We start from the raw sequence: 144,179 nt of genomic DNA, 5'->3' as shown, positions 1-144,179 counted from the left end.
CATTTTAGCATACGTTGTTTGTGGACTAGGAATTCTCGCCAACAAGTTTCACTAACATTGACTTTGAATGAATTAAACTATGTTGTAAAAAGCTAACTGCTTTAACCGGTAACTTCCATTCATTTTCTGTATTTTATACTTGTACTTCTTCCTTTATATCTCTAGTCATTCATGGGGTAAAGTTGATGGTCGTTTTTAGTGGTTGAAGCGTCTTTTCAAAATCGAATGGGCCAATCAAATTTATGTTTTGTGTTTATACTGTTTATTATTATTATTATAGTGGTGACACGTTTTTGTAAAAATTGAAAATTTCTATGTATTAGATCTAGAAGTGCTACAATCCAGGCCAATGTCGGGCCATAGCACGTATACCATATCACTTATATATATGCAGACACGTGTAAGCGACTACTGTTAGGTATGGAGGTGTATATTTAAATAGTTATGTATTACGTATGTTGATGTTAAAATAAATTGGTTGCCCCAATAATTTTTATAAGGAATTCATCTAAGCCAAGAAACGTAATAAGTGATCAAACATGTCGTAATTGGTGAGGTAAAGCATACATCGAGAGATAATTTATAGTATATATAAAGGATATCATGATCACGAGCGCTTATATTTGCTTCAGAACAAAATATATCGTTTCTGTACTTTTGTTGTGATAGCAGTTTCAACTTTTCAGCGAGGTCTCTTTTTTTCCCAAACATTTGACGAAAACACCAAATATTTTCATTTGGGCCCAATTCTTAAAAGATGCTAACTTATCTGAACTGTCATTAAAGAACATGACTATGAATAAAGTAGTAAAGATCTTTGTATACAGTTAAATTTCTTTCCTTCGGGGTGATTTCTTTAGTTGCACTTCCTTTCTTTGACGGTAAGGTTGGCTTCTTTTTTCAACCCTTGAGGATCAAGATGGTTGCTGCTTCACTTAGTTGTTTACTTAGTCTGATTTTCTGTTATTTATGATTCACTTTAAGTTTGGTCCACAATGGAATTAACTGGAACCAAGTTTAAGGTTTTGCTGTTTTAACTGTTCTGCTTCTGTTTTTATTCTTTAATCTTTTTCGGGGTTTCCGATATTTTCTTTTTCGTAAATATCCGCACAGACAATTTTCTGTTATTAGTGAAGTGGTAGACATGATTCTTTCCTAACATTAACGAAAATGATTGAGCTGAAATGGGGTCCGCTAGACTGGATCCGCCAAACTTTGGGAAGAACTATTTGCAAAGTTTCCCGTTGAATTTGCTTCCTCGCCAGTTTTATGTCGCAAGAAAATATTGACTTTTTTTTTTATAATTATTTTCTTCTATGACAAAAAGCTTCTAAACGCGGTTAGTCCATTTTGATGCTTTTGGTGCATGTGTTTACCGGGCAATCTGGAACAGGTTTAGGTGAAATTCCCTTGAATTTTGAAGGTGTTAGACCATCCTTCTCATGAACATCATTGACAAGATAATGTTCAGGCAGCCGCAATAAATGCGGTGTACTTTTGGAGATGAAAAGGTACAGAAAATATCAGTGAGTTTATTTCTTTGGAATGTTTCATCTCCATGTTTTGAAGCTTTTTTAACTCTACTTGGTTACCATCTCCAGTTTCCAGGAAGTCTGCGCTTGATGGACTGCTTACCAACTACCAGTGACAAGAAAACGTTGAAGAGGTGGTTTTTCATAGATAAACGGGTCGGGTAAAGAGTTCTTGGATTAAGTAGACGTCTGTGTTTATTAATACTGTAAGTAGGCATTGCAAGTGCGGTCTGGCCAATGGAGTTGAAGTCAAATCATGCTTCTCCTGTTCTCACTGATCCCGCACCAGTAAACAAGTCAAGACTGGGGATCCATTCAAGTCTGTTGCCTTATGGGCAGCCGGGAGCATCAGTTTCTTCTGGAAAGTTTGTAACAATCCCAAGAAAAAAGCCTGGAATGTTTGATGATGTTAGGTCCAATGGTTGGCTGGATGCCATGAAATCCTCATCACCTCCTCGCAAGAAGCTCCTTAAGGATTTCAATTTAGAGATAGCTTCAGATGATGTTGACGTTGCTTACAGCTCCTGGATGGTATGCTCATTTAATCTTTGATAAATAAATGGAATGATTTAAGAACATTGACTAACGTTATATTATTTAACTTGTATCTTCTAATTGTTTTCTCTTCTCTTCTTCTGCTTTTGCAGCTTAAGCATCCTTCCGCACTTAAATGCTTTGAGCAAATTACTAATCATGCAAAGAGCAAGAAAGTAGCTGTCTTTCTTGATTATGATGGGACTCTCTCTCCCATAGTAGATGACCCAGATCGTGCCATTATGTCTGATCCTGTAAGAGTTACTCGGTATTTTCCTCTAAAAAAAAAGAATAATTACCCTGTGTTTGTTATATGCACAAGAAATGCTGAAATCAGACAATTTGTTTGTCAGATGCGATCGACTGTAAGAGACGTTGGAAAGATTTTCCCTACAGCAATTATTAGTGGAAGAAGCCGTGACAAGGTAGTTTCCCTGAACATTCAAAAGTTTTATTTTATTCTTTTTCCTTTTTCCTCGTGAAAATTTTATCAGTATAATGCTCTGTGTTCAGGTTTATGAGTTGGTAGGACTAACAGAACTATATTATGCTGGTAGTCATGGCATGGACATCATGGGACCTGTTAATCACACAGAGCCCAATGGCCATCCAAATTGTACTAAATCTACTGACCAACCGGTAATATGTTGCCACTAAAACTTCAGTCACTTAATTAGCTTTGAAAAGAAAAAGAGTGGTGCCTTTGATTTTGTTGTTGATCCTCGTCTATTTTGTTTGTGGTAGGGGAAAGAGGTAAATCTTTTCCAGCCCGCTAGTGAGTTCTTACCCATGATTGACGAGGTTTTTAGAACCCTCGTCGAGAATACTAGAGGAATCAAAGGTGCAAAAGTTGAGAATCACAAGTTTTGTGCCTCTGTACATTACCGTAATGTAGATGAGAAGGTGAGGACTTAAACAGGATTTAACTCTGTCTTCACACGCTTTGAATTTGGTTTCCAAGTGAGATTGCGTGTGTTTCATCTTACTGCAGAACTGGCCTACTATTGCACAATCAGTTCATGATATCTTAAAAGATTATCCGCGGCTGCGATTAACTCACGGGAGGAAGGTATTCTGTATTGGCTTTAAATGCTTCTCCTACTACATTCATGAATATATATATATATGTAATAAAGTTGGGAGTTTTTGTTGTGGCAGGTTTTAGAGGTTCGTCCTGTGATTGATTGGGATAAGGGAAAAGCAGTGGAATTTCTGCTCGAGTCCCTTGGTCTTTATTCTATGTCGCTCTCTGTTCTTAATTTTATTTTAAATTATAAAAATTGAAGCAATCAGCATAGAGTTGAGGATGAAGGGTCTGGTTTTCTCTTATTTAATTTGTGAAACAAAATTGCAGGGCTAAAGAATAGTGAGGATGTGCTCGCAATTTATATTGGAGACGACAAAACAGATGAAGATGCATTCAAGGTTAGAAATTGTAAATACAGAGTGGTTGGTTGTGAGATATTAGGTGGTAGAATGGCTATAATATTGATTTCCACAGATGTTGCGAGAGAGGAATCAAGGATATGGGATCTTGGTATCTTCAGTACCCAAAGAAACCAATGCATTTTATTCCCTCAGAGACCCATTAGAGGTGTTTCTTTATTCGTTTTGCCCTTGATTTGATATTCAGAGACGGTACTTAAGTGTCTAGCAATTATTTATAATATAAATGTTTTCTTTTTTGGGGGTGGGGGGGTGTTTTGCAGGTAAAGAAATTCCTCAAGTCTCTGGTAACATGGAAGAAACTAAACGTGATGTAAGTTGGCGAGAGGAGCACGGAGTCATCCGCCTATAGGATATAGCCCTTTAGGTTAACTCATAATAAACCAATGGTTCTAGTTGGCTTTTTTCCACCTATTATATTTTAGTTATTATTATTATTTTTTTAATATTTTACTTGTGGTAAAGGTTTTCTTTTTATTTTTTTTTTTTATTTTGTGGTCTAAAATGTTTAATTTGAAGTTTATTTTTATGTGGTTAAATTAATTGTATTCTTTATTGCCTTGAAAGGTTATGTGGCATGGTTGTATGTATGTTGATTAAAAAAAAAAAAGATGAAAACAAAAAGACAAAGGTAAAAAGCTAAAACTATGAAATAAGATCCCAGTTGTTTGAAGGAATTGGACACATGAAAACTGTCAAGGACGGAGCATACAAGAAAAAATGTGGTGTGGAATTATCTTCCATCTTAGATATAAATTAGAGTCGGCCAACTTTGTTTGTCTGTTTTGTTTCACTATTATTTGGAGCATGATTCAGAAAAATGTGTAATCCACATATATTATTACAACCACTTATTCTGGCTTTACCCGAAACTGAGGCAATTAGTTATAAAAATTTCTCTCTTTTTTTTTTTTTAAATATTAATTCTAACTACATTTACTATTCTCAAAAATCATATGTATGCATTTTAAGTTCTTATTATTTAACTATTACGTGGCACATATTCAAATTTTATTTAATATTTGTTAAAAAAAAAACTGTACTTAAATTATTTATTCTTTATTTAAGATCTTCATTATTTATTATTTAATAGTTAGTTTTTATAGAAAAAAAAAAAGAATTTTTTTATTAATCGAAAGAATTAATTAAAATATTAATCTAAAATTTGTTGGAAGTTTCTTTCTTTATTTTTTTATTTATTTATAATTTCTTCTTTGTTTTTTTATTAATTTTACTCAAATATATAGCTAAATTTTTATTTCGTATAAGAAATAAGAATATGAGTTTTACATTTTTTATAATAATTAAAATATAAAAAGAATTCTTCTATTAAACCAAAAGATTAGTAAAATTATTTGTTTAAATTATTCTTGAAAGTTGTAGACTTTAAGGATAAAAAAAAAAAAAAAACATATTTATCTAAATTTTGTTTAAAGGTAAAAAGTCATTGATCTTTTTTCTTTTGCAAAATCAAAACATTATTTATCTTAGTAGTAAATGTGAATAAAGAAGGGAAGGAATAATTTAATTTATATTAATGAAATTGTAGTGGTGATTATATTAAGTTAAGTGTCAAAATAATTTAATTTATTATTATGTTAATAATATTATAAATAAATTTATTAATTTTTTAAATAAAAAGAAATATTATATAATAATTAGTTGTTTTTAAAAACTCCATCTTTTATTTATTTAAAAGAAAAAAAAAATAGAAAAAGAGCGAAAGAGTGACACGTGTAAAATATCTTGGAATTCATTTATATCTTAATTTCATCCAGTCACACTGCCCCTACTTCAATACAAGACGGGAGAAATGTATAACTGACAACTCGAGCTTCAACCCCCCACCAACCTTTGATCCCATCCCCAGCCACCTCATCACAACACTCTTCTTCTCTCTCTTTCTCTCTCTCTCTCTCTCTCTCTCTCTCTCTCCCTCTGATTTTGAATCTGAAGCAGAAGGAATGTCACTCTCCTTGCAATCTCCGCCATTCTCAGCTCTCTCCTCCTCTTCTTCTTCTTACCAGGCAACCTCCTCTCTCCTTTCTCCCTCTCTGCATGTGTATCCATCCTTTGTGAATTCATGTATGTCTATGCTTGGCTCATTTTTGTGCGATGTTGAGTATTGACAGAAGGGAAGGCTGAGTTTGACGGGGGGATCCGCAGCTTCTACTCTGCTCTTCAAGCTCCAGAGATCATTTCCTCGAATTCGAGCTTCTTCTCTTGACACCGGTACTCTTCTCTCTGTCTCTCTGTCTCTCTCTCTCTTCGAATTTCAACAATATTCTTATTCGATTCCTGCCTCCATATAATATACATTATGCTGATAATTTTTTTTTTCCTTTTGCTCTTAAGGAATGGGCACTGAATTGGATGCAGTGTCTGCCTTCAGTGAGATCGTACCTGACACCGTTATTTTCGATGATTTCGAAAAGTACCATTCGTTCCCTTTTATCTCTCTCTTTCTCTAACTTGATATCTGATAATGGAATTCAGTTTTGATGATATTGTTCGGTTGCTGCTTTTAGATTGTATTTGATATTTTATCTCCCGTTTACTGCAACATTGAAGCCAATTACAGAGATTATCATATAAAACTCAAAAATTCAGTTTCACAAATTTTCATCTGTGTGTTTGTGTGTTGTTGGTAGGGGATTACAAGAATTGATGGTGTTTTGTTAATGTTTATTTATCAATTCAAACACAGGTTTCCCCCAACTGCTGCTACCGTTAGCTCCGCGCTCCTCTTGGGTATCTGTGGTCTTCCCGATACCATTTTCAGGGTAAGTATACGATCTCAGTGAAATGGAAAATTGAGAAGCTAAAGAAATACGGATTTATGTTTATCTAATTAAATCATTTTCCCCCAATTGTGCACAGAATGCTGTGGATATGGCCTTGGCGGATTCTGGGTGTTCTGGGCTGGAAAACTCTGAATTGAGATTGTCTAGTTTTGTTAGCAAGGTTGGTCTTTGTATATATCGATCTTAGGAATGCTTACAGTTGTGGCTGCTGGATAGCTTCTGTTCCTGACAAGTGGTAGTTGAAGCGTAGGCTTTAGTTAATGTTGGTGGTGATTTGTCAAGGCTTGTTCCTGGTCGAGTGTCCACTGAAGTGGATGCCCGTCTGGCATATGATACTCATGGCATCATCAGGAAGGTATTGCCTTTTTTTTCTCCCTCAATTTGTTCTTTTCAGGCATATTATTTGGTTGTTGATGCCTCTCTTAGATTAATTATGACTTGCTGACTGCATCTCAAGTTGTTCATATAAACCAACTTTCTCTCTTCATACAAGTTGGTTGTTGGTATTAAAAAATGATATTCTATTCCTTCTTTTGAAAAATTAATCATGAAAAGTTGATGTATATTCATCTGAAATTCATTGATGATTACTGTTCGAACCTTTCTGCTTGAGTTTCTGGCCTCTGCCTGAGACATTCAATGAAAGACCGGAAATTTCGTAAGTTTATTGTAATGGCATTGTCATGCATGACTTTCTTGAGATACTTTCATTCTCACTGATTCTAACATGCTTGCTAACAGTATTTGCTATACTTTGTTGACTTTTGGACCATTTATAAAGAGCACTAAATTTATGGTTATAGTGAGATCTCATTTTCCTTGGTAAGAAGAGAAACTTTGAGAATTTTCTCTTTGTGAATTGAGTACCATCTCATATTTAGTAAGTTACTCTCATGAAAATTCCATGTGGGTGAAAAATCCTTAAATATTCAAGATAGAAATGTAACATAGGATGCACTCAGAACAAGATAAAAAAAATAGAAAAATATCGAAGAGAAAAATGTGAGTAAGATAGAAATTTAGTAAACGCTTCAGATAGAATGAGATGAAAAGGGAAGCAAATAAGAAAAAGAAAAATATATTTTAAGGAGGGATTCATATGGATTTTGGGGCATTTTTTTCATGGGTTGGATAATACTTTTTTTTTTTAATTTCAAAATTTTGAAAGGATTTTGTATCAGTATCAGTCATATAACTTGTTCTTACCAGTATGTCCTTTTCTGGTAAGTTTATTCAGCATTCTACCTGTTATGGAATTTGATATGTTTGGTTCCGCTCTGATACGAAATTTAACAATGTACCTACTAATATTAGGGAAGTACAGCACCTACAGAATGGTACATCATTAACTACACTGTTTGAAATTGCATTTTAAAGCTGGAGTCTACTAAAGATGCAGGAGCTTGACTTGTAGATGTTCTAGTTGATATTGCAATTTAATAGCCGGAGTCTATTCAAAATTGCAGGTGCATGAATTATTGAAGTTGTATGATGAGGTTGATGTTCCTCCTGAACGATTGTTATTCAAAATTCCTTCAACTTGGCAAGTAAGTTTCCAAGAGAATATGCTATATTTCCATTCTAATTTCTCAGGAAAAATTTCAGTATGATAATCCTTGCATGTAAACTCATAAGTCTCCTCTCTCTGGCCTATCTCTTCTCATTTCCGTATCAGGGAATAGAAGCCGCGGGATTGCTGGAATCCGAGGGAATACAAACACATTTGACTTTTGTTTACAGGTATCCGGTCATGAAATGCATGCAGTTTGTATAAGAGGGGGGCCTGTTTAGGGAAGAATATTGGTGGCAGTATTGGAATACTACAGTTCTGGAAAGTGGACTTGGCCTAATTTTGTAGATTACACTCCACTCCTAATATATTTTAGTATCTTCTTAGATTTCTGTTAAGCAGAATAAAAATCTTCTCAGATATCTTCTCCAAAGGGGAAAGTTAAAAAAGGAAAACTTCTCAATTGTACTTGTATATCTGGACTGTTATTTTTCATAGGATTCTCATATTTTAGATTGAAAGTCCGTTAGATGTAATTGGGGCTTGTGCCATTTCACTGTGGGCACGCATTTGGCTTTCTAAAGCTCTACCATACTGCAGTCGAAACAGAAAATGTAGTAGCAATAAACTGTGTCAAGTAGTTTTCTTATCATCTCTGTCATTGTTGACTTGATAATCTTTTTCATATGAAATAATGGCGTTTACATCCTCCTTCCTTGCTTCCATTTCCTACATTTATTTTTATCACTGTTAGTTATGTGCCTTAAAGAATGCTTCTCTAAAATGATCCTTCATAATTTTATCATGTAAGCTTTGCTCAAGCTGCAGCTGCAGCCCAAGCTGGGGCGTCTGTTATTCAGATTTTTGTTGGGCGCATTAGGGTAACTTTCTAATTCTGTGGACCAGCAGCGTTCCTGTTGTTGGACTGCTACTTATTTTTCCTTTTAGTGTATGTCTGTTTTCTTAACATTTGTCCACTGATCTCAGGATTGGGCACGTAATCATTCTGGGGATCATGATGTAGAAGCTGCTCTTAGAAGAGGAGAGGATCCTGGTCTGGCTTTGGTTAGTTTGAAATTTTATTCTGTTGAGCTTTCGTTTATTTTCTAATGTTCAAATTTCTCCTTTAATGTGTCTTGCACTTAGCAGAAGGTTGGTACTTCTATAAGGAACTGCTGTATGTGCAAGCCATGCAAACAATTGATTCCCTTGGTTGTTTAGTAGTGTAGTTAAGTTGTTTGAATAAACTGTCACAGTAAAAGGATGTTTTGTACTAGTACAAGTATAGATCTAGAATATATTTGGTATTTTTTTTTGTGCTTTACAACTTCTCACTTTGTAAACCAATGTTTTCTTTTTTGAAGGAAATAATCCAAGGTTTTTCATGGCTTTCACCGAGTTCTATGGCATCTCCAATAGGGATAATACTTATTCTTTTACTATGTGCAGTCATTAGACAGCCTTGCATGTGGTGACACTATTTCCGATATATTTTTAAATTTTGATTTCACTGCATCAATGATGTCATAATTTTTATCCAGTATTCACTATACTGTAGTTGCTCTATCTTTGAACATTTTGTCTGCAAAAGTATAAACGAGATGCATTACTTATTCTAAGTTACCATTTCATGAGCTTAGATTGGAGTTTGTTGCTGTTTTGAGGAGTCTTTATAGCTTAAATAGGTGGAAGTTTGCCTAATTGGTTTGGCTTGTGAATTCTGTCTTTAATTTCTGAAATGTTTTTCCTTTTTTATTTCAAAAAATTTGTGAAATGTTTTTTAAGAAGCTCCTGTTTTAAAGACAGTTGCCCCGATAAATCTTTATTGCATGTACAATTGTAATTTTGCAGATCACAAAAGCTTATAATTATATTCACAAGTATGGATATAAATCAAAGTTGATGGCAGCAGCTGTGCGAAATAAGCAAGATCTATTCAGTCTTCTGGGGTAATTTACTACTTAACTTTAATAACTTTTAACTGGAAAATTTTAGTAATTTCACTAAAGTCTGATGATATTTTGCTTTCACTTTTCAGTGTTGATTATATCATTGCACCATTGAAGATATTGCAATCTCTCAAACAATCTGTAATTCCTGATGAGAAGTACTCTTTTATTAGAAGGCTGTCACCTCAATCTGCTGCTAACTACAATTTTACAGATGAAGAGGTCTGTACACTTTCCATCATCTTGTTCTCATTATTCTCTTGGAAAATGTAGTTCGTACATAATGATCCACCCATTTGGGAGATAAAGGTCCCATTTGGTCCACCCAATAATAAAAAATGCAGATTTATTTGGTGATTTTGGTAAGTCAGTGTAGCAACTGGAAAAATTGGGTCTCAGCCTGGAATAGCTTCAAGGTATCATGAATTGGAAATTTAGTTGAAGATTTAAATGAACATGATAACTCTAGTTTTATTGAAAGATTATTGGGTTTACTAATGCGGATGCAACTGCCAATTTTTCATCACAATCACCATTTGTTCTAGTTTCTTACTTGGCACTAACAGAAAAAACAACTTTCTGCTAGTCTGCTAACACTACTATTGTGATTGACCATCACGTATGACACGTATCAGGGATATAATATGCATAGTTTTTGCCACTTTAAGGCAAACTTTATACTGTGTATTTTCCTACACGTGTTTATATGGTGTGTTGTCCCACGGACCAGATGATTTGTGACACTTGTTTCTGTGTAAAACTTGGAGAGTGTTTCTATAGAACTTTTGAAATGTAGAACACTGGAAAGTAAACAGTTAATAATATAGATAGTTGTAAAGACTGTTTCACCTCGATATTGTTTTGGAAGAGGAAGGCTCTAGTGGTAGCTAGAAGTTGATTATTTTTGTATTCCGCTAGTCTATTTTGTTGTAGAGTGTGGATGTAGATTATTCATGAAAGATTCCTTCTTGGTGAAAAAATAATGAAAGTGTGTGATTAAAAATTTTTTTTGTGATGTCAGTCCGAAATATCAATATGAATTAATAAAAATATAATCATACTTCTTTTGTTGCTATTAAGAAATATTACACGCTTATGGTCGAGAAGTTTACTTATATCGCAATGTAAATTTTCACGAACAGAATTTTTAAATAAAGAGTAAAACATGACCTTTATGATTGAAAAAGATGGGTGTCCAAGTTTTGTGTGGTTGAGTTAGAGCTTGTTGATAAAGTCTGAAGTAGCGGCAGAGAGAGATAACTTAGCTGCATCCAAGTGTGCAATCCGTTTCTAGCTTTAGCATGTCTAATTATCTTTCTCAAGATCCTGAAAGTCATAATAAGGCAAGAAGAAGATTATTTGCAGTTCAAATCCTTTAATAATTTAGTGACCGACACAAGATTAGTACAAATGTTAAGGATATGTAACACATTCTCTAGAACCAGGATAGGATTAAGTTTAATGTTTTCTGTTCCTGCACTGGTGATTCGATCCATTAGCAGTAACAATTTTTCTACTACTTAAACATGGAATATGTGTGAAAGTATTTTGAAGAGTTGATCATATGGTTAGTGGTCCTTGAATTTATAATTCATGACATTTCAAAGTCTATTCGAGATATTTATATCGTGTGAGAAAGAAAACATATATGAGCATGTCACCAAACTTGTACCTGTGGGATTTTTTGGATTAGCCATGGTGGGTTTCGCACTAATAACTTGAGATGAAACCTCTGAATGATCTTATGGGATGATTAAGACCGATTAAATAGAGCAAAATTTAAGGATTACCGGGCTGGAACAGAATTTGCAAGCTGTTCGCAATAGAGGGCTAAGTGTGTGAAGAATCGACTGTGCTTGTGGGCTATGCACAACAGGCAGACACAGCAAGGTTGTAAGGGTGTTGGCTGTGCGCAGAAGGGCAGATGCACAGTTAGATTGATAGTGTTGCTGAGTAGAGGCACAGCTAGAGGCGCCAAACGAGTGGCCAGAGGTGTTGTTTGGGGCTGGCGCAGCAGAGGGTAGCTGCATAGTGACAACTGGCTGTTTTCCATCTACTGTTGCGGTTGTTGCAGTAGAGAGGTTGATCCGTGACTGGTGGTTGGGGTTGGTGGTTGCTGCTGCAGGGGGCAACAGCTGGTTGCATGTGTTGTGGGGATTAGCTGCGGCAGTCTGCATGTGGTGCAGGTCTGGTTGAATGGAGGAGATGTTGTGGAGGTCTAGCTTGTGCACAGACATGCTGGTGGGTGGTGCAACAGCCGGGAGCAGTGGCAGAGCCAGCTGGACGTCTGAAAAGATGTTGGATGCTTGGCTAGAGAATTCTGGCACCAATGGTGAAGGTCAGTCTTGGTGCTAGCGGCTGGATGGTGGTGGTCGGTAATCAAGACTGGTCTCTTAGGGTTTTGTGTGTTATTTCGGTAATAAAGGCTTATTAGGATTTATGAAGGAGGTCTAGGATTTTTTTTCTCAAGCTCTGTACCATGTTAAGAATAGTCGAACGAGTATTTTATTGAACATCACATCCTCATATATATAGGTTTTCTAAAATAGAAAAAAAAAATTAATTACATAAGATGTATTTTACCTTAATATCTTTTAATCTAATTTACATATAGTATACTCTCTTTAACAATTACAAGTCTTCTGAAGGAATCTTAGAAGCTATCATTCAAACTTGTTAGCACATCAGTTGATCCTATCATAAACTGGGCTGGTAGAGGATGACTTAGTGTTGGATAAGGAAATGTACTGGAGACTATTAGGAAAACTGATATACTTGTTACATACCAGATCAGACATTGCATATGCAGTTAATGTAGTGAGTTAGTTCATACACAAGTTCAAAGAAGTGCATATGCAAGCTACCTACAAGATACTCCATTACTTAAAGGGTACTGTTGGTAAGGGAATTATGTTTAAAAGAAATAATGAGCTACTTCTTGGAACATATATGGATGTTGACTATGCAAGATCTCTAGTTGAAAGATCACTTCTAGATATTATACCTTCTTTAGGGAGAAATCTAGTGACTTAGAAAAGTAAAAAAACAAAATGTAGTAGCCGGTCAGTGCAAAGTCAAAATTCAAGGCTATGGCTCAAGGGGTGTATGAACTCATATGATTGAAAATGATTTTAGAAGATTTGAAGATTTAGTTGAATGAGCCTATGACTCTATTGCAACAATAAATCAATAATTAGTATCGTTTATAATCACGTCATGACACGACGAAACATATTGAAGTAAACAAATATTTCATTAAGGAGAAATTGGATAATAGATTGATATGCACTTCATATATGCCTATTGTTTTGCAACTTGCGGATGTATTGATTAAATGATTAAGTAACCCTAAATTTCATGTTTTATTGTCAAGTTGGAAATGAGTAATATCTATATTCAAGTTTGAGGGGGAGTGTTGAGAAATTTGAAGTGTATATTAAAACAGAGTAAAAAGTATATTAGTAATATACTCATCTCATTGTAATTAATTGTATTTCTTTTTATTGCTCATGTAAACTTGTAAAAACTGGTCCTTTATATTTCAATAAAATGCATGTCATTTTTCCATGGAATCCAAACAATTTTCTACGGTTAAAACACTACGAGTTCAAAGCTTATTGGAGCTAAAAATCTCATGCGCACAAAATTACCAAAAATAATAAGCTAACCCAGACACCATCATTGTAATCTTAATACCATTAGATTTTATTTATATTTTTAACTCCGTAAATCATTGTTCTTTTATTAGGATTCTTTAATTATAATTAGATTAGGATTTTAAACTAGTATATTAGAATTTTACACGAAATCTAATTTTTGAGATCACTGCAGCTATTTAGAAAACTTATTTTGAGAATTTTGAGGAATATTTCTGGTTGTTTAAAGCAATCAAATCTTATATTTGATACTTAAAAAATTCTTCTTTGGCCGCATATCTAAGAAAACCTAGGTTCGGTATCTAGGTTTAGCCTCAATCCCTAATAGCCAGTTTGACCCACGCTTGTTCTATATCATTTATACATTTGTTTATTCGTAAAAACATATATAGTGGTGTGTATTTTTGGAGTCATCAAGTACAATGGCTTTACAAAATATTAAAAAAAATTATTTTCAAATATCATATTTTGTTCTCATTATCATTCCATTATCTTATCCATTTTTACTCCACACTACATACTGCCATGAATTTTTTTTCTTTGAATAAACACAGGAATAAATATCATGAATTTAGAAAATAAAAATTAGAAAATGCTTTTATTTACCAACTAGAGCCTAAAACATTTCCTTTAGAATGGTTTTAGAATTCTGGTTTCCTACATATTTCTGTCTGAAGTCTGGAAGTTTTCTCATTCTTTTCAAAAATAAAAGATAGCAGTTAGTAGTGCTTTCTTTCTTTATTTATTTATTTTTTCAGAAAACTAGTATATAAAGAGTTGAGTTTGCTAATTGGTTAACTTCTGGTGGTCTTAATTTTCAGCTTACTAAGTGGGACCAATTAAGCCTTGCATCTGCCATGGGCCCTGCCTCAGTGGAGCTTCTGGCTGCTGGGCTTGAAGGATATGTTAACCAAGCAAAGCGGGTTGAAGAGCTATTTGGAAAGATTTGGCCACCTCCAAATGTGTAAATGAGTTTTTTCCCCATGCTATGAAGATCTTGTCTGCATCAAATAAGTAGAAGTTTCAAGTTTTGCTCTTCCTTATTCTCCTTTCTCCGTTTGTCGGATACCTAGAAATGATATCTATCTAATGTGCTGTGCTGCAAAACTCTTTAAATGATAAGAAAGTGTGGGTTTAAGCCCCAGCCTTTTACAATCCTAACACTATGTTGCTTTGGTTTGCGCCTTTTGGTAGCTGAACAAAGATTCTGCTGCTGCTTGGCGATCACATGAATTATATGAAGATCTTTGAGTCTCATGATCTAACTAACTCTGTGTCTTTATAAACATTGTTGGATTTTACGGGGCATGATTTATATAGTTGTATCAGGTGGTGCTTCACTTGGAAAAGGTAGATAACAATTTTTGGACCTGATGAGTTTGAAGGTAGCGAAGGACAGCCAAGTTGGCAACATTTCTTACTAATTTCTTACTATTTCTGTTTGCTTTTGTCAGTTCCCCTCCCCCCTTCCCCCCCCCCCCCCGAAATTAATTAAGGTTTGTTTTGTTAGTTTAGGGTAGTTGATCAGTATTATTTTATGGCCTTCGTAATTATTGTTCTAGATTTCTCATCATTTTTCGTCTGGTTTGTTAGTTCATAGTAGTTTATGAGCATTGTTTTATGGCCGCAATTATAGCTTCTTAATACTGTTCTGTTCATCTAGCAATGGAGTATTACATATATAGGAAGTCTCTACCGTGTACATATGTATCTAACATTTATTGGAGAGATTGTATATATATCCATCATCTATAATTTACACATGTAAAGTAATTATGCAGTACGAAGTGCCACATGGAATGGACATATTCATTAGAGTTTTTTTTTTTTTTTTTTTTTTACAAGAAAGAGAAGAATTCGACATTATAATTTAATTCAATTTTGTGTATGTACATATGTATACAGAATTATTAATGTGCACATGTGTTTATATGAAACTTGAAAGGCACTGATTGCATTATGTATGGGCATGTAAAACAAAGAATGGTGGAGTATTACGTGCATGTAGAACAAAGTATGGTGGAGTATTGACAATGTGTTGCTTGACAAAATCAAATTATTATATACATAAATTGAGTGTAAGCATACTTTTTTTTTTAAAAAAAAAAAAAAAAAAAAAATCACTAATTCACTTTCTGGAACCTTTAGAAAAGAAAATGCTATTAATATGTTTAGTCCTCCAACTCGTCTAATTATTTTTTTATCCTTCTACAAAATAAGACACAAATTTCAATTGTTGTAAATGTTATGTTTATTATTATATACCTCTAATATGGGTGTTGGGGCAAATATGTCTATCTCCCTACTTGTCATGCTATTTAAATATAAATTTATACGAAATACATAGAAAAAATTATTTCTACTCGTTTTTTATTTTATTTTATTTTATTTATCTATTTTTTAATTTTAAAAAATTTTGTAAAATATTTAAATGACAAAATTAAAATTTAACGAGAAAATATTAAGTTTTAACTAAAACAAAATATAATAGATATACAATGGTAAACATTTATTAATTAAAATTTGATTGATTTAAAAAAAAAAATAGATTAGATTCAATTAATTATATACAAGCAGAGTGGGACCCAATACTATTTTTATTCACTGTTACGCCGACGTTAACGAGCAACAGAATAATAAATAAGAGACCAAAATGATTTGATTGACAATAAATAAAGAATTAAATCTGAATATAGTAATTTAATTTAATATTTGGGAGGAAAAATTAAAAAAATAGAAATATGCAATTCAGTTAAAATCCTGACTTCTCTCGTCAACATTAACGAAAAGCAAATCAAATAAACAATATAATAATTGAATCATATACTTAAAATCCATTTTAGAAAAATTATATTGACGATTGATTGACTTCCCATATCCAGACTCCACCTGGTTCAACGTGGATCACTCACTTTATGTTGTTAAAATTAAATATTATATATAAATTTCCATGTGACAATGTTTGTGTCATTTTGTTACCTAAAAAATTTCTTGGGTGGCAAACATGGAGCCATGTGGGTATTGCACGTGGAAGCAGTATATTGAATCCAAGATCGGTTGAGCCCAGAATAATTTAATTGACTAGTTTTGATTTGATTAAAAAAAGAGAGAATGTAATTGATTGTTAATTCTGGTTTTTAGCGAATAATGAGAGGCAAAGGGTTCGTATGGAGGGGGACACACCACCATTATAATTGACTCCAAGCAGCAGCAGTTAAAGGTTTTATCATTCCTTCAGTTTCATTTGCTAGAATTATTGTTTCTTATTCGTATTATGAATCAAAATAATATAAAATAATAAATTAGTCGCCGTAATAATTGCAGATGTGGTGGCCGGAGAAGTTGATGAATGGGGACCAGAGAGCTCAATAATGCAGATGTTGGATAATAAAATACGACTTCCTGGATTCCGATGTTTTTGCTCTTTTATTCTCTTTTTTGGTCTAATTGGAAGCAATTAATAATGGCAGAGCGAAGGCAAAATTTCCTTTTCAAATCCGATTCAGCAATTAGTCATCAGACCCTACTGTATTTCCAAAACCCACATCATCCAAACTTCTGGAACTATGCAATCAACCACACACAAATTTTAAAAATTCAATAGATTTTTGGCACCACTGTGACTTTTAAAAATGTTTATTAAAAGTATTTTTAGTACAAAATTATTTAATATTTTATATAAATAATTATAATTTTTTACTCTAAACTCTTAAAAAATAAATTTTAACTTTGACAGCTGTCTAATACCTTACAATTTATTTACTTTCAAAAATATAAAAGTCAGAAGCCAAACATCCCCCCCTCCTCCCAACTGCAACAACTAATCTCATATATTTAAATTTTTATTTTATGATTATTAATAAATACAAATTACTTTTTTTTAATAACCAAAAAGAATTTTCTCTATTAGAAAAAAAAAAAAAAAAAATACGGACCACCTTGTTACAACAACTTCACTTCAGCCACCCCCCTCCTTGTAATTTTAGGTAAAGTCTTCGGGGATGGCTGGCTTCTATAGTGGGATGAGCAATGTGTACAAAGCTCAGAGAAGAAATTCATTATTGTATGGCTAACTAACAATTGTTAGTTATTACTTCATGATTTGACATATACATAATTAAAATTTTATTCTTGATTTTATGAGAATTTTTACCAGAGATTTTTATTCGATTCTCTTTTATGAAAGTTTTATTTTCTCGTAAAATATCCTAATTTTTGGCATAATTATTCTTCTGATGATCAATTCAACATATAATAAAAAAAAATATATCTCGATTATATTTCATCTCTTTCACAAATTTAGTAATAAACATAAAAATTCTATTGTTTCGATTGAGAGAAGAACTTATAATTAGTTTTTTAGGAATTTTACAAATGAACAATTTCAAATGAATTTTTTAATTTATTGTTATACTATGTTCAACTCTTTATATTTATCGAATTGTCGGCAGCAAGGACGTTCAATATTTCATCTCGGAGTACATCTTTTTAGTTAGGGATAATAATAGGAATCATTATTTTATATATTTTAACATTATAATATTTATTTGATATGAATAATTGAAAAGAAGTCTATGAAGAGAAAGCAAATTATGGGAGTACGTGAGTTGAACTGTTGATTGAATTGGACAAAAATATGTTTTTATCTACTATATTGGAATTCACAATTATGCAGTTCTGCTTTTTCAGTCAGAGAAATGCAAAGTTAGAATCGAGTTAGAAATGTCTAATGATTCTACATTTAAGGGTTCTCGTTATAGATAATTTATAAGGAAAAAATCGTTTCTACTTATACTTTTATTGAATAATAAAATACTCTAAATATTTTCTTAATTATATACTGAAGTTTTAATAAAAAATACTTGTATGCATCAAATGTAGCAGCCCCGGAAATTTAAAATGGAATTTATATTCAAAAATATCAAATGCGGAAGCGAGATCAAAATTTCAGTTAACATCCCTTACACGAAAACAAAAAACGTGCTCAAAATATAAAAGATTAAACTAACAAGAAAAAAAAAAACTCGAAAGTAAAGCTATGAGTATGACTATGGAGTCTCTAGGCATCCCCTTCGTCGTCCTCCTGCGAAACGGGCTCGGGAACCATGTCTTCCTGATCTGAAATAATTAAATAAGGAATGAGCTACACTAGCCCAGTAAGGACATCACGATATCTCACCGTCACGGAGGTAAAGGTGGGTAGAAAACACAAAAGACCAATGGAGCATGATTTACGATAAATTCTTTTATTAATAATAAAACCTTTACCATCCACTTACCTCGGTAGAATTTATAAAACAATATACGAAAGTAATAACATTATCATAATCATGGAATCATATAAACTGTAAAACATAACACTTATCACGCCTTTTGTAATTCAATCATTATACAACATATCTTTTCCTCATTTACCAGCCTACTAGTATCCGTGGGGGTCCATAGGGGTCCCGTTACCCGTTAACCTTTAACATTCGTCATCAGATTCCAGGGCCGTCCCCATACCCCGTCCGGTATGGGCGCCAAAACTATAAACCTCAATACCCCGTCCGGTATGAGGGTGAAACGGGCCGTCCCCATACCCCGTCCGGTATGAGCGCCAAAACACATAAGATCTCCATACCCCGTCCGGTATGGGAGACCACAATCCCGGTAGGGTTCCCTACGGATCCGGTCCGTCCACCATCTCCCAGGATATCTAGTCAGGCTGAACACATTGTACAATTTCTATTCACATAATCTTTCATTCTCCTTTTCCCTCAGTCAGCATTATCAATCACATACAAACAAGCAAAACGATAATTTATACCAAACAGACAACATATAGCACCAATATCTCGGTCATTCAATCCATAATCAATAAAACAGTAAAATATGCACACGAAACTATAAAATGAAAACATCGAACCTCATGCTGTATTTAAAACTATAAAACATGTCAAATAACAGTTAACCGACAAACACACTAGACTCGGGCTCCATTAGCGACCTTAAGCAATTTCACACATTCGTTGATTCATGAAATACCGTTTTATCATTTATTGGACTTTAAAACCGTGATAGGAAATAGAGTGAGGGGTCCTTACTCGTTTCGGGGTCCGAACACGGCTTCACAGTGCGCTTGCAGGCTATCCCTAATTTTCCCTGAATTTCCTCGGGGAACTGAAACGCACTACTGGTACCTGCACGTGTTCCAAAAAAAATTCCAAATTAGGCCCAGGGCCCCTTTCGGCCCAAATCGCAACTCCGGCACGGCGGCTCCGCCGTGCTCCGGCGACGGCGCCACCGCTGGCGGCGGCGATTTGCCTCGGGTTGGCTGTTTTCGGCCGTTTCTGGCCTAATTCGGCCACACTCGCATCGGTCCCTGCAAGAAAACAACCCTAGGGCCCTCGGGGGGCCAAAAAATCACGGAAAAATGGAGCTTACCGGCGGCGGCGCTCTCGGGTGCGACGGCTCTCCGGCGAGGTTCGTGTTTTGGTGATTTGGCTCCGGTCAACCTGTAGAGAAAAGAATGGTGATCACGGTGATATAAAAATTGCATCAAACGGAGGTCGGGAAGGGCCTCATCGGAGGCAAAAACTGAGAAGGGGGCGGCGCCGCTGGGCTTCGGCCGTGTATTCCGGCCGTTTGGCCGGGATTTTGGCTCTAATTTGGCCACAGGAGGAATCAGCGTGGAAAAACGAGTCGGGATTACGAAATTTACCTCGATCAGCGGTCGAAAATTCCTCCGGTGCGGCGGCGGGTGGCGGCGGCTCTCTAGCGAGCGGCAGGCGGCTAGGGTTTGTGGTCTGGTGTGGGGGTTCTATTTATAACCCTTTGCCTTTTGATCTCAGCCGTCCATTTTGTTTTAATCTGGGCCGTCCGTGCGTTTAAATCTAGGCCGTCTGATCACACGCTTGATCTGGGCCGTCCGATCGCGCCTACGCGGATCGCCAACGTGGCCCTTTTTGGAACGATGTGGTCTTGCCACGTGGCAGGTCCCGGTTGGCCGGGACTGCTGACCGGACCTGCTGACGTGGCTGCCGACGTGGCCTCCTTTTTTTTTTTTTTTTTCGGCCCTTTTCCGGGCGCTACATCAAAATCCCTAAGTTTGGGGAGATAAAAGCATTAAAAAGGTACAAATTTAGCGAACGATGTTGCTATAGTTGGTGACAAACTCGTTTTGAGGAAAAATATATTAGTAGCTTATATATTATGAGAATGTTATAATTGTGAAGATACATCACTTATTAGCAAACATCTAGTATATAGATATATTTTTCTAGGTAACCAACACAATAAAATTTTTCTTTTCTAAATAATACTTATTTGAATTTTACTATTTGTACTAAAGATTTTGTATTATCAACATGATGTGTCTTATAATTTTTTTTTGTTTAAAAATTTAGCTATTTCTTGTACCACAGATTATTAAGGGAATAATTATTTGGTTTCTTAGTACTTCTTTTAATCATATATATGTATCATCCAAAAATCTATATAGACTATGAAAAAAAAAAAACAAAATGTATATTCTATTATCTCTTATATACATAATTAGATTTTGGTTAAGTTTGTACTTGCTTACAATTCAATAAGTAATCTCTTAAGGAGATATTGACATTACATAGTTCATAAATTTTTATAAACAAAACAATAAATAAGAGTAAAATGTTTAATTCAACACTAAATTTGAGCAAAGTTTTGTACCAAACATAATTTAGAATTTGAACATTTCAGGTAAGAAAATGATTAATAATCTTGAAAGCTACTATCAATCAAATTTTTATGAATAATCTTGAATTCTATAGTTGTGATTTTCTTTTTTATTTTTCGGATTCTAAAATTTGGAAATCAAATTTCAAGGTAACCCTGGGTAGAGAGAAAAAGTAGGGGGGTTTTGAAATTTGACATCCTTAAATTTCTTTTGGGAAATTTTTTACCAAGATAAATTTTGAAAAAAAATTATATATTATGGTTTGACCAGTGTTGAATGAATATAGATTTTTATAATACATGAATATGTATGGCATGAGTTAAATCATAAAATAAATTGGACAATAATATTTTAATAAATGGGTTCTTGCATTGGAAAATAGGCACGTGGCCTTATGTTTATTTATTTATTTTTTCTTTTCTTCTTGATTTCTCACTTATAATTGAGTACATATAGAGTCACATGGGTGATGAGTCACGAGTGGGACACTGTACGCAACAAGTCTTCTGGAATTGTAATGAAGTTTTAATGGATGGATAATTGGATATAATCCAAATTAAGTGGTAATTAATCTCTTATTTTTCTTAATTTTAATTACCAATTAATAAAATGGATAAAAGGGTTTGGTACTAAAACGGACATAACTAATTTCTGATTTGAGAGAATGACAGAAATGATTTAAGCGCGATCATGTATCAGCAATTATTAACTGTAATATTACTGGCGGATAAGTATTATTTAATTATGATTAAATGTATAAAAAGGGTGGTTAATTAATTAATTAATTGTTAGATGAACAACAGCAGAGATGCGCCTCATGTTCATGTTAGTAGCTTGTGACTCATCGAGGATTGAAATCATTGGCCAGAAAATTGTTACTGCGGGGCCCACCTTCGGATCATAATGCAAAATAGGAAATTACATACACTACACCTCATTCACCAACTTACACTCCCATTTTCCTATTTTTCTTGTCTCAATCTTCTTCCCTTTCAAACTTCAAATTTCACATTAAACAAAACAAATCCTCTCTCTCCATCTCACCACCCCATTACCAGTTAATGTAATTAAATCATCTCCTATATATACATTCCCACACCAAATCACTTCTTGCACATTACCCTCTCTCTCCCTCTCTCTCTCTCTCTCTCTCTCTCTCTCTCTCTCTCTGTTTTTACAGTACTTAATACCTTGTTTCCTTTCTTACTCTTTCCTTGTCTCTGCAACTCTGTCTTTCATGGATACACGGTTGCCCATTTATGATCCTCTCCCCGATGGGCCGCACTCCGCCGGTGATCCGCCCAATCCTCGGCGACCCATTAAATCTTGCCTCGCTATCTTCTCTGGGTTCTTACTTGTTGCCTTTTTAGTCGCTTTTTTCGCCTTTTCTAATGTCCCGGGTTCACTTAACGACAGCATTAACGAAAGAGAGGCCCACACAAGCCAGAATGGAGCCTCATTGTCGTCGGAGTCCACCGAATCCTCCAAGATACTGCGACCTGGGTCTCGCGGCGTCTCCGCCGGCGTGTCGGAGAAGACCAACCGGCTGTTGTTCGCCGGAGTGGAAGAGTTGAAGGAGTTCCCTTGGAACAATAGCATGTTGTCGTGGCAGAGAACGGCCTTTCATTTTCAACCTGAGAAAAACTGGATGAACGGTACGGCCGTTCATTGTTTTTACTTTTTTTTTTTTTTAGAGAAAAGTTTTTAATTTTCAATCCAACAGTTTATAATCTTTTTTCCCTGTTTATTTTTATTTCAACTTTTTTTAAAAGAAAAGCGACAGAGGAATATTCAATGTCGTACCATTCTCTCTTTTTATTTATTTATTTATTTTTTTAACTCGAAAGTTCAAAAACTTTTCTCCTCTGAGAATTTGAAAGAAAGTTCAACTCGCGGCGGTTATATCTAATATTATATCTAATATACATTCACATAGTATGTATATACTTGTGTATATAAATATATTCAGTAAATAGCACATTTGATGAGCACGAAACTGACTTGATTGCCGAGAATCAGACGTCTTATTTATTCAGTAATGGGCGCTAACTCTCTCCCCTTGTTTTTTCAATTGTTGGCTCCTGGTGTTCGGCTCGGGGAATTTGATCCGTTTCACTTTCAGATCCTAATGGTAAGACCCTACTATTTTGAATTTTACTAATTGTTGAACTTATCTTTTCTGCTATTTGTGGGTTGATTAGGATAAACTCGGCCTAATAATTTTCAAATTCGTGACATGGAAAAATTTTGACTTTAAAACCAATGACTATTAAAATTGTTTGAATGTTACAAAGTCGGCTGTGTCTGAAAATAGAATCCACCGCCAGCGAAGTAAGAAATTTTAGAAGCTAAACTTCAGCCAAAACTAATAAAATTCTACGACGGACCGAGTACAACTTCAATTGTTGCCTTAAAAAAACGAGGAAATTGAGTTAAAGAATAATCACAGGAGGTCGGTGCTTAAACTTTACCTCGCCTTGTCCTATTCAAATTTTTAAGAACAAACCATGTGTACGGGTAGTATTTTCAGAATCTGCCTTTTGGAAGTATTAGATTGCTCTCTTTTGATCAAGTGTTCATATGGGTTTTGAATTTTAATTCTTTAAAATTTATGTTTTACTCGCTACAGGTTATTAGACCAAAGAAAAACTGGTTTCTCCTTGAAAGCATATGGTAATTATTTGATAACCATTTCAGAGATAATGGGTGATATATTTAAGTCCTAGAGAAATTAACGATTATAGTATCAAATTTCATCCATTTTTCCCTTGTCTCTAAATTTATCAAATGTTATATATTCAGGTCCAATGTTTTACAAGGGATGGTACCATTTCTTCTATCAGTACAACCCAAATGGTGCTGTGTGGGGTGATATTGCGTGGGGACATGCTGTTTCGAAGGATTTGATCCACTGGCTATACCTGCCAATAGCAATGGTCCCTGATCAATGGTATGACTCAAATGGTGTCTGGTCTGGATCTGCTACCATCCTCCCAGATGGCCAGATTGTTATGCTATATACTGGCTCAACAAATGAATCAGTTCAGGTGCAAAATCTGGCATACCCTGCTGATCTTTCTGATCCCCTCCTCATCAATTGGGTCAAGTACTCTGGCAACCCAGTTCTGGTCCCTCCACCTGGCATTCATTACAAGGATTTTCGTGACCCAACAACCGCTTGGTTGACATCAGAAGGGAAGTGGCGTATTATTGTGGGGTCTAAAGTTAACAAGACCGGCATATCTTTAGTCTATGACACCAAGGACTTCAAAAATTTTAAGCTGTTAGATTCAATCCTTCACGGTGTCCCTGGCACTGGCATGTGGGAGTGTGTGGACTTTTACCCTGTCTCAAAAATAAGTCAGAATGGACAGGACACATCGATGAATGGCCCTGAAGTCAAGCATGTGCTCAAGGCAAGCTTGGATAATACTAGGAATGATCATTATGCAATTGGGACTTACTTCGACAACAAAGCCACTTGGGTTCCTGATAATCCTGAGATGGATGTTGGAATTGGTCTGCGTTATGACTATGGGACCTTCTATGCATCCAAGACCTTTTATGATCAGGATAAGCATAGAAGAATATTGTGGGGTTGGATTACAGAGTCTGACAGTGAAGCTGCTGATGTGAAGAAGGGATGGGCGTCCCTTCAGGTATGATAGTTTTCGAGTATCAATCTTACTTTACTATTTGCTAAGGGTGAGAAGTTGGATAAATGGTAAAATCCTTTAATAGATTGACAAACCAAAAGTTTTGCATTTAGTTCTATTTGATTCTAATTCTTGTATTATGTTACAGTGTGTTCCTAGGACACTGGTTCTTGATCAGAAGACTGGTGCCAATCTACTTCAATGGCCAGTGGAGGAGATTGACAGTTTGAGACTAAACAGCAACGAATTCGTGAACATCAAGGTGAAGCCAGGCTCGGTGGTTCCACTTGATGTTGGCCCGGCCACCCAGGTATATTATACAGTCACTCTGCATTTCCAATAAGTTTGATCAGATGAGCAGAATAACTTACTAGAAAATTTCTTGGCAATGTAACAGTTGGACATTGTGGCTGAATTAGAGCTAGATAAGGAGGCTCTGGAAAGAACCACTGGGCAAAATCATGAGTACAGCTGCACCACGAGTGCTGGTGCTGCCCAACGTGGTGCTTTAGGCCCTTTTGGTATTCTGGTTCTTGCCGATGAGTCACTCTCGGAGCAGACTCCGGTATATTTCTATGTTGCCAAAGGAATTGACGGCAGCTTCAAGACTTTCTTCTGCACTGATAAATCAAGGTAAGCATTATAATGTTGCCCTCTAGTGCTACTGGTCTTTCAATTTATTTGAGAACCGCTAGTTAATCTCTCAATTAAGTAAACATGATAAGGCAAATGTTTTCGAAAAATGACTGATTCATCTTTTAACATTCTTCAAGGTCTTCTGTTGCAACTGACGTCGATAAACATGTCTATGGCAACCTTCTCCCAGTACTAGAAGGTGAAAAGCTGTCTGTAAGAATACTGGTAAGTTGAGCTAGATTTTCCATTTTATCTGTATTTTCTTTGGATAATTCAAATTAAACATAAATGCAAAAATATGAAAATGTGCAGGTGGATCATTCAATAGTTGAAAGCTTTGCACAGGGAGGGAGGTCTGCCATTACATCAAGGGTTTATCCAACAAGGGCAATTTATGGAGCTGCTAGAATCTTCTTGTTCAACAATGCCACCGACGTCAGCATTAATGCCTCTCTCAGAGTCTGGCAAATGAATTCTGCATTTAATCGTCCATACCCAAATGTTCCACAAAACAAATGATTTTTGTATAAATCAGTATCATATCATGATTTGATTCTGTATAAATCAGTTTCATATTATCATTTGGTAGTTCTTTCAATATTCCTGTAAAAAAGAAAGCAGTATGATCTCCTCCAAGATGTTGAAGTTAGCATTATTTTTGTAGGCTGGAGAACGTGTAATCAAATTATTCTGAGAATTTGTTTATAAAGAAAAAAAAATTTCTTTTGATAAAGTTTTCTACTTTCAAAATTTGTTCATGTCCCCAATCCATTGATCCAAAAAATGAGCTAAAGATGACTTTCCATAACTTCATGTACAAGTAACAAATGATGTTTTTAAATGCATGACACATGATTGGTACATTTCAAAATTCATTATGACAAGAATCTTTGAACCTCTGCAAACACACAGAGCCCTCAAATTTCTAAACATTAACTCTTGTTGTCTCTTTGCGTCACCCAGTTCATTGAGTATGTTGTTGCACCCTCTTTGATAATGATCCCCTTGGTCATTGTTGTAACTTAAGTCTCCTCCTTCATTGATTTTCCCTCTTGCAAATTGTTGTAGTTTACATAGGCCAAAAAAGTCTTTACGGAGAAAGATGTTTATAAAGTTACGGATGGTTTGAAATTAATGTTAAAAGAAGTCACGTGTTACGAACTTGATACATGGTTTGCTTCTATGAAGATAAATAATTAGGGTTTATGAGAAAGAGAAAGAGAGAAACAGAGGGGTTTAAGGGAGAAAGAAATAGACTACTCAGAGAAAGAAGAAAACCAAGAGAGAAAGGATAGAAAATTTGATAGAGATTATGAAAATACACTCAAATAATTCATTTCATGCTTATATCTATGAAAGTTTGTGATTATATACAAAGAAGATGACCAAAATTACTCTTAATTTATCCTATTTTGCGGAAAACCCGTGAGCCAAGTTCACAAGAACACTAAAGCATTGTTTGGATGATGATTCAATAATGATGATATGATTTTTTCATGATTTTTTTTTTGTTTGCATTTTTAAACATATAATATAGTTTTTTAGTGGTTGAGCCATGATTTTTTTCATATTTTCAAATCACTAATTCAGTAGTTTTATGATGATTTAATAATTTTTCCTCTTTATATCCTTAATGTTTTTTATTATTTACAATATTACTTTCCTCCTTAAATTTTTCTACCTGACATTTCTTCTTATATTTTTTTTTCTTCTTTTCAAAATATTATATATATATATTTAAATATATATATTTTATTATAAATATGTATTTATATATTCAATTAAATTCATATATTTCTATTTTTAATTATATATATATTTATATATTTTATTATATATGTATATATGTATTTAATTATTTAATTATATATGAATATATGTATATAATATACTTAGATATATATATATTTTATCATATATATATGTATTTATGTTTTTACTTATATATTATATATGTATATAATATTTTAATTATATATATATATATCTCTTTAATTTTATATATATGTATATATTTAATTATTTATATTTATATATCTCTATATTAGTATTATATATTTTTTTAATTTTTTTCCTTTTATTTTTCATTTATACTATATACAATAAACTATGGGCAAAATAAGAAATTTGTTCAAATATACAACTATATCATCTTATCAATCAAAACAAAAATAACTGCGATTATCAGACATTAATAAACCATCATTCAAATATGGTTAAATTTAAATATTAACACATACCTGACCGTACCTGACATTAATGAACCCTCCTACAAGTCATCCAATCAGAGTGTAAGCAGTAGAAATGCATCTGTCGGGTTCCAAAAAATTCTAATTCCATTTATCTTACATACCCCTTCAGATTGTCATCTACATCCTCGAAATATAAATATGATGGCTAAGATCTTCTCCTCAAAGAATAAAGACATGTGTCATATCATCTAGCTCAAAAAGACCACGAATCCAATGTTTTCTCGATCATCGCCACATGTTTTAATCTATTGGAATATTCCTTTAGATGGTTTCATTCCCTGCAGATGCTTTCACTGCTTTCCTCATGCATCCTTCATGATCCTCTGTTCTCTTGCTCATTTTCTTACGAGTGTAACTTGTTCTCAATAATACCATCCCCTTAAGTCTCACCAATACTCTACCCTTGAGTATCAACCTTGTTTTCAAGGTTGAGATTAAGCTTCTAAATATTGAATGTCAAGAATTATTATTATTATTATTATTATTATTATTATTATTGTTATTATTATTATTGTTGTTGTTGTTGTTGTTTTTGTTATTATTATGTATTTTTCATTAATTTTTTATTTTTATTTTTTTTATTTCTATATTTTATTTTTATTATATATTTTTTCAACTAACATTAATACTTTGACAATCTTCATTTTTCCTTAATCAATGTTATTAAGGGGAAATGAATTATGAATATCTAATCGAGCATTCCTATAACTTACTTTAAAGATATAATCAAAGGTTCCTTTAGTCAACTTTTGTAGTGTTCTAACACCATAAATGGATTTATGTGCCGAATCATCAGTGGAATGCTCAATTTCTGGCTTAACAAATGTTTTTTTAAGAAAAGCTCGACTAGTTCCTATAAATGGATTTTTCTTAGTCACAAGAGAAGCCCGATCCATCATGTCCAATGACATGAACTTCTTCTTCTTTTTCTTCTTTTTTTTTTCTTCATCAATAGTGGGGTTTGAACTAGTTTGGTTCAGTGAACTAATCAGATTTAAACTGAATTTGGTATGACCCTATATTTTCTCAATTGATTTAGTTTTTAAACCAGTTTAGTTCAAACCGGGTTTGGTCTAGCCGTAAGATTTTTCAATTGGTTTTAGTTATTAAACCGATTCTAGGGATTTTTCCTTTCAAAATTGGTTCATCTATTATTTTTTCACTTTCTTCGCACCGCATAGGGAAAGACAAAAATCCCTCTCTACACATACACAAAGCCACAACAACAACCATTAGTTTCACGACATTTAGAAATGAAATATCACTGCCCAATAACTTAATCATTAGACCCTGTTGTCATTGTATATAGTTAAAGAGCATTGTGGAGTAGTCGACAGTCACTATTTTTACAAAATCCACCATCATCACCTTCACATAGGATTTGAAACACGGCTTTGATACCAAGTTATTACGTACCTAATACTATAACATCCAGCCATAAATTAAATAAAAGGGGATGCAAATAATTAAATAAAATTGGAATTAGGATTTAAATGAAAGAATTTAAAAAAATTTAGGGTTTTTATTTAATTTCAAGGGTTTAAATGAAACTAGGTAAAAAAAAGGAGGGTAGAAGCATAAATAAGTGGAAGTGAAAGAAGGAAAAAAGAAATAAAAAAATGGATGGTCCTGATCGAACCGTCTGAGAAGATCAAATGGCTGAGATTTTATTGAAGATGAATGACTCGAATCGAGTTTGTGAGATCTAACGGCTAGGGGAATGGGTATAAAAGGGAAAAAGATTAGGGTTTTCTTCATTTAGCAGAGAAGTCAAAAAAGAGAGAGAGAGGAGAGATGAGTTGATCAGGTGAGAGAAAGAGAAGAGAGCTGTCGAACAGAGTGAGAGCTGATTGGAAGAGAGAAGAGAGGAAAGGAAAATGAAGGTTGGAGAAGAGAAAATGAGAGTGGAAGGAGGAGCCAAGAACGGCCGCTGCAAGAAAAGGAAAGAAGAGAGAGTGGTGGAGGCAAGAGAGTGGCGGAAGCCGAACTTCAAAGGAAGAAAAAGAAAAAGAAATCGCGTCAAAACGTCGTGTGATGGCGAAGACCGAGGCGCGTCAAGACGCCATGTGATGGCGAAGACCAAGGCAAGCAAGGTAACATGTTTCGTCTTTTTCATATTTTTTCCCTTATTTTTCTTCAATCTTTTTCTATTTTATACTAACTGATTTGTAGGCATAAAATTTTTCATTCAAATCTCAAGCAAGCAAGGTGAGCCATCGAGTAGCACGAGAGAAACTATATGGAGTCAAAATTGAGGCCAAATCGCACCATGCCGAGAATGTAATCTTTTGTTATGTGTTTGTTTGGCTGTTGAGCGACGGGAGGCGGGTGGTCGGTGTCGGGCTAGCTGTGCAAGCTCAACTAGGTCACCCACCCGCTTGGGAACCGAGGAGCCTTTTTTGGGTGTGGGAAACTAACCCACCAATGGAAGCCAAGGGGCCTTCCTCATGAATGGAAACCCGATTCACCCAATCAGGAAGCCAAAGAGTCTTTTTCAGGTACAGAAATCCAATTCACCATAGGAGAAGCCAAAGAGCCTTCCTCGGGTACATAATCTGATATTTTTGGGTATTTCATTGGGTTGTTATTGAAATTCATGATTACAATTGAAATTAGCTTATGTTTAGTGTTTAAATTACAGTACTTAATTTGTGTTGTGCGTATGCAGGATATTAGGACATTAAGCAGATTCGGAAAGATTGTCGCACAAAAGAGTTGTAAGTATTTCTGATTCTGAACCTAGATTAGGATTTTAGAATTATGAATGTACTTTATTAATTTTGTGGTGTATTTTAAAATTAGAACAGATATTGACATAATTTTTGATGAAGAACAGAATCCAGACCTATGACAAGTGGACCCTAAACTATTGAAAATTATGAGGAGATGGAACCAGAAAACAAACTTAGGACTGAGGGATACATAAATTGTGATAAGAAATAAAACTTAAATTAAAAGGAATCACCTATAACGCGGAAGATTGAGAAAAGAAAATAGAATAACGTAAGAAATAATTATGGTTGTGAAACGATCAAATTAAATGAAATTTAAGAGAAAAATAAGAATAAGAGAGAAGTAAATAAGAAATTAGAAACAAGATGATGCGAAAGATTAGGGTATGAATCCTGAATACCTTCTCGTTTAGTCTGTATTGAGGAGGGGAGTATGTGTATGTGGCTGAAATTCAACGGGCATGGTGAACCTGTACATGGATAAAGTTTGAAACCTAGTCCAGACGTAGATAGGTATTTGTGAGTGTGGATCACCTAACAAACATAACTGCTAACTGCTATGGCTATTGTGAAATTTTGTGTGTGTGTGTGTGTTATCCATGCGATGGAGGGATTCATTTTACCTCTCCTCGATGACGACATAAACGACATCGCGCATGAAATCTTAAAGATAAAACCTTAGAAATGATCTTTTGAGTGTATATATATGATCTTTCGCGTGTATATGGTTATATTTTGAAGTTATGATTGATATTCGAGTGTATATGCAACACCCAACATTATATATATATATATTTTTTAATAAATATAACTATTTATTAATTTATTTTATTTTATTTTAATGAAAAAAATGGTAAAAAATTAGTTAAGGATTAAATTGAAAATAATTTTGGGAAGAAGGGGTGAAAATTTGGGTTCTGGGGGTATTTTTGAAAGAAAAATCAGAAACCGGATGTCAAAACGCAATTTAAAAAATTTGCACCACTCAGATGCCCAGTCAGCAGCCCCAACCAATCAGGACGCGCCAAGTGGTAGAGGCACTAGCACAGGAGGCCACGCGGGGGGGAGTCATGTGGGCGATTCGCGTGCGCGTGATCGAACGGTTGAGATCCGTTCTCGCGTGCACGGACAGTCCAAATTGAATCGTGCACGGACGGCCCAGATTGAATCGCACATGGACGACCCAGATTGAATTGTGCACGGACGGCTTAGATTGAATCGTGATGAACGACTCAGATTTACTCCCTATTTAATCGCGATCGGACGATTCAGATTAAAAGCGATGGACAGCCTAGATCAAAAGCGGATGGGTATAAATAATCTCATCCACACCCAAATCCAAACCCTAGCTGCCAGAACCCCTCGCCGGAGAAGACAGCCCAGTCGCTAGGGAGCCGACCTCTGCCACCCGCCGCCACACTGCAACTTTTTCTGACCGTCAAAAAAGGTAAAAATTTTCTCTCTCGCACGAAATTTAATTTTAAACCCACCCATAGCCAAATCGGAGTGAAAGAAATGGTCAATTGGCCGAAAAATGTTGCCGTGAAAAATTTCACAAACCGCCTCCAATGAGGCCCTTCTCAATTCCTGTTTCGCGTAATTTTTTCACCGTTGTGATCACCATTTTCTTCTCTATAGGTTGATCGGAGCAAAACACTTAACCGCAACGTGAGCCAGAGGAGCCACCGCATTGGAGAGCCCTGCCACCGGTAAGTTTCAATTTTTTATATTTTTTGGGCCAACCAAGTTCTCTAAGTATGTTTTCTCGCCGAAACTAATGCAAATTTGGCTGAATTCGGCCAAAAATGGCTGAAAACAGCCAACTCGATGTGGATCACCGCCGCAAGTGGCGTCGCTGGAGCACGACGGAGCCGTCTGCTGGATTTCTGAAATTGGCCGAGCAAACCCTGGAACTTATTTTTGTTTTTATTTGGGACATTTGTAGGTACCGTAAGCGCATTTCAGTTCCCGAAGAAAAATTTAGGGAACCTAGGAACTGCCCTTAGGCGCAGTAAATCATTTAGCTTTTCTGTGTCAAATCAAGTAAGGACCCCTTACCATATTTTCTATCATGGAATTGAAGTTTGAATAAATGATAATACTATATTTTGTACAAATTAAATAGATGTGCATAATTAATTACGGATTGCTAATTGAGCACAAACTGGACATTGTTCTATGTTGATTTCTGTTGATTGATCTTGCAGTTTAAAAGTATGATGGTTTCTGGTTTATCTATTTTATGGTTTAAATGCATGTATTATTGCTTTACTTGACCACTATTTGATTTTGGGATATAAGATATGATTGCATTGCCGGATACATGTTTATTTGTTTATGTAATTATGTTTGATTTGGTAACGGAGACTAAGGAAAAACAGGAAAAATGTGTGATCTAATAAACAGATAAGAAGACAGTCTCACTAGATATCCTAAAAAATAGTGGACGGACCGGGTTCATAGGGAACCCTACCATGAACGTTGTCTCATACCTGACAGGGTATAGGGACTTGGTAATTTAGTGCTCGTACCGGATGGGATATAAGGACAGCCCACTTCACCCTAATATCGGATGAGATATTGAGGTTTAATATCTTGGTGCTCATACCGGACGGGGTATAGGGTCGACTATGTAATTAAGACTGTTAAGGAAAAAGGGTTCACGTATAGTGGAGACACCCTTATGGATCCCCATGGATACTAGTAGCCTGGTGAAACGAGAAATGATTATGATTTAGTTTATTGTTAATGAATGTGAATTTATGATATATTCTATGTTGTTGATTGTACATGAAGTTATGATTTATATGATATTATTGCTTCTATAATTTATTTTCATAAATTCCTCAATGGTAAGTAAAAAGGTAAGTGGTTTTATTTTTAATAAATGTATTAGTTTAAAATTAGTGCTCCATCGGTTGTTTTTGATTTTCTATCAACCTTTGCTTCTGTGTCGGTGATATAATGTGATGTCCTTACTGGGCTAGTATAGCTCACCCCTTATTTAACCATTTCAGATCAAGAGGATCTGGTTTCCGAGCCGATCCGCAAGAAGATTGCGAGTATATGCTAGATACTTTATATTTTTCTCATTTTTTGTGTTTCTTTCAGAGGATTCATTTTGTAATGTTTGTTTAGTACTTTTAAATTATTGTGTAAGGGATGTAAACCTTAACCTTTTATTTCGCTTCAGCACTTAAATTATTATATATTTCCTTTTAAATTTTCAGAGTCGTTACAGTATATATATTTTTCTAGAGTATGTGGATATATTTTGAGAATTATAAATAATATTCGAGTGAAATTCAGAAATCTGATCAGAAACTGTGAGAATGGCAAAAATAAAAAATAAATTTTGTATTGAAACTATTCTTATTGCATTCGTCTCATATTGTATGTTTGCATGAAATCTTATCTGGTTTAAAAGAACAGAAATACTTATTGAGTTGGTGAAATTCATTAAATTTTACCCTTATATTTTTCAAAAGAGAAAGAAGAGCCGAAATAACTGCCAAATGAGTAAAACCTGTAAAAAAGTTCCGATTTATGTACATTTTGTTTATATTTTAGAAAATTTATTTTGTTTTGTTAAATTCTAAATTTTGACATCATGTTCTATATATATAACTACTGTATATATCATATGAGATGTTCAGTTGTATGATAATTTTGAACTATGCATATATAGATTTTGTGGGCCAATTGTATAAAAATGGCATGAATAGGAATTGCACATCATATCAAGTTTGAGGTGTTACAAATACATTGTTCTCTTTTATGAAGGTAAGTATTTCGGGTTTATAAGAAAAATATAGAGAGAAAGAGAGAAACAAAGGGGTTAGAAGGAGAAAAAGATAGACTACTGAGAATAAGAGGAAGAAAATCGAGAGAACAAGATAAAAAATTCAAGGAGATTATGAAAATAAAGTCAAATAATTCATTTAATGCTTATGTATTTGAAAATATGTGATTATATACAAAAAAGATTACCAAAAGTCCTATGAATTTACCTCATTTCGTCAAAAGCCTAAGAACCAAGTTTAAAGGAACCTTACGTGCAAAAATGCAGCTATCAGGTTCTAAAAAACCCTAATCCCATTTATCTTAAATATCCTTTCAATCATTGTCTATATGTCTTTGAAATGCAAATTTGATGGCCAGGATCTTTTCTTCAAATAACATAGATGCGTGCTGTATTCTCTAGCTTGAAAGGTGTCATGCATCACATGTTTCCCTTATTGTCGCCACGTGTTTTAATCTTTTAAAATATTTCTTCAGATAGTTTGATTCCCTACATATGCTTTTATCGTTTCCTCATGTACCCCTCGTAATCCTCTATTCCCTTGTTCATTTTTTCATGTGTGTAACCTATTATTAACATCATGGTGTGGGCACAAATCTTTTACCACAAATGTTAAAAAAGAAAAGAAATCTACGATAATTCATGAGTTGGGGATTGACACTGAATATGGATATTGAGAATTATGTCCAATAGTGGAGGTCATTCATAGATATTAGATACTTAGAGAAAAATATACAAGAGAGTGATACCAATACAGTAGGTGCACAAGTAAAGTAGATGTATGGGTACCACCTTACAAGTGTACACCTATTTCAACTTGTGTGCTCCCATAATGGAAGTAATCATTGAAATCGAGAAAAATCTCACAAAAGAAAAAGAAAAGCTACTCAAATAAAACCCTTAAAGAAACAATTTGAGAATGAAAAACAAAAATTTAAAGAGGTTGGAAAATAAAAGAAAATACTAGCAATAACTAAAAAAATTCTAACACGGTGGAAATGTGCCAACCTACCTAATATGCTCTAATTGTTCGCAAATAAGTTGAGGTTAAGTTATTTTAAATTTTGAATCTTTACATGTTAGATTGGTTTTGAAAGACTAGTCCAAACCTGAACAAATTTAAATTAAATATGAATACTAAAAAAATAAAATCATAAACTATATACTCCTCTCTCATCCACATGAGACACCACTCTCTAATTTCTCATCTCTAGAGTAGCTCACATGTTGCCGTGTTTCCTCTTTTTCTTTACAAAAATGCATCATTTGACTCGTCTATGTTGCATAATCTCCTCTCTTTTTCAACCTTCTCTTCAACTCTCGGCTATGTTGTGTTGTTAACTCTCTTCTTATTCTCTTCATAAACACATTGTCAAACCAACCATATCATCTAATTCAACTACATTTCACTCCTCTCTTCTTTAGCTTTTCTTCTCTGCTCTTTTTATGTGATGTCACCTACATCATCTCATCTTTTTTAGATACCATATAGATGTAACATTCAAATAATTGGTCGATTTGATTAGAATTTTACTAATAACCTTAGATTGGTTGTAAATGGACATGCCTTTTATTGACGGTGAATTTAAATTTTAAAGAAGTCACTTCTAATTTAACTACTTATTTTTCTTAGAAATTACTCTGTATATGAAATGAAATATGTAATAAAAAAGAACATTAATAGAAAAATTTATAATTACATATTTTTTTGTTAAACTAAATTTTAAAAAAAATTAGAACACTTCTTGTTAGAGCTTAGTATATTTGTTTTATGCGAAAGTGAAGTGAAAGACATAAAAACTTCAAAGAAGTTTATATTATATATATATATATATTAGAATTGCTGGTGAAAAATGATTATTCCTATTATGATAACTATACATACTATTGATAAATAATTTAGCAATTTTATTCCCTCAATAAAAACTTTATATGTATGTTTATGAACATATATATATATATATATACACCTAATTAGGAACAAAGTTACAATAATTTACCTAAAAACTTTATATGTATGTTTATGAACATATATATATTTATATTTGTTTTGATATATTTTATTGAATTTAGTCCCTGACATAAATTCATGTCATGGATGTCATTTATATCCATTCGACATGTATATGAATACTATATTATATTTTTATAATATATAACAAAATTTTAATATAGTACATTGGTACAATTTTTATTTATGTTTTTTTATAATTTATTAATATGTTTTAAAAATATGATGAATTGTAAGTACAGTTGGTGCACCTGGGCACATTAGATTAAATTCTAACAGAAAGTAGACAATTAAAGTTACCCTATATATATTAATATTTTCTAAATTTTTATTCTTATCTTTAATATAAAACATTAAATTAAATAGTGCGATTAATTAATTAATATACTTTAGTATTTACAAAACATTAAGTACCTCCAGAAATAAGCTTTCACTAAAAGGATTAATTTTTATTTTATTATAAATTTTAAATATACCTTAAGATCGTACGGACTATATATATATATATAAAATAAAAACTCCAATGTATTTATTACTGTTATGATTGATTACTGATTGATAGAATGTCAAATCCTCGTTTAATCATGATTAAGATTGAAATCCTATTTATTGTCGAACAAAGAAACTAAAAACAGCCGCTATATATATGACAAATAAGCTCATGCCATATCTTCCTTGATCACCTTCCCATCTCTCTCCCGATAAAATCTTTTCTCTTTGCCGACGTTTAACTTCCTGAAAAAGTTTCCTCTACAATCCTCTATAATGGATGGGCAGAAAACGTTCCTACCAATTTCCAATACACATGTGTACACTGCCCTCCCATCTGGGCCTCACCCCGTCGGACCTCCGGCGACCGACCGTCGCCGACCCATTAAGGCCTTCCTTGTAACTTCCTCCGGCTTTTTAACGTTAGCCTTTTTGGTGGCCCTGATCGCCTCTTACAATGGCGACAATTTAGGTAATAATAATACTGTTATTAATAACAACGACGCCTCATTGTCGTATGTATCTATGGAACCCGCAAAGTTAATGGGACCCGTGTCACGTGGCTCGCCGGCCGGCGTGTCGGAGAAGAGTAACCGGCCGTTGTTCTTGGGATTGAAGGCGATGCCAGCTTTCCCTTGGAGCAACGATATGTTATCCTGGCAGAGAACGTCATTCCATTTTCAACCAGAGAAAAATTGGATGAATGGTATTTATAAGTAACTCTCTTTTCCCTTCTTTATTTCATTTTCAATCGGATACCACTTTCTACATGGTTCTTTTTTCACTTTCTGTTAGTGAAAAAGAAATAGGAAGGAAAAGAAGAGATGGAAATTTCTTTCTTGAGAATTTCAGAGAAAAGTCAACCCCTACAGCCAATTATAAGATTATTGAATTAAAAGAATTTGAGTAATTTTTTATTAGTTTACTTTTTTCTTTCTTACTATAAAGTTGGAAAACTGAAACGAGAGGAAGGGGTTTAAGCTGTATAGTATAAATTGTCAAAGATAAGTCAAAACATAATTTGATTTTTAGAAAGAAAGATAATTCATTTTAACTGACTTCCTCCTTTTTCTTTTCTAATTGTTGGTTGCTCGACTCTTCCTGGGCTGATTGCGGAATGTGGTTTCTTTTGCTTCAGATCCTAATGGTATCTTCTTACTTCAATTTTTTCCTTCCTAATATGTTGTCTAATTTGATTGATATTTTAACCATAACCAAAATTTGATCCGAATAAGAGATTTGACGAGAAGGAATTAAGGTTTAGCACATAAAGGAATTAATGTATTGTTCTTAAAATTTGGAAACTTAATGTTACAGGTCCAATGTTTTACAAGGGATGGTACCACTTCTTCTATCAGTACAACCCAAATGGTGCTGTGTGGGGTGATATTGCTTGGGGACATGCTGTTTCAAAGGATTTGATTCGCTGGTTTTACCTGCCCTTGGCTATGGTTCCTGATCAATGGTATGACATCAATGGCGTCTGGTCTGGATCTGCTACCATACTCCATGATGGCCAAATAGTTATGCTATATACTGGCTCAACAAATGAATCAGTTCAGGTGCAAAATCTGGCATACCCTGCTGATCTTTCTGATCCCCTCCTCATCAATTGGGTCAAGTATTCTAACAACCCAGTTCTGGTCCCTCCACCAGGCATTCATTTCAAGGATTTTCGTGATCCGACAACCGCTTGGTTGACGTTGGAAGGGAAATGGCGAATTACAGTAGGCTCTAAAGTTAACAAGACCGGCATATCTTTAGTGTACGACACTAATGACTTTATAAATTTTGAGCTTTTAGATTCAATCCTTCATGGTGTTCCCGGCACTGGCATGTGGGAGTGTGTGGACTTTTATCCTGTCTCAAAAACAAGCAATTATGGCTTGGACACGTCTTCCTATGGCCCAAAAGTCAAGCATGTGGTGAAAGCAAGCATGGATGATACCAGGAACGATCATTATGCTATAGGGACTTACTTTGAAGAAAACGGGACATGGGTTCCTGATTTTCCTGAGATTGATGTTGGAATTGGGCTTAGGTATGATTACGGGACATTCTATGCATCCAAGACTTTCTATGATCAGGACAAGCAAAGAAGAGTTTTATGGGGTTGGATTACAGAATCTGATAGCGAAGCTGCTGATGTGAAGAAAGGATGGGCTTCTGTTCAGGTATTTTAAATTTCTGACTTGAAGACAACATAGAAGTTCTTTATTCACTTAATTGGTTTCTGATAATTCAAGTTTGTATTATCTCACACAGAGCATTCCAAGGACATTGGTGCTTGATCAGCAAACAGGTACCAATCTACTCCAGTGGCCGGTTGAAGAGGTTGAGATTCTCAGATTAAGCAGCAAGGAATTTGTCGACATAAAAGTTGGTCCAGGTTCAGTGATTCCACTTGACATTGGCCCTGCAACACAGTTAGATATAGTGGCTGAATTTGAGGTAGATAAGGAGGCTTTAAATGGAACAGCCATGACCGAGGTTGGGTTCAGCTGCAGCGCGGGCGGAGGTGCTGCTCAACGCGGCGCTCTAGGGCCTTTCGGGATTCTAGTTCTTGCTGATGAGTCCCTCTCAGAGCAGACTCCTGTATATTTCTATGTTTCCAAGGGAAGTGATGGCAGCTTCAAGACTTTCTTCTGCACTGATACATTAAGGTAAGTGAAAAATCTTCTGCTCTTTCTTTGACTAACAATTCTGAAAAGAAAAGCATCTGATTCTTTGATGGGTTATCTTTTTTCAAGGTCCTCATTGGCAACTGATGTGAACAAACTTGTTCATTGGAGCTTTGTCCCAGTTCTCGAAGGAGAAAAACTATCTTTAAGAATATTGGTGAGTTTAGCCTCAGTTAATTTGTCTTTTTTGTTTTAGTTTTGGATTTTGGGTTAAGTTAAATTTTAAATGTGAATTCAGGTGGATCATTCAATAGTTGAAAGCTTTGCGCAAGGAGGAAGATCTGCCATTACAGCTAGGGTTTATCCAACAAAGGCCATTTATGGAGCTGCTAAAATTTTCTTGTTTAACAATGCTACGGATGCCAAGATTAATGCCTCACTCAAGATATGGCAAATGAATTCTGCCTTCAACAGACCTTACCATGATGATGATGATGATTCAGACCTATCAAGCCAACCCCATATCCAAACCACTACTTTTCATAAATTTCTCCATCTTGTTAAGTTGTTGATCTCCCCTGTCTTTCGCCTCTTCTGATCCTTCTCAAATTTATTCTTCTTTCCTTTTATTATTATTATTATTTTTTTGTGCATGTATAGTTTTGTTTAGGGGATTCATTTGGTAAAAGTCCTTTGTACATTACCTTTAAATTCAATTATAGTAGTAAACAACAATATTAATATCACACTGAAATATTATATAGTTCAAAAAATATGTATAATAATTAATTTATTTAAGATGAGACCTCCAAGTAACTTTGTGGTCAAGTTCTCTTAACATGAGAGCCCAATATAGAATGAGAAATAAGAAGAACGAAGAGTGAATTTAGTGATGAATGATTCAATTTGTATTCAATTATTTAATAACGAGTCATAAAAAAATCTTACAATTTAGAATTTAATGTGTTATAGTGTTTCATATAATAATATTATGAAATACACTAAAATTTTAAATTCATAATCTCGTATGAAAAATAGAACAACGTAATAATCATTCAACTGAATAAATAAATTATATTTATAAATAATATTTATTCACAAAAATATTTTTTTAGAAATTAATCTTAAACGTGTTAATTTATTTTAAAATGATTTCTTTCATTAATAAAATAAATATATTATTATTCGATTGAAGCAACTGGTGTTTGTGTTGTAAGTGGTAAAAATATTGTTAAAATTATTATTAAATTTCCTTCATTCTGTAAATTATTATTAAATTTCTACAAGTATATATTAATTGAATTATTATTTTTAGCTTTAAACATAATTAAATAATTGTTTAAATTATTATAATATAAAAGCACTTTTAAGCAGTAAAATAAAAAATAGTAAAAAACATAGATTTAATTTAAATTATTATTATATAACAATGTTAATAGTATTATGACCTCTTCAGATTTCACAAGTTATGGATGTCTATATTTCTTTCCCTTCCGTAACCTTCAAATTAATTTATAACTTATTTTTAGCTTAATTTATGGTCTCATATACCTCTTTAAATAAAAATTGTAAGAAACTTTAAAAAAATTTCTTATTTATTTTTATATACTTTTATCTTCTATTCTATTATTATTATATTCTTAAAGTTTATAAAATGTCTACAAGACAAAATGCTCCTGCCCAAATAAATTTCTGGGCCTTGCATGTGTATGAAGTATCATGAAGGCTAATTATAAAATGGTAATTTAGAATTTATAAATGTTTAACTTGACACTAAAATAATAATAATAACTTCGTATGTTTAATCATGCATGTAAGTCTGTCGATTAGCATGTTTTGGTTCTGTCTGTTGTTTGGCACTTTAGTGAATCTTATGTGGTTGCGATGACAACTATGGAGGCTTAGGGTGGATTGACAGCACTAACGATATCAGATGCGGAGGAGGAAGGACGTGATATCTCGGAGAAAGTGGTACAAGACTCTGTAGAGTATGATTTTTGTTTGGTACGCAGATTCTTGACGGAGGCTGTGATTAAATTTAAACCAATGCGCAACACATTGACGGATATCTGGCCCCCAATAGGTGGTATTAGTATTGTGGAATTAGGTAGCGAGAGATATCTTTTTCAATTTTTCTATGAGGTCGATGTGCAGCTAGTTATTAACGGAGGCCCGTGGACATTTAATAATCATATGTTAGTGACCCACTGTTTACAAATGGGAGAACATCCATGCATAGTCGATGTAATACCCGGGTTCGAAATTTAGTTCGGGATTAGTTTTAAAAATTAAAATTAATATATAAGAATGTAAATTTTTATTTTATAAATTTTTATTTAACGTAAAATTTAGAAAATAATAGGTAGACGATAAAATTGAAAATAATTTTAAAAAAATGAGTGAAAATTTGGGTTCGGGGGTGTTTTTGAAATAAAAATCGAAAACTGGAGGTCAAAATGTAATTTAAAAAAATGCACCACGTAGGACCGCCTAGTCAGCAGTTCCGACGAACTGGAACGCGCCGCGTGACAAGACACACTGACTCGGTACCACCTGGGAGGCCACACTGGTAATTCGCATGCCTGCGATCGGACGGTCCGGATTTGTTCCCGCGCGCGTGGACGGTTCAGATCCATTAGTAACCCATAATTAATTATATATATCTTTTAAATTGCACAAAATACCGTATTATTGTTAATTTGACGTCAATTCCATAACAGAAAATAGAGTGAGGGATAATTACTCAAATCGATGTCCGAAAAGCTAAACTTGTTGATTGCACCTACTGCCGGTGCTCGAGTTTAGTGAATTTTTCTTTGGGGATTAAAATGCGCTATAAGTACCTACAAATATCCGAAAAATCCAAAATTAGTGTCAGAACCTCTTTTTGGCCAATTCTGAAATTCTGGCACGGTGGCTTTGCCGTGCTCCGGCAACGACACCGCCACCCGCAATAGTGGTTTGTCTCGATTTGGTTCTTTTCGATCGAATTCGGCCAGATTTGCAACAATCCCTGCGAGAAAACACATTAAGGGGTCTTAGTTGGCCCAAAAAAAATGAAAAACTGAAACTCATAAGCGGTGGGGTTCTCTGGTACGGCGGCTTCGCCGGCTCACCTTTGTCTTTGGATATTTTGTTTCAATCAACCTATAAAGAAGAAAACGGTGGTTAAAATGGTGAAAGAAGAATTACGCAGAACAGGAATCGGAAGGGTCTCACCGGAGGCATTTTTTGCAATTTTTCGCGACAGCACCGCCGGGATTTGCCCGCGGTTTCTGGTTTATCCACGGGTCTTTTGGCTCCGATTTGGCCATGGGGATGTTTAAAATTGAATTCCAAGTAAATGGAGAAATTTTTACCTCTTTCAGCGGTCGGAAGTGGCTCCGGCATAGTGGCGGATGGCGGCGGTTCTCATTCCCGCCTACTGAGTCTTCTTCTCCAGCGAGGGTGTCTGGCGGTTAGGGTTAGGGTTTGGTGTGAAGAGGGTTATTTATATATGTTCCTTTTTAATCTGTGTCGTCTATTACGTTTAATCTGGACCATCCGATCGCGATTAAATAGAGAGTGAATCTGGATCGTTCATCGTAATCTGATTTGAACCGTCTGATCACGTTTAAAAAAGAAGTGGATCTGGACCGTTGATTGCGTTTAAATCTGACCATCCGATCGCTGACACGCGGATCACCTGTGTGGCCTCCCACGTGGTACCACATTAGTGTCCGTTGCCACTCTACACGTTCTGATTTGTCGGAACTGCTGACTAAGCATCCTACGTAGTACAACTTTCTTAAATTGCGTTCTAACCTCTAATTTTCAATTTTTCTTTCAAAAACACCCCCAGAACTCAAAATTTCATCCATTTTTCCCAAAATTATTTTCAATTTCATCCCCCTCCTATTTTTCTTCATTTTTACATTAAATTAAAATTCAAAAAATTTAAAAATTATATTTATAAATAAATTTAAATTACAATTAAATTAATTTGGGTATTATAACTTCCCCCACCTTAAAAGAAATTTGGTCCCTCAAATTTGTCTCTCTCTTACTTAATCAAATAGTTGGGGGTATTGGGCTCTGAAGTCTAATTCTACCTCCCATGTGGCTTCTCTCGGTATGTGATTCTGTCATAGGACCTTAACAAAAGAAATTTTCTGATTACGAAGTAATCTGCTCTTTTGGTCCACAATACCGTCCGGTACTTTCTCGTAGGACAGATCCTCTTTGAGTGAAAAAGACTCGTGGGCTAAGATATGAAACAGTTCCGGGTTGTACTTGCGTTGCATGGACGCATAAAATACATTATGGACCCTGAAAAGTTCTAAAGGCAGTGTCAGCCTGTAGGCGACGGTACCAATTCTGTCTAAGATTTCAAATGACCCAATATGCCGGGGATTTAGTTTCTCCTCTTGCCAAACCTACAGATTCCCTTGAAAGGGGTGACTTTAAGGAACACCCGATCGCCTTTATCAAATTTCAAATTTCTTCTCTAGGTGTCCGCATAACTCTTCTGGCTGCTCTGAGCCATCTGAATGTTCTTCCTTATCTTAACTGTTTTGGTTGTAGTCTCCTCTACGAGATCTGTGCCGAATAGTTTTCTATCACCCACTTCTTCCCAATATATCGGCGATCTGCATGGGCGGTCGTACACGACTCATACGGAGCCATGCCAATACTTGCTTGGTAACTGTTGTAGGCGAACTATATCAGGGGTAGATGGTCATCCCAATGGCCCCCGAAGTTAATAACACAAGCTCAGAGTATATCATCAAGTGTGCGGATTGTCCTTTCTGACTGTCCATCGGCCTGATGATGGAATCCAGTACTAAAAGACAGTTTCGTTCCCATGACTTACTGAAAGTTAGACCAGAACCGATAAGTGAACCTGGAGTCCCTGTCAGACACTATTGTCACTGGTACTCCATGTAATTTGACTATATCCCGGATACATTCTTGTTAACTTGTCTAAGGGATCAGTCATCCTGATGGCCAAGAAGTGGAAAGATTTGATAAGTCAGTCAACAATTACTCAAATGGCAATCTTTTCACGAAATCCATTGTGATATATTCCCACTTCCACTCCATAATTGGTAATGATTGAAGTCGCCCACCTGGCGTTGATACTCTGCATTGACCTGCTGACATACTAAACACTTAGAAACAAAGTCAGTCATATCTTTTTTCATCCCGTTCCACCAAAATCAGGGTTGCATACTTTGATATATCTTAATGCTTTCGGGATGCATAACAAACTTTAAGTTATAGGCATCTGTCATGATGTCCCTTTTCAACTCACTGTCACCTGAAACACACACCCTATCTTGGAATCTGAGCAACCCATCGGTAGAGACTCAAAATTCAGAACTTACTCCCTGTTCTGCATCTTTCTTGAGGGCTGCTAAGGTAGAATTGACAGACTGAGCTTCCTTTATTCTCTGGATTAACTCCTGATAAGGTGGAATTGACGGATTAAGCTTCTTTTATTATGTGGATTAACTCAGGTTGAACGGTCAAGTGGACCAAACATGTGACTCTCTTTAGGTCCTGAAATCGTACCTGTTGTGTGGCCCCTATTAATCTGCATTATGAAACTATTAAATGAGCTAATATACCAACAATTTTCCTGCTGAGTGTGTCGACTACTATGTTGCCCTTACCCGGGTGATATAAGATATCGCAATCATAGTCCTTGAAGAGTTCTATCCACCTTCTCTAGCGCATGTTGAGATCCTTTTAAGTGAATATGTGTTTCAATCACTTATGATCAGTATAGATCTGAAAGATCTCCCCATACAAGTAATGGCGTCAAGTCTTCAAGGTGTGGATAATTGCAGCTAGTTCTAAGTCATGGGTATGCTAGTTTTTTTTATAACTCTTCAACTGCATGGACCTATAGGCTATGACCTTCCCATGCTACATCAAAACATAACCCAATCCTAAGCAGGAGGCATCACTATACACTGTATATCCACCCGATCCGCTCGATAAGGCTAATACAAGTACGATAGTCAACCGTTTCTTTAGTTCTGAAAAAATTCTTTTACAATTCTTGTTCCACTCAAACTTGACATTTTTCTTTGTGAGCCGAATCATAGGAGCAGCTAGGCTAAAAAATTCTTCCACAAACCTGCGGTAATAACCTGCCATCCTCAGAAAGCTACAGATCTCCTTAACTGAGGTCAATTTTTTCTAGCCGAGCACTGCTTCAACTTTTTTAAGGTTCACTAACACTCCATCTTTTGATATGATGCACCATACGAAGGTAGTCTGCTCAAGCCAAAACTCACACTTACTCAACTTTGCATACAGCTTCATCTCTCTGAGAACCTGCAAAAGCTAAGTCAGATGGTAACTGTGTTCTTCTCTGCTTTTTGAATAAAGCAAGATATTATCGATGAACACAATAATGAACTAATTTAAAAATTATCTGAAAATCCTGTTCATTAAGAGCATTGGTTAGTCCACATGGCATGACCAGGAACTCATAGTATCCGTATCTGGTTCGAAAGACTGTTTTAAAAATGTTTTTTGTCCCGATCTTTACCTGATGGTAACCTGAATGCAGGTCTATCTTGGAGAAGATGTGGGCACCCTGCAACTGATCAAAAAGATCATCGATCTTCGGGAAGAGTACTTGTTCTTGATTGTGACCATGTTCTAGCCTCTATAGTTAATATAAAATCTTAATGTTCCATCTCTCTTTCTCACAAATGTGACTCCAGCATCCCAATGAGACACACTATGTCAGATGAATCTACTGTCCTGTAATTCAGTGATTTGTTTCCTCAGTTCCTCCATCTCAACACAACTCATGCAGTAAGGAGCAACCGTAATAGGCTGGGTGTCTGGCTGAAGGTCTATGGTGAATTCGACTTCTCCGTCTACTAGCAGTCCAAGTAGTTCATCTGGAAACACATCTAGAAAGTCTCAAACTACCAGAATCTCTTGAATATAAATTTCTTTATTGGATTTACCTAGTTAGAGAGAACAGTCGGGTTAAAGTACTTGATAATAAGAGAATTTTTCATGAGGAAAATAAATGTTAAATAATTTTATTAATTTATAAATGACTCCTCATTAGGAGGGTTGAATACAACCTTTTTGCGAAAACAATCTAGGGTGTCGTGATACACCGCTAGTCAGTTCATTTCTAAAATTACATCAAAGTCCTTCATATCAATCTCTATTAGGTCCACATTCAATTTTCTATTTTCTATATCTATGACACATACTCTATATACAACTTCCCCTAGTAGTATCCTACTCCCAAGAGTAGACACAAATAACACAGAATCAAGTTTTTTAGGTGATACATTTAATTTTAATGCAAAAACATGTAAAAAAAATGAATGTGATACACCACTATCAATCAAAACATGAGCATGGTGGTTACAGATAGTGTACGTACCCTGTACCACGTCCAGGTTGACTTTTGTATCCTGCTGAGTGAGGTTGTAAGCTCTGCTCTGGATAAGAGCTCTAACCTAGTTCTGGTTCCTCAGGCACTCTCTTGCATAATATTGGGCACTAACGAATATACGGCATGTGTTGTTGAGGCGATAGCAGGGTCGACCCCCATGATCATTGCCACAATGCTGACAAGTCTTACTCCGTCTTGCTACTGGAACCTGAGGAAGAGCCTAACTCATCAGTATGGGTCTCTTGTTCTGTTGAATAGGTGCAGTAGGAGCTGGTCTGCGGTGTGGAGCCAAGGGCTTGAGGTTCCCTACTACTAGAGGAAATGTGCGAAGGTTCCTCTTCACTAATTGTGTCTTGGCCAAAACAGCCGAATAAGTTCTGAGCTTGAGTACAAACAACTGTCGTCTGATATTAGGACGGAGACCCCACTCGAACCTTCTAGCCTTCCTGCCTTCATCTGTCATGCTCTCTAGGGAATATTGGCCCAATTCTATGAACTTGTGAGCATATTCTGATATAATCATGTTCCCCTGGATCAAGTGTGCAAACTCTATTTCCTTCAAATGTCAGAGATGCTTTGAAAGGTACTATGCATGAAAGGCTATCAAGAACTGTTCCCAAGTGACTGGAACGGGCAGGGTGGCCTACTTGATGTACCACCAGCAGTATGCCTCTCCCACCAGCATGTAGATAGCAATGATGACTTTCTGTTCAGGAGTCACCCCATGCATCGTGAATGCCTTCTTTGACTCAGCTAATCATTACTCGACCTCTTCAAATGAAGATCCCCCTACAAAAGTAGATGGATTTAGTCTTTTATATCTCTCGATATAGACTGAGTCCATAATGGGAGGAGTTGGGTCTCATGGAAGAGGGATTGAACTGTGCTAAGGATATACTGGATGACCCTATGGTGGTACTGGATGATATAGTACAGGTAGCTCCCTCCTTTCCTCCTGGGCCTGCTGGGCAGCGATGAGTCTCTCCAGCATCTCAAATAATCGGTCAACATCCTCTCGTAGTGAAGCCTACCGGACTGTTCGGTTTAGTGAGCGTCTTTCTCTCCTCATCTATCTGTACCTACATTTTACAAGGAATGGTTGAGTGATAATTCATTGTTTTTTGTGTTTTCTATGGATTTTGCATAAGGAATGGGTCCGAGAATGCGGCTCTGATACCAATTGTAACGACTCCAAAAATTTCAAAAGAAATAAATTATAAATTAAGTGCGGAAATAAAATAATCAGTAAGGGTTAACGTTTCGTACACAATAACTTAAAGTCTCAAATAATGCTACGGGAATTACTATTTGAAGAAAATACAAAAAAATTAAGGAAATAAACGGAAAATAAATAAAACTGGCATTTTACTCGTAACCCTCTTATGGATCGGGCTCTGGATCCTGATCCTCTTGATATGAAATTGTTAATAAAGGAATGAGCTACACTAGCCTAGTAAAAATATCACGCTACTCACCGACACAGAAATGAAAGTTGGTAGAAATTGTTAATAAACTAATGGAGCACTTAATTAAGCAAATTCATTTATCATAAATAAAACTATTTGCTGCATACTTATCGTAGCGAGATTTACAAAAATAACCTGTAGAATCAATAACATAATATATATCATGATCTCATATTCAATTAACCAAAACAAAAATTTTTCTTTTTTATCAGCCTACTGGTATCCATGAGGGTTCATAAGGATGTCCCTACAATGCGTGAACCTCTTTTCTTTAACATTTTCAATTAATGAGCCGTCTCTATACCTCATCCGGTATGAGTACCAAATTACAAAACTTCAATACCTCGTCTTATATGAGAGTGAAATGGCTCGACTCCATACCCCGTCCGGTATAAACGTCAAATTATAAAATCTCGATACCCCCTCCGGTATGAGGCAACGTTCACGGTAGGATTTTCTATGCACCCGATTCGTCCACCATCTCCCAAAATATCCAGTAAGGCTGTCTTTTCATCCATTCACTTAATCACACAGTTCCTATTTACCTTTAATCTCAGTTTTCTAATTCAACCGTAATCACATAAAACAAAAAAAACATGCATCAGGAAATATAATCACATCTCAGTTTTCTAATTTAACAGTAGTCACATAAAGCAGCAATACATGCATTCAAAAATATAAAATCGATCAATGAGATATTGTCATGCACTCAAACTATAAAATAAATCAACAGAAAATAATTTATGACTCTGACTCCATTAATAACCCGTAATTAATTATAGATATTTTCTAAATTGCATAAAACACCGTATTATTGTTAATTTGACTTCAATTCCATAATAGAAAATATGATGAAAGATTCTTACTCAAATTGATATTCGAAAAACTAAACTTGTTGACTGCACCTACTGGTAATCTCCGGGTTTCCTAAATTTTTCTTCATGGATTAAAACGTACTACAAGTACCTACAAATATCCCAAAAATACAAAATCGGTGTCAGGACCTCTTTTTGGCTAATTTTAAAATTCCAGCACGGCGGCTCCGCCGAGCTCTGATGACGGCACCACCGCCCACAGCGGCAATTTGCTTCGTGTCAGCTATTTTCGACCGACTTTGCATTAATCCCTGCAAGAAAACACGTTAAGGGGCATCGGTTGGCTAAAAAAAAATGAAAAATAGAAACTCACTGGCGGCGGGGTTCTCTAGTGCGGCAGCTCCGCCGGCTCACCTTTGCAGTTAGGTCTTTTGCTTCGGTCAATCTGTAGAGAAGAAACCGGTGGTCAAAATGGTGAAAGAATTACGCAGAACAGGAATCAGAAAGGACCTCATTAAATGATTTTTTGTAATTTTCCATTGCAGTGCGGGGCTTTGCCCGCAGTTTTCGGCCAATCAGTAAGTCTTTTAGCTCCAATTTAGCCATGGGGGTGTTTAAAATTAAATTCCAAATAAAAAGAGAAATTTTTACGTCTTTTGGCGATCAGAAGTGGCTCCGACTCGGCGATGGCTCTCATTCTCGGCAGTTGGGTCTTCTTCTCTGGTGAGGGTGTCTGAGGGCTAGGGTTAGGGTTTGGTGTGAAGAAAATTATTTATATCATTCTCCTTTTAATCTGGACCGTCCATCGCGTTTAATATGAACTGTCCGATCGCGATTAAATAGGGATTAAATCTGGACCGTCCGATCATGTTTAAATAGTAAATAAATCTATACCATTGATCGCGTTTAAATCTGATCGTCCGATCGCATTTGGGGAGGGAACGCATCCAGGTTGTCCGTGCGCGTGGGAGTGAATCTGGGTCGTTCGATCGCGGGTACGCAGATCGCCCGCGTGGCACCGCGTCAGCATCCGTTGCCATGTAGTGCGTTCTGGTTTGTCGGGACTGCTGACTGGACATCCTACGTAACACAACTTTCTTAAATTACGTTTTGACCATAATTTCTAATTTTTCTTTCAAAAATACCTCCAAAACCTAAATTTTTACCCTTTTTTTCTAAAATTATTTTTAATTTCATTCCCCCTCCTAATTTTTTTTCATTTTTATATTAAATTAAAATTTAAAAATTATATTTATAAATCAATTTAAATTACAATTAAATTAATTTAGGTATTACAATTTGCTTGTAAACTAAGGATAACGTCTTACTCTACTCATCATGTGGATATGATAGTGATAAATACAACAGGTGAAGAGTGGAGGCTCACAGGTTATTATGGAATGCCTCAAAGGTTACATAGAAAGGAGACATAACAGTTGCTAGAAACTCTTTCACAGAGAACAGATCAACCTTGGGTAGTCATAGAGGACTTTAATGATATGGTCTTGGTGGAGGAAAAGGAAGGAGGGTGCTGCACCGTCCCATTATCTTATAAAAGGGTTTTCAAGCACTATTAGAAAGGTGTAATCTAGTTGATATTTCACTACTCGATTATGAGCTTACTCTGCCCATCATGTGGATATGACAGTGATAAATACAACGAGTGAAGAGTGGAAGCTCACGGGTTAATATAGAACGCCTCAAAGGTCATGTAGAAAGGAGACATGGCAGTTGCTGGAAACTCTTTTACAAAGAACAGATCTACCTTCAGCAGTCATAGGGAACTTTAATGATATGGCCTCAATGAAGGAAAAGGAGGGGGGTGTTGCACCGTCCCAGTATCTTATAAGGGGTTTTTAAGCACTATTAGAAAGGTGTTATCTAATTGATATTCCACTACTCGAGTATGAGTTTATGTGGTCTAAGGGCTGACAGGGGAATACTAATTGATATTCCACTACTCGAGTATGAGTTTATGTGGTCTAAGGGCTGACAGGGGAATATAATCAGAGAGTGGATTGATAGATGTGTTGTTAATAAACACTGGGGGATCTATTTTCGCAAGCCAAATTGGAGAACTTGTATGCCTATGTATTCGATCATTCTCCTATTTTTCTTACTTGCGATCGACATACGCATCAACTCTATAGTAAAAAGTTCAAATTTGAGAATGTATGGCTGCTTAACTCGGGGATTGAAGAGGTTATGAAGAAGGGTTGGTTACATATGAACACAGGTGGAATCATGTCGAAAATTACAGTGTGGGAGATAACTAGAGGCCTGGAGACACTTTTTAGTGGGGAATTTTCGTTGTAGGAAGTGGGAGTTTTATGGAAAGTTGGTGAGTGAAAGAAGGAGAATGGGGACTTCTGAAAATGAGAAGTTTAGTTGTCTGAATAGTGAGTATATTCACTTGTTGGAACAAGAAGAATGTTTTTGGCGCCAGAGGGCGAAAGTTTTTTTACTCAAGCATGGTGATCGTAATTCTAAGTATTTCCATCGATAAGCTTCTAACCAAAAACGTCGAAATTTCATCAATAGGCTTCGAGACTCAGAAGGAAACTGGATTTAAGAAGATGCAGGGTTGAAGGACCATGTGGGGAATTATTTCAAGGAGTTATTCTCTGCCTCTAATGGTGAGTGTCATCAAGTTGTGGAAGGGGTTACTGCATAAATAACAAGAGAGGAGAATGAACAGCTTCTCCAACCACTGCACTGAGAGAAAATTAAGTAAGTTGATTTTCACATGCATCCCAACAAAGCTCCTAGTCTCGATGGTATGAATCCGGCTTTCTTTCAAAAGTTTTGGCATGTAGTAGGAAAGGATGTGGTAGAAACTTGTCAAAGATGGTTTGAAAACAAAGAAGTCCTATAGCATGTTAATGATACGACCATTATTCTTATCCCGAAAAAGGAATGTCCTGAATTTGTTAAAGACCTGCGACCAATCTCATTATGCAATATGTTATATAAGATATACTCCAAAACTCTAGCCAATAGACTCAAATAGGTGCTGCTGCGATTAATTTCGGAGGAACAATCTGCTTTCGTTCCAAGCAAATCTATGACTGATAACATTCTTCTCGCTTTTGAGGTTATACATAAAATGAAGGCAGATAATTCAAACATAAACACAAACATGGCCCTGAAGATTGATATAAGAAAAACGTATGATAGGGTGAGATGGGAATTTATAGAGGCCATGCTTCTCAAATTAGGGTTTGCCAGTAAATGGGTTCATCTGATGATGCGTTGTGTCCAATCTGTATCTTATAAGGTTAATCTTAATAGCAGTGAAGTGGCGTCGATTAAGCCACAAAGAGGGTTACAATAGAGGGACCCTATATCCCTATACCTTTTCATGCTCTGTGTTGAAGGTTTGTCATCGATGTTTAAAAGGACGGAAGAAGAGGTGTCATACATGGAGTGAAAGTTTGTTGTCGAAGCCCAACGATTTCACATCTTCTATTTGCTGATGATACATTATTTTTCTTTAGGGAAACTGATATTGAATGCAGACAAGTGAAACAGATATTGCACTCAAACAAGGAAACATCGGGTCAAGCTATCAATTCTCAGAAGTCTGGCACTTTTTTGAGCAAGCATACACCAGATGCACATAAGAGTAGACTTCATACCTTGTTGGGAGTACATAATCCAACTGATCATGGTCGGTATCTGGGTTTGCCATCACTTGTGGGCAGGAATAAATGACAAATATTTGTCTTCTTACTGGACTCCCTTCGAAAACGAATAAATGGGTGGAACCAGCATTTGTCTAGGGTAAAGAGGTTCTACTCAAATCTATAGCTCAAGCAATTTCGACCTCTGTATGAATATTTTTCGGCTTCTAGTTACGTTATGTGATGAATTAAATAGGATGATAAATGATTTCTGGTGGGGAAAAAGGAGCCAAAACAGAGGGTCCATGCATTGATTATCATGGGAATCGCTATGTAAAAGGAAGGAAGAAGGTGGTCTGGGATTTCGGAACTTACAGGCATTTAATCTGGCAATGTTGGGCAAACAACTGTGGAGGATGATGAAGGTATCGAATTCTTTAGTAACAAAGATGTTTCAAGCCAATATTTCCTTCATGGGGATGTCATGTCGGCATGTTTGGGTTTCAACCCAAGTTTTTGCTGGAGGAGTTTATTTGCATCAAAATATTTGGTACAAATGGGTATGAAATGACTTATTGGTACTGGGAGAAAGGTGAAGGTCTAGGGTGACTCGTGGCTACCCAAGACGCAGGGTTTCCAAGTTAATAGTTTTGCCATTGAGGGCTGTGAGAAGATGACAGTGAATGAACTCATGAATAAGGACAATCTCAGTTTGGATGCTGAACTGATCAGGGGCTTATTTGCAGAGGAGGAGGTTGAACTTATGCTAGGTATACCACTGAGTGTGAGAAGTTGAGAAGATAAACTTTTTTGGGCTCCCTCCAAGGATGGGAAGTACTCGGTACGGTCAACCTATAGATTGTTAAAGAATGACTCAAACGATAATAAAGATAGTGATAAACGGATGTGGGGACATGTGTGGAAAGTTGATGTACCATCCAAAGTTAAGAACTTTATATGGAGACTGTTGTCTAAGACATTACCAGTAAAGACCAGGTTGCAAGAGAAAGGATTGGAGATTGATTCTTCATGTTTGCGATGTGCACAGAGCGAGACCCTAAAGCATGTCTTTTTTTAGTGCTATAAGGCCAGACGATGCTGGGATATACTAGGTGCAGGTTATCGGTCGGGTTTAAGTCAGGATGTGGAGTGGTGGATCAAATAGGATTGCACCTAGTGGAGTAAACGTGAGATAGCCCAGGTATTCTGTCACCTGTGGAGACTCTTGTTGGAAAGAAATGAATTCCTTTGGAATGGGAAGATGTTTGCTGGCCATACAATAGTATACCTGTCAAAAAAGTATTTGCAGGATTGGCAGCAAGTGAAGGAAGTTAAGGCAAGAGAGGTCATACAGGTACATGGGATGATGTCGGACATACATGAACACAACCTAAGGCCATATATGTGGAAATGCAATGTTGATGCTTCCATAAGCATGTCTACCAAGGAGGTCGGGTTTAGATTTAGAGGGCTTCCCCTGGATATATGAACCAAGAACTATCAATCGTGAGAAGGACTTGTTTACCACCGAAAGAATTGCTTTGCTCCCTGAAAAAAGCTTTTATAAATGTACTAGAATCACACTTTAATCTCGTCTTTTGGGGGTACTTATCAGAGACTCAGAGGGTCGAGTACGTAACGATCTGTCAGGGAGAATGCGAGGTATCACGTTGGTATACCTTGCAGAATTATTAGTGTACCGACAAACCTTATAATTTATTGTCAACAATATTCACGGTCTGAGACTAATAGAAATGGATGCTCAAAGGGTTTACTCTGTATTGATATCCGATGTAGAATATGAGTCTAAGTATGGGTATATGGTTGAAGACTGTCGGGCGTCACTAAAAAGTAGATCATATGTCTCTTGTAAATGGGTTAGGAGAAATGAAAATACGTTAGTACATAGTATTATTCGTTCTGCGTTTTTATATCCAAACTTTCATGTATGGGAGGATTTTTTAAATAATGTTGAACTATTATTTTAGTTGAATGGATTATTTGATTAGTTCATAAAAACAAAAAAAACTTAATTAACGGTTGAATATGATCTCATAATATTTATGCATAGTTTTAATATTTTATAAATTATGACAAATGTAATTATATTCTTTTATATATAAGACTGCATTAATTACGTCATTTGAAGATCAAGATTACGTCTTATTTATTAATATCTATTAATTTTTTCCCAAACATAATTATTTTATATTTTTGTATTTAAACATGAGTAAGACCTAATTATAAGTAGTAAATTATTTTTCTTCTCTCCTTTGTTGGAGTTGGATCGATGGAGCCAATCACTCCTGGATTTGCGGCAAAGAATCCTACGCCTATTTCATTAATAATAATAATAATATTATTATTATTATTTGATATTGACTGGTAATTCAAGAGAATGAGACACGTTATAACAAATTTAAAATTAGTAAATGAAATCTTCATACATGTTATAACAAATTTATATATTGTTAATTTAAGCAATATCTATATATATATATATATAAATTAAATATGACATTAATTGATGTGATAAATTATCTAAAATGTGGAGACATTCTTTATGCAACTTATGGAATTGAAAGAGAGAGTTTTGTTGTCTTTTATTAGGGAATATAGTTTTTAATTAAATTAAATTATTTTTGTTACGAACTAATTAAATTAGAAATCATTAGTATGGAAGAGGCGGCGAGCATGTGCCGACTTATTAATCAAATGCCAAAAATTTGACGAATTCAAAGACCCACCCAAAGTCTTACATATCAGTTTCAACAAGGAAACCGATTATGAGCATTTATTTATTGACTTGTAACATATATAATATTAATTCATTGAGATTTTACGTATAATTTTGGAGATAATCCATACAATTGGACATACTAAACTACCCATAATACGTATATATATATATATATAGATATATATACTGACACACACACACACACACACACAATTCCAGCCAAAGAGCCCAAAAAGTTATTACATATATATATCTATACGCTCCACTGCTTCTGGAATTGTTAAATCGTAATTATTGGTTATTTTTGCACGCTTCAACTTTTGTATCCTCGATATATATATATATATATATGTATGTATGTATGTATGTATGTATGTATATACAGACATACGTACGTAATCTACCTCTAAAGTAGCCTTGATCCACATTTATTACATGACATTATAAAAGAACTTAGACTGCTCTTTTTCTTTATCTTTCAATATTTTTGGTAATATGAAAATTTTTATTAAATTAATTTTACATTTCAATTATTTTTTATTTTTTAAATTGACCAACGGAACATGTGTAATTGATGCATGCACACAATCTTGGTGCACAAATAAAATAAAATAAATAAGAAAGGTGCATGAATTGATATTCTAATAAGTTAATTTATTGATTGATCTAAATTATACTGAAAAATTTTAGAATTAGAGAAGCCTTTTGATAAATTTACTATCGATAAAGTCCTTAAAATTAAACTTTCTTCAAACTAGTCGCAAACTAAATGGATTTGAACATCTGCTTCTAACATTATACTATCAAATCTGATTACAAGTTTCAACCTCTTTTGTAGGCCAATTGGTGGCGTAACACACAATATCTGAAAACTATCATGGAAAGCTAAAATTATGTAAAGGTACAAAATTTTATGGTGATGTATGCTCACATAAAGCTTCATAGGTATTTCTATACATACTTGTAATTATTCTCATCAATGTGCATTTTACAACATTAATAAGAATCCTACAATCATCTATTTATAATATGTCATGTTATTGGTTTAATTCGAAATGGAGTTTGAAAATAGAGTGCAAAAATATTAATTATATAAATAATTTTTTAGATTTTATTTTTAACACGCAGAATATCAAGATCGATCCTAATATTAATTGACAATAAACTATTCTATATGCATTAGTTATTATAAATAATGTATAGAAATGGAGGAAAAAACTGAGTTTTAAAACTCATACGAGAGGAGAGATCAGGCTTGAGAACTCTCTGAGCGAAATCTAGTCCTCCTTTAACATTAATGAAAGAATATCTACTTACGAATAAAGAAAATATAAAACGAGTTAATAACTTTAGAATAGTAAAATATTATATTGTCATACTTTGGGAGGCAGTAACAAAAGATGGAAAACAATCATTTCTTGTCTCTGGAGACGAGAAGACACTGTATTTATATTAACTGAACAAAAGCTTATCTTTAATATACTAATGAGTAAAAGGAAAACATAAGTTGTAATGTCTAAATTTAATTTAATGTAAATTAAATTAATTTATAAATGTAATTTTTTTATTTTAATTTAGTGTAAACATGAAGAAAATTTGTTAGATGATGAAATTGGAAATAATTTTGAAAAAAAATGAGTGAAAATTTGGGTTATAGGGATATTTTTGAAAGAAAAATAAAAAATTAGGGGTCAAAATACAATTTAGAGAAGTTGTGCCACGTGGAATACCCAATCAGCAGCTCCAACAAACCAAGACGCGCCGCGTGACAATAGACGCTGACGTGGTACCACACAGGATGTCATACGACCGATCCGTATGCCTGCGATCGAACGGTACAGATTCGCCCCAGCGTGCACGGACGACTCGAATGCGTTCCCTCTCCAAACGCGATCGGACGGTCAGATTTAAATGCGATGGACTGCTCAAATTCGTTTCTTATTTAAACGCGATCGAACAACCCAGATTGAATCGCGATTAACGATCCAGATTCACTCCCTATTTAATCGCGATTAGACGGTCTAAATCAAACGCGATGGACGGTCTATATCAAAAGGAGATGAGTATAAATAACTCCATTCACACCAAATCCTAACCTTAGCCGCCAGACTCCCCTCGCTGGAGAAGAAGATCCAGCTACCGGGAAGGAGGCCGCCGCCACCTGCCGCCGTGTTGGAGCCATTTTCGACTGCTAAAAGAGGTAAAAATTTTCTCGTTTGTTCAGAATTCAATTTTAAACACTTCTATAGCCAAATCGGAGCAAAACGGCGGTGCCACCACGAGGAATTTCACAAAACACCTCTGATAAGACCCTTTCCGATTCCTGTTATACATAATTTTTTCATTATTGTGATCACCATTTCTTTCTCTACAGGTTGACTGGAGCAAAACACCCAACCGCAACGTGAGCGAGAGGAGTCGCCGCACCGAAGAGCCCCGCCTCGATGAGTTTCACTTTTTTGTATTTTTTCGGCTAACTAAGGCCCCTTAATGTATTTTCTCACAGGGATTGATGCAAAATCAGTTGAATTTGACCGAAAACAGCCAAAAAAGGCCGACCCGAGGCGGACCACTGTCGCGAGCGACGGCACCGTAGTCAAAGCACGGTGGAGCCGCCCTGTTGGAATTCCAAAATTGGCCAAAGATGGGTCTTGAGACTGATTTTGGATTTTTTTTGGATATTTGTAGGTATTTATAGCGCGTTTTAATTTCTGAAGAAAAATTCAAAGAACTCGAGAACCGCCTGTAGGTGCAGTTAACAGCTTACCTTTTCGAACATCAAATTGAGTAAGAATCTCTCACTCTATTATCTGTTATAGACTTGAAGTCTAATTAACAAATAATACGATATTTTGTGTAATTTAAAAAGCACTCATAATTAATTACAGGTTACTAATGGAGCCAGAACCGAAAATTATCTACTGTTATTTTTATTGATTGTTTTTATGGTTTGGATGCTTGATAGTATTTGATTGATTGATTTTATAGTTTTGAATGCATGTATTATTTGTTTTGTACGGTTACGATCAAATTGGAGAATTGGAGGTTAAAGGTAAATGGAAAATTTTGTGATTAAGTTAATGGATGAAACGGCAGCTTTACTGAATATCTTGAGAGCTGGTGGATGGACCGGATACATAGAGAACCCTACCGTGAACGTTGTCTTATACTGGATGGGGTATCGAGACTTGATAATTTTGGCGCTCATACCGGACGGGGTATGGGGACAATCTGCTTCACTCTCATACCGGATGGAGTATTGAGATTTAGTAATTTAACATTCATACCGAACGGGGTATGAAGAAAGCCCGCTAATGAAAAATGTTAAAGGAAAGAGTTCATGCGTAGTGGGGATATCTTTATGGACCCCCATGAATACCAACAGACTAATGAAATGGGGCAGTTGTTGTTTTGATTAATTGAATACAAAATTATAATATGCGCATGTTATCGATTGCATATGAAATCATGATAAGTATGATGTTATTATTTCTATAAGTTGTTTTAGTAAATATTATCATGGTAAGTGGACAGTAAATGATTTTATTATTGATAAATGAATTTGCTAAATTAAGTTCTCCGTTAGTTGTTTTAATTTTTCTACCAATCTTCATTTATGTGTCGGTGAGTAACGTGATATTCTTACTGAGTTGGTGAAGCTCATTTCTTATTTAACAATTTCAGATCAAGAGGATCAGGATCTAGAACCCGATCCACAAGAGGGTTGCGAATAGGATGCTAGTTTTATTCATTTTTCATTTATTTCTGTATTTTTCGTATTTCTTTCAAAAGAGTAACTCTCGTAGGTACTTTAAGTTATTATGTAAAAAATATAAACTTTAACAATTTATTTCGCTTCCGCACTTGATTTATAATTTATTCCATTTAGTATTTCTAGAGTTGTTATAATAATATTCTCTTTAAAGATGGCTAAGTATAAAAAACTCATGTTGATTTAGAAAAAAAATTTGTGATTACAAATTATTATAACCTCTTGTGCAAATGATGTAAAATGACTGGATTGGAGGGTTGAGAATATCGCAAAGGATAAAAAACTTTTTTAGTGATGTTTCGTAACTTGAATTCCCAGAGCTTTAAATATCAAAACCCATTATTTAGCTAAAATGAGCTAGCAAAAAAATGACTATAAAGGTCAAGTTGATGCAAATGTATTAAACATGGTTATTTTTTAATCCATTACGCTTTTCATCAAATAGAAAAGGCTAGCTATGATTATTATTATTATTTTTTTTTTAAGAAGAATTGGATTATTATTATTATTATTAACTAAATATATAATGTTATTTATGAGATAAATATTTAATTATTAAATACTAAAGAATAAATGGATTTTTTGTTTTTTTAAGGTGAAAGTTGGTTTAATTTTTGTTTTCTTGTGAGAATTACTTTGATCCGGCTGTCTTGTTTCTGTATTTGTCTCTATAGGGTAAATAAATTAATAATGGTAGTTGCATCTTTACGTCATTAGGAAATCAATTTACCAGCTGAACCAAAGGTTTCTTTTATGTAAGTATATCCTATTTAGGTAAGATTAGGTGAATACTTATTTTAAATTCACTTCTACTTTGATGTTCATATTGGGTGGATACTTATTTTAAATTCATACAAATGTATTTAGAAAACGTGTTTGTGAATTTAATGATGAAAAGAAGAATTTAAATTTTGACATTTCAAAATTAATATTAAAATTATCTTAAAAGGGTGTAATTAAAATTCTATTTAAAAAATAATGAAAATGAGATTAAAAAACATTTAACATGAAACTTACAAGATACTCAAATTACATGTGGGAAAGCGTAGCAAAATCCTCGGTCCTTAAATTACACAAACAATAAATTAGATTTGGCATCTCGAGGTTATTAAACAATCCAACGGTTATTAATCTTTCCCAAAAATAGAAATCCAATCAAACGGTTCTTAATTTGTTAGCAGTAACAAACTGGCAGTAGCCGTTAATGTCTCTCAAGAGTTTTTTAGTGGGTGGGGCCAACCACAATGGGCTGGCAATCATGTGCCACTTTCTCATCATCTGACCGTTGCTCCACCATACTATTTTACTAATACTTCCGTATTCTTTATGTAATTTTTCATATTTTACTTACTATTTCTGCAATTTAATATTAATAAAAATTATTTCTTGTACAATACAATATACAATAATTTTATTTTTACTCGAAAAATTAAAAATTAAATATTTATATTACTCAAGTAATAAATATTTAAATAAAAAATTAATGTTCACAGTTAATATTATAAACTCACGCGGCAAAAGATGGTTAAAAAGATAAGGTGAGTTCGAATTTAGATTCTATGGTGTGAACGGGCTACCGATTCAGGTTGTCACTTGTCACTCTCTTTAATATTTATATAATTGTTTTTGTCTGTCATGCATACTGGTAGATTTCTGAATGGTGACCGGTGACCGACAATACTGGAACAAAAAGGGCAAAAAGAAGAGGAGGAGCTACGAATTTCCTGGTTATAGGAGGAGTTCAGACCCGGCCAAACACCTCCTCACTGTTATACTCAAAATACAACTAAGCTGGGAGCAGTAGTACTACTTGCCATTGCAATTTACAACACAAAACAGCACATAAAGCAGAAGCAGAGCCTCTGGTTTCTTCTTTAGTTTTCCTTTCTAATCTGATAATGTAAAACCCAGAAAAAGAAAGTAAAGGGTAACCAAAAAAACCTGGCTCTGAACTTCTGAGACACCTCCCAAAAGATTAGCGTTCTGCAAAAGGATGGCTTTGTGTAGGATTTTTGCTTTCTTCCTTATCAACATTTGCTTGTTCTCCGGACTTTCTCTAGCTGGGGATCCCTTTGTTTTCTTTGATTTTGAGGTTTCCTACATTACTGCTTCTCCTCTTGGAGAGCCTCAGCAGGTATGTTCATCTTTAGATCTCTTTTTCTGCTTCTTTTTTCCACTATCCGTTTGTTATTACTATTTTGAATGGTTTTTTTGTTTGTGGGTGTGCATGCTCATGGATGGTTAATGAGTTACCTGAAAAGTTTGAAAATTTTTGGTCTTGAGCTTCAGATCTGCAAAATGTGAACCTTTTTTTTCATCTTCCTTCGTTGTGTTTGGGTATTTCTTTTGCACTGTAACGGGAAGAGTTAGGCTCTCATTTCTTCATTGTTTGACAGGTTATTGCTGTTAATGGGAAGTTTCCTGGTCCTACCATTAATGTCACTACTAATAACAACGTCGTTGTCAATGTCCGAAACAAATTAGACGAGAGTCTTCTTATGCATTGGTAGGACTTCACTGTATAACTTCGTGAATATAACGAAATCATGTTTTTTTTTTCTTTTCTAATGTTAGTGAACTGTGTTTGTGGAATTTTCTGGGTTTGATAGGTCGGGGATTCAACAAAGGCGTAGTTCATGGCAAGATGGAGTTCCTGGGACCAATTGTCCAATTCCTCCAAAGTGGAACTGGACTTACCAATTTCAGGTCAAGGACCAGGTTGGGAGTTTCTTCTACTTCCCATCTCTCCATTTCCAGAGAGCGTCTGGTGGATTTGGCGGTTTTATCATAAATAACCGGCCTATTATTCCAATTCCCTTTGCAACCCCTGATGGGGACATTACAATTTTGATTGGTGATTGGTACAAAAGGAACCATACGGTTAGTTTTTGTTGAATTTTTTAAATTGTTGTTGTAAGTTTTGGTCTGAGGTTCGAATTTGATGTGTTAATTCCCCATTATTTGTCTTGTTATTTAGGCTTTGAGAAAGGCCCTTGACGATGGGAAAGATTTAGGGATGCCTGACGGGGTTCTCATTAATGGCAAAGGGCCATACCAATATAACTCCACTCTTGTTCCTGATGGCATTGATTTTGAAACAATTACAGTCCACCCAGGTGATTCTTATGCCTGCGACTATCAAACCATGTTTTTCTATTAGGATTGTGTTCTTATTATGAAGTGGTGGATTAGTCTTATTATTGGTCATGTATTGCAAGGGTGTTTTGGAGATTCAAGCTTTTTTAATTTTGCTAGGCTAAAATTAGTCTTGTTGGTTTTCATTTGCCTATAAAACCAGCTAAACTGGAACATAACGTTCTTTAATGTCTGTACTATCTCCAAATTATGGTCCTTTTCTGAAATTATTAGATTCCTTTCCTAATATGAGATAATCATGATTGGATTTGAAGGAGTGATTATATTTGTCCTTTTATGTAGAACTTTCAAACAAAAATCTGGCCTTGCATGCATTACCTTCCAGATAAAGTTGAAAAGGAATTCCATATCCGAATGTTTTTTGTTTTTGTTTTTTCTGTTTAAACAAAGGTAAAAAGGAAAACAGTCTTTCTTTTTGCTGATTTACAAAGCAATATTGTTTAGTTTGCTGAATGTTTACTGATGATATCTATAGTTTAATATGTTGCCTTAAACCATGTGAACTTTAATGTCGTTATTATAAATGTTGACATGCTATTGAAACTAAAACTCTTGAAATAACGAGCATTGGTTGCAATTTCTCATGAAGTATTGTTGGTTGATGCACCAAGTGTTTATTAGCCACATCTATAGTACGATGTGTTGCCTTAAATATGTGAATTTCCTTAATGTTGTTATTACATTTGTCGTGCTGTGTGAACTTACCACTCTTGGGATGATGATATATTTGCTGGTACAGGGAAAACTTATCGGCTCCGGGTGCACAATGTTGGTATCTCTACTAGTCTGAATTTCAGGATCCAGGGCCACAATTTACTTCTTGCAGAAACAGAGGGATCATATACTGTGCAGCAGAATTATACTAGTTTAGATATACACGTAGGACAGTCTTATTCTTTTTTGCTAACCACGGATCAGAATGCAAGTACCGATTACTACATTGTAGCAAGTGCTAGGTTTGTGAACGAAACACAGTGGAAAAGAGTTACTGGTGTTGCCATCTTGCATTACACAAATTCCAAGGGGAAAGCAGCTGGCCCCCTCCCGGACTCTCCAAATGATGAATTTGACAAAACCTTCTCCATGAACCAGGCAAGATCCATCAGGTTGGTTTCTTTTATTGTTCAAATCTATAAGCACACTGTTTTCTATGTTTTCATCTGATCTCAACTGAAGTGGATAATTGAAATTTGAAAGGATATTTCTCGCTGCGTGCACTCCTGGATGCTTTGAGCAATAATTTTATTTTGATTTATGCATTTGTATTCAAAACTTAAGGGACTTGTTAAATTGTACAGATGGAACGTAACTGCAAGTGGTGCTCGTCCGAATCCACAAGGCTCTTTTAGATATGGGTCAATCAATGTCACTGAGGTTTATGTGCTGAGGAACAAACCACCAGTGACAATTAACGGGAAGCGACGTACAACACTTAATGGGATATCATTTGTAACTCCTTCAACCCCAATCAGGCTTGCTGACCAGTTCAAAGTTAAGGGAGTCTATAAGCTTGATTTTCCAGAGAGGCCAATTACAGGACCACCACGGATGGAAACATCAGTTATTAATGGAACATATAGAGGATTTATGGAAGTTGTCCTTCAGAATAATGATACCAAGATGCAGAGCTATCACATGAATGGTTATGCCTTCTTTGTTGTTGGGTAGGAACAAGTTTCTGTCCTTACACAACAATTCTCTATATCGCTGATGATTTCACGTATGGAATCTTAACTCTTTTCTTTAATCTATCTGTTGTAGTATGGATTATGGTGAGTGGACAGAGAATAGCAGAGGGACATACAACAAGTGGGATGGTATTGCCCGGACCACTACACAGGTATGCCCGAATTGTGCATTCTGCTCTTGTGCTTTACTGCTTCCTCTTATGGCATTGATCGACTTATGTTTGATCTTCTAGGCATTGATCCACTTATGTTTGATCTTCTAGGGATTGTGCCAAGTGGGATTGTTTTAATTTGGATATTTTAGTGTGCTATTATTCTTTAGCTGGTGCATGTACTTGCCTGGAACTTGTAACTTGAAATGGGCAAATTATTGATGTTTGCCTGTGGTTTCCTTCTAAATCTGCCTAGGACCTCAGATTGAATTTGATGATGCGACAAGTTTTTGCGATCCTGTAGATAACTTTATTGAACGTTTTTGGTGCTTTCCTATTTCTGTAATTTCTCTTAATGTCTCTCAAGTCATGGGATCTGTCATAAGCGAAAAATTCATCCTGAAATCTGATGAGAATCTTCTGCTATATAAGAAGATCCAATTTGTGAATGCTTTTTTGGTGCTTATAGCTCTGCTCTGCAACTGTGTAAGAGATGGTAGTATGTATGAGATTCTTGTTACAGTTGTCATGGGAGTTGAATATGATTTTCAATGCTTTCTATCTAGGTTTATCCGGGTGCATGGACAGCAATCCTGATATCACTTGACAATGTTGGGGTGTGGAATATCAGAACTGAGAACCTGGATTCATGGTATCTTGGTCAAGAAACATATGTCAGGGTTGTTAATCCAGAGCCTACTAACAAGACTGAGCTGCCCATGCCAGATAATGCACTCTTTTGTGGTGCACTCAGCAAAATGCAAAAGTATGGGGCAAAGTTTTATTTTTTCCAAATACTTTTCTTAGTTTACTAAAATCCGACGTCAGAAACAATGACTAACATCTCTTTTTCCTCTTTTCAGGCCACAAGACATCTCTTCTGCTGGAGAAACTGGATCAAGGCTGTTCTTCACAGTGTTAATGATATTCTGTGCTGTGACCTTCCTTCTCCGTTAAGTGGTTTCGTTTCAGTTGTGTCCTCTGTGTGATATTTTATGGGTTTTTGAGTGTGTAATTGTTTGTAGTCTGTCGGGTAATTTTGACATAATTTTTTTGTTCAAATGTCTACCGAGGTTCCTGTTTAATTTATTGGGATCTTTCGATTCTTTTACTACGTAAAATTGTATGTAGTGATCACGACGATTCATGAAATTTTCAATAGAATTTAACAACATCTCATGTCTTTGAATTCTCTGTTCTTTCGCTTCATAACGTATCTGTAAACATTTCATCTCTTGTCTGTAAAGTAAGGAGCTTTGTTGAAGGTAGTAGGTTGACAAGGTGGGAAGAGGGAAGATTTTCGACAACGCAAATGTATTGGAAGGCACGTGGGAGACGCGGGATTTACGCTTGAATATGAGCTGGAGGATGAAATCTGGTCTAGCTGGAAGTCATCTTCCTTGCAATTTGCTTTACATTTGAAATTAATGCGGTTCTCTCCAGCGTTGGCCCCCCTTGCATGGCCTCCCCCAATCATTACATCAAGGGATGGATGGGGTTGAATAAAAAAGTTAGTGGGAAAACTGACTATTAATTACTAGTATTAATTTTAAAACATAGGATAAAAAATTAAAAAATAAAAATAAAAAACTAAAAATAAGCAACCTGACTACTTCATTTGGTGCGTGTAAATATATATGTATACTTAAGTTAAACTACAAAAAAAAAAAAAAAAAAGGTTAATATTGGAAAACAAAATGCTGATAATTAAAATAAAATTAAATGTCTTTAGTATATGTTATTTTGAATGAGAATTGGGAAACAAATATTTGGCCAACCAAACAGATGGTCAGACAATTTGAAATATGTCTCAGAATTTATTTATTGATAATATGGGCTCTTCTTTTGAAGAGCTAGTTTACTTTTGGCTGTGAAAAAGCTGGGAAGGTGTTTCTCATGCAATATATATATATATATATATGTATATATTCATGTAATCAGCATCTCATGCTTGTGGTGGAGAAGAAACATCTTTTACAGCCTTTTTCTATTGATGATGGATAAATAAAGAGGTACAGCAGTCATGTTGATCCTTCTGCATGCAATATTCCGCAATTCGCGTCCTATCATCCATACATTTCACATTATCATCTGTACTCCAACAAAAACTTTGGTTCACATGATCTATGATTCTTACAAGATTTTCGTCTAATACTCTCCTCCACTTGCTGAATTAAGTTTATATACAAAACCCAATTTTGTAAAGACATACACCCTTTTGATAATTTATTCTCCAGGGATGGAACTATCAAAAACTTGACTTAAATGAGGAAAAAAGTTTCTCATTTTTTATTTGTAATTAGTACATGAGTATCTATACATATAAATTAATACAAGATATGTATACTCCATTTTTTTTTTGAAGTATATCACAATTATCACCTAAGTAATCTACTTAACTCCCAAATGGACTAACATAGATTGAAGTCTAACGGTTGGAAATGCAAGTGAAAAAGCCAACAAAAAAAAAAAAAAAAACCAAAGAAAAGGAGAAAGAAAATTAAGACAAAAAACCAAATCTTGTTACTAAAATTATCACCTTAAAAACAAATATAGCCAGCTATCAGAGCCAGAAGCTGTCAAACTAAAAATAAAGTAGATACTTATGTACTTTCTTTAATAATCTTAAATATATCAAAAGTAAGATTATACATTGATACAAACTTCTTATAACTTAAAAGTCAAAGAATATAAAACATAAATTTGGATGAAATAGAAAACTTCTCTGTTTGAGAGCAAGATAGTCAACTATTCGATTCTCCTCCTTGGTAATTTTGCTAACAATGCCAAATATCTTTCTTAAAACTTCAAACTTGTGGCTTATAAGTGGTTTGATAAGGATATCAGCCAACTACTCTTCGACCTTGCAATGCTACAAACGAATTTCTTCTTGCTTCTCTCATAAAAATGATATTTAATCTTGATATGTTTGATCTTGCCATAAAATACATGATTCTTAATAATGGTCACAACTGATTAATTGTTATAAAGTATGATTGCAAAGTCATTTTGTTTTTGATCAAGATCATTGAATATGTTTATAAGCCAGATGGTTTGATTCACTGCACTTGTTGTGGCCACATATTTTTCTTTTGTCGTAGATTGTGCCCTTATTTCTTATTTCTATGAATTCCAGCTTATCATATCTGATCCAATGTGAATTCCATCTCCCAAAATTACTGACACCCTCTTCTTTTTTCACTACCTTTGATTAATCAGTTTTTACTGAACTAGCTAAGTATATGACAAATAATACAATACATCAAATTAAAAAAACACAACTTGGTATGTGAATAAAGACTACCATGGCACACATGCCCCTACCACCTAACATTGCAACCCTTATATCCACATAACGAAGCCAAAATCGGCCAACTTACTAGTTATTGGACCTATCTCCTAGATATTTCCTCTATAATGGCCCACGATATCATTATTTAAGAGTTGCTTTCCATTAAAAAAATTTAAGTTCGAGATATAATACTCTTTACTATAGTCTCCACAATTTTATATATAGCTAATAGATCAATCTAATTAGAATTCATCACTCATACTCATATGGAAAACAAACACTTTATTCCCTTATTATCTCATAACACTTCATTAATACTTGTTACCTTTGACTTTTTTCATATCAATGCATAAGTATTAAACATTAAAGTCTTTAACAGTGGAGTTAACCTATTTACAGACCTAGGTGTGACATCCTTTAGTTCTTGACCATGAATTTTTGCCCCATTGATGACAACATCGATATGATTGATATAATACCTACTAAATTTCTCTTACAAATACTTAATCTACTAGACTAGATGAGTCTGCACCAAATCACTTACTTCTATTAATAATATATATTATTATTAAAGATTTTCTCATTTGTTTCTTGCCACACATGACTTATTACTACATTGTATAGAATATAAAAAAATTCCTGCCATGTTATATGGTCCTATAAAACTTTCTTAAAGTGCAAAAAGCTTGGGCAAACCCTTGGGTATTATATTGACAAGTTCCACCAAAATACAATGGAACATAGTATAATCCATGGAACATTTCTTCATGAGCTTCTTGTTTAATATGGGACGAAAATGCATATGTAGCGACTTTTTTAGTTAGAACAAGTTACTTGTATCTTTTAGAAAAATATTTTAAAAAGAGAACTAGATCGCTTACTTTTTTTTTGAAAAATAATAGAATCGCATTGAATAAATAAAAACTCATATATTCATTGTTCTTTTGTAATAAGTACATAAAATATATTTTGATACATCACTAGGGAATTAAAAAACCTTGCAAGTTGTATTACAAATAGATAAAAAAGCTAAAATAACAAACACAAAAGAACCCATGTCTCATCAAGCACTTACAACATTCAATAATCATGAAATTAGCATAGGTGTACACTGTTAGAAAAAATAACACTAGAGCTAGACATATAGAACTCTTCCATTTCAATGAATATGAAATATGGACCCGAGCCCCCTCCAATGAAATTGTGTTTACTCACGGTTCTTTTAAGCATGCAAACAACTCTATACCTACAAGTTCTAAGTTATAAGTTTATCCAACCAGACTCTCTCTTAATCACAAAGACTAAATTCTTTACTAGAATCAGTATTTATCCACCTAGGCAAAAATGTACACAAATGTCCAATATCTACCTATTTTGGTTAAGATTTTGATTTTGGAAAAGATCTTAAATACTTCTTCTTGAATATTAAAATTTTTAAGTGAGAAATATTAAATAATTAATTGAATTGATTATTCTATAAATTTAAATTGATAAGAATTGAAGTAATTAATTATTTACATTCTAATACATCTTTTCATGCATAAACTCACTAGATTAAAAGTGTGAATTGTATACAAGTCGATCAAATCTTTTGCAAAGTTAAATTTTAACATAATTGAAGCTATCGGTACTCGAACAACAAATATGTGTCTTTAGTACTATCTTAACAAATGATTAAACTAACTTCTTAAAAATTTAATTTGATAAAAAAAATAGTCATTCTATTATTCACCAAAAGAACTCGAGCAAAAACAAGTACAAAAAAATCATCTATTCAACCCCGTAGCCATGCCATTGGGAGCGTTAGAAAGTGAAATGAGATATTTGCTTCGGGTTGTTGTAGATAACTTTGGGTCACAAAGAATAAGACCCAAATTTAACAACCTATTTCCCATCGACTAAAGATATCAAGAGCCTTGGCAGTTAGAAGTCGTTATGGGTAAACCACATGCAAGGCTGCCATACTTTGTTTTGTATCTTAATTTTAATGGAAGTTAGAAATTTATGTCATAAAAGTTTAAATTAATATAAAAGAGAATAAAAAATACTCAGAAATATGTACAAATTAGAAAAAAGGAAGAAATTAAAATTCATAAACTTGTTAATTATAGGTTTAGTATTAGAAATTAGATTTCAAATTATTAGAGAGTTAAGTTATGGATCAGAAATCTCAAGATACAAAAGTTACAAAAGTCTTTCGATTAATGATTAAGCAAAAGTAAACATAGATAAATAGAAGTACAAGCTACATAAAATATCAACAATAAAAGGAGCTTCAATACGGCAGAGGTTATGAGTGATTAGGGTTGTTAAACTTTACTAGATCAATTTCTCCCATCATTGAAAACACAATTAATTGAACTGCTTCAGCTATCACTATTTAAAGGCAGAGAAAGACTAGAAACCAACAACTCCCCTTCTTAATTATTTGCATTTTCTAGTAAGGGGAGACACCAACATTAGCAGAAGAAAAGAACCCATCTTTCATCAGAACGTCTTCTCCTTCCTACAAAAAAACCCATCAAGAAAAATGTGAGTGTATACGTATGGTATGTGTGCATATATATATTTTCTACGAATAGAAACAAAACGAAGGACAGTTACATGTGTATATTAAATGAGTAAGCGTGACATTTTTCTGGGTCTGTTTCTCCATAGTTTAAATTCCACAATTAATAGCTTAACCTTCTTATTTGTTAGTCAAACATATATATACATATATATATATATATATATATAAATGATAAAATATGTAATAGAATAGTGGAGAGAGGGGTGCATTTAGCACCTGTTGGCGCACGTTAGTCTTCTTCACAGGCTGATCAGGCATGAGGCCAAAGTGAATGTGTGGGAAGTGGGCCCACTGACAAAAAGAAGACAAAAAAGGTTCAGTCAAAGGACCCCAATCCAGCAAAACTGTGTAGGATCTAAAAAGAAACATAAATTTTCAAAAAATGAACTTCCTCCCACCTCCCACAAAAAGAAAAAGTTTCTCACTTTGAAACCCTAATTTAGTAAAGAAAGAAAAACCCTAAAGTATTTTCCTTGGATCTTACATTTTTTGCAGCAGCACTGAAGGCTTCCCTGTGGGTTATATCAGGATTCCCAGCCTTGATGCGTTGGATCTCGTCCCTGCAATATGTTGATTAGATTTGGTATTACAACATTTATATATATATGCTACATTCACATCACATCTTTCTTTTCTCCAATTAAACATAAGGATTATTTAGTTACATCATATATTTATAATTTAAAACATATATATATAATATATAAAGCTGTTTAATGCATTTAATGTACATGTGTGCAGTAAAGATGTGAGAGAGTGAAAAAGATAGGGGCCTGAAAAATCATTACTCACTTGATGAAACGATTGTACGCAGAGGGGACTCTCTGTCTCTTCTCCGGAGCTGCACAAATGGACAGATAAACACACCAACACATTAATATCACTTTTGCTTACTTTTACCGGAATTTCTGCTTCTATATTTCTCTACTGTCATTTCATCATCATCATCATCATCATCATCATCATAATCTTCTAATATCTCTCTTCCTACAGATTTTCCGGGAGATCACACAAGGTTTTCTCTATTCATCCCCCACCAACACTAAACACAAGCATATATACATTGTTTTGGTCGAATATTAGGAAAGTAATATTTTGTAATTTCTCTGCTATATCAATGTTCTTTAAGGGAGGAAGAATCTACGTATTTGCTAAATCTGAGCTGATCAAGAAAAACAAAATGGAGGAGCAAAAAAGAAAAAGACATGAACATACTGCTTCTGTCCTGGTCTTATATGCGGAAGAAACAAAAAGAACGTTGTTTGATTGGTTTGAGAAGTTGGTAAAGGCGAATTAGAGTATACCCAGATGATGACTAGAAAAAGAAAATCAAAGGGGAAAATGCCTTGAATTCTAAATAGTTAATTGAAGGTTATTGCTAAATCAGGGTTTTGTCTGTTTAGAAAGAAGGAAGTTGCATGGAATGTCGTATTCATTTTTTATAAATGGAATTTCTGATGGGTGTAGTTAATCAAAGAATGGTATATATGTACCTTAGATTTTGGATTCTAATTGGTGTATGCAATACAAAAGCAATAATTTTCTTCTCTACCAACCGACCAAATGACCATATACACTGTTCATAGTGACCAAAAAAGCAAGTGGGCTTGTTCATCCAACACTCTTTTGCGAATGGGCGCTGATTCATTACCTACTCTTTTGCTTTTCTTGGGTGCATAAAGAGAATACTGTATGTTATATATGTATATTCCAGAAGATACGGTTTTGAAAAGATCCTTTGATAATCAAGCAGTGCAAAATCTAGTTTGACCAAAAGAATTTATAATTATAGAACTTAATTAGATAGACAGAAACATATGATGGGATTCTAAGGAACTGACGTCGGTTGATGACTGGTGGCCTTGGAAGCTCATCTGCCATTCCTCGGCTTGGTATGGTGAAGTCGTTCATGTTGGTTTGAGTGGTCAAAAAATTTGGATTGGGGGTTTGGATCTCATCCTGCAAAAAGTTTACTTAATTTCATTACAAAAACCATATATATATATATGTTCATTTACAAAAAATCTGTGATTCAACTAGTACTAAGTTGCTTTCTGTGGATTAAGTATTCCAAAGTTTTACAATATACCAGAAGATTATGAGATGGAGAGAAGAAACTATGACCCAGATGAAACTGATTAGCCGGCGGCAAGAGCAGCCGCATGTTCACAGGCAAGAGATTGGTACAGTGGCCACATCTAACAGTCACAGTCTTGAATAAGCTTGTGCAGGGAACACTAACCTAGAAGAAGGAAATTTATTAAAAGCATCAAATAGAGAGAAAAAAAGACAGTTTATACATAAGAAAGATAATGAAGGAAGTAAAGGATAAACCCTAGAAACCCAATCGAGGGATTTAAGGGTATTTAAATATGGAGATTGAAGAAGGTTAAAGGTAATGGAGAGAAATGAAAAGAAATATACCGCGAGGACAGTGTCACAGATGTTGCAATGGACATAGCAGAGTTGCTCCGAAGGAGGGAGGTGGTCCAAAGACGACAATGCAGAGGAGGAGGACATGGACATCGTCTTTGAATTCCCTTTTGAAACTCTTTTAGAATTGATTTGATAATTTCTTTGTGGATTGATTGATTGATTGATGAAATGACAGCTTAACAACCACCTTGGATCTGCTTTTCTTGATTATGTGTTGTGAAACAGAGAAAGGTTTTTTAGAGAGAGAGAGAGGGAGAGAGAGAGTGATGTATAATATTGATCAATAGATATATAATAAGATGGCTAAAGAGGCAAAGTAACCTTCCTGTTCATGGTCTTGTTTAAAGGCCCCATGCATGTATGGTACAGTCTATGATATGTCCGTGTAGAACATCGCTGTAATAATGTATCACATGTGTTGCATACACACCCACTTGCATGCATGCATGTGCCATATACAAGCACCATACATACATAAGCTTGGGTTATAGGAGGACAGCTCTAAAAAATGGAACAAGAATGTAATTTAATTAATTTAGTGTCATGTAATAGAATAATTATGTAATCTAATAATAATAATAATCATTTTTAATTTATTTCAAACATTTTTAAATTACATAACAAAACATATAAACTATGACATAAACCCCAGCTTGAGTATTTCCAAAATTTTGTAGAATTCAAAAATTTTATCTTTTTACTATAACTAGTAGAGTGATAATTTAATGTCGATGATGGAATTTTATTTCATACGAAATTTTCAAATAATGCATCCCCAAATATCATCAAAAGTGATGAAATTAAAAATGAATTGTTTCAATCCGTATGAGATCACCTTTTGTCATCTAATATAATTTTCATAGTTTCTAATTCAATTAAGTAAAATTTTTAATTCATTCTAAAGTAATTTAAATTGTTAAGAAATAACTCAATCTATTAATTATACAATAACACATGCTCCTAAGCGTGCAAAGGCACTAGTTGAACATCATTCTTAATGTTGAAATTAATCAACAAAAAATAAGTTTAAATTTGAGTTCAATACCATGTAAATTAATTATCTTAAAATTTTATACTAATAGGAATTAGAATAATTTATTAGTTATACATTAACACGGCCTAAGAGTTAACTTTATTTAACGATGTGATCGTGATTATTGCAAAGTTAGAAAAAAAGTAATCACATTACTTAGTTGAAATGTAATTATGATTTTGATTACTTGTACGAGAAGAATGATTAAATTATAATTTAATCATATATATATATATATATAAACATATGGATTGCATTCCCAATGTGGAGAGAGAGAGAGAGAGAGAGAGAGAGTGAGAGAGAGAGAGAGAAGCGGCAGATGTGGGAGAGAGGAGATAGAAAGGGACGTGTGCATGGGGGTGACATAGCTTTCACTTCCTCGCTCCTGTTCTTTTCAGTGCTTAAGACACTGTGTTTTCACTTGTTGTGTGGTGGAAGAATTCTTCAAAACCCAATTCTTTTCTATTCTTAATTTTATTTATTTATTTTCTTCCTCAATTTCCGAACCCAAACCCTAGTTTCCCAACTCTCCTCTTTCTAATATCTCCCGGATAAAATCCCCCCCGTCTCCTTAGGGTTAGGGCTATACATGTATCCATCCATAACAGTATCCACCCATCACATGATTTAATATACCTATATATATAGATTGATCATGACAATGCAAACCCATAAGTTAATATACATATGGCGTAGCATTTAATAATTATAAGCCTTTATTAATATTTAATTGTAAGTGAAAGGTTACTTTTGATGATTTGACCACTCAATCTCTCTCGATTCACACACACAAACGCAGACAGGTACTTATTTTTAAAGTGATCAGTATGTGGAAGCCCCAACTCAGTGGCACAGATTTTCCCTTTGTCCTTTTTCAAAATTTCTACCCATTTCTTTTTGGCTTATTTAGCTTATTTGGTTAGAATCTTCCCCATGCTTTTCTCTTCACACCCACATCTCTCTAGGGTTTTTCTTACAAATTTCGTTAACCTACCTATAAACATATATATACATAGATTTGCCAATAATTATTACTAATTCTATCTCCTTCTCTTTCTTCTGCTTTTTCAAAAGGATATCGGTTTACCTAGTTTTAGTCTCTTCAACCACCAATCACCATCTCTACATTCTTAATTTGTTATTATAAAAAAGTACCTTAAATATATATATATATATATATAATGAATTAAAGTTCGTGGGGATGGGTTTTCTTGTCTCTGCATGTGTAACATTAATATTAATTTAATGTAATGTAATGTAATGTAAGAAATTCAGTTGAAAGGCTTGTTGGCCTTTTAACACACCATTCAAATTTTGAATCATAACTATCACCACCATATGTTGAAAAGGAAGTGAGACTGAGAATCTGAGACACACACTTGAATGAGCTCAAACTCATCTACTTTTTAAAAGACGAAAACGACGACGGACCACTTAATTCGACGCCCAACGTAATAGTCAACAATTAGATTTTTATACAAGTACATGAATGCGGAATTGTTTTTTCTTTCAGCAACTTTTTGTATATAATATATATATATATATATATATATATATGTATGTATATTTTTTACCCACTTCTTCCTTGAGCTCTTTTCACTCTCTAAGTTTTTTTTTTTTTGTTTCCTAAAAAAAAAAAGAAAGCTTTGCAAACTTTCCAAATTAATCTACAACTTTTTCCCAAAACAATTTATCATGGCCAGATAACTTTTAATACACGAAGTAGTGAAACAAACTACTCATAAATTTAATTTAAATTTTGAACTTTGAATATTTATTTTTAGTAAATCAAAAATAAAAACACAAAAATATATTGATTACAAGGTATTCCATAAGTTGTGTTATTTATTTATTCTTTTGAAAATGCATATTATGAGCCCACAAAATTCAATTAAACTTATGCAAAACTCCATTTTATTATTAGCTTTTTTATAAAAAAAAAATTAATTCCAATTTAACTTTAATTATTACAATAATATATATATATATACATACATATATCAAACCATAAAATCATAAAAATATCAACAAATGCCTTGGTGTACAAGCTCATGCGTGTAACAACAAATATTTCATATTCATTACTTGAAAACTAGGGCAGGAGGCTCATGCGATCGTGATACAATAATGCCAGATTTCTGAGCTATGTTCAACTATATTTATTAATTTTTGATAATTGATGACATTTAATTTTATATTAGTGATTATTAATTAGTGTTTGGTGTGGATTCCTCGGGTGATGTTTTATTTCAGTAAAATTTACCAAAGAAAAAAAAGATTAAGTCCTTAAGAAATTAAGTACAAAAGAAATAATCAAGATGAAACAGATATATACGTGAAGAGCAAAGTATAGTCAATTTATGTTTTTATGCAATTAGATGATTTAATTTGATGGTTCAAGATTTTCTGTTGTTTTTTTTTATTTCTTTAGAAAATATTAAAAAAACTAAATTTAAAAATTATGTTTTAAAAAATCATCATGATGATTCTTATGTAAAATTATTTAAAAATAATATTTTATAAAAAATTACCAAGAATTGAGAATTTCTTTTTTAAAAAAAGTTTTTGTTTATAGTGATGTGTGACATAACACATCATGTATCCTGACATACAAAGAGGTATCGTAAGTATATGATGTGACATAGTATGCCATGTATTGCAATATGCCAAGAAGTGTTCAAGGGATATGATGTGACATAAATATAAATACTATCATGTTTCAACTGAAAGATTGGATCGAATTGACAAGTTTAATTTGGACTGAATTAGATTATATCCAATAATAATTCGATTCAATTCTCAGTCTATAACATTATGGACTTAAAATACAGGTTCATGATTTAGGTATAAACCGATTACCATTTTTTTAAATTAACAACTATATTAAAAAGTAAATAAAAAAGCTAAAATTTTTAGTCTTCTTACGATATTTTAAACTAAAAAGCATCATGCTCCTCCGTGTATAGTATATTTTGGCTTTCTTCTTCCTATTTCATCAACGAAAGGAGACTTCTGCTATTTTACCTTCAGCTTCTTCTACTCCTAGCATAGAAACTAGCCTCCCAAGGCTCAAACTCTTTTAACTTCAAACACAAATATATATATATATAACATTATGTATATATATTCGACTGTGGAGTTTATTCCGCCAGTGTATTTTATATATATATTTTATGTGTATATATTAATAAATATATACATACACGTATAAATATTGAGTGAGAATAATTATGGAGTATATATGTATGTATTTTGTGTATATATATATATTATACACAATAGTGTAAAGTGTGAAGTTAAAAATAATTTTGGTTCACGTCGGTCCTAATAGGATTATATCAAAATTTTTTTAGTATAATCTGGTATAAACCGAAGCCACACTAATCTAAATTTCATATATAGACTTTTATATCATTGTTCGCTCTTAGATATACCTCATGTATTGCAATACACCAAGAAGTACTCAAGATATTTAATGTGACAGAAGTACGTCATATACCAGGACACCAAGATGATCTCCTGGTGTTAACTTTATCATTAGTTGCGGATACAATTTATTTAAACTTATCCATATTATTGGACTATGATCAGATTATGTCGAAATTTTGCTTAATTAAATGAGAATTATTTTAAGGGTCTAGAATTATTTTTTAAAGATGAGAGTGAAAGGAACTCGCATCTCTATAAATTCAATTCTACTCAAATTATTTATAATGACAGTTAATTAATTATTTGTTGTTGATTGCCCTCCATTACTGTTTTCTTAAGATTTAACATTAAGATTGAATCACATTAGTTGTTGATTGAAAAGGATATCAAATTTTCTTTGGTATGAGCTATCTCTTTGTTGATCAATAAATAAGTGAATCTCTATAAAACAATTTATAGGGAAAATTACAAAATTAATTTGTAAATTTAAGCACTTATTACAATTTAGTTCTAAATAATGTTTTTCTACGAGTTAATCCTTGAAATTTTTATTTTGTTTGAAAATACGTATGTTGTGAATGAAAAATGGCAATAATTTAAGCCTAGTGTTTAATTCAATGAGAAAAACTCAATTTTACGAATGGTTTAGGTGAGGGAGGTAATTAAAATGAAGTTGTAGAACATCTAAAAAGGATAGAGGTGCAATTTGAATATAAGGTATGCTTTAATTTTGGAGATAAAATTAAAAATTTGTAAGGATGAGGAGAGAAGAGGAGCATTTGATGGAGTTAATGGGTTTGAGCAAAGACTTAATAGGAATTATAAATGGGGTGAAGAGATGAAGTGAAGGGGTCTAGGTTTAAGATGAAGAAAGAATGGAGGAGATTGATGAAGTTGAACATGATAAAAGAGGAGGCAGGGTAGGGGTCTAGGTTTTACATCAACCAAATAAAGAAAAATAAACTTTTAATTTTAAAGTCACTGAAATTAATTTACTAAAATTATTTTCTATTTGGAAAAGAAGAACATATATATATATATATATATCTCTCTCTGTGTTATTAAAATTACTATAATTTATAATTATTAAAATTAGAGTCAAACAATAAACTCGATGAAGCTTAAAATTTAAAATCGAAAAATGTGAACTAATTAAGTCATGAAATTCAGAATATAATTTACAAATTCAAATTTATTTACTGTTAACATAGTATTCAGTGATTAAGATGCTCATACTTTACTTGAAGATTATGAGCTCTAACTTTATTAAGAATATAGAATTCGTTATTTTATATGTATATTGTAGGTTAACAACAATCAACATATAATACTTTATTCAACATAACTTATTTATTTTATTAATGTGATATTAGACTCTCTATTAGTAAATTATGAGATATTCGAGCGAAAAAAAATATTCTGTAGGAATATATTTTCTTATTTGGTAGACATAATAGGAAAGAACAACCCACCTAATCTTTTTTTTTCTAGCTAAAAAAAATCCAAGTTTGTTTTAATAATATAATATATAAAAATAATTCAAAAATATACTTTAAATAAAATCAACAATTGTACTATAAGAAACAAAATATATGTACTATTTAAGTACCAAATAATTTTATTCAAACCACAATATAATGTATATGGAGTTTGTTAATGTCACACCCTGATACTCGATATGAGGCACAATTCCTGCTCATACTATTTTCATGTAGTGGACCCGCAAAATATACATATTGTAATATCCACATGATAAAAAATAAATAAATAAAATTAGAGTTTAGATGTAAATGAAAGGAATTTTTAAAATTTGAGGCTTTTAATTAATTTAAAGAATCTAAATGAAAGTGGGTAAGAAAAAACGGGGCAAAAACATAAATAAGGAGAAGTGGAAGAGCCCAGAAGAAGAAGAAAGAGAAACCCCTAATTTTTCCCCTTTCATACTCGTTCGTCCCAACCGTTGGATCTTTTTGACTTGATCTTGGCCATCCGTTTTCTTTTAAATCTCCTCCATCCGATCTCCTCCAGTGCTTCGATCTAGGCTGTCCATTTTCCTGATTTCCTTTGCCATCTTCCACTTCCCCTTATTTATGTTTTTGTCCCCCTTTTTCTCACATGTTTTCATTTAAATCCTAATTCTAATTTTATTGATTTATTTTATGTTTTTTTGTGTTGATGTTACAATTCTCCCCTCCTTATAAAAGTTTGGTCATCCAAATTTGATATCACTAAAGCAGGTGAGGAAATCGAGCTCGTATCGAATCCTCAGTCTCATAGGTATCTTCTGCTGGCAAATGATGTTGCCAGAGTACCTTAATCATCAAAATAGTCTTATTCCTCAATACCCACTCTTATTTGTCCAATACATCTATTTTTATTTCTTGATAGGACATATCTTCTTCAATAGGAACATCTTTGTATTGAATTATATACTATGGATCAGGATGGTATTTATGTAACATGGACACATGAAATACATCATAAACGTTAGCCAACTCTGGTGGCAATGCCAATCGGTAAGCAGTAGATCCAATTCTCTCTAGTATATCGAATGGTCAAATGAAGTAAAGGCTCAAATTGTATTTCTTTCCAAATCTTATAAGGCCCTTTATTGGTGACACTTTCAAGAACACATGATCCATTGTTTCAAATTCCAAACTCCTTATTTGATTATCTACATAACCCTTCTATCTGCTTTGGGTGGTTTGAAAGTTTTTCTTAACTAGGACAATCTGAAGGTAGTTTCTTCAATTAATCTAGATCCAATTAATTTGTTGTTCCCAATTTCTTCCCAACATATAAGAGATCTACAAGATCTATCATAAAATGCTTCATATGGAGCTGCAATAATACTAAATTGATAGCTATTGTTATAGAAAAATTCAATCAACGGTAGATGGTTGTCCCAACTTCCTCTCATCTCTAGTGTACAAGCCTTAAGCATATCTTCTAATGTCTAGATGATTATTTCCGTTTGACCATTCGTTTATGGGTGGAATGTTGCGCTGAATAATAAGGTGGTGCCTATGACCTATTGAAGACTTGTCCAAAACTTAGAGATGAAACAAACATCTTAATCTGAAACTACTAATACTGAAATTCCATAAAGTCTAATAACTTCCTTAATATATAATCTGGAAAGTTTATCTAGAAGATCTATAACTTTCATTGGTAGGAAATGAACTGACTTTGTTAATCGGTCCACTATTGCCCAAATTATATCATGATTGAGTCTGGTCCTAGGCAAACCCATCACAAAGTCCATGATGATGTTTTCTTATTTCCACTCTAGAATTGGTAGGGTCGGAGTAATCCCCCTGACTTTTGGTGTTCGGCTTTAATCCTCTGACATGTGAGACATTTATTAACAAATTCGGATATATCTTTCTTCATCCTATTCCACCAATACTGAGGTTGTAAATTCTGATACATTTTAGTGATCCTTGGGTGTATGTGTATGGTAAATATAGAATTATGTGCTTTCTCTAATATGAGTCTCTTCAAGTTAGGGTCATCAAGAAGGCACAATCTTCCTCTGAATCAAAGTAACCCATTATCGTGAACTCTGAAGCTAGGTCTTAAACTCTATTAAGCTTTTTTCTTGAAGGTCCCTATAGCAATATCAGTTTCTTGAACATCTTTAATTTTCTGAATCAATACTGGCTCAATTCTCAAACTGACTATGTACATTCCTCATTTGTGAACACCCATTGTAAGTTCTATAGGGTCTATAGAGTCTTGCATTCAGAAGCTATCAGTTTTGCAGTCATGCTGGAGGTGCTGCGACTCAGTGTATCAGCCACCACATTTTCTTTCCCTTGATGTAGGATATCTTGCAATTATAGTCCTTAAGAAGGTCAATCTATCTACGCTGACACATGTTCAGTTTCATATGCGTGAAGAGATATTTAAGACTCTTGTGATCAGTATAGATCTCAAACATCTCTCCATATAGATAATAACGCCAGATCTTAAGGGCATGTACAATTACAACTAATTTCAAATCATTGGTCAAGTAATTTCGTTCATGATTCTTCAATTATCTTGACTCGTAGGCAAGAACTCTATGATTTTGCATTAATACACATCTTAAACCTTAGCCTGACACAACAGTATACACTGCATAACCCCCTGATCCACTAGATAGTGTTAGTATTGGAGCAGTCACAAGTCAGTCTTTGAGTTCTCTGAAGCTATTTTCACAATCTGAGGTCCATTCAAACTTAGTATCATTCTTAGTAAGCTGGTTAAGAGGGGTTGCAATCTTAGAGAATTCTTTCACAAATCAATAGTAGTACCCAACCATGCCTAAAAATTTTCGGACACCTTTTACTGTAGTGGGACGTTCCAATCTCATGATAAACTCAACTTTTGTTGGATGCACAGATACTCTGTCTTTAGAAATCACATGACCCAAAAAAGTGATTTGTTCGAGTCAGAATGCACACTTGCTCCATTTTGCATACAACTTTTTTTTTTTAAGAGTTTTCAAAACTTGTCTTAAGTATTCAACATGTTCTTCTCAACTCTTAGAGTAAATCAATATATCATCAATAAACACAATAACAAATTGATCTAACTAAGGCTCAAACATCCAATTCATCATGTCCATAAATACCGTCGGAGCATTAGTCAATCCAAAAGGCAAGACCGAGAATTCGTAATGGTCATACCTAATTTTAAAGACGGTTTTTGAACTATAATAGGATTTAATCTTCACTTGATGGTAACTGGATCGTAAATCAATCTTGAAAAAGAATTAGGCCCCTTGTAATTGGTCAAATAGGTCATCAATTCTGGGCAAAAGGTATTTATTCTTGATGGTGACCCGGTTTTGTTGTTTGTAATCAATACACATTCGTTTGGTTTCATTTTTCTTATTAGCAAATGTTACAGGAATACCCCAAGGAGAAATATTAGGGAAAATGAATCCTTTCTCTTAGAGTTTTGTTAATTGCTTCTTTAATTCTTCCATTTCAGCTCTCACCAGTCTGTAAGGAGCAATAGAGATTGGTTGGGTGCCTAGTTGTAGATCAATGAAAAATTCTATTTCATGGTTCGGAGGTAATCTTGGAAGTTCGTCAGAGAATACATTTGGATACTCATGAACCACCAATACATCATAAAAATCAATCTTTTTATCTTTATTACCTACCACGTCAACCTTTATATGTTAGACTTAATAAATTATATAACTTAAATAATCATACTATATGGTAAATAACATCGTTCAATTACGAAGAAAAAGTTTCTCCATTCAGGATATTAAATACAATCTTCTTGTTACGACAATCTAAAGTCGCGTAATGAGTTGCTAGCTAGTCAATTCATATGATTACATAAAAATCCCCACCTTTAAAGTACCAAATCTATTTTTAATTTCCTACCAACTATCTCTATTATACAATTTTTATAGATAACATCATAAAATAATACCTCCATGTTTGGTGTAAATATCATCAAGATATGCCCCAAATAAACAAGTGTAACACCTAATCGTGGTGCAAAAATGTATAATACGAATGAGTGTATGGAACCCAGATCTATTAACACCCTAGCTAAGTCCTTATAGATAGGATACATACCTTGAATGATGTTTGGATTTGCTTCAGCATTTGATGTAGTAAGGGTGTACACTCGTCCCTTTCTTGGAACTTCTATATGTTCCTTCATAAATGGGTAGTTGCAAACTAGATGTTGTTGGCTACCACACTTGAAATATGATCGAGTGACATGATGGCACGGGTTCCCCTGAGTGAGCTGCTACATGAATTCTAACTATTTCTGGTGTCGGAGTCGTGCTGGAAAGTATTTGGTGTTGAACGCCCCCAAAAATCTCTCCTGGGTGATGGGAACATAAAAAGTAGTTTGTTTGAATTCTCACCAATTGTCAGCTTCATCCTCAAGCAGGTATGTAGCCAGGATCACTTTCTATTTAGAAGTCACCCCTAAAACTCGGAATGCCTTTTCAATTTCTTTTAAACATCCTTCAGTTTCACTAAAATTCTTGGTACCAACAAATGTAGGAGGATGGAGTCTTAAGAACTTTCTATGACAATATGGATCCGTAATGACTGGTTCTAGATTATATAGAGACAATACTAAAAGAGGGCCATATATTTCTTCTCTAGGCTGGTTAACAAGCTCCTCCACCACGTGGTACAACTGGTCAATATGCTCTTGTAAGGACATGTAATTGGGAGGTTGCTTTGGTGGAGTTCGTCCACGTCTCATCTTACAACCTTCATTCAGAAAAGAATGGATTAGAATATTTTAAAATAATGTTTTCTACTTCTCAACATCCCAATAGTTGCAAAAAAAATATAATATTTAAACTCTAAAACCTCATGCACAAGAGATGATTCTAGGAATGTGGGCTCTAATACCACTTGTCACGCTCCAATACTCGATATGAGCCGCAATTTCTGCTCATGCTATTTTCATGCAGTGGGCCCACAAAATATACATATACACATATCAAAATTTATTATATAATCTAGCATCCCATGTGATATATACAGTAATTATATATACAGAATATTAAATCAAAATTTAGAATTTAATAAAACAAAACAAAAAATTTTCGAATATGCACAAAATATATAAAATATGAACCATTTTTATAGGTTCTACTCGTTTGGCAGTGGTGCTGGTTCTTCATTCTCCTCTGAAAAATATCAAGGTAAAATTTAATGAGTTTTACCAACTCAATAAATATTCTCATTCTCTCAATTAAAATAAAGTTTCATGCAAAACAAACAGTAAGAAAAAAATATATAAATATTCCAGTGTAAAATTTATTTTCTTATTTTTACAATTTCACATGTTTCTGATCGATCTTCTAAATTCTCTCGAATATCATATACAAACCTCAAATGTATATCCTCATACTCTCGAAAGTCATAAATGCACTCGAATATTAATCATCATTTCGATACATAATCACACACACACACACACACACAAAAGGTCATAGATACACTCGAAAGATCATTTCTATATTTTCATCGCGCAATGCTGTTTATGTCGTCATGAAGAAAAGCAAAATGGATCCTCTCATTGCATGGATTGCACACATACACAAATCTTACAATGGTCATAACAGGTACGTTTGCTAGGTGACCCACACTCACAAATGTCTATTCACGTCTGGATTAGGTTTTAGACTCTATCCATGTGCAAGTTCACCATACTCACTGAACTTCAGCCACACACACACACTCCCTTCCTCGATTCAGACTAAACGAGAAGGTATTTAGGGTCCCTACTCTATTCACTCCTACCCTCTAATCCAAAATTCTTATCTACTTACCTTTTATTCCGTTTTTTTCTGAATTTTATTTAATTGATCATTTCACAACCTCAATTATTTCTTTTCCTCTCTATTTTCATATTTTTATTTTATTTCTTTTTCTTTTATAATTTTTCACTTAAATAGAAATTTTCTTAATTTTCAATTTCGTATCTCATCACAGTCCAAATAAATTATCAGTCTTTTGAGTCTGTAGTTTGGTTTTATCTTCTTATAAATTTGCAATTTCTTAGGTTCATTAGTCATAAATTTGAGTTATATTTTTCATCAAAAATTGGGTCAATATCAGTTCAAATTTCAAAATTCATAATTTAATGAAATGAATGCACTTTTTAAAATTCAAACCTGGTTAAAATTTATAAATACTTACACTTTTACGTATCTTCTTGAATCCACCTGAATGTCCTAATTCACTGTACACATGACATAAATTAATTAAAATACTTTGAAATACTAAAAATTAATTTAATCAAATTACGGGTTCCAGGGACCACCCAACGGAATACTTGAATTATCAAGATCTGCACCCGAAAAACTTTTCGGCTCTTCGTTCAGTGAATCGAATTTTTGTTTTTGAGAAAGACTTTTCAGCTTCTCGAACAGCGAATTGGGATCCCAAAAAGCGATTCCGGCCTCCATTCCCACTGAAGACCCTTCGGCTTCCCCGGTGTGTGGGTTTCCCTATTCCCAATGAAGCTTCCTCAGTTCCTACGTGGGTGGGTGGCTCGACCGCGCCCGCACGGCCAGCTCGACACTGTCCCACTCCACTACAGCTTAAACCACCACCAAAACACGAAAACAGAATGATTTTACCTTCGGTGCAAGCAATTCGACCTCGACTTAGCTCCTGGTCGTCTCCTCTCGGTCACCCCGCGGTCTTTTAGCTTGGTTGAGACTCGGATGTGATTTTTCAAACCTAAAAACTAATTAGTAAAGGAAATAGAAGAATATAATGAAATAAGAAAAAGAATTGTCGAAAAATAAAGATGAAAGGACGAAACTTACTAGTTTTTTGGACATTAACGTCGTGTGCAGCTCGGCTTTGGATTCTACCATCACACGGTGCTCCTCGGCCACAATACCCTTTCTTCTTTTTCCTCCTATGCGATTCTCTCTCTTCTCCTCCTTGTTGCGCGACCATTCTCGGCTTTCCTCCTTTTCCCACTCGGCCACACTCTTTTTCTTCCCTTCCTCTCTTTTCTTCTCCCTTACCCTCGTCCTTTCTGGCCTCTCTCTTCTTTTCCTTTCTCTCTCTTTTCTCCTTCTTGGCTTTCCCCACGCGACAGTCTTCTTTCTCCTCTCTCCCCTCTCGGTTCCTCTCTTTTTTCCCTCTCTCATTTTCGACTACCCTTCAAAATGAAGAGAAAACCCTAAGTTTTCTCCTTTTATACCTGTTGGTCCCAACCATTAGATCTTTCTTACCCGATCTGAGCTGTCCATTTTCTTTTAAATCTCCTTGCTTCGATCTTCTCCGGCGATTCGATCTGAACCGTCCATTTTTTTATTTCCTTTGCTCCCTTTCCATTTCCTCTTATTTATGTTTTTGCCCATTTTTTTCTCACATATTTTTATTTAAATTCTAATTTTAATTGTATTGATTTATTTTATATTTTTTTTTTATTTTCTTTGGGTGGATGTTACCGTTAATGCCTATAAATTTAAATATTTGTCAAAGAAAAAAAAAACAGTAACCCAAAGAGTTGAAGTTTCAGAAAGTTCAACAAGTGGCAATTCAGGAACCAAAGAACAAATTAGCACACGTGTGCACATCGCAACCCATCCTCATCCTAAAACAAAATGTGGATGAAGGGAGGGAGATAGGAGGCCTTACACGTGCGAGTTAAAGGATCTCCTTCCCAATCCATCTTTGTCCGTTCAGCCAGAACTGCTTCTCGGATCTCATTTACCAAATCCATCAGTCGTTTTTCAGGCTTCAACACTAACAAAAATGGCATTCACTTCCATTTCCGCACTATCAACAAAATGCCTCTACATCTCATCATCTTCAAGGTCTCCGAATCATCATCTTCAACAGTGTTCCTCTAAGCCAGCTTGTCGTATTGTTTGTCATGGAAGCCCAGAAAGGGAAGACCATAGTCTTGGTGAGTAGATTCATACAAGTTTATTAACATTAAGCTCTTGGTTATCATCATCGCTGAAACTCTCCTTGAAAAGGGAAGCCAACGAAATGGAAGAAACTGGTTTCTGCGGCACTGGCTGCTGCAATTATCGGCTTCAATGCCTCCATGCCTGCCATTGCTGAGCTCAACAAATACGAGGCTGAGACGCGAGGTGAATTTGGTATAGGATCAGCAGCACAGTTTGGTTCTGCAGATTTAAGGTCTTGTTAATTTCTTTTATGGTGGTTTCATTTTGGGGATTGAAGAAGAAACTGATTTCTTATTTCCGCTTCATTTTATGCAGGAAAGCAGTGCATGTTAATGAAAATTTCAGGTGAATTTTGTTTTGTCTATAATATATCTTTGGAATAATTATCTGATTGTTTGGATATATACTAATTTGCTAGGGTAACAAAATGACTCTATTCTCAACCTTATAAGTTCTTGTTCTACTACTCTGCATTATGATACAGGACAGACGAAGCTAGTTGCAAATTTATGCATTTATGTCTTTATGATTTTAGTAATTTTTTTCATCAATCATATATCATTGATAATAGCTTTATTCATTTCCAATCAATCAAGACATTTTGTGATGATCATCTCGAAATTAAAGAACCATGAATAATCATCTAAATAATTATTTCTGAATATGTCAACCCAAGAGTTCTTTGATTCAGATCTTCTAGAAACCCCATTATTCTTTTATCCACTCTTCTGCTTACTATTGAATCTTTGAACTATTATAAGTTTGTCAGTTCTTTCTTGGACTTGTTCTTGCTCTGAAAGGACATTCATATTATTTTTGGATTTATGGACTCCGCATGCTAAGCTGAAACCTTGCTTGCACTGATATAGTTAATTACCTAATTAATTTTTTTTCTTACATTTCTATAAATTTTCGTGTGGAAATTGTCCAAAAAAATGTGGTGAACAAAATCTCTCGTTAATCATAAAATTTGGTTATAAAAGATCTAATCAATCTAACTTGATGATGCAGAAGAGCCAACTTCACATCTGCGGACATGAGAGAATCTGATTTCAGTGGTTCAACCTTCAATGGTGCATACCTTGAGAAAGCTGTTGCATACAAGGCGAACTTCACAGGTAAATTTATTGACATGGAATGTTATTATATCTTACCCCTAAGGAATAGAAACAATTCTATTACAGGCTTCTAGAGGATGTTAAAAACTTCTCAATCAAGGAAAATCCCAATACTGAATGGTTCACACTTCATTTCACCATGGCTTTCTTTTCTTCCTTCTCTTGCAAGTTAATGGTGAATTTGCAAAGCTTGTTGCTGCAAAAGCCTTTTTCATTGTCTCCATGTATTGTTGGATGCAGGTATTAATCCCTGCACTAACACTCTGGGCACAAGAACTTCTGCAACAGTGGAGTTCTTTTCCCCCAATGGTTGTTCAATGCTACCATGTTTGACAGATAATTTCCCATCATAATATTTTTCCTGACGATATAGGTTCATTCTCCATGTCACTGGCAAAATATTTGCTTTCTGGGTCATACATTTCCAAATCACCACAAATATATTAGTTCTCCAAGTACTTGCGGCTCTCCTCTCCTGAAAATCTTTTTGATTGCTTTGTCAAGTATTCATTGCAATGGATGTCATGTTCTCCGATTCCCTAGTTTCCTTTAATATGGATTTAGAAGGATCAGTGCCACTAGATAATTGAAAATTTCTATTACACGCTTTAGGGAAACTTTGAATAGCTGATTTTCTTCTTCAGCGAGAGAAAACTCAGGCAAGACCACAACTAAATCTTCTTGGGGAAGTTAGAAGCTTGCCCTGCAGAGGCATCTGGTTATCTAATTCTTTCATGGTCCATGGATGCTACCAATTTAAGTCCTTCCTCACCAGCAGAAATCATTGAGTCCTTAGGATCTAAACCATATCCTGAGAACATGATCTCTAAATAAGTCGAATTCTCCAACTGTTAAGCTGAAAATCCTGGATTTGGAAAACGAATTCTACTAAGAGTTGATACATGGCTTGTACTGCCGGCTACAGGAAAATTGCTAAGTAGAGATACATTTCTTTCCTTAAGCACAAATAGGAAACACACATTCATCTCTTTTTAGCCTTGCTGTTACTGAAACTCATACTTGAAGAAGCACAAATAATCATCATTGACACTTACTGTCACCTACCACCATTCTATTCTCTGATTTGGCCTCCATAAAATGAGAAATGTAGTAACAAATAGGTTGACAAGGGGAAAGAAAAACCACAAGGCTTAAGCCATTAAACCAAAGATACTTGCATGAGTGTTTACTTTGACAACTATCCGATCTTTCACACAAACCACAGATACCCAACTAAGAAAACTCTTAGGGCCTATTTGATTCGTTTCTCATTTAAGTTTCATCTCTTAATTTCAAATTGGTCTTAAAATAAACCATTGTAGGAATTCAATTCCCACTTTTATTTGTAAGAGAAACTTTAAGGCAGAGATGGAGTAAAATTTGAGATAAAAATCATACATAATTTTCTGTCAAGACTAATATGGGGATTATTATTTTTTAAAAAGAAGATTAATATGGAGATTAGAGGTATGAACAAGGAGAATGAAACAGGAAGTGAACCAAACAAGAACTAGTTTTTTTTTTCATCTCCTTTTGAGAAAAGTAAAACTGTTTTAACATTATTTGTAGTTGCAAGTAAAAATCATGTATTTGGCCCTAGAGCCTGTTACTTTTACATAGAAACTGGGTATTAAAAAAGATATTTCCATTAATATCAACAAACATGAAAATCCCTTACCCTCTGTTATATGCACATCCACTTCAGGTTATTACAGTACAAAGTTGAGTACTATGCTTATGTAGAATTACGGAGATGAAGAAAGATAGAAGACACAGGAAAAACCAGAGAGAGGAAACAAGAAGATAGAGAACTGAGAGAAAAAGTCCAAATGTGATAAATCTTTTTATGCCCTTGATCAATACAAGAGACCTATTTATAATTCATTTATAGACTGCTATACTTGTTTCAAAAACGTATTTATAATTCATTTACAGATTTAAGCCTCTTTTAACTATTAACAAAAGTGTCCCTGTTATTCCTAATTCACATGCATCAAAATGAGAACACCCTTCTGTAAAATTTGCAACTTATATCTGAAACCTTTGCAAATGCTCTTTGGATCAACTCTCAAGTTGCTAGCAGTTGTCTATGTTAGAAAATTAATTATCTTTGAACTATTTAATTAGTTGGTAGTGGAGTAATTTTCTCTTCTTGGAATTAGTTGGTTGTTAGTGGAACAATTTTCTCTTGTTGGTAATTACAAATTTGTGTATTTAAGGCTGGTTTATGGTTGAATACTTTTGTTTCACATTTTTTCTGCATACAAAGTATTTGATAAAAGTGCTCATAAATTTTATTTTCCAGCAATCTCATTTTTTGTTGTAAGTTATTTTGTTCTACTAGTCCTTGTTATTAACATCTGGTATTAGAGTTTGCTTGACAGTTCCAGATGACCAATAATCATGCTGTAGTAAATTTTGTACAACCATCAATTCCAATTGTTCAAGGCAACAACTATGATATATGGAGTACCAAGATGAAAACTCTTGTTTATTTCTCAAGATTTATGGGATTTGAGATAAGGAATGATTGTAACGAAGATGGAGAGGCAGCCGATAATGTAAGAGATCTTTGAAAGAAAGATGCTAAGGCCTTGTTCTCCCGCTTTGTGATAGCTACATCTTGCTGTAAAAAGTATTTTCAACAGAAACAAGGCCTTAGCATCTTTTTTTCGAAGATCATTGACATTATCAGTTGCTTCTCCATCTTCATTATAACTATTCTCTACTAAATCCCATAAATCTCGAGAATAAACAGTCTTCATCTTAGTACTCTATTTATCATAGTTGTTATCTTGAAAATTCGGAATTAATGATTGTGCGAGATTTACTCCAACGTGATTGTTGGCCATCTGAAAGTGTCAAGTAGACATTGATACCAAATGTCAATGATAGGGGCTGTTAGAACAAAATAACTGAGAACAAAAAGTGAGATTGCTAAAAAATAAAATCTCTGAGAACTTCTATCAAAGACTTTATATGCGGGAAAAATAAATTGCAAAATCTATCTGTACTCAACCATAAACCAGCCTTAAATACACAAATTTATAACTACCAACAAGAGAAAATTACTTCACTAACTTACTCTCTAACAACCAACTAATTCCAACCAGGGAAAATTACTCTACTAACTTACTGCTAACAACAAAGATAATAAATTTTCTACATTAATTCTCTAACAGTCTACCTTTACCAAGCTGCTAACCAGAATGTCTACGGCCTCCAGGATTTGACACCTGCACTCCTTATTAACTGAAACTGAAAGCGTGGAAAAGACCTATCAAATTGTCATTTATCCTACGGTTTCTTCTTCCAATCCAAAAGTCACTTTTTTGTTCGCAAGAAAGCATGACTTTGCTTATGGGGTTTTGAAGATAGCATGATTCATGTGAAACTACTTTGACATAAACGCAAAGAAAATTCCTATTGCTCTCTATAAATAAGCATTCTATTTCTTGGGATATATTTCAATTATTCTAGAAAGTTCGTCAACAAACAACAGCAAAATCCAGAAACAATGTCATAAGAGTGCCTTATTGCTTTTTAAATCTCCCAAGCTTCAATAAGCAAATTCCAATTTGTAAAACTCACTATGCACCCAAGACTAGCCCTACTACCGAACCCGACCGGTCCTGACCGAATGCGGGACCGAATTTTTCCCAATTTTAAAATTAAAAAAAAAGTTTTAAGAACAGAAGATGAAGACCTGCGGCTGCTGGTGCGTGGTGGCGTGCGGGCGCAAGCGTGGCCACGTGGTGCGTGGGGAGGGAGAGTCTGGAGCCTAGGCGTGTAACACGTTATGTTGGTGCGTCGTGGCGTGTAGGGCCAGGCGTGGCCACGTGGTGCGTGGAGAGCATGGTCTGGACGCGTGGTGCGACTTGCGTGGTCGTGGTGGTCAGGTGACGTGCCGAGGCGAGGCGTGCCGCGTGGAGTGCTAACCGCGAGCACGAGTGGACCAGGCGACCAGGGCTGCTGTGGACGTGTGGTGGACTGGTGGGGTGGGGGCCTGGTGGCTGCATGAAGAGAAGACAGAGGACGATGATAACTTTTGTTGGTGAGTGAGAGACAGTGTGTGAGAGGGTGCTGCTTAGGGTGTGTGTGTGTTGGGGGTCAGGTGTACACGAACTGTTAGTCACGTGAGTGAGTGTTTTTTTTTTTTTTTTGGTTCAGACCAGACTCTACTGAAAATTTTGACCCAGAATTCGGACCGAAAACCAGACTGTTCCTAATTCTGTCCGGATTGAACATCCAGTTGTTATCCGGCTTCCGGTCCTGGCCAGAAAAATAGAATAAAGAGTAACTTCTCTAGCCCAGTTTGATAAAAAGAATTAAGAAAGAAAAACAAGAAACAGAACTGAGACAAATTGGGTGAAGAAAAACAATGTGGCTTTTTATTTCATTTTTTCTTAAAATTTTAGATATAACAACACTCTCTAAAAGTGAAATTAAAATATTCTTTAAAAATATAACAAAAATGCAAAATACATAAATTTTGTTCTAAAGAGAAAAAAAAAAAACAATTGTAAATGCAATAAAAGCAAGGGAAGAATTATGGCGCCATTTTGAATTGAATCCAGTTCTAGCAAATCTGACATTTTGTTATAATTCAAATTGAATTCGTAATGCATACATAAAATTTCCATTCACGAGCATAATCATTTTGATTATATGTTATGACAGGTGCAGATTTGAGTGATACATTAATGGATCGCATGGTAAAAACTTTACCAACCTTTCTATGAATATGAATGCATCGAGCTGAGGTGTGTAGTCTCTCAATTCAAACCTTCTTTTTTAATGTGTATAGGTACTGAACGAAGCAAATCTCACAAATGCTGTGCTTGTACGATCAGTTTTAACTCGTAGTGATCTCGGTGGTGCAGTGATTGAAGGTGCTGATTTCAGTGATGCCGTTATAGATCTTCCACAGAAGCAGGTTCTCTCTTTCTTAACTCTTTTTCTACTGCAATTTGATTCATTGTAATATGAACGTTTGATTTAGTTGGGAATTGTTATTTGATGCAGGCTCTATGCAAGTATGCGAGTGGCACAAATCCAATAACAGGGGTGAGCACCAGAACAAGCCTTGGGTGCGGGAGCAGTCGACGAAATGCTTATGGTACCCCTTCTTCTCCTCTGCTCAGTGCTCCACCCCAAAAACTTCTTGATCGAGATGGTTTTTGTGACCAAGCCACTGGCCTTTGTGATGCTAAATGACCTCACTCTATCTTCCTTCATTTTCCATTACCATACATATACATATAAACTAGCCTTCTAAGAAATTGATGTTTGATTAAATACTTCACTGAAATATAGCAGTATCTATTACCAAATTAATTACAGCTTCAAATCCCGCTAACTCATATCCATCTGCCCTCATGCTCCTGCTCGCTTATTCATCTTGATATTCCTATCATAAGACAACAGTACAAATGTCCAAATTTCTAAGAAAAGTTATCCTAACTATGCCATCAAGTGCTAAAGAAACCTTAAAACTATTTAATTAAATGTCTGCCTTTTGAAGTAGAGTTAAATATCCAAACTAACCCAACAACATTCATATTCAATCTATCTGTCAACAGAAAATTTATTCTCAAATTATAAGTAGCGGGCCTGGTGAGTTTTGTCAATATAGAATTCTAATCCCTTCTAAAGTCTGTACACCGAATAACAAAAAAGAGGGATTGCATCAGGAAATTATATCATTAATGTTGTAGGATTTCTGTAAAGAATATTAATGTAATTTTGCTGTGTTATAAGTACTTTATTTATAGCCTTGATAATATTAAGACAGCTGGTACATATATGTCCCACAACTCAAGTATGAGATCAGGATCTTTTCTGGGAAACACAATAATGAAACATCAGCAGACAGCAAATTGATGTTTAGAATACCATGTTGGATGTTGGATCTGTCACAGTTAACTCATTCAGAAGTCCAACATGGTGTGAAAGTTAATCAAGGTAAATTAATTATGCTGAAAACAGAGAGGATTGCAGATTGAGAAAGCACAAAACAATAGGTAGAGAAGCCTATCTGATGAGCCTCAGCTCCCTCCTAAGTCAAGCATCCACCACCTTTTGAAGAAATCAATATTCAACTTGCTTGCCCTTTACATTTCTCTTTTCTCAAGTGGAGTAACAAAGAACACCCATTCAAACAAAACAAAACAAAAAGAAAGAGAGAGAGAGAGAGTTAGACATCAATGAATATAGAAAAGCAATATTGTCTCCTTTATGGCTCTTCCCACGAGCTTTCCCAATCAGGGGATGTACCCTCTCAGGCCTCTTGTCCCGGCCCACCATCATCTACCTTTCAGATCAGGTGTCCATCTAGATATCATATATTCAATTATATATTACGTTGTTAACTCAAAAACTATCATACACACAGCTTGAATCTTGAATATGCTTTGGATTTTCAGACGGGTATAAAAGTTTTGGCTGTACCTACTGAACATGTATTACGCATTGTATAATACATACACGTATGCACTGTTGATACAATATATTATACCTACAAATCTATGACAGCAATAATTTTGTTAAAAAGTCTGTTTTCGAAAAGTTTTTAAGTATACATGCCAAGAATATGTCTCATCAACAGCTAATTACTCGCACGAACCTAAAGGTTACAAAACGTAGTTTCTTGTCATATATGTGTGTATACACACACACACACACAATTAGTTGACAGCTGTACAACTTAATTTTATACTTCTTATGAATTATCATGTATTGTAGAAAACTTAAAAAGAGTGATCTTCCAGCACAAGGAATATCTTATAGTTGAGAAAAACCAAGGCAAAAGATCCCTATTATACGATTAACTGTAGATACAGAGAAAAACAAATCCAATTACTCAAAACAAAACTGAGGAAAATTATTGTGGGGGAAAAAAACACAACATAACCCAACTACAAATCCTGGATTATATAATTAATGATATATTCATACGGTACCCGTGGTTGTATATAAGGAGTATTGTTTAATCTGATGACGAGGGAGATATTACGGTAAATTACGAAATGTATATATATACGTATTTTATGTATGTGTGTGTGTGTGTGTGTGTGTATATAGAGATAGAGAGATGATTAGATGGATGTACAAGTACAATTCCGGACTCCAACTACTCTGGAGGTTTGCGATTTGGGAAACTAATTAATAATGCTGCCTACCTCACATGACTTGTTTCACATGCCTAATTATCATCATCTCTTTATCTTCAAACAACGTGTTTAACAAAACCTTATTAACACTCATGAATACCATCCTAATGGAATACTGCTTGTTTTTTGCTGCTGGAACAGACTAAATTAATTCCCGTGTCCAAGTTTAGTTGGTTATTTGCTTTCTTCTTAATTAATTTTTCTTTTTAAATGTTAAATTCCCATTGTTCTTGTTACATTGGACTGATGAGAAAATAACTAAGAAAATTAAGCCTGAAAACTAATAAGACCTACACGTCAGAGAGAGCACTTAACTTGGTAATTATGACAGCTCCCTTGAGTGTCTTTTTCCAATGAAGAATCCTTGTGATAAGCATGCCATCTTCCTGCCTTTGTTTGAGATGAAATAAATCGATCAGAGCACGCCCAATGATGATGTCTGTTGAAAATATGTATATATATATATATATATATGTATATTTTTTTGCTTTAAAGGCATTGTCATGCTTGACTTCAACCCAAGTAAGATCGGGTCAATCGCATTTCAAACCAGCATACTTTTCTTCTAACACAATTAATCATTACTTTCTTAAACCATGTTTCCCCTTCCTGTCCTCTATATATACCACACCGCCACCTTTCAAATTGCACTTCTCGCGGGTCATTTCCAAACTTCAGTTCTATCATCCCTTCAAACCAGCGAACTTATCAGGTGGGTATTCCAAAGTTGGATGAACAATATGTGTATGCACGTATATGTGTTCTGTATTTTATATTTTTTATGATCTTTTCTTGCGTATGCCAATCTTTGCATGGTTAACATGGAGAATATCTAACAATACTGATTGGCAACCTTTGGCTTGTTTGCGCATACTCTGGATGTCCTTACTTCTTTTTGGACTTAATTTGTCTCAAGCTTTGAGTAGAAGACGGTTCATTTCAAAAAGTTAAAACGTTTTACCTTCATTTTCTGGCTAGCTTGGTGAACAATATTAATTCGTATATATACGTATTATATTCTTGCAAAAAAAATTGTATAACGAGCTTCTATTTCTCTGTCAAGTTAGATCCCATTATCAGCAGTATATATGCTTCTAGAAGTAAGAGAGAAGGTAAAAAGTTATCGCATGTTGTTTATTCTAGGCTAATATGATCTGCTACATACGTATGTACTATAGTAGAGTCTCTGATAGATATACTAGCCTGCCACCATAAGATTGCACGCATGCAACTAAATCGGCTCACCCCGTAATTTCCAACAATATTTGAGCCACTTCACATCTTGAATGCATGATTCCAGTTGCATGCACCTTCAATGTATTTGGCAACTAAATACAGAGTACAGAAATACAGTTTTGTTTCTTTTTTGTTTTTGTTTTTTTAAAGAACAGATTAGTTAGAACTTATAGTTCTCTCTGAGTCTAATGACATACTGATTAGTTAGTATTAAATTTGAGAAGCTCTCTCTTCCAAATATGTAGGCATAATCATGTTCTAGATCCATTTCCTTCTAATTTTGACTCTGCATGGATTCTATATATATTACTTATAGTATCTAACCACGGCATCCTGGCTGCCTCTATTTTGAATTGCACACATTAAAAATCTTTCTTATTTTTTTCCCCGATTAGTTTATTCAAATTCCATGCTTGCTGGATCTCGCCCATGCAAAGTTACATGGTTTTTATCTCTTTCAATAAATAATTGACAGGCAGTTCATTAATTTACATGTGAGAATTATACATGCCAAATTGGAGAAACATTAAGGCCACATGGAAGAGAGAGAGAGAGAGAGAGAGAGAGAGAGAGAGAGAGAGAGAGAGAGAGAGGAAGATGAAAGAAAACAATAATATGCATATAACTGCATTGATATAATGCCGCAAAATGTAATGTTCAACATTTGCCAAGTGAGTTCAAACAACGGTACTTGGCCATACAATTCACTTACCCAAGTACATAGTAATATTTATTAATTTGTAGTCGGCATATGTTTGCAGTCTATTGTACCCTTCTCACCTCCTAGTATATATATTTATCAATACACAGGGACACCATATATATATATATATATATATATATAGCTAAAGAAATAGCTCATATATATTTTTAGTTTTATTATGTACAGCATGCTGCATGATATTTATATGTAAAAGAGTCCTCATAGTCTGGTTTCTTCTTAATGATAAACTGTACGTAGTTCCTATAATCAGTATTCATTATCATTCTAGTTTCTATATATATATATAATATGCTTTCACTTCCACATATCAATATGGCAGCTAGAAGTGGATGTGGAAGCATATTCCTGATGATCACCAACGTTGTCGGAGGTCCTCTTGGAATCATGGAGTAGCATATTCATGTGTTGAAAGGTGTTAGAGGCATCCTCGTGGCTGAGCTGAGACGCAACGAATTTGTCGAGCACTCGCCAATCCATGGCTTGTTGGGAGTTGTTATTAGCAAGAATTGACTGTTGGTACAGAGTTGGAGAATATGAAGTTGCAGAAGGAGGGGTGGGGCTGTCGAGGTGAGGGAGCTGAAGGAAGGAGGGTTCAGTGTAGTGTTCTTGTTTGCAGGGGAAATGGTGGTGATGATTAAATGGAGGAAGACGACGAGGAGAGTCGAGGTCAGGGATGAAAGTGGCCGAGAGCTGATCGTCGTACCAACAGGGTGGATCGTAGTCACCCATTTTTCTTACTGCTGTCATTCGCTTCTTGAACACCCTGCACACCACCCATCCTTCTTCCTGCATGCATTTGTTAATTATCAGTCACAACATATTCATCTCATGCATTAACCACGTAATCCGACATACATACATATATATATATATATATATACTTCACATGTATAATAGTATGGTAATTCATGTACGACGTCAGAAAACTTGCTACAAGTGTAACCTAACCCACTAATTAATTATCTGAAATTTCAATTTTATTATTTTTATATTATGATTAATCAATTCTTTCTAGTTGCATTATATTTTTATTAATTAAAAAAAAAAAACCTTCTTACAACTTATACACTAATAATAATATAATTTTATAATGAGAATACATATGATATAATTTTCTAAAAAAGAAATGCAGTTTACAACTCAAATTCACATCCTCATGAAACTATTAACTACAACTCAAAATTTTAATTTGCACATTTTTTTCTTTGAAAAGCTAATGTGTGCATAGAAGTAATCACCATGATGCCAATTCCTTATATGTGTGCCAACAAGATTTATGATATACAAACTTGATGCAGATTTGTTATATGCACTAACCACATTTTTTAGATATATAGACTTATGAGTACATAATAAATTTTCAATATGCAATTATTACACCTGGAAACAAAGACAACTTGCTTAATTTTAGAAAATATGAACCAGAACTGTTTTTTCAAGAAGAATTTAAAGCTCAGTATGATAAATAAAAGTATTTTCAAAATTTTGCTTTTAAGAATTCATGTATTTATATATATATTTATATATTTATTCATGAAAGCATCATTAAGAGTTGTATAGTTGTGTAATTATAGAGGAAATAAAATATTTATATTGTTTCAAAATAAAAATAAAGATAAAAATTTAAAAGATATTTTCAAGAACTAACCAAAAAGCACATGGTATATACTAAACATCACTAGTAAATATGGAGTTTTGCTCTTGGATTCATGTTAAGAGAAACCAAGATGATAATTTGTTTTTCTGAAAAAGAAAATTTATCATTAGTCTTTTTTTTTTTAAAAAAAAAGGTAGACGACGGTATATTATAATATATCGAAAAAAAAAATACAAATACATAGCCAAAATCATCCCATTCAACATTGGAAATGTACCATTAATATGTATTTAAGCCTTCGAAAAGTATTAAAAGAAATCATTTGACATTTATACAAGGGGGATTGGAAATGCAGATTAGCTTAAACAAAATATTTTGGTGCTGTAGATATGTTTGAAACAAATTTAATTTAATTAAAAAAGCAACAAATTTTATTACAAAAAAATGAACTTATAACAAATTGCAAAAATGGGTTATTCAAATCCTACATACATCTTTTTTTATTATAAGTAAGATGTAGTTTAGTTTAGGTGGTGCAACACTTTTCTGTAAGGAAAAATATGAATTCACCAGAGGACTTGTAGATAATCTATTCATTTGGAACTAATAAATGTAGATTTATGTAAATTTATACTTAATTATATTATACTTTACCAATTAATTTTAAAATTTTTGATTAACTTTCTAATATGGTAGCTACCTAGTTTAGAAGAAAAGAAGTAGATGATCAATTAAAAATAAAGAGAGAAAATTGGACGAAGATTAAAAAAGAAAAGAACTTGCCTGAGGAGTTCCATTTTCATTAGTTTCAAGTCGATACTCGTGCATGATCCAATCTGATTTTTGACCATTTGGAGCTCGTCCTTTGTAGAACACCAAAGTTTTTCTCATACCAATAAGACTGTGCCTGGTGTAAATAGCCTTGTCTCTTCCTGTTGCTTTCCAAAATCCTGCTTTTGTTGCCCGATTCGTCCGAGTTCCAGTCGGATACTTTTTATCTTTATGGCTAAAGAAGTACCATTCATTCTGCTCCTCGTTTCCTATTCTGCAAAGTTCTTTTATGCATTCCAACATTCTTAAGTTGATATATCTAGTTTAATATTAACTTTGATCTAAAACAACTATATGAATCTTGTATGTGTATACCTTGCAGATCCCATGGTTCGATTTTGTAAAGATCAACATCTTTGATAACATCTAGATCAATCCGCTTTGAAGCAACTTTTTTTCTCAGGTAGTAATCCACAAGTTCTTCATCTGTCGGGTGAAATCTAAAACCTGGGGGTACATGTGAAAATGAATTCATATTGCTTCTACGTACACCTGCATTTATTAAATCATCCAAACTCAACGATTTTAATCTTAATTACGTGTAATTATATAACCATGCATGCAAAATTCGATATACCTATATATATAAGTACTAATTTAGGAAAATAAAGAAAAAGGTAAAAGTTACAAAGATCATGTTTCACAAAGTCCTGCACTTAAATCACAAATTACGTGATTCATGTTGGAAATTGAACCAACCAGACAAGAAAAAAAAATTAATATTGTGCCAAATTAACACCCAACAAAAAACAAGGTTAAATGTCTTCTCGTGTGAAGCAAAAACCATTACTAATGATTGTTTTCAACTAAATTAGCAGTTAATTTTGACTGCTTTTGCTCTTCATATTAATTATAATTAATTAACCTATACATATATATATATATATATTTGTTATTATATACATATAGACAAAATAAAATCAGTCATTTGTCAGGCAAGATCACCATTAATTTCATAATGACTACCTAATTCTTCCAAGATCACCATCACATCTTCATTTCACCACTCAAAAAGAAAAAGAAAAAAAGAAAAGAAACAAGCAAGGTTCCTCCACTGTTTGCAAATTACAAAATTAGATCATCCATTAACTATAAACATGGCAATGTTTGAAACTAAACTTGACATAATATTTCCTTTTATGCATATATTTTATAGTTTTCGCAGTTCAAATAAATAACGAACATTACATATATGTAAATACACGCACATACACATATAATAAACAAGAAAAAAGAAATCATGCCCAATAAATCTAATTAAGAGCAACTTATAATTTTTATCAGAGTGATGAAGCTAGTTAGTCCAGTGAATTAAGTAGATATATATTTATGATCGCATCGGACGATACAAAGAAAAAAACAATATATATATATATAAACATCATTAATAATGATCATTATAATGATACGATGAAGGTCATCAATTTACTTGTAAGAAAAGCTTGCTCAAATGGAAACACTTATAATTACTCTTGCATAGGCTTTAATTCAGATAAACAATCCACACAATAACCTCCTGATAAACAGCCCGTAGCTATAATTACAACTTACAATAACCTACATCACACCAATTAATTAACCATTACATATTTGTACATCAAATATCGACCAAATATGTCTCACGTTACATCTATGCAGCCATATATATATGTATATATATAGTCTCCTCAGACATATATAGAGAGAGAATCAAAGATGCAAGAGGTTGTCAACTTAATGTTATTTCTCTGATACACACACACGTAGAGAGAGAGAGAGAGAGAGCGAAAAATGCTAGTGGGGTTGTTAGCTTACATTTATACATATATATACATAAGTTGAACTCATTATCCTAATATTTTTTAAATAAAAACTCTTACATTCATCTAGATCATATATGAATATCAATTATAATATGACAAAAAAATAACCTTGAAATAAAGATAAATAGGAGCACAACTCGATTCAAAGGACAACTAAACTAGGCTGTGGTTGGTAATCTAATTTATATATATATATATATAAAACTGAAAAATAAGACCTGGGTAATGCTGGAAAATTTTTAAAAACTACATAACTGGAAGCTAGGTGAATGCTGGAAAATAAACACAAACAAATCCTCCTTTATACATAGTTCTATAACAGATTAAAAATTCATTAAGTCGCTGAAGATATTAGAAAGTGTAATATTTGATCTGAGATTTAAATTAACCATCTCATCAAAACATATAAAATTATCATTATGTAATGAGGTTTAATTATTCTAAATATCTGACTGTAGGAGATACGATTAATTACAGAAATAATTAGTTCATTAAATTTATAAGAAAACCTCAACTTTGATCTTTTACTTATGATTTAGTACGTATTGGATCAAAGATACCTTGTAAGAAAAAAGTAAATATAGATAGACCACATGGGTAATCAAATAAATATACTTGAATATAGCTTTACTTTGTGAGGACTATACAGAGATTATCAATGAACAATATATATATATATGTGTGTGTATATATACACAGGCATATATGTTCTCAACTGAGTCATTAACAACAGAAAGCGATCAACAAAATACTGATATATAATTCATGCGCAAAGTGGTGGAAATTTAATCAATAGGAAACCTAAGGATTATTATTATTATCTTAAGCCTTTCAAAAACCAATAAAGAATATCCAGAAAATGTTATTAGAATTCTCGCTAGGATTCCATCAAATTGATCATCAAGTTCAACAAGAAGATGAAAGAAACTTGGGATAATTCAAACATAGAATATCATCCAGCTAGTGATATATAACGCATGACATGAAGTAATCTTTTGGATTAGAAAACAGTAATATTAGAACGTTGAACACTCAGATCAAAAACTCAGGTCAGTTTATATGCACAAAAAAGATGACCTAGACAAAATACCATGAAGATGAACTACATATATAATAGTTGATAGCAAAATTGTGTGTGTGTAACTTGGATAGCATTTTTTCTGCAAATTATGTTTTAGATCATGATTCAAGTTGCTTGGCTTGCAACAAAAGCATCCCAAAGGAAGAAAAATACAAACCACCAATACATCCACAAGAAGGAGAAGAAATGGAGAGATGAGTAGTAACATATCCTGGCCACGACATATACCTTAGAATATAAAACTGAAACTTGGTAGCTGATCAGATCTGGTGGAAGACAGCCCCCGTATCCTCCAATCAGCTTAAAGTGAAGACACTTTAAGCCTATAGCTTTTGGTAGATGATAGCTTTATTCAACAAGCTATGATCAGAAGCAGACAAAAAAGAAGACACTGAAAGACAAAAAAGAGACTGGGCAATCAAAAGTGATCATCGGGAATTGAAACTTGAAACCCAACTCTTCCTTCTCCCTCCTCCTCCTGCTCTAACCTAACTATTTGTTCTTCTGAAACTGTGGAGGGAAAGAGGGAGAGATAAGATCACGAGAAAGAGATAGAAGAATAGAAATGGGAAAAGAGAGAGGAGGTAGGGTTAAATAAGAAGCAAAAGCACAATGAATATAAACTAAAAAGAGAATAACACACACGCCCACATGCCTTAATAATATTCTATATACCTCTCTCTGCTCTTTTTATATTTATATATATTTATTTATGATGGGAAGAGAGAAGGTTGATTGCTGCAAAAGCTTTGCGCAAAAAAGGAGGCGGAAAATACTTGAACCAAGATTTGAGAGTGAGGGTTTGTGAGAGACGACACCCTCCACCACCACCAACCACCAGCTACTGATTACGACCACCGAATTAAACACATTTGCTTTGCTCTTTCTTATGATTTTTCACAGACGGAGGGAAGGAGAATGATGATGCCTGAGAATGGACGGCCAAGAATCACATCCATGTTAAGCATTTTTCTTGCCCGAAAACAATATGTATTTCCCAAAATTATGTTTCAACTTTTTAATTAAAATCATCTTACGCGTGGATGAATATTATTTTTATATTTTTTATAAGATTATAAAGTTGAATCGAATTATATATTTTTTTATATAATTTATTATTTAATGCACAAGTACAATTTCATTATTAAAATATACAAGTTCATACCCAAAAATATTATATATTTACAAATATTTTTTTTCATTTTCAACAATTTAATACTGACAAATTTTTAAACAGATATTTATATATTTTATTAATTAATTAAGTGATACATGCACATATTACAATATAATTTATCAATAAAAATTTATATATGAAAATATATAACTTGATTTGAATCAACAATTTTATCCAAGTAGCAAACTACCAGCCATCTAATTTTGATTAATAATGATAAATTAAATCATGTAATAATATATAATTTGATGTCATTAATGAATTATAACATATTTATGTAAACTAGATATATAATCAATAGAGATGCAAGATATTTTGATGGGTCCTGTCCTATTGGTAATCAACATCCACGTTCCAATTCATCTACAACACAGCAAACCCATTTGATCTCGACCTCTCCTTTATCTCCCTCACATTTTTACTTTTCCGTTTTTCTTAATTATATAAATTATGTATGTATGTATTAGAGCTCGCGATGTACAGGATGAGGTTCATTATTACATGAATATTTCCCTTCTAGACGACCATTGGCTTTAATGGTAACAAATTGATTATTAGTACTTTCCTCCATTGCTCAATAAATATTCTGACTCAATAGCAAAAATATCATGAACTTTTAATTAATTAATTTATTTAAACATATAAGTTAAGCAATATAAAGATAATTATATTTCTACAAATGCAGGGTGTATGTGAAAACCTTCTTCTTAATTATGGATTAAACTGCCATAAAAGGACTGCAATAAAATCTGCAGACGTAGTGGGGTCCGGCAGTGAGAATGTGTTCGTCTCTTCTGGATTCAATGTCCAAATCTTCTTCAACCTCCGGTTAAGAGTGTGTGTGTACCAGAAGATAATCAGTGGAGAGAAATGTATGGAGAAACAAAATATCTTTGTTCCATTCTTTTTTAGACGTGAAAGAGAAAGTAGGGAGGAGGAGATAACCCATCATCTTACAGTATTTGAAAGAATTCAACACCCACCAAAATAATTTAATGGGTGTATTATATATTATCCACTCCGCCTAATTAAACAAAATTATGTTAAATGCAGACAAATTGGGCTTTTTAAGGTTTGGTGGCTTTTCTTGTAATTTAATAATTGTCTGGTTGGTCTGTCTGAATTTTTATATTTTCTTTTATTAATTATTTCTTTTATAGTCCTATGAAGTTTCAAATAAAATACAAAAGTTTTCAGGAGCGTGGCCCCCACCAACCGACCTTTATTCATCAAGACAATGACACTTCTCCAAAACACATCATTAAATAAGTACATCCATGTTTTCTTTTTATATATATATATATATCTATATATTATTAATTATTTAAAAAATATTAACTAATTTTTTTTTTATTTTCTTTATTAACCTGTTATATGTTGTGATGGTGGAGAGTGGGGCCCAGCAAGAGAGGGAATAATGTGATGGTGTTAGCATTACGTGGCGGGTAATGGTCCAGCGTGGGTTAGCCCACGATCATTAGCTTCACGTTTGTTCTGTTGCAGGCCGGTTTACATGTGGAGCCCACCCCGTTGTAACCTTTGGGGCCCACTTCTCTCTTTATTAAAATAATAATTTAATTTTCTTTTTCGGGGATTGACAGAGAGCGGCTAATGGTTCCTGAGGTGAAACGTGTGTAAATAAATGAGTAAAAGAGAGAGTACAGAGACAGGCTGCTTGTGCGTGTGGATAAGTTTATAATTATATTAGGAATTGGGTCGGGTCGGGTCGGTTAACGGGCAAGATTTCTAATTTTTTTAAAAAAAATTAAATTAAATTAAATTAAATTATTAAAATTGCTTCCTTGAATAGGTAGTATAGAAGTGAAGCAAAAGTCACACACGTTATCCAAGTGTCATATTGGGTCCCACTCTTGCTCCCTTGGCAACCTCCTTTTTTTTTATTAAAAATAAAAAAAATTTAAAAAAAAACCCATTTAATTTTTTAAATTCTTTTCTATCTTCAAAATGTATATATATATATATGCATATGTTGCTGCATTGTTTGCCAACAAGTAGATGGTCTTGTGGATTCATGGAGTGGGTTTAATTAATTAATTAATTTAATTTATTTGATGAATAAATGCATTTAGATTTTAAATAATGTGATTAATTAGGTAGTTTTAAAAAGTTAAGCAAAGGAAGGTGGGGATGGAATGGATTTAATGATTGCTGATATAAGTAGATGATTTTCCCGGTTCCCCACGTTGAGCCAATGGAGGAATGGGAAAAACCCTATTAATTTTATTTATTAATTTAATTTTGTATTCTCTCATTTTGCATACCATTTTAACTTATAACCCATAATTAAATTTTTTATAATCATCCAAATGCATGGTGTAACAAACTCATTTAATTAATTAATTAATTAATGGAACAACCATGATAAGAAATCATGTATTTTACCAAAACGATTCGAACTCCACTAAAATCACAAATAATTAGTGCTATTAATTAGGATTAATTGATGATGGTGCAAAGTGGGGATTTCAAAACATATTAATCTGGATTATTGGACTAATTAAGGGTTTAGTCATTTGCATTTTTAATTCTACATTTTCATCTGCCCTATCCAAATTCTATTACCCAGAAATCATACCTTTAAGATCCGACATATATATGATTTAATTATTTTTTGTGTAAATTAATTATTATTTGTTGAATATAGTAGAACGAGATATGTTTGTAAGAAATTTAATTTCTGTATTTATAATTATAATAATAAGATTAATAACCTACCAATTAAGTTGACAACAGAGACTCTTCTTCTTCACAAACAAAATCGTTTATTAGCTGAAGGCGTGATGACTAATAATTAACAATTTAACGTCTTTTTCTGCGGTTGTGTATGACTGTGTGTGTGTGTGTGTGTGTGTGTATATATATATTATATGATTGCTTTTAGGTTTATATTTATCATTCAAAAGAGTAAAAGCCAATTATGGCATTAATAATTATAAACAAAGAAAATTAGAACAAAGAAGGGTCAAGAGAGTGGACCGTCTTGGAATGATTAGGATCATATTTGAGTCTTAATAAATGTAATTAATTAACATCCTGGAATACAAAGTCATGACACGAATGACTTATATATATATATATGGTCTTCCACGCTTTTACCAGAATTAATCATATATAAATTGCATTTTGAGTAGAATTTACATGCATGAGTTTTAATTATACGTCTTATTTTTCATTTTCTTTTTTTACCACATACATAAATATATTTTTATTACACTTTATAAGAATTGAAATTGAAATCTCTAATGTAAACGAAAATATGAATTAACATTTAACCAAAACTTATTAGTTAATTATGCATCTTACTTCATCAATTATCATAGTGATTAAAGAAAGCCATATAACTAACCCCGATTTGTCTCTAACAAAATCAAAAAATTAGTTAAATATTTAAGTTAATTATAAACATTTTAATAATTATAATTACTAAATAACAATAACTAAATAAAAATAAGATACAAAACTAGATAACTTAATTAATTTTTTTTAAATAGATAAACCAATTAGTTAAATTATTTCTAAAAACTTCAATACTTCAAACATTTTCAATCACATTTCAATCAAAATTTTAATCTATATCAAATTTGATCTGTAACACCCCGGCCCATAAAACAAAAAACCCAGCCCAAAATTGGGCATTAAGAAAAGCAAAGGACAAAATGACGCTGTTTTGATTTAAAAAAAAAAAAAGGAAACGGCAACCAGACGCCTCATGGAAGTCGAAGAATGAGGAGAAGAAGAACGAACCTGCATGCCGGAGAAGAAGAAAGATGAGGCGTGCAGGGCTCTCCTTCTCCGCTCACAAAAAGGAGAGACTCATTCTGTGGGAAGGAGATCCCATGTGTGAGGAGAGAGAGAGAGAGATTTGTGCATAGAGATAGAGAAAGAGGGTCACGAAGAGACAGAAAACAACTCAGGGGGAGAGAGAAAGAGCGGAAGGGAACAAACTAGACTGGCGGCAAGGTAAGTCTGGTGCATGCGGCGTGCGGTACAACAAAGAGACCCAAAACTAGAGCGCTGAAGAGGGAGAACACACGATGGTGTGCCTAGAGAAGAAGAAGAACCGCAACGGTGGCTAGGCATGGTTTCACGCATCTGCACCTTTCTCCGGCGTGATTCCGCCATATTCAGGTCGGATATACGCGCGCAATTCGTCCTGTGATGGTTTTCGGTCGAAGCATGGCAGTGGTAGGTGGTTCTGGTGGTGCATGCTGGTTCCAACAGCCGAGTGTATGGCAGTTGTGATGCTTCGGTGGCAGTGCATGGCGAACCAAGCAATTCTGATGATCAGGATTGCGTTACGGTAAAACTCAATCCCCTTTTTGTATTCTAATTATTTCTACAAGCGTCTGTTATTAACCTAAATATTTTCTATTTATAAATGAGATAACTATCTAAACAATACTGAATTTATAATACAGTGTAGACCTAAAACAATAAGGATTCCGACACTTTCTTATTCGACTATAGGTAAAGGATTGGGTTAGTCTCATTTAGAGGCTCCCATATTTTTATAAAACTTTATTTTTCGTTAAAATGAATTGTTTACAGACTTTACAAACTATTTAAGTTTTCTTACATGAGTTTTGCGAACTCATCATATGTGCGTGTGTGCAATTGTATATAACTGGAGACCTACATGATGTTATGTATGACGTATGTTTATGTATTCATATTGTTACTTGTATATATATGCAGATTTTATGCATACTAGTTATCGAGTTATAGGTGTGTAGCACATATATATATAAATACATGGGCCTGAAATTTGGCCCGGGATTAATTTTAAAATTAAAAAATATATATAAATATATAATTTTTATTTAATATAAAATTAGAAAAAAAAATATGTAGATGATGAAATTGAAAATAATTTTAGAAAAAGTGAGTGAAAATTTAGGTTCGAATATATTTTTGAGAGAAAAATCGAAAACTGAAGGATCAAAACGCAATTAAAAAAATTACACCATGCAGGATGCCCAATCAGCAGCCCTAATGAACCGGAGCAAGCCGTGTGGCAAGGCATGCTGATTCGGTGCCACGGGGGATGCCACGCTGGCAATCCGCATGTCCGCGATCGGACGGCCCAAATGCATTCCTGCGCTCATAGACGGTTCAGATCCATTCCCTCATTAGATACAATCGGACGATCGCAATTAAACGCGATGAACAGTCTAGATTCGTTCCCTCTTTAAACACGATGAATGACCCAGATTCGTTTTCTCTTTAAACACGATCGTACGGTCCATATCAAATTACGATGAACGGTTCAAAATTCATTTCTTCTTTAAATACGATTAGACGGTCGAGATCAAGTGCGATGAATGGTCCAGATTTAAGGAAGACGGGTATAAATATCTCATATCACACCGAAGCCAAACCCTAGTCGCCAGCCCCCCTGCCGGAGAAGAAGAACCAGTCACTGGAGAAGGGAGCCGACCGTCGCCCGCTACCGCGTCAGAGCCACCTCCAACCTCAAAAAAGATAAAAATTCTCGTATCCGCTCGGAATTTAATTTTGAACACCCCCATGGCCAAATTGGAGTAAAAGGGAATGATAGATGAGCCAAAAACTACGAGTAAAGCCCGGCGCTGCCGCTATAGGCAAAATCTAAAATCGCCTCCGATGAGTCCCTTCCCACTTCACATTTTGTGCGATTTTTCTACCATTGTATTCACCATTATGTTTTCTACAAGTTAACCGAAGAAAAACACTAACCGCGAAGGTGAGCCGACGGAGCCACTGCACCGAAAAATCTCGTCGCTTATAAGTTTTTGCTATTCGACTTTTTTTAATCAACCAAGGCCCCCTAACGTGTTTTTTCGTAGGAATTGGTATAAAACTAGCCAAACCTGGGGCCAGTCTAAGGCAAACCACCGCCGCGGGTGGTGGTACTGTCGCCGGAGTACGACAATACCGCCGTGTCGAAATTTTAAAATTGATCGAAAAAGATTTTACTAATTTTAGATTTTTTAGAGTATTTTTAGGTACGAAAAACGTGTTTTAATCTCTGTAGAAAAATTTAAGAAACCTAGGGACCGCTAGTAAGTGCAGTAGAAAGTTCAATATTTCAGACATCGATTCGGATATGAATCCCTCACCTTATTCTCTGTTATGGAATTGAAGTCTCATTATAAATAATACGATATTTTATATAATTTAGAAAACTTTGAGAATTAATTACAAGTTACTAATGGAGCTGGAATCGGTTATTTATTACTGTTTGTCCTATTTTAACTAATTGTTTGATTTTACAATTTTAAATGCATGATAATAGGTTGGAATATGTAACATGATTCAGTTGTGTTACCTTGATGCATCTATTGCTTGTCTTGCATAATTTATGGTTAATTTGTGAAACTAAAAATTAAAATATAAACGAAAATTAATTGGTTAAGTGAATGAGTGAATGGTTGTCTTACTGGATATCTTGGAAGATAATGGACGGATCGGGTACATAGGGAACCTACCGTGAATGTTACCTTATACTAGACTGGGTATTGAGAAATAGTATTTTGGGTTTATACCAGACGGGGTATGGAGATGGTCTAATTCACCCTCATACCGGACGAGGTATTGAAAGATGGTACTGTTGACGCTCATACCGGATGGGGTATGGGGACGGTCAGTTAGTTGACAAGTTTTAATATGGGTTCACGCATAGTGGGACATCCTTATGGACCCCTAGAGATATTAGTAAGCAAATAAAAAGGAAAAGTTATTGTTCTGGCTAATTGAATGTGAGATTATGATGTTGATTGTGTTATTGTCTCTATAGGTTAGTTTTAGAAATCTCACTAAGATAAGTATGCAATAAATGATTTTATTTATGATAAATAAATTAACTTAATTTAATAGCTCTATTGGTTGTTTTTATAATTTTTACCAACCTTTATTTCTGTATCGATGAGTAGGGTGATATTCTCACAATGCTAGTGTAGCTCATCCTTTTATTAACTATTTCAGATTAAGAGGATCATGATCTAGATCCCAATCAATAAGGGAGTTGTGAATAGTTCACCACCCGAATTCCCTTTAAATGCTAGTGAAGGTCGTCCTAGGATACTTAATTGTTTACTTTTCGTTTATTTCTTTTATTTTTCATTTGTTCTTTTAGAATAGTCATTCACATAACCCTATTGGGTATTCTAAATTATTGTGTAAAGAATATAAATCCTAACTCTATTATTTTACTTCCACATTCAATTTATAATTTATTTTCTTTTAAGTTCCGAGCTGTTACAGTTGGTATCAAAGTCGCGTTCCTCAGAACCATTCCTTACAAAAAGACTTAAAAATACCAAATACTAACTATCACCCAACCCTTGTGAAAATAAGTACAAAGACACGAAGAGATAAGGTCCTTTACCGAACAGGGCAGCCCGAGAAGGGTCGCTTCGATAGGATGTCGATCGGCTCTTCGAGATTTTAAAGAGACTCATCTCTACCCAGTAGGCTAGGAAAGAAAGGAATGAACTGTCTGACCCTCTACCACTTCCACAATATGAGCCACCCTTACAACGAGAGGATATAACGTCACCTAGATGCAACCCTGATCCTCCGTCGTATCATCCAACACCATCACAATATAATTCAGAAACCCCACTGTATCATCCAACACCGTTACAGGACCACCCGATCCCTCCCCAGTAACATCTGGCTCCTTTTCCACAGGACTCGGTTTCACCGATGATGGACCCGATAGAGATTGACATAGGGGACCCTGATGTATTTCTAATAATGAACTGATTAGCGATATATCACGCCACTGTAGATTGTTTTCATGAGAAAAATTGTATTTAAGCCTCATAATGAAGAGTAATTTACAAGTTAATAAAGCCTTTGAATATTATTTTCTCATAGCAATTTCCGTATAACATAGCACTTTAACTCGGTTGTTTTTTCTAACTAGGTAAACCTAAGAAAAAAATTTGCATTCAAGAGATCCCGGTAGTTCGAAACTTTCCGAAAGTATTTTTCGATGAACTTTCCAGACCATAAGTGGATAGGAAAATTGAGTTCACTATAGACCTTCAGCTTGGTACGCAGCCTATCTTAGTTTTCCCTTACTGCATGAGTCATGTAGAGATGAAAGAGTTGATAAAATAGATCAATAAATTGCAGGATAGTGGATTCATCCGACATAGTGTGTCTCCTTGGAGTGCTAAAGTCAAATTTGTATGGAATGGAAGATGGAATGTTAATGTTATGTATTAACTATGAAAGACTGAACATGGTCACAATGAAGAACAAATACCCACTCCCCAGGATCGATGACCTTTTTTTATCAGTTTCAGGGTGCCCAAATCTTCTCCAAAATATATATGTATTCAGGTTCCCATTAGGTAAAGATCAAGATAGAAGACATTCTCAAAATAGTTTTTTGAACCAGGTACGGACATTATGAGTTCCTGGTCGTGCTATTTGGATTAACCAACACACTAGCCATCTTTATGGATTCGATGAACATGATTTTCAGATAATTTCTGGATCAGTTCGTCATTGTATTTTATTGATGATATCCTGATCTATTCAAAAAACAAAGAGAAACACGCTCACCGTCTTACTCAGCTTTTGCAGGTTCTTAGAGAAAAGAAGTTGTATGCAAAGTTGAATGAGTGTGGATTCTGCCTCAAGCATACTACCTTCCTAAGGCACATCATATCAAGGGATGAAGTGTCAGTGAACTCCGAAAAAGTTGATGCAGTGCTCAGCTGGAAAAAATTAACCTATGTTAAGGAGATTCGTAGCTTTATGGGAATAACAGGTTATTACCGTAGGTTTGTGGAAAAATTTTCTAGCATAGCTGCTCCTCTGACTCGTCTCACAAAGAAGAACGTCAAGTTTGAGTGGAACGAGGACTATGAAAGGAGTTTTTCAAAATTAAAGAAGTGATTGACTACTACACCTGTATTGGCCTTACCGAACGGGATAGGTGGATATATAGTTTATAGTGATGCCTCTTACTTAGGATTGAGTTGTATTCTAATGCAGTATTGGAAGGTCATAGCCTATGGGTTTAGATAATTGAAGAGTCATGAGAAAAATCATCCCACCCATAACTTAGAACTTGTCGTGATTATCCACGCCTTGAAAACTTTGCGTCATTACTTGTATATGGAGACTTTTCAAATCTATACCGACCATAAGAGCTTGAAACACATATTCACTCAAAATGTGCATCAGAGAAAATGGATAGAACTCCTCAATGACTATGATTACAACATCTTATATCATCCGAGTAAGGGTAACGTGGTAGTCGATGCATTTAGCAAAAAAATGCATGTATATTAGCTCATCTAATGGTTTCATAATGTAGGGTAATAGGGGTCGCACAACAGGTACGACTACAGGACCTGAAAAGAGTTACATGATTGACCGACCTAACTATCCAACCCGAGTTGATCCAGAGAATAAAGGAAGTCCAATCTGCCGATTCCACCCTATCAACCCTCATAAAAGATGTAAAACATGGAGTAAATTCATAATTTTGAGTCTCTACCGATGGATTGCTTAGATTTCATATCAGAGTGTGTGTTCCATGTGACAGTGAGCTGAAAAGAGACATCATGATAAAGGCTCATAGCTCAAAATTTGTCATGCATCCCAAAAGCACTAAGATGTATTAAATTATACAACTCTGATTTTGGTGGAACAGGATGAAAAAAGATGTAGCCGACTTTGTTTTCAAGCATTTGGTATGTCTGTAAGTGAAGGCAGAGTATCAATACCCAAGCGGGTTACTTCAGCCATTACTAATTCTAGAGTGGAAGTGGAAACACATCACAATAGATTTCATAACAGTATTACCTAGAGCACGCTCGGGACATGATGCCATTTGGGTAATTATTGACCGACTCACCAAGTCTTCCTACTTCTTAGCCATCAAGATGACCGACCCCTTGTACAAGATAGTAAGAATGTATATCCGGGAGATAGTCAGGTTACATGGAGTGCTAGTGATAGTAGTGTCCAACAAGGACCCTAGGTTCACTTCTCGGTTCTGGTGTAGTTTTCAGCAATCATGGGAACGAAACTATCCATCAGTACTGCATTCCACCCTCAGACTAACGGACAATCAGAAAAGATGATTTGCACACTGAAGGATATGCTCCAAGCTTGTATTCTTGATTTCAGGAGCCATTGGGATGATCACTAACCCTTAATAGAGTTCGCCTACAATAACAGCTACCAAACAAGTATTGGCATGGCTCCATACGATGAATTATATGACCGCTCATGCAGATCACCGATAGGTTGGGAAGAGGTGGGTGATAGAAAATTGTCGACACAAATCTTATGGAGGAGACTATAGCCAAAATAGTTAAGATCAAGAGTAACATCCAGACCTCTCAGAGCAGGCAGAGGAGTTATGCGGACACCCGAAGGAGGGATTTGGAATTTGAGAAAGGTGATCAAGTGTTCCTTAAGGTCACTCTTTTCAAGAGAATCAGTAAGTTTGGCAATAAAGAAAAATTAAATCCCCGGTTTATTGGGCCATTCGAAATCTCAGTCGAAATTGGTACCACCGCCTACAGACTGGCACTACCTCTAGAACTATTTTGGGTCCATAATATGTTGTATGTGTCCATGTTACGCAAGTACAACCCAGACCCCTCTTATATCTTGGCCCACGAGCCCCTTTCACTTCAGGAGAATCTGTCCTATAAGAAAGTACCGATGGGTATTATGGACCGAAAGAGTAGAGTACTCTACAACCGGAAAATTTCTTTTGTTAAGGTCCTATGGCAGAATCATACACAGAGAGATGTCACATGGGAGCTAGAATCAGACTTCAGAGCCCAGTATCTCCAACTGTTTGATTGAGTGAGAGAGAAATAAATTTAAAAAACTAAATTTCTTTTAAGGCAAAGATAGTTGTAATACCCGGATCTAAAATTTGTCCAGAGATTAATTTTAAAATTAAAAATATATATACGAATATAATTTATAAATTTATAAATTTTTATTTAATATAAAATTAAGAAAAAAATAGGTGGATGAAGAAATTGAAAATAATTTTAGGAAAAATATGTGAAAATTTGGGTTCATGAGGTACTTTTAAAAGAAAAATTAGAAACTGTGGGTCAAAATATAATTAAAAAAATTACATCACGTAGGATACCCAGTCAGCAACCCCAACGAACCAGAGCATGCTGTGTGGAAAGGCATGCTGACTCGGTGCCACGCGGGAGGCCACGCTGGCAATTCATGTGCCCGCGATCGGATGGCCTGGATGCGTTCCCGCACACGTGGACGGTCCTGATCCGTTCTCTCTTTAGGCACGATCAGATGGTCGCGATTAAATGTGATGAACGGCTTAAATTTATTTTTTCTTTAAACACGATCGTACGGTCCAGATCAAATTGTGATCAATAGTCCATATTTATTTTCTCTTCAAACGCGATCGGACGATCAAGATCAAATGTGATGAACGACCTAGATTTAAGAGAGACGGGTATAAATATCTCACATTACGTCGAACCCAAACCCTAGCCACCAGCCCCCTCCTGGAGAAGAAAAACAAATTGCCAGAGAAGGGAGCCGACCGCCACCCGCCACTACGCTGGAGCCACCTCCAATCGCTACAAAAAGGAAAAAATTCTCTTATTAACTTGAAATTTGATTTCGAACAACCCCATGGCCAAATCGAAGTAAAAGAAATGACGGATGAGCTAGAAACTGCGGGTAAATCCTGACGTCGCCGCTGCAGGCAAAATCCAAAATTGCATCCGATGAGCCCCTTCTCGTTTTCCATTTCGTGCAATTTTTCTACCATTGTGTTCACCATTCTGTTTTCTACAGGTTGACCAAAGAAAAATGCCCAATCGCACCAAAAAATTTTGCTACCAGTAAGTTTTTATTTTTTAACTTTTTTCGGCCAACCGAGACTCCCTACTGTGTTTTCTCGTGAGGATTGGTATAAAATCGACTGAAATCGGTCAAAACTACCCAAAAACGGCAAGTTCGAGGCAAACCACTGTCGTGGGCGGCCGTGCCATCGCCGGAGCATGGCGATGCTGCCGTGCTGGAATTCTAAAATTGGCCAGAAAAGGTTTTTAACACCGATTTTAGATTTTTTGGGTATTTTTAGGTATGTGAAGCGTGTTTTAATCTCTATAGAAAAATTCAAAAAACTTAGGAACCACTAGTAAGTGCAGTAGAAACTTCAGTATTTCAAACACTGATTCGAGTAAGAATCCATCACCTTATTTTCTGTTATGGAATTAAAGTCCGATTATAAATAATACAGTATTTTATATAATCTAGAAAACTTCGAGAATTAATTACAGGTTACTAATAGAGTCAGAACTGGTTATTTTATTATTATTTATACTGTTTTAACTGATTGTTTGATTTTACAGTTTTAAATGTATAATAATAGGTTGGAATGTGTAAGATGATTCAGTTGTGTTACCTTGATGCATGCATTGCTTGTCTTGCGTGATTTACGGTAAATTTGTGAAACTGAAAATTAAAATATAAACGGAAATTGATTGGTTAAGTAAATGAGTGAATGGTTATCTTACTAAATATCTTGGGATATGGTGTACAGACTGAGTACATAGGGAACCCTACCGTGAATGTTAGCTCATACCAGACGGGGAATCAAAGAATGATATTTTTGGCGTTCATACCAGATGGGGTATGGGGACGGCTCGATTCACCCTTATATCGGATGAGGTATTGAGAGATGATACTTTTAGCGCTCATAACGGACGAGTTATAGGAATGGTTAGTTACTTAACAAGTTTTGGTATGGGTTCATGCGTAATGGGACATCCCAGGGATACCAGTAAGCAAATAAAAAGGGAAAGTTATTGTTTTGACTAATTGAATATGAGATTATGATGTTGTTTGTGTTATTGTCTCTATAGGTCAGTTTTGAAAATCTCGCTGCGGTAAGTATGCAATAAATGATTTTATTTATAATAAATAAATTTACTTAATTTAAGAGCTCCATTAGTTGTTTTTATAATTTTTACCAACCTTCATTTCTGTATCGGTGAGTAGGGTGATATTTTTATTGAGTTAGTGTAGCTCACCTTTTCATTAATAATTTCATATTAAGAGGATCAAGATCCAGATCCCGATCAACAGGGGAGATGTGAATAGTTCACCACCCGAACTCCCTTCAAAGGTTAGTGAAGGTCATCCTAGGATGTCTAATTGTTTACTTTTCATTTATTTCTTTGATTTTTCGCTTATTTTTTTAGAATGGTCATTCTAGTAATCCTATTGGGTATTCTAAATTATTGTGTAAGGAATGTAAACTCTAACTCTATTATTTCACTTCCGCATTCAATTTATAATTTATTTCGTTTTAAGTTCCAAGCTGTTACATATATATATAAATGTAGATTGTATAACGTGTGTATGTATGAGTGAACAACTTATATGTGTCTGCTTATAGAATACCTTATGTAAATATACATGTATATTCATGTTATCTGTGTTGCGCGTACATATATATTTATTTAAGTTGATAACTGTGCATATAGTGTATATATTATGCTTATTGTATAGGCATGTTGATGTAACATGCTTGAGTAGGTTATCTAGTGATGAACTTGATTAGTAAAAAAATAACATAAGAATCTTTAAAAGACAAAAAAATCCATTTAACCAGTATTACTAAGGGGTGGGTGTGCGTATAGTCTTTTAGCGTGTAATTGTGGTGAACCCTACCCGTAGATACGACTTTAGTTAGACATGGTGAAGTGATAAGAACTGTAAACTGTATATTATGTACTACAAATTGTGAACTATGAACTGAATTGGGATGTATTCACGTGATAGAGAGGGGTTACTACTCTCGTTGATACAGACGAAAACAGTATCACACGATGAAACTCTTAAAAGATGAAAAAATAGAAATTATAAACTTTAATAAAAATGCAACTGAGAATGAAAGTGCAACTGAAAAGTGATAAGTGAACAAAACAAAGTAAAAGTGATACTGACATATACAATGATAAGTAGTTCAGTGACAAGTATAAGTGATACTGACATATACAATGATAAGTAGTTCAGTGACAAGTATAAGTGATTGTCGAAAAATGTAAATATGATGTTAGAATATCTGTGATGTCTATGAAATCATATGTGAAATTATGGTTACTGTATTACTTGAAAATTGGTTTTAAAGGAAATATACATATGTTTTATAAATCTTGTGTGATTGAGTGTGTGCATATCTTTATTATCAGCGCTACATTTTTTTCTTACTGTGTCCGTGAAACTCATTCTAATTCACACTCCACAATGCAGATTAGTTCAGATCAAGAGTAAGTTCAAGGTTGAAGAAAGATTTTAAAGAACCTTTGGTGATCTTGAGAGTTCGCCTTATAAAGTCGATTTAATTATATTATAGCGATATGATGTAAAGAATTTTGTAAGTCTCATAACTTGTAATTCTGTATAAAGGATAATTGAGTCTTAAGTTTTCGCTTATTACTGTGTAAATTTAGCAGATTATGTGTGTGACGCTCTTTTCTCAACGGAGAAAATAGGTCGTTACATGATCGATTATTTTTTTTAAATTATTATATTTAATTAAAAAATAATTGATAAAAATCAATAGTTAAAACAAATAGTAGATTTATAAGCTATAATCATTCAACAAATCTATAATTAATGAAATAGTAGCATAAACAACTATTCATTAAATCTCAATAACTAAGATCACCAATTTTTTTTTTTTTTTTTTATTTCCCCTCACCATTGATCTGGTTTAATTCAACTAAGCTTATTAGGCCGGTCCGTCCAAAATTTAAGCATTCCTAAAAACAATCTTTTAATTATGATTAAACAAAATTTAAACACTCCTAAAAACAATCTTTTAATTATTAATTTAAAGGGTGAAGACGTAGAGAGGAAGGTAAAAATAGGTAGTAATTTATTACAAAGTATTTGGATATGTCAGAGTGTAAAGAGCAGGTTGGGTGAAAAAGTTTACGTAAGTGGAGAAAAAAATGATCATGGCAAAAGAAAAATGATAGGAACCAGTAAGGATGAGCTGAAAAAGTTGAGAATTCAAATCGTCCATCGGAAGAGGAAGGCAAAAAAAAAAAGGGTTTGTAAAAATTTTGGGCTTGGAAACCTGGTAAATTACCAAGGAAGGTGTAGTTTATTGGGTTATAAAAATTAAGCCCATTACAGTTTTATCAGGCCATAAGATTTAAGATAATTTAATTCATAAAAATTGAAAATTTTATTTCTAAACATTAATTAAATTAACAAATTGAAAAATTATTAGAATAATTAGTTTCATTACTGATGAATTAATTATTATTATTATTATTTTGATTATTTAAACAATTTAAATTAAAGAATAAACAAAGGTTAAGAATGAATAGATTTAAATCCGTAACATATAAAATCAATAATTAACGGTGCATGAGATGGATGCAAATAAAAAATTATAAATTCAAAAACATTGTGTAGATTTAATGTAAACTTATTACTAAATCCGTAAAATAATTTCATAAAATATATTATAAATTCAAATTTCATATTCTGTTATTGACCCTTTTTTAGTTCAAATTTTGTAATTTTTGGTGATAATGTTGTTCGTTTTAATTATTTTTAGGAATCGTCAATGGGGTGGGGTGGGTTACTACTAACTTATTCCTACTCACTTTGTTATAGGTGAATAATAAGAAGTAGGACATGAACAACACATATATTTAATTACCTACTCCATTTATGACTTCCAAAATTACATTTGATATATTGTACATGATTAAATTTGATGAATTTATCATCAAGTGTGTAACTAGATTTAAATACATTCCAAATGAGGTGATTATATATATGGAAGTGCGGGATGAATATGGAGTGTGTATTAGTACAATAAATCATTTTAGCTTTCAACTTTTACTTTGTTCGTCTATTTAAAACTAAAAGTTTATGTAAAATAAAAAATAAACAATAATATTTAAAGTATCTGTAACAGTCCGAACTCCTATCCAGAATCTTGATCAAATGCCCACAATGTCGTGATAACATAATCAATAGAAATATTTCGCACAATAAATCTTAAAATAATAAAAGCACATCTCTTATATATTTAGCTCAAAATATTCAATATCCTATAAAACATGTATAAACTCTAAAATAAACACCTACTAAAAACGAAATAATTAATATTAAGTATTGTTCGAATTAAAATAAAAATTAAACGATCTTTTAACAAGTCTGTCATTGTTCAGGAGCAAGATTCTGAATATCCTAATATAAAAAACTAAAGAATAAACGAGGTGAACTTAATATGCTAAGTAAGCATGTAACTACCAACAAATAATGGGATAATATATCCAAGTTGGTAGAAAAAATAAAACTACCTACGGAGATAGCTCAAAATACTTTTATCTTTAATTAAGAAAACACGTTGTATCTACACCCCTAATTGAATCATCAAATCATCTAAATCAGTTTATTCAAAATTTCTTATTTTAGTATCATAATTCATAATATAAACAGTTCAATAAATAATATAATTCAGTATTCAATATCACAATTTAAGCAGTAAATAGTTCAGTAGATATCAATTTAGTGTTTCAATATCGTGAACTTTACTCATGACTTCTTATTCATTCATATTGGTTTATATCTTATTAAAAATAATTTTATCACGCGATGCCATTTTCACTGGTATCAACGAGAGGAATAACAATCCTTTCTACCACGTGAATATGTCATAATTCAATTCCTAATTCACAGTTTGCAGTACACAATATAAAGTTCACAATTTTTATTGTTTTGTCACGTCTGGCTAAAACCTTATCCACAGTTAGAGTTCACCACAGTCACACGCCAAAAAACTACACACACCCACCCCTCGGTGATACCAGTTAAATGAGTTTTTTAAATCTTTTAATATCTATTTATTTATTTCAACTTATTAATAAATTTTCTAATTTTATTATTTAATATATTATATACCTAACACACGTACTGTAACTATTTATCATCATAAACTCTTTTACATATCCTTAATATACTCCCAATTATATAGCAACCAGTACATATACGAATTCAGTTACAAAACATAGCAGAACAATTCATCAGCAGTTTCAATAATAAACGTAAATAAGAATAAAAATTTAATAATAAAATTCTGTCGGAATTCTATTCTTATTAATAAATTGTCAATTATTAAATATCATAGTTTTGATATCTTATAAAGATTAAACTATATTTATAAGCACTTACGCACTTACCTCATTTCTGTCTAAATCTTTTTCGTGAAATTATCTCTAAGATACAAGATCAACCTGTTATAGTGATATCTGCATCGGGTTAGTAATGAATTGACTATCTCCTAATTTTAAACACTCGTGTTTAGACTTATTTCTAATTTTAAACTGGATAAATAATTCGTTGCGTTAAAATTAAATAGGATTAATTAACCTTAAATCTAAAACACTAAACCATCAGGGTTTTTAAACTCACCTACCAAAACTGGGTCCCTAAGACTCACTGTGCATAACCATCGAAAGTCTGTGCGCCTCCACACAAGCCGCCATCAGACCACCACATACCGCCCCCACTCGCCATCGCTCTCCGTTGTGGATTGGTTGAAATTCACTGTAAAATACTTCGCGCCCTCAAATCCGACACAGATCTAGTGGTACCACATCAAAGCACACTCGGGAATGCAAATTCACACTTGGCCGCCACCGTGGGTTTCTTCTTCTCTGGTCCCAGTATCGCGCGTAGCACCAGCTTCTCCTTCTCATTCTTCTTATTCTTCTTCTTCTTATTCTTCCTCTCATCTCTCGGTTGCCGGTGGTAACTGCAGCCTCTCTCTTTCTATTTCTTTCTTTCTCTCTCTCTCTTCCTACACCGATCTCCTTCTCTCTTTTCGCGTAACTCACTTTTTATAGGGAGAAGTGAGAGGAGTCCTACACGACCCTTCTTCCTCGGCATGCAGGTCCCCTCTTCTTCTTTTTTGGTCGGTGGTAGAGACATACACACCTCTGCCTCTTTATTTTTTTCGGCCAGAGGCAAACACATCTTTGATCTTTTTTTTTTTTTTTTTTAAAACGACGTCGTTCTGGAGTTTTTCAAAATAACGTCGTTTTGACCCCTCATTTTTTTGAGTTGTTACAATATCACTATAAATACATAATTTAAATTATAAAATATGAAATAATAAGAAGTAATTTTCCTTAAATTCATATAATTGTGCATGTCACATATTTTTTTCAACAAGTTCCGTGTTTCCATGGCTCTCAATATGAAGGATTCATTGGATAGTAGTTTCCCAAATTGAAAAACATAAGCAATTTACTTATGACTTTTGGGTTTCTTTGCCATTTGATCCAACTATCTTCTGTTTTTGTTGACATCCACATGGCTAGGGTTAACTCATAAAAAAATCCCTAAATTGAATAAATGGTGCTTCGTAATTTGCAATGAAATGTCTTTATGTTTTATCTTGATTATGTTTTGGAATATTAACCAAATTAAGAAAATTATATGTATATATATATGTATATTCAGCAATACCAATTACCAAAGGTCTTATTGGAGACCAAAATATTTTTGCCTTTTACCAAAAGAAAGGACACTCTTGTGGTTCTTGTTGATGCACCAAAAACCGTGATGGGATTAGTTTCTAATGTGGTGGTCCTCTATTCCAAACCCATCAAAAGTTGAATATGAAATTTCAGTTTCCATTTTTCTGACTTCAATTTTTTAATCTTAGACTTTTCTTTTGATCTAATAATTCAAATCATATTACATACACCTGTAACTTATTTCTTAATCTTTCTTAATTCTGGTTTTTAAATCATAAATTTCAATATATTTGAATCGTCATTGTTTTAATAATTTTTGACTTAAATGGGTGGTCACTGTCTAAATAAGAAACGTGAAGTAATATTTTTAATTTACGCCCACAAAAAAAAAAAAAAAAAGAAAAGAAAAAAAAAAGAAATTCAAAGTACAATTAAAGTACAATTTGTAAATAATTATTGTGTAACAACTATCAGTGACTTCCACCTAATCAGGCGCAGCCCAAAAGTCGCAGTTTCTCACTCTTATCAAAATTAAATTATCACATTATTAATTTAATATTTGAAACGGATCAAGTGCTCGTCTATTTACGTCCATTCAAATTTCAAGGAGTTGTTATTGTTCCATATCCTCCAATGGTTCAAATTAATATTACATTTGGATATAATTAAAAATAATGAGATAAATATTTATACAGTTATAAATGCACAATTAGTTTTTATATAGAAAAATATTAGTGCTAATTATATATTTAGTATATGGTCGTATTTTATATTTTAATTAAATAAATAAATAATTTTCTACTATGATGTCTAAAAAAGCTAATTTAAAAAAAAAAAATAAATAAATTGATGCAGAGTGACTACTTATTATTATTACAAGAAATTAAAAAAACTACTTTAACAAGATAATATTCCAATTATATACTAATCTAGTAAATATTTCTTTCATTATCAACTCCACATGTTGCCTCCTTGTGCATGTTCATTAACTCATTACCGTGTATCTATCACAACATTATAATTTTATAAAAACACCATTAAGAAAAAAAAAAAAAAAATGTAATAAGGAAAGGAATATTTTTGTTTCTCCTGTAAAATCACGATTATCATTATTTCAAACAAAAAATATTCAATTGAATTGAGTAAAATATAATTTTCTCTATAAGAAACAGAGTATTATTTATTTTCCCCACGCTGTACAAGCCTTCTCCTGCCGACCGTATATCCTACTCTACTTGTATTATCTGAAAACATACACATACATTATATGTCATATATTTATATATTCACTGACTTGGTGTTTCGGAGTGACCCCCCTATAAAAGAACTCTCTGTAATCCCTTCTTGTTGCACCCATCTTTAAAACAACCATGAAAAGACTCAGAGGTTTCAGACTGGGGAGAAAGCTAGTCAGGTTCTTCAAATGGTTAACTCGATCTCGAAGAAAACAACCCAACTGCTACCTCCTCAGCCGGAAGTATAACCCAGTTTCCAAAATCTGCTCTTTCGCTCGCCATCTGCGCCGTGGAGCTAAGAGATTGTGCATTCCAAAATCGGATCCAGGACTCATCCGTCTGGGTCAGAACAGAAAGACAGTGGTGGTGCCCAAGGGGCATCTGGCTGTATACGTGGGCGAATCAAATGATGACACGAGGAGGGTGCTGGTGCCTGTTATATACTTCAATCACCCGCTGTTTGGGGAGCTGTTGAAGGAAGCGGAGCGGGTTTACGGGTTCAATCAACCGGGAAGGATTATGATTCCTTGTCGGGTCTCGGATTTTGAAAAGGTGCAAATGAGGATCGCCGCATGGGCTCATTCTCTGCGCAGGCAGCAAACTCGGTATTGGCGATGATACGTACACATATATAATTTTTTTTTTTTCAAAATTTTCTTACGGAGAAAAAAGTGTTGATGCCACTAATTTTTGTAAATATATAAATGTATTCTAATTATATGAATATATCTTTATTATTACAATGCCTAATGAAAAAGAGAAAACACTATATGAATGTGCCCGTCTCTGTATTTTTATCCAACAATTGCAGTTGACGGGATTGCATACATAAATATATACATATATGAAGGTGATATAATTATTATTTTTCTAAATTACAATGGAAAACAGTTCTTCATTTGACTTGGTATATTATATAAAAGTTCGTAGCAGTTTTATTGTAAAGAAATATGATTATGGTTGGATCATTTGGAAACATGGTTAGCCAACATCAAGCAATTTTATTCTTAAAATCGTGAAAACTAATTTATGAATGAAGTGAATTTTCTTTCTCCTTTTCTCTGACCCATCAAAAGCATGAGGTCACAATTCAAATATTTTGAAGAATTCATAATGTAGGCTGGAAATTTCTTAAGCAACAGCAGCTTTGGTGAGATTTTATTTACCAACATGAGACATGGTAAGTTTCTTCAAACAATTTGTTAGTCTCACTTAATTACCTTTTTTTTTTTTTTTTTTTTTTATTTTTTTATAATTAAATTTCCAGATTTAAGGATTATAATAGAGAGAACATGCTAATATTTGTAATTTAGAGAACAAATAAATAAAAAAATTGGGTATATTATAAACATGCACATGATGGTGGAATTATATTTAGTTCATTAAAAAAATAAATAAAAATATGACAACCATGTGGGACTAGTCAATCTTGTGGGGTGAAATATTTGTATAGAAAACACATGGCATGATGTCTACTTCAAATTGTCAGCGTATGTGTGTATACATAAAAGATTCGTATTTTGGTGTCATAACAACAGATTATGATGTAAATCAAATTTGAAATACGTTTCTGGATCTTCTCCTTCCAAATTATTGCATGAGAAAGGGGATCATGGACTCCTAGTGGAAATCAAGATTACAACAAAACACATTATCATTATTATATCTAAGCAAATACAGAATTTATAAAGAGCAAACCGTGAGATAAAAAATTTCAAAAAAGATAGATTAAAAGATAAATAAGAAAGAAAAACAAAAAAGGAAAATAAAAAATTATAACCATTTAAAACCCCAACCCACCCCGTTAGCCCTTTTAAACTCTTAAACCCAACCAAACCCATGCAATTCCTACTTGCTCAAAACGCCCATCGCGAAACCTCTAAAATCCGGCCCGAAGGCCTAATGCCTTTTTGTTTTAGACAAAGAAAGGAAGAAGGATCCCTCGGTGAAACGCCATCGTTTCATTGGAAGGGGAATGCTTCTCTTGAAGCTTGGTGGTGACAAGCTTCCCTACTAGGAGGCTCGTATCCGCACTGTCAAAGAGAAGCTGGGTTCCGTGGTCTCTTCACATGAACCTTTTGCACCAAAGAAGGAAGAGAGGCAAGCAGGAGATAGCATGGTTTGAACCAAGCATGATTTTGGTGAACGTATGCTGCACGAGGAAGGAGCTGGAGGTAGACAGCGGCAAGGTATAAGGTTGAGGCTCTGACCGTAAATTATCGAAACCAAAGAAAGAAGATGTGCAGCGATCGAAAAGAAGAGAGGGAATTGACCAGGTTGAGGAAGAAGTCTCGAAGCTCGACGTCTTCTGCGCTCCACTGAGGCCAAGAAGGAAGAGGAAAGCAGGGGAAGCTTCGTTAGTAAACCATGCCTTGCCTATAAAAGCCAAGGACATCAGACAGAGGGGGCAACTTGAGAGAAACCGTAGAGGGTTCTAAGAAGAAAAAGAGGCAATGAAGGTGAAAGGGAGAACTTTTACGAAAGACGAAAGCCTTATGAACTTCAAGAATGAGAAAAGAGTGAGATTGAGAAGAAGAGGTGGTTTAGGGCATCAAGGGAGGAGGGTATCCTCTTGAATTTGGATTTCAGGTTTACAGAGGAGGAAATTCACGGGTGACCTGGGATTTCTTCTGAGAAGAAGTCCTCGGATAGAGTCCAAAGGATCACAAGAGAAGCTTCCCCAACATTCTGGGATTGTAGCTTGGCATATCCAACTAGGTGAAGACTCTAACTTCCTTTTTTATAATGGATACAATCATAGTATTTCCACAGGGTTTGATTGTTAGATGATATATGTAAGCCTTTGGTTCAGGGTGTGAAATACTTCGACTCTATCTTTTGGCTTTTTTCTTTTTCACTTAATTCCTATATACTTTAAAAATTCAGCGAAGGACAAGGTAGAGATAAAAGTAGAGGCGGTATAATTTAAGATAATGAGTTCATATTTCTTCTAGGATGTCTCTTTGAAATTGGAACGTTTAAATGGGCAGGGCTTCAAGGTAATATTTAAAATTTGAAAGTTCTTAATGGGGTAACGCTGTGTTAGAACTTTTTGGCATGCTCGAAACATGAATATGGCTGTTGGAAATGTGGATGGGCTCGGTTCAGTGTTGATGTTTTCACTTTAGTTGAAATTCGATCACATATTTCCTGTCCCTCTGATAAATCATCTGGGGAAGAGAGGGAGGAGGAGGGATACTTTGAGGATTTTGAGTGCCTCTTGTTTCCATATTTTGTCTCTCTTCCAAATTGTCAGTTGAGATGCTAGGATTAAAATATTAGGGCTATATTGAGTTTGGGAATGAGGACTCTGACCTTGTTGGGTAAAAGTTACGTTCGTGTAATCTGTTTGAGATATAGGTTTTTTGGTCAATATATGTGAATAACAATATTTATTACTTGTGGTTGAAGGTGTGTGGCAGGATAAATTGAATGGAATTGTGCTGTAGATAAGGCAAGTAATTTCTTTTTGTGTTGGGAGTTGTTTTGTATCCTTGAGCTGGTTGGAGCTTTAACTATGGGTGAAGAATATGAATGAGTATTTATTACTTGTGGTTGAAGGTGTGTGGCAGGATAAATTGAATGGAATTGTGCTGTAGATAAGGCAAGTAATTTCTTTTTGTGTTGGAGTTGTTTTGTATCCTTGAGCTGGTTGGAGCTTTAACTATGGTCTAGTTTGGCATAGAAATGGATCATGACTACTCATTGTTGTCATTTCTCAAACAATTTTGGAGTTATTCCTTCATGGCTATCCTTATATCTCATCTCATCACGGTAAGGAATCCTAAAGAGTTTTAGTAAGGACATTGTGCATTGGTGCCCATATGGCATTAGTAGGGTAATTCTTGTAAACTTGATGGCCTCAACCAATCGACTGAGTCTTGTTATTCCTTGTGGCCTGTGTTTGCTTTCTACCACAATAGCATAGTATCATTTTCACACACATTTGCACTTGGATTAGAACATAAATCACGCAAGTGAAATTATGACCTGATTAATTTACCGACAAACACGTATACCTCCTGGTAGCATTAGAATTTCAATAAGTAATTATGTAGAATCAGACGATAGAATCAATTTTTCCCATACAAAATATGCCTCTCCAGTTCCTGCGGATTGGCATAAACCACTGCAAGAAAGTTGGTGCCATCGTCCAAAATGAATTTAATGTGATAATCTATCCATTTATTCAGAAGATCTTGAATTTAACCTTCTATTTACATTGAAAACCCAGATGCCACCAACTTTGTCAACAGCTTCAACCTTGACAAAGTTTTTTAAATTAATAGTGTCTTTTGAGTTTTGTCCGTAGAATCAAACAAGAATGGAATAAAATGGTAATGAGTTCTCATTACTTTATTAATCTATACATCTTATAATGCTATAAAAATAAATTGTCTCACAAAAATACCGGACTAGATCTTTACCAGACTAAAAGACCTGATAACTTGATAAAACTTGCGTTCGTTGAGTGATCAAAGTCTGATTTTTTTGCTTAGAATTAGAATAATGACAATATTTTTATTAAATTATTAGTTAAAAAAATAAATTGTCTATCACAAAAAAATTTAAATTAAAGTAAAATAACAGAATTTAATAGTCATTAAATAAATAAATGGATAGTTACCAATAGAAAAATTAATAAAGGTTTTTTGCTGCCTATATAGGCTGTGTATTGTTTTATAATAGCATCCCATTTAGATTGAATACAATATATTTTCTATTTTCAATATATCTCTCTAATTATCTTAAATTTTATATTTTTGCATAAGTAAAACCTTTTTATCTTCAGTTTATTTTCAACAATTGGTATCAAAACTTGGTTCAAGGATGGACGTTAACGAATTAGTGAATTTACGTTCGTGAAAGAAGAAACATTTTTAATTGATGGCTTCAGGTGTTGGTGTAAGTATGGTGCAGACAATGGTTTCCATTTTTGGTGAAAATTATGATGTATGGAAGATAAAAATTCGAACGTTGCTATGATCACAAAGGTTGTGGGATATAGTTGAGAATGACTATTCTCAATTTGTTTATGGACGGACATTAACTAGCACCAGTAGAAACAAAGAAGTTGGAGGAAGATCAGATGAAGGATGTGAGAGCCTTGTTTCTTATACAACAAGGTGTTGCAGAGAGTATGTTCTCTCGGATAATTGGTGTAATTAGATCGAAAGAAACATGAGATATATTGCAAAAAGAGTTTCAGGGATCTGCAAAGGTGATTGCCGTAAAGTTACAGACCTTGCACAAACAACTTTAAATTTTACAGATGAAGGAATTCGAAAAAATAAAGGAGTATTTCTCGAACGTGATCGAGATCGTGAACCAGATGCGAAATTATGATGAAAAAATTGTTGATTAAAAGATAATAGAAAAACTTTTAATTAGCTTACCTAGAAAATATGAATATTTTGTTGCAGTAATTGAAGATTTGAAAGATTTGTCTATTCTTACAATTCAGCAATTGATGAGTTCGTTAAAGTCGCGCGAGACAAGAAAATTGCAGAGTGGGAGCAACTATGTTGAAAGTGCTTTTAGCACTAGTTTTAAAACTCAAACTTCTTTGAAAAATCTAAGAAATTATTAGAAAAAAGACGAACAGAATATGCAGAAGCAGTAAAACCAAACTTAAAGAGAAGTAGGTTCGAGTTCAAATATGTAGTGTGACATATGTAAGAAATCAAATAATAGAAGGAAACTGTGATTACAATAGTGGAAGAATTACGCAAAACGGGAATCGGGAAGGGCCTTATTGGAGGCTATTTTTATAATTTTTTACGGCGGCCGCGTCGGACTTTACCTGCGGTTTTCAGCCAATCTGCCGGTTCTTTTACTCCGATTTGGCTATGGATGTATTTACAATTGAATTCCAAGCAAAGAGGGAAATGTTTACTTCTTTTGGCAGTTGGAAGTGGCTTCGGCGCGGCGGGGGGGTGTCGGCGGCTTCCCTTCCCGGCGGCTGGGTCTTCTTCTCCAGCGAGGGTGTCTGACAGCTAGGATTAAGGTTTGGTGTGAAGAAAGTTATTTATATTCGTCCCATTTTAATTTGGGCTGTCTATCGTGTTTAATCTGGACCGTTCGATCGCGATTAAATATGGAGTGAATCTGGACCGTTGATCGTGTTTAAATCTGACCGTCCAATTGCGTTTGGAGAGAGAACGCATTCGGACCGTCGGTGCGCGCAGGAGCGAATCTGGGCCTTCTGATCGCGGGCATGTGGATCGCCTTTGTGGTCTCCCATATGGCACCACGTTAGCATCTCTTGCCACGCGGCGCGTTCTGGTTCGTCGGGGCTGCTGACTGGGCATCCTACGTAGCACAATTTTTTTAAATTGCGTTTTGATCCCCAGTTTTCGATTTTTCTTTTAAAAATACCTCCAGAACCCAAATTTTCACCCATTTTTTTTCCAAAATTATTTTCAATTTCATACTTCACTTATTTTCTTTTATTTTTACATTAAATTAAAATAAAAAATTAAAAAAATTATATTCATAAATTAATTTAAATTACATTAAAATTAATTTGGATATTCCATCAAAGGAAGATGACGAAGAAAATTTTATTAGTTTTATTTTAATATTGTAAATTAATTTAGATGTCTCAATTATGTGTAAACAAATAATTATGCGGTTACAAAATATGTGTATTAAAGTATAGTTCCGCTACATATTTAATATTTATTTGTTCCACTAGTTGGAAATATTGTGCTAACGTCCGTACCAACCGATATTGGGGTTCGAGATATTACATAATTGGATTTATAAGATAAAATTGAAGCCAAATTGATCAGTTTAGAAATATAAAACAAGACTCGTGGCAAAAGACTTTAAGCAAAAGTATGGTATTGACTATTATGAGACTTTTGCTCCTACAGCAAGACTAGAAGTAATTAGAACTATTATTGCTCTGATAGCTCAAAAAGGTTGGCAATTATATCAACTTGATGTCAAATCAGCCTTTTTGAATGGTTGTCTTGACGAAGAAATTTATGTCGAACATATAAAAGGATTTTTAGTTGAAGGGGAGAGAACAAAGTATACAAGCTAAAGAAAGCACTATACGGCCTAAAGCAAGCACCAAGAGCATGATATGGTGAGATAAACAAGTACTTCACGCAAAAAGAATTTCAAAAAAGCAAGAGTGAGCCGATTTTTTATGTCAAGAAAATAGGTACTGATATTTTAATTGTCTCATTCTATGTTGATGATTTAATTTACACATGCAATAATGAAACAATGCTTTGAGAATTCAAAAAAAATATGATGGAGACATATGAGATGAATAATCTTGGCTTGCTGCATTATTTTCTAGGTATAGAAGTATGCTAAGGTTATATAGACGTCTTTATATCACAGAAAAAATATGCAGAAAATATTTTGAAAAAATTTAATATGTAAGATTGCAAATCAGTTACAACACCCCTAATGGCCAATAAAAAGCTAAAAAAAGATGGAGTAAAGATGACAGATGAAACCACCTACAAGAGTTTAGTTGGAAGTTTGTTATATCTGACTGCAACACGATCAAACATCATGTTTGTTGTTAGCCTACAACCCGTGTCAATTAAACTTCACAGTTGTAAAAAGAGTGCTCAGATATATTAAAAATACAATAGATTATGAAATATGGTATAGACCAATAGAAAATTCAAAATTGATCGACTATATAGATAGTGATTGGGTCAGATGTGTTGATGACATGAGAAGTACATCAAGATATATTTTTTCACTCAGATCTGGTCTTTGTTATAGTTGCCAAAGAAGTAGAGTGTAGTGGTATTATCATTAGCTGAAGCTGAATACATTGTAGCAGATCGTGCTGTCACACAAGCAGTTTGGTTAAAATGGATTTTAGAAGACATCATTGAAAAGTAAGAAGAATCAACAATAAAATTCTGTGACAATACAACAACAATTGTAATTAATAAAAATCGAGTTAGTTATGATAGAACCAAACATAATACTATCAAGTATCATTACATTCAAGAAGCAGTCGAGCACCAAGAGATACAATTCAGCTTTTGTAGAACAGTAGTTGACTGATATCTTCACAACAGTGTTGACAAAAAAAAAATTCATATACAACCAAAATATGATTGGCATGTCGAATAAATTATATGAATAAATTGTTAGAATTAATTTATTTTATTAAATTATTAGTTAAAAAAATAATAAATTATCTTAAATTAAAACAAAATAATAAAAAATTAAAATTAGATGATAAATTTTAATAATAATTAAATAAATAAATAGATAATTACTTATAATAGAAATTTTTTATATTATCTTATAATATTTCATTCAGATTAAATATAATATATATATTTTTTTAATATATCTTTTTAATTATCTTAAATTTTATATTTTTGCATTTTTAACAAATATTGCTTGTACGGTAACCGGGAGAGATTTGATTCAGGCCGTAGAATGGAGTTGGAAATATGTGCAATAACCAAATCACTGATTGTCTTGTAATGTATTTTTAGAGATTCCCCACTAACATCCACGATTTAACAACTCATTTGATAGAAACTTCGATCCCACCTGCCAAAAATTTGTACCTTTTTCTTCGAATATTTTTCTCTACATATTTGAGTGTTTGATATTAAATAATTTTTTCTCAACATTTTTAAAAAACAAAAAATAGTACTTGGGATTCTAATGGACCAGTCCATGTTTCCCTGTTTTCGTAGAACCAAAGAAAGAAAAAAAAAACACAAATGTCCAACCATACCATTTCTATTAAAAGACTATATCAACCTGATACATTCTTCTTGCTATATGTATCCTAAACCACCGAAAAAAAAAAAACAAAAATGAAAAGTAAAAGAGAACACACCAGGAGAGAAGAAAAAAGTAGTACTGTAATATGCATAATGTTACTAAGTTGTCACATCAATAATATATTGGTTTGACTCAAGCACTATAATCTTTGTTCACGGGGTGCCATTGACTCAGCTCATAACCCCTACAGGCAGCAGCACAAGCTTCCTCCACCGATGCCTGAGGAACTCCGCTGTTGCAAATATTTGCAAATGCTCGCATGTGTTTCATGCCATATTGAGTCAGTGACCCACAATACGTTTCAAATGTCCGAACCTACAACCAAATCGAAAGTCAATAATACAGCTAAAGATAACCAAATAACATAATGAAAAACAGCATGTTACCGTCGATTTTAGGCATTGCCAGTCATCAACCAAGGGTAAACCGGGAGCTCTAACAGAAGTAAGGGTTGAAGAAGCCTTTGTTGGTCCGTACAAAATAGACCCAATTAACTCAATGCTCCCATCTATATGCTTTCTGTGCCTTATTATCTCTATAATCTCCTTCAGAATCTCTGCCTTGTTATCTGAATTTTTATACTGCGATTTCACATATAATTAACCAATTCAAAATGGGTATGTCCAGTCTCATGCAATGCAATAATCAATTAAAAATTTTAGACTGAGAACGTAACTGAGAGAAATGTGAAAAAGAAGAAAGAAGGTAGATCTATACCATATGCCATAAGAAGAGAAGATCAGCGTCTCTTTGGTTAATAACTCCCATGGGTAGACTCAAATGGTTTGGGGGAAAGTTGAGACTGGCAGGATCAAAGCCTTGATATAAATAAAGCTTCTCTCCTTTGAGAGTTTTATTTCCATATTCCATCACATGGGATCCAACACTGTAAGTATTATAATTCGATGTTCGAGCTTTTACCTGCACTACCAACACCTAACTCAGGAACTAATCAAGACAGATTTAGTATCTAATTCCCAATTAAGTTTTGACTTAGCATATGATCATACCGCTCGATATTGTTGCTTTACAGTTTCTTTCTTCAAATTGTGAGTTTCACTGCAGAAAATGAGCACAAGTCAACATGATAATCAATGAAGCAGAAATCAAGTATGGAAAAGGAACAACATGAAGATACCTGTCCTCCATCCAAGCAACACTATACAAATCTCCCAAGCAAGTGATGTACTCTGGAGGCGGAGGAGGATCCATTCCAGGACAATATGTGCCATAGCTACTCTCTTGAGCATTTGATGCTGTGGTTACATATATATTTATATCTGTCGGCATTATGCCTTCAAAAATACTCCCACTCTCGCAAGCTTCTACGTATATAACCTGCTCGATTGTATCACCATCAAATTCTTCCTAATTACCGTATTAATTCTGCTTTTATTATGTACCCTCATAAGCAATCAAGTATGATGAATTACCATCTTCTTGTAAGTGCCTGAAGCATGTTTCTTCTTCAAAACCTCAATAAAATCCATGGCGTAAAGGTATGGCATGTTGGGCATCCCTACACATGACATGGAAGACTAATCAACACTCCACAATTCACACCCACAATCCCAAAGTAATTTCCTTTTGAAAAGGGCTTGTCATCATTAAAGTTGGATGGAATCACTAAAGATTTTTTCTAAAGTAGCCAAATGAAGTTCAATTATATATTTTTTTTTAAGCCAAGGGTGGGTTCAACGAGAGTGACTTGTAGGTCAGATGCAAAATTCAATTATTCTGGGCATCGGCTGCGAATATTTTCAGCCACTAGTCTTCTCACATGGATGACATTGTCATCAAATTGAAGAGAGACTTTGTTTGCATACACAAAAACTCATATTGGCCGCTAAACCCGAAAAAGAAAAGAAAAGAAAAGAAAAGAAAAGGAAAATCAAATGAATAATTACCTAGCACTCCTGGGCCTCCATGATCAGAGTAGTACAAGAAGATCCTGTCGTTGGCTTTGCTATTCACAACCTTCTCACTTCCACCTTTAACAGCTTTTTTGTCACCAAGAAGAACTGCATACAAGTTTTTTGCCGTTACATTCTCGCCAGTGTAATCCTGCAATAATCATCGCATCACGTTATGAACTCGAATATATCTGATTTGAATAGAACAACCACAGATTTGGTGAAAACAGTCATCCCCTACAATACAATTAATCAGGACAAAGGTGACAAATAATGACATTTGCAATTTTTTTTTCTTCTTTTCTGCAGAATAGTAAATTTTTACATGGTTTTCTTACTAGAATTTCTTAGCAATTTAGACAATCAGAAGTAACATCCAAATCAGCCGTTTCTCTTTTTCGGTAACCATTATTAGTATCCAATAATCAAAGCAAGCTCAAATCTATATCCATGACCTCAAACCAAACCAACAAGTAATTATCAAGGGACCATATAAGAAATATAATTAGTACGCACTGTCATCGGAATAAGAAAATAATTATAAAATGGTATCTTGTCCTCATCAACTTTACCAACCCATGACTAAACAAATTCCCCCCCCCCCTCTCTCTCTCTCTCTCTCTTTATATATATATATATATACACACACACACACACACACACACACGTATATGTAGATATACATACACTATAATATAAACGTAGACTCCTATAATAGAAAAAAGTAGCTTTTATAAGATTTTAAAAGAAAAAAAATTTAGAAATACATATTGCACTAAAATGGAAGTCATTGTCTATCAAATCCAAAAATAGTAAATTAGCCAAATCTTAATTATTGAATTCTGCCTTAATTTTATTTGGAAGCTTACAAATTATGATGGGCCACTAATTTGGAATCCAAGGGCCTACATATCATTCTATAAGACCAAGTAATACATATAAATATCAAGAGCCACAATAAATTAATAATATTATATGTTTAATGTTAATTAAATTAATCGTGTTGATATGATCGATAAAAGTGACCAGCCACTAATATCTAAACAAACCAGCACACAGAATATCTATTTATCATTTTCTGTATCAAGAAAGTATTAACCTCAAACCGTATATACTGTAAGTAATATTCCTATACAAACACGTATTTATATTATACAAAATTACCAATGAAACCACAAAACGTGGACGTAGATTATATAATCTGTATATGTAATATCAAGTTATATATTGGTTTATAGATAATTAATTAATTAATTAATTACCTTAGGCACACCGGCATATACATCTTCTCCTTGTGGATGGTTGATGATGACTCCAGGCCTTGGGTTGAGCTTATTCATGGCTATATCATCATACATAAACACAACTATGTTCTCTTCTTTTAGTCCTCCCTTTCTCAATATCTGATACGCATGGCATACATCTGCCTGTACATATAAATACATATATACACACATTCAACCATTAAACATAAGCTAGGTAGAGATGAACCGGCAACAAGATATTGAAGCAATTATAATTTAATTAAATTCCAGAAGAATTAATTAATTAATTAATTTGAAGTACCTGGTGTCTGTAGTTTCCATATCCAGATGAACCGGCAACAAGAATCGCCCATCTTGTGCCGACCTCCCCATCATCTTCCTCGGAGGGCATCCTGATTACCGATTCCCAGTGCTTGTAGCGGGCGGCTCCACCACCCAGTAGAACCCCAAAAAGCAATAGAGAGAAAAAGAGTAGAGATGGTTTCATGGGGAGCAAGGAATAACCAGGAGCTGCCATGAGTGACCCAGTTCAATAAACCCACCGGAGAAGGTGAACCACGGTCACCGGAGAGGAGCGTTAAATGGAAAGCGAGGTTTTCAAAGAAGTGGTAGTGTGTATGTACATGTACAAATATATATATATATATATATATAGAGAGAGAGAGAGAGAGAGAGAGGGAGAGAGAGGGTGGCAAAGCGGTGGGTAAGATACCATGCAAAAGAAGAGGTTGACACCTGTGGAAGATGACTGCTTTGGTGGGTCCGGAAAGCCTGTGCTTCTAACAATTGGGTTCGTTCCTGTATCGTGATTCGTTCTCATTTTGCGTAAGCGATTGCCTGGGTAAATTATGTCTCCTCTCTTAAAAATCTTCTCCTGTTTTCTGCACTGATCAAATTCTAGGACCTACCTGAAGTTTTGTGCTCGCGTATATATATGTATATGTATATATCCCCTTTTTATAGAGATTCATATTTTGGATATGAAGGAAATAACAATTTTCTACTGTTTTACGGCGGTCAAACTTTAACCACTCACTTCTTGTGACAAAATTCTGATCATGTTTTGAAAATTTTACTATGAAGAATCTATTTACAGAAATATCATTTTCAGTTTTCATTCCGACAATGTTTTTTTTTTTTTTTTTTTTTTTCTGTGAATGTCATGCCAGCACGATTCATGTAATAAATCAACTAGTTCCATGTGTTTTTTCACATTTATTGAAATATTTAATTGTTATAATACTAAAAATATATTTGTTTTTTATTTTTAAAATTTTAAAAGAAATTATATAAAAATTTTAATAAATATCATAGGAAAATTAAATAGATTAATTATCTATATTATAAAAAATAATAAAGAATAATAAAAGGATATTACGTAAAGATTTTAAATAGAAAAAAAAAACAAAAATAAGATTGTTCTTTAATAAAAAATTGAAATAATTATCTAAATTCTTTGAAATAAAAAAATTGAGATACTATGTTGAGTTCGGGTTTAAATAAACAAGAAGCTGGAGTAGCTCAGTTGGTTAGAGCGTGTGGCTGTTAACCACAAGGTCGAAGGTTCAAGCCCTTCCTCTAGCGTTTTTGTGTGGATGCATATTTTTTACTTAAATATTCACCTACAACAATTTGTTGTCCATGGGCCCTGAACCAGAAAAGAGTCTACGCTGCAATTATCGACCGTATCACAACTGGGCCTAACAAATTTCATCTGTTCCACACACTCTCTCTTCTTTACTATTGGCATCTATACGTACACTTTCTCTTCTTCATTCTATACAAACAAATTTTATTTGTTCTAGAAATTACAACATCAATTTTGAAAATACATCCAGAAAAATTGTTCCCACACTTCTGTTGACTAAAAATAAATTGTTAGAGCATCCACATCCTCTGGCATGTACAATTTCATTTCCATCTAGACCTAAATGTATTTCTTGTCAATCTTGGAAAATTATTTAGGTCTTTTCTTTTAGCCTACATATTCTTTTACTTCTAAATCCTTGGAATTTCAATGGAATCTAGGTTTAAATTGATGATAACAAATACTTTATATTATTTGCATATACTTTCTCAAGTTCCACAATGATTGTTTAATATTTTCTTAATCTTTTTTTTTTTTATTTTGTTGAACACCAATTTAACCCAAATTCATTAACTATGATTAGCAAAGAATCTTTGAAACAAAATTCATCATGTTATTTATATTGGTAATTTTATAAAATACGTTATGTTTCTTTTTAAATCTTTAAACTGTTTATTTGAATTAGATGTTTAATTAGTTAATTTCATGCATACTCTTTATTAAAATGTCATTTTCCACTTTCCCTTTTCCAAACAAATCCAATTTACAATATCTAAAATTTTTTTGTTTTACAATTTACCTCTTTTCAGTTCCATGCTAAGAATAAAATTCATATTTCGTATGATATTCCTATCTTGGTTTTATTCAAAACTACCTTATAGATGTTTGAATATTAAAAATTGGAAAACTTTTACATTACCAAACATATCAAAGTCGTTGAACCTTATGTCCTAATGGCCAATATATCATATCCTATTTGTCTTAGATGCTCCTCCAAAAAGTATTGTGTTGTCTTAGTTAACAATCTCATATAATTTATCAGAAATAAAATAAAATAAAATCTCTTTGAATTTTGAAATAATATAGGAATAAGTTTGTTGATTTAATCATTCTCTTAAAAGTGCTTGACTTTTTGACTCATTCTCCAAAATTGTTTCTCGTTTCATAAAGGTAGGCTATGATATAATTCGATAGTTAATAACAAATTAATATAAAGACTCATAAAATTACTTTGAGATCAAGGAGTTAACATCAACCTCAATGTTGCCATCAATATGCAATGCATTAGGACGGTAAATTTCTTGGAAAGTTTTGATAACTTTGGTGCAGATTCGTGATCCATGAATATTTTCAAGATTCTAAATTATTTTGGAATTTAAAAGTAATTATGAGATCCAGTAAAATTATAAATTTTGTTATTACTTCGAAATAACTAAAACTGTTTTAATATTTATATTCAATCATATGACATACGAGTTATATTTAGAGATTTCAATGTTGTTCTTAATCAGTTTATATTTTTCAGGTAAATAGCACAGAATAAGACCTATTAAACTTGTCTCATGCCTTAATGTATTAAACAAAAGAGAGATAATAGTCTTTTTAATACATCTTCTATTGTATATATTGGTCATTGCACAACTTGTATCTCTTATCCTGTTTCTAATGTTAATCTACTTCTTACTCTTTAAATATGTAAGTGTTGTAATATAATATCTAATACTTTGTTATGTAAAGAGAAGAAACTACTAGCTTAAGTGGCATTTATATATATATATATATATATATATATATATTTTTTTTTTTTTGTTTAAGCAACTCACTTGGTATATATTTTTCTCTAACCTTATTATTAACATCATTCAATATACAATGGAAAAATAATCAATGGATTGGTCTTTTTCTTTAAAGAAAAAAAAAAAGATAATTCAATACGATGTGGACATAAGAAAAAAATAAATGGATTCGGCTAGACACAAAAGTAAGTAATCATTCAAAAGATAGCAAAAGTATATTTTCTTAAAGTATAAAGATTCAAAAATAAATAAGTAAATATTCTATATTTTCCGATTCTCCTTATTTCTAACATAAATAATACAAATATGTGTAAAAAGGTTCATTCACAACAATCACAACTAACAATTTGGGAAATTCTCAATATGTTTCTTTTTTTTTTTTTCAAAGGTTTATAAACAATTAATATAACATTTTAAAATAATTTGAGCTTGTATAATCAGTAGTGTTTGATTTGGTTGGGTCAGTAAGAAACCTTTTTAACAAATGAGGTTTACCAACAACCCTCCGACAACAATATTATGAAATAATTACAGACATAAAATACTAAATAACCTAATGGAGATATAAACGTCTATACATGGTACCTTTGTTACATGTATGCATTTAAAATTTTAATATGTTTTCACTTCACTCTATATCTGTATATTGATATTATATGTGTGTAAATATATATGTGCTACTATTTTTTGTTCACCTATATTGTGTCCAATGAGCTGAATTCTATGTCTTTGAAACAATCAAATCCAAAGTCATGTATACCAAAATCCTCACAGTCCAACAACCAAGCACAATTGTCGACCTCCCGAGAAGGTAAGCCATTGTCTTTGATGTTTTCTTCAATAACAGGTAAATTATTGTTATGAATGTCAATGCTATCACTCCATGATGCATCAACTAAGGAAGGCTCATCCATCCACAAGCTATTCAATAAGGGATCATCCTTACATATGTTGTCTAATAAATGACACTCATCATCGCCAGAATAGTTTTTAGCTGGTGAAGTAATTGAATTATTATTGTCCTTATCAGATGATGTTGTTAAATTAGGCTTATTGTTTATTGATTCCTTCAAGTTTTGATCTGCATGAGAGGAATTACTTTCTTTGACCTTAGCTTCTTTGTTGAAGGGTTCATGAGTGACAGGATCAATCCCCATCTTAAGAAGCTTCTTCTTGATGTGGGTGTTCCAATGATTCTTAATCTCGTTATCTGTTCTTCCAGGCAATCTTGATGCAATCTTGGACCACCTAGTGGAAGAACCAATATACATATATATATATATATAATATATGTTATTATTTCATATTAATCAAATAACAAAAGAAACTTAATCAAAGTCAGGTAGCAAACATGCATATATAGCATCCTCAACAAACTAAAAAGAGAATACTTAAAATTTGGAATTAGTAGTGCAGCCATGTATCAATTTAAATCCAACATAGTTTGCAAGTTAGCAAACTATATGATTAAAACAATAAAAGCAAAGATAATATTATGTATAACAATGGTAAGATTACCTATTGCCAAGACGAGCATGGAGATCAATGACAAGTTGTTCCTCAGAGTCAGTAAGGAGACCTCTCTTCAAGTCAGGTCTGAGATAATTAGTCCAGCGAAGGCGGCAGCTCTTCCCGCATCTCCGGAGGCCAGCAAGCTTGGGGACGGCTCGCCAACAGCAGTGACCATTGGTGATGATGAAATTGATTAGCTTCTTGTCCTCCTCAGCTGTCCATGGTCCTTTCTTCACACCCAGTTTGTCACAACAAGGCTGCCTCCCCATCACTACTACTTACACATACAACAATTAATATTTCCCTCCTAACGATCACTAGATATTAAAAAACAGTACCCAGAGAAAACAATGACACCCGAAGCCACCACACCAACCTTAATTTGTAGTAGTAAGTCCTGGTCACTCTTCACCAAATATTATATAAATATGTGCGTGTATATGTATGTATATATATGTAAATGAAGGAAGGGAGATTGCTGGAGGGACCACCATTGGGTCTTGAAAGGAACACGGGAACTAAAATGTGGTGTTCTGGTGTGTGTGGGTATAGAGAAGAAGGAAAGTGAAAGCGAAAGTGACGGAAAGACGAAGGGTATATGTATAGGTTTTTTAACTTGAGAAATTTGTTTATATTCTCATATTTTCTTCTCTACACAACCTCCCACTCTTCCCTCATTGCACTCTTACTCAACCATGCCGTCACCAATTCCGTCATCTCCACGTTTACGTGTCCTTATTTGCACTTTGAAGCATCATCCTTGATACGATTTTTACTCATGTACAAAAATATGTTTGATGATTTGTTAAAAGACCCTCTTAATTTTTAATATAATTAAGGGACTTTGTATTATTATTTTGTTTTATTGTATTAATACAATTTCGGTTAGAAATTTCTAAATTTATTATTAAAAATTAATAATTTTATAATTATATATATGCAACATAAATTTTATGCGATTCATTTCAGATAAATATTATTTTATTATTTTATAGAATATCTGATTGGTTTATTTTAATATTTATCTGAAAAGTAAATAAGAAATATTTGAGGTTAATTAATTATATCTATGAAATCTCAAAACTCAATAGTAATTTTTTAGCAGCAAATAGTTTTTATTTTAATTTTTTTTTTTGTTTTGTTGTTGAATTCATATTTCAAAGTTCATAATTGTTAATTACATAATGATGAAAAACTTTTCCAAAGTGATAAAATTGACATTATATAGTAATTTTAAGTGAAATTCAATTAACACATTTCATATATTAATGAAAATTGTTGGTGTCCAAATGGTATTCCCTCAAGTTTACTTAAAATTATATAAGCTTATTTTAAGAACTACTACATAATAAATTGAACCAATTACCTCAAAAACTTAAATTTATTGGAAAAAAATATGTACAATCAATTAAAACCCATACTAAAATAATTGATTAAGGTTTGGTTGGTTCGTAAGTTCAACCTCATAACAACACGAAAGCCTATGATATTTATCCTAGTATGTTTTGGTTTACTATGTTTGACACGGATTGGCTATTATGGTAATACTAGTACGCACCATTGCATTCCATTTGCCACCAATTTATTGTTCTACATTACACTATAATACTTGATTGGTTAGCTAATCAAACGACAACACTTTTCGATTATGATTTCTTTTTTAGTCCCCAACGCAATTAAGAAAAGGGTAAAACTAAACTTAATTGGAGTAGAAATTAATAGGAAACTGTCAAAGACATGGCCAAACTCACACGTCTCTTGGCCGAGGAAGATGTATGTTATCATCTAGGCAAATTCAAAATATACCTATAAAATAATAAATTTTATATTATAAATAAAATTTGCATTTATAATACAATAATTTAACCATCAAAGGTTTTTAATTCATTAATATAAACAAGTAAAACGTGTGTGTGTGTGTGTGTGTGTGTGTGTGTGTGTATATGTATATGTGTGTGTATACATAAAACAGGTTGGGGATAGTTAATAACCAAATTTGTTCATCTTTGACTTGTGTCTCTTGGTTTAGGTGAGGATAGTTGAAAGTTAACACTTTTACCTCAACACTTCTTCTTTTAGACTTCCCCAGCAGCCTACACGATCGAAACTCTTTTCTCTTTGTTTATTTTTTCTGGGTAGACAAACAAACTGTTGATTCTTCAAAATTAATTAAAAAAACTTAAAAGTCCAAAATTTCTTCTTTTTCTTTCACCAAGATTCACTTGCAGGTTCCAAGTGTCCAAAACCCTAAAGTCATATTTCTCATTAAAAATACCAGTACACGCATGCATCATGTAATATATCTATAGGAAAGTGAGATGAATGGGATTTCAGTAATATGCATGGTGCTAGGTAACTTAATTTGGTAGATGATGATAGTCGTCAATTGGGTTACTAAAACTAAATCTCATATAAACTTGAGCAAATTAAAGATTATCCATTGACTTCCTCTATTTCTGTTCCTGTTTTCTTTGCCTCTTTTGTCTTCTTTTTTTGCAAATGCCTAATCAGGATTATTTTTCCTTGTTTACTAATTAGGTTTTCTTGAGAGATGTGTAACATTCCGAGTCCAAAATTTAAGCTCGAGATGACATAATTTGATTTTTTATAATAATGATAATAATAGTTAATTCTAATTTTTATTTTTATTTTTATTTTAGAAATATGGATTTTGTATGAGTTTGAAAATAATTTTGAAAAATATGGTGAAATTGTAAATAAAAAGAATGTGTATTTATAAGAAAAGTTTAAAAACAATGACCAAATCATAATAAAGAAAAAGGCTGCCACGTAGAACAGTCATGTCAGCAACACGACGAGTCAAAACATGCCGCGTGGCGGACATGCTGGCAAGGTTTCACACAAGAGCCACGCGGGTGATCCACGTGCCTGGGCAATCCAACGACTCATACTCTCGCACGCACGAACGACCCAGATCCATTCCCCTATTATGCGCAATTGGACGATCCACACGCCTTTGATCGAACAACCCAGATCTATTCCACTATTAGGCGCGATCGGATGATCTTCGTTGTTTCGTGTGTCCCTGCACGAATGGCTTGGATTGAAGATGAAGAGATATTTAAACCTCTCTTACCCGAGTTCCCCAAACCCTAACCGCTATGTTAACCGAAGAAGAAGAAGAAGGGCGGCTAAAAAGTGAACCAGTCACCGGAGAAAAATCAACGTCGTCGCACCAGAAACCCAAAACTGCACTGATAAGTGCGATTTTCTCTTGTTCGTTTTGTTTTTCCTTTTTAAGCTACCCAAAACACTCTTTAATGCAGAAAAGCTCAAGGAAAGGTTGTAAACCGAGGTAGCAGAGGGCGAAGCTCAGCTGCATCACTGCACTAGAGATCAAAAAACACTAGTAAGCCTCGGTTTTCCCCTCTTTTTGCTGATAGACACCCCTTAATCATGATTTAAACAGGTTTTTATCAAGAACCGGCATAAAACGGCCTGACCGAGAGGAGGAGGAACTAGCGACGGAATATGGCGACACCGACGTGTTAGAACCTTAAACCAACCCACCGGTGAGATTTTTTGCCCTATTTAGTCGTTTTTCGCCTATTTCCACGTTATTTTGACATAAATTTTGAGTTTAGCATAGAAACTCAAGAAACTCAGGAACTGGGAACTGTTAAGAAGTGTAGTGAAAAAGGCAATGTTTTGAACACCGACCTAGGATAAGAATTTCTCACCTTTTTTCTTGTTTAGTAAAATTGAAGCTAAAATGATAAATAAATAAATAAATAACTTACTTAATATGCAATCCTCTAATTAATTAAAGTACTGATTGCTAATAGAGTGGGTAATCGATCAGTTTGCATATATTTGAGTTTTTAATTACAGTAAATACCTCTACCGTTATTATTATGTTATTTTATTTATTGTACTGTTTACTTTAATGTGTTTGTTTTGAATTCTACGACAAATGTAGGAAGACCTCTCTATATATTTTGTCATGTTATTCAATTGTATGTTTAATTGATTGATATTAATGTAATATATTCTTATTTCGTATACTTACCCTAAAATATGAACTCATGTGGTTGGGATATGGATATATAGGCCTCGTAGGGCAAAATAGTAAATAAAAGAGAGCATATGCATGAATTAATTGTGTCAAATAAAAGGATTTACAGATCTGTTGGAAAAGAGTTACGAATGTGGCTGAGAAGTTCCATACCATAAGAGGTTGAGAATTATTTTGATTATGCTCATACCAGACGGAGTATTGAGGAAGTTGTCTATTTTGGCATCTATTATCGGATAAGGTATTGGGACGACCATTTGATTATACAATGAATGCTCGTGTCCACGTATAGTGGGGATCCCTATGGACCCCCAGGGGCACCAATAAGTAAGTTAAAACGATAAAAGTGAATGAGATAGGAACCCAGCTTCGCGAATAATGAAAGGTTAATTGTTGTATGTCTTTTAGAATTCATATTGTAGATTA

At 34.0% G+C, this 144,179-nt stretch overlaps 11 protein-coding genes, 1 long non-coding RNA gene and 1 other non-coding gene across 15 annotated transcripts in view; 8 read left to right on the top strand and 5 right to left on the bottom strand.

Annotated features, from left to right (window-relative positions):
* Positions 1–4,083, top strand: part of TPPG (Haloacid dehalogenase-like hydrolase (HAD) superfamily protein) — a 5,271-nt gene extending 1,188 nt beyond the window's left edge. The window contains exons 3-13 of the mRNA XM_088217606.1: positions 1,394–1,511; positions 1,602–2,063; positions 2,180–2,320; positions 2,420–2,491; positions 2,580–2,705; positions 2,811–2,969; positions 3,058–3,135; positions 3,225–3,294; positions 3,421–3,491; positions 3,568–3,660; positions 3,776–4,083. Coding sequence (XP_088073732.1) covers positions 1,770–2,063; positions 2,180–2,320; positions 2,420–2,491; positions 2,580–2,705; positions 2,811–2,969; positions 3,058–3,135; positions 3,225–3,294; positions 3,421–3,491; positions 3,568–3,660; positions 3,776–3,829 — 1,158 coding nt within the window. The 5' untranslated portion in view covers positions 1,394–1,511; positions 1,602–1,769 and the 3' untranslated portion in view covers positions 3,830–4,083. The remainder of the gene's footprint in view (positions 1–1,393; positions 1,512–1,601; positions 2,064–2,179; positions 2,321–2,419; positions 2,492–2,579; positions 2,706–2,810; positions 2,970–3,057; positions 3,136–3,224; positions 3,295–3,420; positions 3,492–3,567; positions 3,661–3,775) is intronic.
* Positions 4,084–5,338: 1,255 nt separating this feature from the next.
* On the top strand, positions 5,339–14,696 carry LOC110817525 (Aldolase superfamily protein). Its single transcript, XM_022046112.2, has 13 exons — positions 5,339–5,539; positions 5,645–5,744; positions 5,868–5,946; positions 6,220–6,295; positions 6,393–6,476; positions 6,567–6,671; positions 7,783–7,863; positions 7,992–8,056; positions 8,638–8,707; positions 8,814–8,891; positions 9,678–9,775; positions 9,865–9,997; positions 14,253–14,696. Exons 1-13 carry the CDS (start codon positions 5,477–5,479, stop codon positions 14,397–14,399), a joined length of 1,179 nt encoding a protein of 392 aa, XP_021901804.1. The 5' UTR covers positions 5,339–5,476; the 3' UTR covers positions 14,400–14,696.
* Positions 14,697–22,130: 7,434 nt separating this feature from the next.
* LOC110817476 (acid beta-fructofuranosidase-like) lies at positions 22,131–25,949 on the top strand. The gene is given in 8 exon segments (XM_088218173.1): positions 22,131–22,782; positions 23,250–23,258; positions 23,930–24,786; positions 24,932–25,093; positions 25,181–25,416; positions 25,557–25,644; positions 25,732–25,882; positions 25,885–25,949. Coding segments are annotated over 8 exon segments (1,986 nt in total). The 5' UTR covers positions 22,131–22,364.
* Positions 25,950–37,484: 11,535 nt separating this feature from the next.
* LOC110817538 (acid beta-fructofuranosidase 2, vacuolar-like) lies at positions 37,485–40,130 on the top strand. 2 transcript variants are annotated; one of them, XM_022046127.2, is made up of 5 exons: positions 37,485–37,852; positions 38,023–38,879; positions 38,971–39,368; positions 39,456–39,543; positions 39,625–40,127. In XM_022046127.2, exons 2-5 carry the CDS (start codon positions 38,028–38,030, stop codon positions 39,922–39,924), a joined length of 1,638 nt encoding a protein of 545 aa, XP_021901819.2. In that variant the 5' UTR covers positions 37,485–37,852; positions 38,023–38,027; the 3' UTR covers positions 39,925–40,127. The 2 variants fall into 2 exon arrangements, with proteins under 2 accessions (XP_021901819.2, XP_088073731.1); XM_088217605.1 differs by lacking the exon at positions 37,485–37,852 and having other exon boundaries at positions 39,625–40,130.
* A 20,690-nt stretch (positions 40,131–60,820) lies between these two features.
* Positions 60,821–65,344, top strand: LOC110817588 (monocopper oxidase-like protein SKU5). Its single transcript, XM_022046193.2, has 9 exons — positions 60,821–61,293; positions 61,556–61,665; positions 61,769–62,039; positions 62,137–62,275; positions 63,055–63,421; positions 63,614–63,979; positions 64,077–64,155; positions 64,722–64,921; positions 65,019–65,344. Exons 1-9 carry the CDS (start codon positions 61,153–61,155, stop codon positions 65,110–65,112), a joined length of 1,767 nt encoding a protein of 588 aa, XP_021901885.2. The 5' UTR covers positions 60,821–61,152; the 3' UTR covers positions 65,113–65,344.
* A 4,279-nt stretch (positions 65,345–69,623) lies between these two features.
* Positions 69,624–72,686, bottom strand: LOC110817624 (axial regulator YABBY 1-like). The gene is made up of 7 exons (XM_022046248.2): positions 72,444–72,686; positions 72,109–72,261; positions 71,861–71,978; positions 70,812–70,860; positions 70,504–70,579; positions 70,236–70,310; positions 69,624–69,953 (listed from the first exon to the last, which is right to left on the bottom strand). The coding sequence occupies exons 1-7, from the start codon at positions 72,543–72,545 to the stop codon at positions 69,885–69,887; spliced, it is 642 nt and encodes a 213-aa protein (XP_021901940.1). The 5' UTR covers positions 72,546–72,686; the 3' UTR covers positions 69,624–69,884.
* A 13,355-nt stretch (positions 72,687–86,041) lies between these two features.
* LOC110817549 (Pentapeptide repeat-containing protein) lies at positions 86,042–92,793 on the top strand. 2 transcript variants are annotated; one of them, XM_022046145.2, is made up of 7 exons: positions 86,042–86,331; positions 86,405–86,570; positions 86,654–86,683; positions 87,350–87,456; positions 92,137–92,171; positions 92,264–92,392; positions 92,482–92,793. In XM_022046145.2, exons 1-7 carry the CDS (start codon positions 86,178–86,180, stop codon positions 92,671–92,673), a joined length of 813 nt encoding a protein of 270 aa, XP_021901837.1. In that variant the 5' UTR covers positions 86,042–86,177; the 3' UTR covers positions 92,674–92,793. The 2 variants fall into 2 exon arrangements, with proteins under 2 accessions (XP_021901837.1, XP_021901838.1); XM_022046146.2 differs by having other exon boundaries at positions 86,053–86,331; positions 86,410–86,570.
* Positions 92,794–96,251: 3,458 nt separating this feature from the next.
* On the bottom strand, positions 96,252–102,580 carry LOC110817555 (NAC domain-containing protein 7-like). Its single transcript, XM_088217604.1, has 4 exons — positions 102,128–102,580; positions 99,332–99,508; positions 98,965–99,240; positions 96,252–97,370 (listed from the first exon to the last, which is right to left on the bottom strand). Exons 2-4 carry the CDS (start codon positions 99,489–99,491, stop codon positions 96,883–96,885), a joined length of 924 nt encoding a protein of 307 aa, XP_088073730.1. The 5' UTR covers positions 99,492–99,508; positions 102,128–102,580; the 3' UTR covers positions 96,252–96,882.
* A 17,621-nt stretch (positions 102,581–120,201) lies between these two features.
* On the bottom strand, positions 120,202–121,089 carry LOC148266229 (uncharacterized). The gene is made up of 2 exons (XR_015818748.1): positions 120,552–121,089; positions 120,202–120,373 (listed from the first exon to the last, which is right to left on the bottom strand). It is a non-coding gene; the product is annotated as an uncharacterized LOC148266229 (long non-coding RNA).
* A 1,767-nt stretch (positions 121,090–122,856) lies between these two features.
* On the top strand, positions 122,857–123,741 carry LOC110817537 (SAUR-like auxin-responsive protein family). Its single transcript, XM_022046126.2, has one exon. The coding sequence runs from the start codon at positions 122,992–122,994 to the stop codon at positions 123,472–123,474; it is 483 nt and encodes a 160-aa protein (XP_021901818.1). The 5' UTR covers positions 122,857–122,991; the 3' UTR covers positions 123,475–123,741.
* A 7,839-nt stretch (positions 123,742–131,580) lies between these two features.
* BETA-VPE (beta vacuolar processing enzyme) lies at positions 131,581–135,469 on the bottom strand. Its single transcript, XM_022046125.2, has 9 exons — positions 135,123–135,469; positions 134,819–134,983; positions 133,551–133,707; positions 133,077–133,162; positions 132,782–132,981; positions 132,654–132,702; positions 132,361–132,564; positions 132,030–132,224; positions 131,581–131,958 (listed from the first exon to the last, which is right to left on the bottom strand). The coding sequence occupies exons 1-9, from the start codon at positions 135,336–135,338 to the stop codon at positions 131,776–131,778; spliced, it is 1,455 nt and encodes a 484-aa protein (XP_021901817.2). The 5' UTR covers positions 135,339–135,469; the 3' UTR covers positions 131,581–131,775.
* An 862-nt stretch (positions 135,470–136,331) lies between these two features.
* TRNAN-GUU (transfer RNA asparagine (anticodon GUU)) lies at positions 136,332–136,405 on the top strand. Its single transcript has one exon. It is a non-coding gene; the product is annotated as a tRNA-Asn (tRNA).
* A 2,155-nt stretch (positions 136,406–138,560) lies between these two features.
* Positions 138,561–140,319, bottom strand: MYB85 (myb domain protein 85). The gene is made up of 2 exons (XM_022046016.2): positions 139,724–140,319; positions 138,561–139,453 (listed from the first exon to the last, which is right to left on the bottom strand). Exons 1-2 carry the CDS (start codon positions 139,984–139,986, stop codon positions 138,901–138,903), a joined length of 816 nt encoding a protein of 271 aa, XP_021901708.2. The 5' UTR covers positions 139,987–140,319; the 3' UTR covers positions 138,561–138,900.
* Between the last annotated feature and the right edge of the window lie 3,860 nt (positions 140,320–144,179).

Source organism: Carica papaya, chromosome 4 (genome assembly GCF_054855325.1).
Source record: "Carica papaya isolate Zhongbai chromosome 4, ASM5485532v1, whole genome shotgun sequence".
Taxonomy (NCBI): domain Eukaryota; kingdom Viridiplantae; phylum Streptophyta; class Magnoliopsida; order Brassicales; family Caricaceae; genus Carica; species Carica papaya.
This window is presented reverse-complemented; position numbering and strand designations above follow the sequence as displayed.

Excerpts from the sequence above, each read along its gene's own strand:
- MYB85 (XM_022046016.2), bottom strand. The coding sequence starts at position 139,986 with ATGGGGAGGCAGCCTTGTTGTGACAAACTGGGTGTGAAGAAAGGACCA. Across the intron at positions 139,454-139,723 it reads CATGCTCGTCTTGGCAATAG|GTGGTCCAAGATTGCATCAA; the intron begins GTAATCTTACCA and ends TTCTTCCACTAG.
- BETA-VPE (XM_022046125.2), bottom strand. The coding sequence starts at position 135,338 with ATGGCAGCTCCTGGTTATTCCTTGCTCCCCATGAAACCATCTCTACTC. Across the intron at positions 133,163-133,550 it reads TGGAGGCCCAGGAGTGCTAG|GGATGCCCAACATGCCATAC; the intron begins GTAATTATTCAT and ends TGTCATGTGTAG. Across the intron at positions 132,565-132,653 it reads TAAAGCAACAATATCGAGCG|GTAAAAGCTCGAACATCGAA; the intron begins GTATGATCATAT and ends TTGGTAGTGCAG.
- LOC110817549 (XM_022046145.2), top strand. The coding sequence starts at position 86,178 with ATGGCATTCACTTCCATTTCCGCACTATCAACAAAATGCCTCTACATC. Across the intron at positions 86,571-86,653 it reads TTTGGTTCTGCAGATTTAAG|GAAAGCAGTGCATGTTAATG; the intron begins GTCTTGTTAATT and ends CATTTTATGCAG. Across the intron at positions 92,172-92,263 it reads ATACATTAATGGATCGCATG|GTACTGAACGAAGCAAATCT; the intron begins GTAAAAACTTTA and ends TAATGTGTATAG.
- LOC110817525 (XM_022046112.2), top strand. The coding sequence starts at position 5,477 with ATGTCACTCTCCTTGCAATCTCCGCCATTCTCAGCTCTCTCCTCCTCT. Across the intron at positions 5,745-5,867 it reads AGCTTCTTCTCTTGACACCG|GAATGGGCACTGAATTGGAT; the intron begins GTACTCTTCTCT and ends TTTGCTCTTAAG. Across the intron at positions 6,296-6,392 it reads TTCCCGATACCATTTTCAGG|AATGCTGTGGATATGGCCTT; the intron begins GTAAGTATACGA and ends AATTGTGCACAG.
- LOC110817555 (XM_088217604.1), bottom strand. The coding sequence starts at position 99,491 with ATGAATTCATTTTCACATGTACCCCCAGGTTTTAGATTTCACCCGACA. Across the intron at positions 99,241-99,331 it reads CGAACCATGGGATCTGCAAG|AACTTTGCAGAATAGGAAAC; the intron begins GTATACACATAC and ends AATGCATAAAAG. Across the intron at positions 97,371-98,964 it reads AAATGGAACTCCTCAGGCAA|AAGGATGGGTGGTGTGCAGG; the intron begins GTTCTTTTCTTT and ends GCATGCAGGAAG.
- LOC110817588 (XM_022046193.2), top strand. The coding sequence starts at position 61,153 with ATGGCTTTGTGTAGGATTTTTGCTTTCTTCCTTATCAACATTTGCTTG. Across the intron at positions 62,276-63,054 it reads AACAATTACAGTCCACCCAG|GGAAAACTTATCGGCTCCGG; the intron begins GTGATTCTTATG and ends TTGCTGGTACAG. Across the intron at positions 64,156-64,721 it reads TTGCCCGGACCACTACACAG|GTTTATCCGGGTGCATGGAC; the intron begins GTATGCCCGAAT and ends CTTTCTATCTAG.
- LOC110817624 (XM_022046248.2), bottom strand. The coding sequence starts at position 72,545 with ATGTCCATGTCCTCCTCCTCTGCATTGTCGTCTTTGGACCACCTCCCT. Across the intron at positions 72,262-72,443 it reads TCTGTGACACTGTCCTCGCG|GTTAGTGTTCCCTGCACAAG; the intron begins GTATATTTCTTT and ends TCCTTCTTCTAG. Across the intron at positions 70,311-70,503 it reads TCAGTGCTGCTGCAAAAAAT|TGGGCCCACTTCCCACACAT; the intron begins GTAAGATCCAAG and ends TCTTTTTGTCAG.
- LOC110817537 (XM_022046126.2), top strand. The coding sequence starts at position 122,992 with ATGAAAAGACTCAGAGGTTTCAGACTGGGGAGAAAGCTAGTCAGGTTC.
- LOC110817538 (XM_088217605.1), top strand. The coding sequence starts at position 38,028 with ATGTTTTACAAGGGATGGTACCACTTCTTCTATCAGTACAACCCAAAT. Across the intron at positions 38,880-38,970 it reads AAGGATGGGCTTCTGTTCAG|AGCATTCCAAGGACATTGGT; the intron begins GTATTTTAAATT and ends TATCTCACACAG. Across the intron at positions 39,544-39,624 it reads AACTATCTTTAAGAATATTG|GTGGATCATTCAATAGTTGA; the intron begins GTGAGTTTAGCC and ends ATGTGAATTCAG.